General features: G+C 43.1%; 3 protein-coding genes and 1 long non-coding RNA gene across 8 annotated transcripts; 3 read left to right on the forward strand and 1 right to left on the reverse strand.

Moving 5' to 3' along the window:
• Positions 1–8,001: 8,001 nt before the first annotated feature.
• caprin1a (cell cycle associated protein 1a) lies at positions 8,002–84,325 on the forward strand. Of its 4 annotated transcripts, XM_084309207.1 has the most exons (19): positions 8,002–8,142; positions 9,342–9,482; positions 28,269–28,331; positions 28,654–28,740; positions 31,976–32,217; positions 54,360–54,442; positions 60,427–60,627; positions 62,001–62,053; positions 62,189–62,281; positions 62,406–62,585; positions 62,704–62,812; positions 63,023–63,084; positions 63,271–63,360; positions 63,639–63,770; positions 64,733–64,892; positions 72,687–72,881; positions 76,921–77,027; positions 77,201–77,261; positions 82,438–84,325. In XM_084309207.1, exons 2-19 carry the CDS (start codon positions 9,342–9,344, stop codon positions 82,488–82,490), a joined length of 2,112 nt encoding a protein of 703 aa, XP_084165333.1. In that variant the 5' UTR covers positions 8,002–8,142; the 3' UTR covers positions 82,491–84,325. The 4 variants fall into 4 exon arrangements, with proteins under 4 accessions (XP_084165333.1, XP_084165335.1, XP_084165334.1 ...); XM_084309209.1 differs by lacking the exon at positions 63,639–63,770; XM_084309208.1 differs by lacking the exon at positions 63,271–63,360.
• A 3,033-nt stretch (positions 84,326–87,358) lies between these two features.
• On the reverse strand, positions 87,359–112,287 carry nucb2a (nucleobindin 2a). The gene is made up of 13 exons (XM_084309211.1): positions 112,145–112,287; positions 110,385–110,525; positions 106,936–107,043; positions 106,328–106,460; positions 104,742–104,845; positions 102,915–103,100; positions 101,071–101,161; positions 100,441–100,499; positions 100,253–100,345; positions 94,695–94,784; positions 92,386–92,556; positions 90,022–90,070; positions 87,359–88,381 (listed from the first exon to the last, which is right to left on the reverse strand). Exons 2-13 carry the CDS (start codon positions 110,523–110,525, stop codon positions 88,176–88,178), a joined length of 1,431 nt encoding a protein of 476 aa, XP_084165337.1. The 5' UTR covers positions 112,145–112,287; the 3' UTR covers positions 87,359–88,175.
• Positions 112,288–112,973: 686 nt separating this feature from the next.
• Positions 112,974–120,697, forward strand: LOC311224387. 2 transcript variants are annotated; one of them, XR_014619438.1, is made up of 4 exons: positions 112,974–113,212; positions 113,306–113,446; positions 115,270–116,313; positions 119,610–120,697. It is a non-coding gene; the product is annotated as an uncharacterized lncRNA (long non-coding RNA). The 2 variants fall into 2 exon arrangements; XR_014619439.1 differs by having other exon boundaries at positions 115,338–116,313.
• Positions 120,698–125,798: 5,101 nt separating this feature from the next.
• On the forward strand, positions 125,799–127,727 carry LOC311223453 (ATP-binding cassette sub-family G member 4-like; the record flags this gene model as incomplete). Its single annotated transcript, XM_084308240.1, has 1 exon — positions 125,799–127,727. The coding sequence occupies one exon, from the start codon at positions 125,799–125,801 to the stop codon at positions 127,725–127,727; it is 1,929 nt and encodes a 642-aa protein (XP_084164366.1).
• Positions 127,728–144,179: the final 16,452 nt, after the last annotated feature.

A 144,179-nucleotide genomic window follows, 5' to 3' on the forward strand; every position in this document is an offset into this window, starting at 1 on the left:
CGACGGCCGGCGCAAGCCGAAGGCAATGCTGAGACTGGGATTCGATACCGGAGTCTCTTGCATTGGTGACGAGCGCAATCTCCGCTACGCCACCCAGCCCGACTCAAAAGTCCAGTTATTATTATTATTATAAAGTGGCTGGGACTGCCTTTAGTGTTGATGCAGCGGCATTATGGAATCGCTTGCAACTTGACCTATGAGTTCCTTTGTCTCTCTTGGTCTTGGATGTTTAAGATTTTTGATCAATGGCCGTCCACTGTCGACCTGTAGTTGTTTTGCTTCATTCTGTTCTATTGCACAATGCTGCTACTATTGTATTTACATGTTACAGTACATGTTCCTTTGGCTGTATAACTTAAATTTTTTAACTGTTTATTAATATTATTATTTTTAACATTAGTGTATGTGTTTGGATGTGTTGATGCCATCATGTAAACTCGCCGTCATTGAAAATAAGGGTCCCGCTCAATTGATTCCAGAGTCTAAATAGCCCAATACTTTTTTACTCTTATTTTATGTATTGTACAGTAGCTAGTACACTTATATGGAGTCGGCAACAAGCATTTCACTGCACATTGTACAATGGAGTATGTGACAAATAAACCTTGATTCGATTTTATTTGATTTGATGTCATGGCTTTAAATACTTAAAAGGATTCAACTGCCAGCCATGGGCTCATGTCTTCTGAATAGACTAAGACATGTGTCTTCAAGCTGCTGGTCATGTGGGTTCATGTTCAGAGACTTTCTCGTGTGTCTGCAGTCCAAACATGAACCCACTACATTTGTTGCAAAAGTATCATCTTATGTGTTTTCTCAGTGTGTCCTTGATATTTGGGGGCAGGCACTTCCCAGCAGAGGCGAGGCAGATGATGAGTTCACATGCAGGCTGCCCAAGGACAACATTGTCTGTGTAACGAGGTAGAAACCTTGCAATGACTTAGTCCCTTGGTCTAAACTCACTCCCGAGTTAAATACCCTCCACTTCATCACCTGAAATGGATCCTTTTCAGGTGGTGGAACGGGATAAGACAGTGGTGTTTAACTCATTGTCTGCCACGCTCCTTTCCCATCTTTACTCAATGGCGCCAGCGTTATTGACCATTAACATTTTAGCGATGTTTGAGGACCCATCGTGTGTTCTGTATTATAGCTATGGAGACAATAGTATGGCTCATTTGACAGGCATTGTTTATAGTCCAAGACTGACTAACCAGTTAATTTCTACATACTGTAGTTTGTGCGCTATTACACGCTAAACATCGCCCCTTTCCAAAATAATCCAGTCTTTTTTCATAGATCGCAAGTTATGGCGCGTTATATGCAATATGCCCAAATCGTTCTGGTTGCTCGCCTGAAACCCCAAATACTTCCAAATCCAAGGTATATACCATATACATATGTGTCTTCACAAAATCATCAAGGGGGGGGGTCGTTTTAACTCTAAACTGCGATCGTTACCAAAAGCATGTTTTAGGTCCGGTAAACTACGACACTGTGATCGGTACAGAAGCATGTTTTAGGTTAAAAAAATACCAGCAGGTTACCTAAGATAGACCTTACCTCAGTCAGAAGTTACTCCAAAATGAATAAATCCCAGTCGATCCCATGGCGATCGCAATTACTTGTGTATATTGGGCATGGCTACCATACGGGAAAGAATATCTCTGAGGCACCAAATCTTCCACTGATTGCTATGTTGTGATTCACTCCTAGGCAGAAGCAGCCGGAGGTAAGTCAGTACTGGAAGACAAGTGATATCCCCAGTTCAAAAGGTAGGCGATACTGCCACCTGGCAGGATTCGATCGTCATTGCAATTCCAACATAGGCAGCTGTGCCAGGGAGACACAGGCAGCTCCGAGAGAGTGTTTAGAACGGGGATCAAAGGAAAAATATCAAAGGAACTAAAAACGTAATATCTCGTTTTTGGCGCTCAAGCTGGGGTCACTGTGGAGTGGAGTGAGTTGAGAGGGGTGAGTGTAACGAGGTAGAAACATTGCAATGGTAGAACCTTGGTGTAAACTCACTCCTGAGTTGAATACCTTCCCCTTCGCCACCTGAAATGGATCCTTTTCAGGTGGTGGAACGGGATAAGACAGTGGTGTTTAACATACGTGGTCACAAGGTGCTGGTGAGCGGAGGGTTTGCGGTTCGAGGCTGTCGGCGGACAGGTGCCATGTACAAAGGGCCTGCTAGTACTTAGTGACCAGTGTCACACCTGCTCCGTGATTTATTGAATTAGCAGACCTACTTTTTACTCAGGCAACTTTGTGAGGGGAAATAAGATAAAATATTCCTTTATTATTACTTTTTATATTCCTTTATTATAACTTTTTAATACACCATATTGTATCTATTTATTACTAAAAGATTTGCACTACATTTCTACCAGATTTTTGCATTTTGTTTGCATTTTGTACTTTCGTTTTGGAGGCTCATACAGAACCAAGCATTTCACTGTAATGTAACCTTATAACCTATAACCTTATATGTGACAAATAAAACAAAATTTGAAACTTGATTGATCCCCTTGGGGAAATTCAGGTGTCATAGTGTAACGGGGAAGCCCGTGGGTATGTCCACAGTCACAGAAACAGGTGTGTTGACGAGTGACTGTGGCAGTGCGGGCTGGTAAATTAAACTCACTTCCCCATAACAGGGTTAACAGACGCATAGGTACGGTAGTTAGGAGTGAATTCACTTCTTAGTGCAGCGGCCTGTGTCGTCGCCCGCGGACGCGGGAGCCCCCTGTTCGACTCCCCCTCGGGACATTCTCATTTAACATCAAACACAACGCAGACCCAATATGATCCGTCACAATAGCAGCATGGGGGGGGGGGGGGGTGTACAGGTATGGACAGGGTAATAGAAAGACAACACATATATGAATATAAAATATGAATAGGAGTAAACAGTAGACACAAAGGTGCAGATGAGAGTCTGTATCCCCTATTGGCCATAATACACACTGTGCTAGAGTCCATACATGGTTCAGTAGTTAAATAGATCAGTAGCCTAGTTTAACTTATTTTAGAGTGAAGTCCTCAGTAGCTGTTGTTCACTGACCCTGTGCGGCTTGTCTGACCTAAGAGCAGACATGCGACCACGTAGCCTAACCCTCGCTGGTGTAACAAGTCAGTCTCAAGTCTTGAGGTCCACATTCCAACTCGAGTTCCACGGTCCAGGCAAGCCAAGTTCCAAATTCATGTCAAGCACCCAGGTCAAATCACACAAGGAAAATAAGTCTGTTTGAGTCAATTCCGATTGTGAATTTTCTACACATATATTCCATATTATTCTCAACATATTGTCATTCGATGTTTGAGTCACCCTCTACACCTCAGACTTCTGCTACATCTTTTTTTTGTATCCGCTTTTTTTTCTCCTCTTTTTCTATTTTTCTCCCATCCCAATTCCATTGTGCCAATTCTCCCCTCCCCTGTCTTGAACGTTGCTCGCATATGCCCCCCACTGGCCGGTTGTAGGGAGGATAGAAGCCTTGCATCACGTGTCCCCTCCGATACACGAGGAGGCAGCCTGTCACATCTTTTCACCTGCCAGCGCGGACTCTCATTGGCGAGGTGTAACGTGTGGGAGGCTCACACTACCCCCGCCATTTCCTGTCTCTGCTGTGCAGGCGTCCCCAACCGACCTGTAGGAGTCGCTGTCCACAACGTCCAGATTACCACCCATCGACTTCCACCCGCTAACTCTGTCAATTGAGTTAGTATGACGGCTGGCCCAAGCCGGAGGCGAACCCGGTGTATCTTGCGTTGGTGACGAGCGCAATGTCCGCTGCGCCACCCAGCCGCCTAGACTTCTGCTACATGTTGAGCACATGCGACTCCTCCATCGTCAGTTACATCACAGACGACAGGGAGGATGAGTACAGAGCGCTGGCGGAGAGCTTCGTAGGGTGGTGCATCAGCAAGACTATCTGGTGGACTATCGGCGAAGCAAGAAGAGGCCCCCGACTCTCACCACTATCCAAGGAGACTCTGTTCCTTCAACATGTGTAATAGGCTGCTGCAGTCCTTATACCAGTCTGTAGTAGCCAGCGTGACAGGGAGACTCAGACTCAGCTTCTTCTCCCAGGCCATCAGAACACTGAACACTGATCTCTCCACACACAAGCACACACACACACACACACACACACACACACACACACACACACACACACACACACACACACACACACACACACACACACACACACACACACACACACACACACACACACACACACACGCACGCACGCACGCATGCACACACACACACACACACACACACACACACACAGTAATGATGCTTTGTAAAACGTTTCCCATGCTTCTTGCGATAGAGCCATGTTTAATAATGCTCTGTGAGACTAGAGCCATGTTTAATAATGCTGTGAGCCTGTGAGAGAGCTATGTTTAATAATGCTCTGTGAGAGAGCTATGTTTAATAATGCTCTGTGAGAGAGCTATGTTTAATAATGCTCTGTGAGAGAGCCATGTTTAATAATGCTCTGTGAGACTAGAGCCATGTTTAATAATGCTCTGTGAGACTAGAGCCATGTTTAATAATGCTGTGAGCCTGTGAGAGAGCTATGTTTAATAATGCTCTGTGAGAGAGCTATGTTTAATAATGCTCTGTGAGAGAGCTATGTTTAATAATGCTCTGTGAGAGAGCCATGTTTAATAATGCTCTGTGAGAGAGCTATGTTTAATAATGTTCTGTGAGAGAGCTATGTTTAATAATGCTCTGTGAGAGAGCTATGTTTAATAATGCTCTGTGAGAGAGCTATGTTTAATAATGCTCTGTGAGAGAGCTATGTTTAATAATGCTCTGTGAGAAAGCCATGTTTAACAATGCTCTGTGAGAGAACTATATGTTTAATAATGCTCTGTGAGAGAGCCATGTTTAATAATGCTCTGTGAGAGAGCCATGTTTAATAATGTTCCATAAGAGCCATGTTTAATAATGCTCTGAGAGAGAGCCATGTTTAATAATGTTCCATAAGAGCCATGTTTAATAATGCTCTGAGAGAGAGCCATGTTTAATAATGTTCCATAAGAGCCATGTTTAATAATGCTCTGAGAGAGAGCCATGTTTAATAATGTTCCATAAGAGCCATGTTTAATAATGCTCTGTGAGGGAGCTATGTTTAATAATGCTCTGTGAAAGAGCCATGTTTAATAATGCTCTGTGAAAGAGCCATGTTTAATAATGCTCTGTGAGAGAGCCATGTTTAATAATGCTCTGTGAGAGAGCCATGTTTAATAATGTTCTGTGAGAGAGCCATGTTTAATAATGCTCTGTGAGAGAGCTATGTTTAATAATGCTCTGTGATCATGTCTATTATATATATTTTTTTTTGTATCCACTTTTTCTCCCCATTTTAAATTTGTCTCCCATCCCAATTTCGTATTATCCAATTCTTCCCTCCCCTGTCTTGAACGTTGCTAGACTATGCCTCCCACTGGTCGGTTGTAGTGAGGATAGAAGCCTTGCATCACGTGTCCCCTCCGGTACACGAGGAGGCAGCCTGTCGCATCTTTTCACCGCAGCAGCTTGAACTCTCAGTGGCGAGGAGTAACGCGTGGGAGGCTCACACTGCCCCCGATACTTCCTGCTTCCAGTCTTGCCCACTGCGCCAATCAGCCGCCCTATGTCTATTATATTTGATTATCATTCTATTCTATTTTATTGTTCTATTTTATTGTTTGTATTTTTGCATAATCGAGGCGGGCATGGCCACCTACATTTCAACACCAACGTCAGAAGGATCCGCCCCTTCCTGACAAAAGAAGCCACCCAACTCCTCGTCCAATCAACAGTCATCTCCCGCCTCGACTACTGCAACGCACTGCTCGCTGGCCTCCCGGCCACTGCCACCAAGCCTCTTCAACTCATTCAGAACGCAGCGGCCCGCCTGATCTCAAACCTACCGAAGTCGGCCCATGTCACCCCACTTCTTAGGGACCTGCACTGGCTCCCCATTGCACGTATCGGCTTCAAGGCCCTCGACCTGGCATACCGTGCGGCAAAGGGAACCGCTCCCGCCTACCTCCAGTCAATGGTCTCTAACTACACACCCTCAAGACCCCTACACTCTGCATCTTCTGGCCGCCTCAGACCTACTCCTATCCAAGCCCTGGGAGGGTCATCAAAGAGAAGTCGCCTATTCTCAGTCCTTGCCCCACAATGGTGGAATGAACTACCCACCCCAGTTAGGACAGCCGAAACTTGTCCAATCTTTCGCCGTCGACTAAAGACGCACTTCTTCAACCATTATCTGAAATAATAATATAAAAAATAAATAAAAATAACTCTAACCCTAACTAACCTTACTGTCATGCACGTGTCCTAATAAACTAACCTACACTGTAACACGCAACACTTTGATGAACATTGAGTTGTGTCCTTCCTGATGACTTGTCGTACAGAACTTGTAAGTCGCTTTGGATAAAAGCGTCAGCTAAATGACATAAATGTAAATGTAATAGTAGACCTATTTTAACACAGGTTTAACCCCAGTTTTCCTCTACCATGTCTCAAGTTGGCACTGATTTGAGTCCAATGAAGCTGGAGTCAACTGTTCAGGCCATAGAAATAGAATGCATCATCATTCTTGGCTATCTATGGTTCCAGGTCAATAGAGGCCTTGCACAGGATGTTCGTGTAGTTCTCCTTATGTATACTGCACCTGTGTATACTGTATACTTTACTTACTCATAGTATATATTTAGATTCTAGTTTTTATTGTAACCATATTTATTGTAATGTATAATATAACTGATACAGACCCTCATCTGTACCTTTGATTACACTGCCTACTTGCTCAGATGCATATATTGAGAGTTAATTATATTTTTGACATTGCCTATTTTTACTTTCCTATTGTACTATAATTGTATTGCCTGTATTTATGTCTTCTACTATTACCATGCCCATACCTGTACCCCCCCAACTTTCGGTACAGTGATACAGGTCAAACACATCGCTGTTCTACTATGACTTGTTTACGAGATCCAGTAATAAGACACCAAATTATTGTGTTTTTGTTCATTTCTGATATCAACGCATAGCAGCCGTGGTTGTTTTGCACATAGCGAGGGAGGTGTAGTCTGACGTCACTGGTTGTTCCACCCGTATAGGGATTTATCATTGGGAAAATGGATTATCGGCTATTGTAACAATTCTGCCGCATGGAAATGGAAAAGCTTTCCACTTTTGCACAAAATGAGTTCCCTTCTATCACTAACATTATTGTTTAAGCATTTTTGGTTGAAATAAAATTTGGCGATTTTTTTTTATGATTAATTGTGAATATTTTCATGTTGAGCTATAGATTGTGGATGAATAAGCACAGCAAGGTACACCATGCAAATGTTCATGCTCTATTTGTTTTAAACGAGACGATTTAGAAATGGGCAATGGGGAAATGCATTGGGTTGGACAGAGGGTGGAACACGAAAAACGGCAATGACGTCACCACTACACCTCCCTAATAACAATGGTTGCTATGTTACAGGCAGCCATGCTGGAAGACGGGGATAACCACACAAACTATTTAAAAATAGGCAACTAACCATTCTTGTGAGGCACAATGTTTTCTTTTTTGAGGTGTGGGAGGAGTGTGAGAATTTGGAGAACCTCTTTGGTGTTACTTAGTTACATCAGGAACTGGTTCTATAGATTCTAGTTTATGAATTCCCTATGCCATAAAAGTCATGATGTCATATATTGTGTATGTCATAAATGTCACTATGAATTGAAAATGGGGGACCCTGATGTAAACAAGACAAACGTCTTTCTCTGGTCTGCATCCCCTTAACAAGTGTGTGTATTGAGCCGTACTGTATTGTACCCATTGGGCCATTCTGCAATCTGTTAAATAAAGTTTAATTCATTCATTCATTCATGTGGGTTTTACTGTCAGGCCATTTAACTAGGACCAAAGAAAGGGGGGTCCTTGTAGCCGTTAGCTAACTTAGCTTAGCAGCAGCAGCCTGCAGTCTGTCAGCAGCATCGGCGCGTTTGTCGGCAAGAAGAGCATCGGTATTATTACCTCTCGAGTTACACTAAACACATCGCACTAAAACAACCAAATCCCACGGAAGGAAACCTCTTTGCTCACAAAGAGTATAAAGGTAAGGTTAACGGGGTTACTGTCATTGACAAACGAAGGACTTTTTCCAGAGAGAAAAAAAAAGTCGACATTATTGTGTCCCGTCATCTCCTCTAATACTCGACGAGAAAACAAGCCGAGGAAGAAAAACCACCAAGTTCGGCTTCTTTCTTTCATTGTTGTTGCTCTTAGTTAAAACAAAGCGTCGTGGTCAATTTTAACAAGTTGAATTCGTCCAAACATAATGGTACGTATCGTGGTTTGGTTTGATAACGGCGTTTGGCGTTAAAGCAAAGAATAGGAGGCTAGATGATGTGCGTTAGCCAGCAAGCTAACGTTAGCTTGAAGCTAACAATGCAGCATGGGGGGAGAAAGACTAAGGGAGATCCCCCCTCAGTGTTTTGATTATGTCCATTAAAACATATTGGATATGTATGTCACTGTCTTAATAACCTGAGGTAACCTCTGTAGTGTCACGGTCTGGGGCCGGGTTGTATGGATGTGATTCTTCTTAGCTCTCAAGCCTCTGGCTAATTGGATGACGTGAAGTTAATACTACGGAGAAGGATAACTTCAAGCTGGGGGGAGTCTAAATAATAAGACTGTGCATGATGGCCTGATCTTATGGTCAAACTGATCGTCGTCTATTTAATTAATCAGCGTTGTGTTTTGACCCTAAAGCACGTCATCGTCATATTCGGGCATTGTTATACAATATCCAATCGATCAGCCAATCGATCATTCACTATGAATTGAAAATGGGGGGGCCCTGATGTAAACAAGACAAACGTCTTTCTCTGATCGGCATCCCCTTAACAATTGTGTGTATTGAGCTGTACTGTATTGTACCCATTCTGCAATCTGTTAAATAAAGTTTTCATTCATTATCATACAATTGAATGACACATGCATAACTACAGCATACAAACGTATGCATGTCACTATTCAATTGTATTGATAGTGGTGGCTTTAGAAATTCACAAGTGAACATGCAATCAGTATGTGTATTCCCTTTCCTTGCATATTGCAAATCAAATAGAGAAGATAAATGCATCCCCTCCTTTCTTTAATTTTTCTTTGGTTGTCGTCCAAACATGGAATTTGTGAGAGGCAGCTGTCACAAAGACATAATTCGGGGGGCGGGGAGGGGGGCTTGTCAAGTTTGGGGAAACTAGGCCTATTTGTTGTTTACATAACTCCTTATAATCTTTGTGATCATAGATGCCTTCAGCAGCGGTTGGCAACAATGCTGTGCAGTCCACCAGTCCAGAGTTGGGGGCTGGGGCTGGGAGTCACTCTGAAGCCATGAAGCAGGTTCTTGGAGTGATCGAGAAGAAGGTTCGCAACATGGAAAAGAAAAAGGTAATGTATAATTTTCTGACACTGCCTCCCATGGTTCCTCAAATCTAAATAATCTCCCATGGATGTGACTTGGGATGCACTGATGTCACTTGTTCACTTCTCATATGTCTTTACTTGTTACTAAAACCTTCAAGAAAGAAGAGCGCTTGACAAATACGTATGATGTATATCATGCCAGTTAGGGTACCCATGTATACTGTACCTGTGTATACTGTACTTACTCACAGTATATATCAGATTCTAGGTGTTTATTGCCCAAAATAACCCTTCCCTGTTAACCCACCCATCAGGACCTACTAATACTTGTCTCATCACTGCCAACATTATACCACAATTATTATATATATTATACCACAATTATACCACCACCATTAAAGGGGAACAAAAAACGTGATTGTTTAGGGGGTAATACAATGTTAGGAAAAAGCCCACACTGTACTCGTAAGTGCAATGTGCGCATTCATCGAGAACGATCTTCAAACCCTTTTCAGGGAGAGTTGAGAGCGCCATCGAAGCAATCTCGGCAAGCAGCACAACGAGGAAATTAATGGAGCATGACATTACAGTGATTCTAAAACTTAAAATACATATTCAATAATAGGCAGAGTACCAATGTTCTGTAAGATGAAAACTGTAACCAAGGGCAGGTATTATCTTACATTTTTGATTTTCGTTTTTGGATTTTACCACCGAAGGGAAGTTAAAGCATCACAGCAGGGCTTGTTTTACTGCACGGTCACAGCTTGATACACTTTGCAGTTACTCATGTGCATTTCCTGACAAAAAATGACAATATGGCGGCCAATATCACCATCGCTACTCTCACTCAACCCTGATAAGCATTACTTCTGAATCTGACTAGTAAACAAAAAGTAAATCGGCCAAATTGACGAGAGCACCGCTCTCTGATGTAGCCTGTGTACTCTAACCACACAGCCCTCTGCCTGCACCACTAGTCTGATGTACTGTAGCCTGTGTACTCCAACCACACAGCCCTCTGCCTGCACCACTAGTCTAAGATAAGATAAGATATTCCTTTATTGATCCCCTTGGGGAAATTCAGGCATCATAGCAGCATGGGGGGGAGGGGTACAGGTAGTAAAACAACACAGTATACAGGTAGTAAAAGACAACACAGGCAGTGTAAACAATTTGATCAATATGGTCAATATAATTTACTACTAATTTATTACTAAAAAATTTACTATCTGATGTAGCCTGTGTACCAGGGTTCGAAATTAACGGGGGCTCGGGGCAAAATGCCCTTGAAAATGGACAAAATGCCCCCGAATATCAGTTAAGGGGGGCAGAAAATGCCCCCGACAGTTTACTAATTATATATATAATTATATATATGATCTACAGTGCGAGCATTTCCTTTGTATTTGCCCCTAATAGTATGTGTGTGTGCGCCACCCGGAAAAATCATTTACTCGAGACGAGTGACGATTACAAAACAGCTCTGCTGTTATAATAGTCCCACATTACACAAGGCGCATTAACGTCCAATCACAGTAGCGCCCGAAAACAAAGTCACGGTACCGGCTTAGGCAAGTTATACATTCAGAATCAGACAACGCAAAAAAATCAGCCAGCCATGAAGCCCATTCATTTTTATTTTGAGCAAAAGAGAGACAAGGAGAAAGAGAGGAATCCGGCTGACATGGCTTTTGAAGTGATATTCGCACGTGTTTTTGCGGGTCCAGTCCCCACGGTATGTTGACAGAATTCGCAAAACACCTTATCGACTGAAGCATAAAAGTCATTAGGATACTGCTCTGCTCTGAATTTAGGGCTTAGTGGGGAATTTATTCCGACGTTAACGTTAACGACGCACCGAAGCAGCTAGACCATTTCTCCGTGTTGTGTGTAACACGCAGCGGTCCCCGCCTCCTCCCTCCTTGCAACAAACGTTCCACCCAAAAACGGAATTTCTATTTCATAATGAATTAAATAATTGTATAAAGAATTTTCAATGTTCTGTCATCTAATAATTTAAATATATTCCATTACCTTTCCTATCTGTATCAAAGTCAAAATGTTGGTATCATAACAACACTACAACATACAAAAGCAGCTTGACAACCGATATCCTTTGCGTTTGATTGATTGAAAACTTTATTAACAGATTGCAGAATGGGTACAATACAGTACAGCTCAATACACACAAGTTAAGGGGATGCAGACCAGAGAAAGACTTTCGTCTTGTTTACATCAGGGTCCCCCATTTTCAATTCATAGTGTGCACACGCACAGTATAATAATGCATGAGGTAAATAGTTAATAAACTCTGTGTTACTTGAACAATTTTCACTGTGCTCCTAAATTTCTTTGTGTGCTCCTAAATTTTTATTTAGATTTTATTTATTAACATTTTATTTAGGAGCACATGTGCTCCTTGGGAAAAAGGTTAGCGTAGAGCCCTATATATGGAGACATTAACATTACATTATCAAACATAGGGACGAAGACTGTAAAAAAAGGTGTCAACAATGTTTTATAATCCTTATGTTAATTTTCATCATAAAAATTCAGTGCCCCCGAAATACAAAAAAAAGCCCCCGAAAATCAATTAAGGGGGGCAAAAAAAGCCCTTGAAAAAAAATGTTAATTTCTAACCCTGCTGTGTACTCCAACCACACAGCCCTCTGTCTGCACCACTAGTCTGATGTAGCCTGTGTACTCCAACCACCAGCCCTCTGTCTGCACCACTAGTCTGATGTAGCCTGTGTACTCCAACCACCAGCCCTCTGCCTGCACCACTAGTCTGATGTAGCCTGTGTACTCCAACCACCAGCCCTCTGCCTGCACCACTAGTCTGATGTAGCCTGTGTACTCCAACCACCAGCCCTCTGCCTGCACCACTAGTCTGATGTAGCCTGTGTACTCCAACCACCAGCCCTCTGCCTGCACCACTAGTCTGATGTAGCCTGTGTACTCCAACCACCAGCCCTCTGCCTGCACCACTAGTCTGATGTAGCCTGTGTACTCCAACCACACAGCCCTCTGTCTGCACCACTAGTCTGATGTACTGTAGCCTGTGTACTCCAACCACACAGCCCTCTGTCTGCACCACTAGTCTGATGTACTGTAGCCTGTGTACTCCAATCACCAGCCCTCTGCCTGCAACACTAGTCTGATGTACTGTAGCCTGTGTACTCCCAACCACCAGCCATCTGCCTGCACCGTTAGTCTGATGTAGGGCTGGACGGTATGGTCTAAAATGTATATCACGGTATAATTTGAAGCATAGACGTAGAGCTGCCGCGGTATTGATTATTTCCTTACCGCACAAATTTGCAAAATATTTCCTACCGCCGCGGTTATTACCGCATGCACACAAAAAATTAAAAAAAAAAGTTTGAATGCATTTTTTTTTTTAGTAGTAGTCTACTCTTTATAGCATATAGCCTGCCTCTAGTCTAAATGTCTATTTTTAGAGGATGACTTTGCAGCATGAATATTGTTTGGGATTCGGCAAGCACGCATTAGTTATTGAAAGTGAAACACGGATTCGAAGTTTACCCTCTGGTCGTGCGCCGTTCACTCGGTGACGCGGGCAGGGGTGGTTACCCCTAACCCCCCCGACCCTTTCTTATTATTATTACTATAAAGTTACTACTTTATAATAAAGGCATTCGTTTTGTGGCATTAACATTATATAGTTATACGTTCAATAACATCAGCGTATTTACCGGACAATAGCAAGGCAAGCAATACTCTATTCATATCTCAGTTCCTTTCTTTGCTCAGAGCGTGCTGAGTTGTCCCATTCTGCGGTCTGTTAATAAAGTTTTCAATCAGACAAGTGTATAGAACGAAGGGCTTTTATTATAACATTCGTTGCAGACAGTAAAATCATTATGTCTCGTTTAGTACTCCTTAGGAGCGATCGTAGTCCACTCCGGCGGAGAGTTAAAGCTAACGTTATTAGCCGTGTTGTGATGATCTGACATTCAGGAAGTAAAAACCTAATACGCGCTTGCCGATTGGTGGTGACGCTACAACGTGTGACGCGTCTCTCTTCTGACCAATCAGTGGTCTGCAATGTTTCACGTGACTTTTCTGGTACCCAATAGGGTCGCTTGGAACCTCGATAGATGAGTAGGGTATATCTGCAGAGCCGCAAGCCCAACGAGAGGCGGGTAATTTATTATTATTATTATAAAAAACAGCGGTGACGCGGTATTCAGCCTACTCTGCGGTGGCCGTGATGTAACAGCGATACCGCGGTAATGCGGTAATCGCGGCAGCTCTACATAGACGGTAACGGTATATATCGCGGTATATTAATTTATCTTAAAATGGCTAACGTTAGCCCGTTGCTGCGCTAAAGCAAGTCTCCTCTCAGCCTCCGTAGCCAAATTGAAATGCCCAAACTATATGACAAGGTCCGTGAGCAAGTGGAGAAAAACTCAGTACAATTAAACACTATGCAACGACCACTGCAAACGTTGAGTGAATCGTCAAGTAACGTTAACGTCATTGCTACTGCTGTGACTAGCTGCTCTAGTCTACCGGTCACAAGGTATGAACGTATAGTCAAAATCCATACCGTAGCGCAAATTCATACAGTTTATACCGTATACCGTTTATACCGTCCACCCCTAGTCTGATGTACTTTAGCCTGTGTACTCCAACCACTCAGCCCTCCGCCTGCACAATTCATGCTTTCCAGAGAATAAGCTTACAAAATCAATGGCTACAGGAAAATGGCCATGCTCAGAAATGTAAGTTATACAACCAGGGACCGAAACTAGAGAGCGCCACCCGCCATTTGCGCTCAGTTTTTACGTTTGGCGCCTCCCACTGAGACGTCTGAGCGCCGTGTGACGGGCAATCAAATAGTCATATGAAAACCGAAAATCATGATCCAATTCTTTAGCGGAGTTCTCACTCGCTGTCTCAGCACAGACATGAAGCGCGCACTGCTGCTGCTACCCCCTCCCCACCTGTTTCTGTATGCCTGCATGTAAACGGAGGCTATTGCCTCCGAGTCACCGTGACGTTAGTTAGCACTGCTGCTGCTGCTCCTACCCCTGTATGCCTGCATGTAAACAGAGGCTATTGCCTCACCGTGATGTTAGTCTAGTCAGTGTGGGACCTTCGTGAGATAACGTTAGCTACCGTTACAAAATGACCCAGTCAACTATTCACTTAGTTTAATACATGAGGCATTGTGTAACGTTATCCAGCCGGCTAGCTACGGATAGCTCCCGACATCAACAAATCCTCCAGCAATAGTCCAGTGCATAATACCTCCGTTGGCTAGGTAACTAGTCACTACGAAATGTCGCAGTAAACTAAATAGTTCACTGAGGCGTTGTCCCAACGCCATCCAGCAGTAGCTACAGATAGCTCCTGGCATCAATGTCCTACAACAACAACATGCGTATTCGAGTCCCTGGTTTTCGAGTCCCTGGTTTACATCGCATGAGTGAGGGCTGCTGACTAGGGCCCAGGTGCAGCGCCGGAGAATTCTTTTGCATGCTGAATGTAGCGTTTAGGGTCCAGCTGCACCCCCGGAGAATCCTTGCTGGAGCTGGAGGCCACTCGAGTATACACACAGACAGTGGAGCTGTTTGCAGACAGCGAGGTGGCGATGTCTCACAGATAACACAATCACAAGTATGATTATATAATATATATATTTTATTAAAAAAAAATTGTATATAAAATAATAATAAAACAAATCTTTATCAAAAAAAGGTTGGCAGGTAAGAAATATGCTTGGCGGGTAGATTCTTCCCATCTACCCGCCACTGGCCGGTGAGTCAAAAAGTTAATTTCGCTCCCTGTATACAACCTGTCCTAGCTTAGCTTTTACTCTTCCAGAAAATGGTACTCCGTCTGTTATTGAATCAGAATTTTTTAAATCTTTAATTCACTTTCATTCCGTGCTCCTTCATTTCCGCGTTGAGATGCCTGGCGACATTCCGGCGATGACACTCTCCCCACAATGTTTTGAAGCGCCTATTAGTTTTAAACTGTTGTAGTACCTACTAAATAATATTAACTTAAAAGTTCCCTATAATGTTGGTGTCATTAATCACAGTCACAGAGGAGAAGCTTGGGGGGTGCGGCAGCTTCTAACGAGTGCTGCACTGTATATATCAATGCTGAAAATACAGTGGTACTACTTTTTTTAAAGCGATACAATACTACGATTTTGTTTAGTCATTTTGTTTAGCTACTTGTTTTGTTCATACTAGTGGAAAAAAGGTTGCAGCAGCACCACCTAAACCTGTAGACAAAGAGGGGCCCTAAAGTGAAATATGCTGATATTTTGGCTTTAAAGTGGATGAAAAAGGCGATCCCTGAGACAACGCAGCAGCAGCGTGCGAGCGCCGCTATGAAGTGTGTTCTGAAAAAGGAGGCAACACGTCCAACCTGGTGAAACATCTGTCGGACAAACCCCACCATTCCAAGACTGACGGGTGATTAGTGCCGTCGCCATACAAAGGTCTGGACTTTGAAACCCATACCGGCCGAAGTATCACGATACCGGTTGATTAGTGCCGTCGCCATACAAAGATCTGGACTTTGAAACCGATACCAGCCGAAGTATCACGATACCGGTTGATTAGTGCCGTCGCCATACAAAGATCTGGACTTTGAAACCGATACCGGCCGAAGTATCACGATACCGGTTGATTAGTGCCGTCGCCATACAAAGGTCTGGACTTTGAAACCGATACCGGCCGAAGTATCACGATACCGGTTGATTAGTGCCGTCGCCATACAAAGGTCTGGACTTTGAAACCGATACCGGCCGAAGTATCACGATACCGGTTCTGAGGGGATACCACGGCAAAAACCTAAAGCATCATGAAAAGTAATGGAAATAATATAATAGTAGATGACAGAATGTGGAACATTCTTTATACAATTCTTTTGTATTAATAAACTGAAATTACAGCATTGCAGACCTTTGGCATTCTAGCTGTTAATTTGTTGAGGGAATCTGAATATAAAGAAAGCAGGAAAGCCGGACCAGCACTCTCGGGTTCATTAGTATTTAATGGCAGCCTGAAATGGAAGCAAACATGTTTCGGAACTATTGTTCCTTCATCAGTGTTATGGCTAGCCTGATGAAGGAACAATAGTTCCGAAACATGTTTGTTTCCATTTCAGGCTGCCATTAAATACTAATGAACCTGAGAGTGCTGGACCGGCTTTACTGCTTTCTTTATATTCAACTTTATGGGATTACAGCACCCAGTGTCAGACTTTGAGAGCGCGGTCTAACTTGACATTTTGAGTGAATCTGAAGAAATGTCACCCCACGCTTCCTGAAGCACCTCCCACAAGTTGGATTGGCTTGATGGGCACTTCTTGCGTACCATACGGTCAAGGTCAAGCTTCTCCCACAACAGCTCCATGGGGTTGAGATCTGGTGACTGTGCTGGTCACTCCATTACAGACAGAATACCAGCTGCCTGCTTCTTCCCTAAATAGTTCTTGCATAATCTGGAGGTGTGCTTTGGGTCATTGTCCTGTTGTAGGAGGAAATTGGCTCCAACCAAGCACTGTCCACAGGGTATGGCATGGTGTTGCAACATTGAGTTATAGCCTTCCTTATTCAAAATCCCTTTTACAAATCTCCCACTTTACCAGTACCAAAGCAGCCCCAGACCATCACATTACCTCCACCATGCTTGACTCTTCCAGCATCTTTTCACTTGTTCTGCGTCTCACAAATGTTCTTCTGTGTGATCCAAACACCTCAAACTTCGATTTGTCTGTCTATAACACTTTTTTTTCAATCTTCCTCTGTCCAATGTCTGTTATTTTGCCCATATTAATCTTTTCCTTTTATTGGCCTGTCTGAGATATGGCTTTTTCTTTGCCACTCTGCCTAGAAGGCCAGCATCCCGGAGTCGCCTCTTCACTGTAGACATTTACACTGGCGTTTTGTGGGTACCATTTAATGAAGCTGCCAGTTCAGGACCTGTGAGGCGTAGAGCTTCCCGCGATTACCGCATTACCGCGGTATCGCTGTTACATCACGGCCACCGCAGAGTAGGCTGAATACCGCGTCACAGCTGTTTTTTTTATAATAATAATAATAAATTACCCTCCTCTCGTTGGGCTTGCGGCTCTGCAGATATACCCTACTCCTCTATCGAGGTTCCAAGCGACCCTATTGGGTACCAGAAAAGTCACGTGAAACATTGCAGACCACTGATTGGTCAGAAGAGAGACGCGTCACATGTTGTAGCGTCATGCTATTCGTTTTTTACGTCCTGAATGTCAGCTCATCACAACACGGCTAATAACGTTAGCTTTAACTCTCCGCCGGAGTGGACTACCATCGCTCCTCAGGAGTACTAAACGAGACATAATGATTTTACTGTCTGCAACGAATGTTATAATAAAAGCCCTTCGTTCTATACACTTGTCTGATTGAAAACTTTATTAACAGACCGCAGAATGGGACAACTCAGCACGCTCTGAGCAAAGAAAGGAACTGAGATATGAATAGAGTATTGCTTGCCTTGCTATGGTCCGGTAAATACGCTGATGTTATTGAACGTATAACTATATAATGTTAATGCCACAAAACGAATGCCTTTATTATAAAGTAGTAACTTTATAGTAATAATAATAAGAAAGGGTCGGGGGGGTTAGGGGTAACCACCCCTGCCCGCGACACCGAGTGAACTGCGCACGACCAGAGGGGAAACTTCGAATCCGTGTTTCACTTTCAATAACTAATGCGTGCTTGCCGAATCCCAAACAATATTCATGTTGCAAAGTCATCCTCTAAAGATAGACATTTAGACTAGAGGCAGGCTATATGCTATAAAGAGTAGACTACTACTAAAAAAAAAAATGCATTCAAACTTTTTATTTTTATTTTTTGTGTGCGTGCGTTAATAACCGCGGCGGTAGGAAATATTTTGCAAATTTGTGCGGTAAGGAAAACATCAATACTGAGGCGTCTATTTCTCAAACTAGAGACTCTAATGTACTTGTCTTCTTGCTCAGTTGTGCACTGGGGCCTCCCACTTCTCTTTCTACTCTGATAAGAGCCTGTTTGTGCTGTTCTCTGAAGGGAGTAGGACACACCGTTCAGTTTCTTGGCAATTGCTCGGATGGAATAGCCTTCATTTCTAAGAACAAGAATAGACTGTCGAGTTTCATTTGAAAGTTATCTTTTCTGGCCATTTTGAGAGTATAATCGAACCCACACATGTGATGCTCCAGATACTCAACTAGCTCAGAGGAAGGCCAGTTGTATAGCTTCGCTAACCAGCAAAACCGTTTTCAGCTGTGCTAACTTAATTAATTGCACAAGGGTTTTCAAGATTTTTCTAATCATCCATTAGCTTTCTAACGTGATTAGCAAACACAATGTACCATTATAACACTGGAGTGATGGTTGCTGGAAATGGGCCTGTATACTTCTATGTAGATATTCCATTAAAAACCAGACGTTAGCAGCTAGAATAGTAATTTACCACATTAACAATATATAGCGTGCATTTCTGATTAATTTAATGTTATCTTCATTGAAAAAAACAGTGCTTTTCTTGAAAAAATAAGGACATTTCTCAGTGACTCCAAACTTTTGAACGGTAGTTTATGTTAATCAATATCTTCCTCTTGAATAAAATAAGCTCAGGAATCAGGATTGTTGCACTCAAGTCATGGCCACTACAGAGAGACTCAGAAGGAGCTTCTATCCCCAGGCCATCAGGATGCTCAACGACAATAACACTATGTAACAAACCATCAAATACACTCGCAGCACACACATCCACACGTTCACACTCACTTTAAATAAACAACTCACTGTAGCACCCACTTTAGACACTTTAACACACTTTATATTTATTGGTAAAGAGATTTGCACTACAACTTATGTCAGCACCTTACCCTAAATTGTACCTCATCCCATTTCTGCATTGTACTGTATTGTATTGTAACTCAGTTACTCATTTTTCCTACTCTGTATTGTATATATGTATATTGAACACTTTTTGTTTACACTTTGTTTACGTACTTGACTTTCTATTTTATACTTTATCTATTCTTATCTAGCACACTCAGGAGCATAACAGAAAAAACCATTTCATATAAAAGTATTCTGTATTTTTGTATGACAACTAATAAAGAAACTTGAAACTTGTTAAAGCTAATTAGCCTCACACGCACGTGTACACTACACACACACACACACACACACAAGAGAGGGAGAATGGCTTATAGCAGACTTTGATTTTAGCGAATGAAGTGAAATTTATTATCATGAACTCTCCAGTTCCGTGAGTGAGAGGGAGAGAGAGAGTGGCTCTGGCTCAGCCTCAGCCTTTCCTCACTGTTGGAGCTGGAAAACTACGTAACATTGCCCAGACTCCACTGTGAGAGGCTCCAGGCTTAGTGGAACTGTTTTGGGACCAGCTTGGTTGACATTAGCAGCGAATGTTAGTTTAGGTCATTGAACTGTCAGCTTGCAGGATATAATCTTCACATTTGCTCCTAAATCATTTTTCCGGTTTGCACACAGCTGTTTTTGTCGCAAATGTGAGTGAAACACTCGCACTGTGGAGTCCAGTCCTGGCTTTAGGCAGAATCACCAATGGACAATGTGGAAAATGCCTTGGTGTGTGTGTTCAGCTGACGCTGTTGACACGCCCACTATGCAAAGCGTGAACTCTCTCTCTCACACACACACACACTGCTCCGGTCACGCATCCACTCAACTCATAGAAAATACGGCATCAGGCTATTATTCTAAAAGTATTGATACGAATAAGAGTATTGGACATGTTTTTAACGGCTGGGTATGATCGGTATCACAATACTTTTCTAATATCGGTGTATCGTGCAGCCCTTTGTGTGATGGTTGAGTAGTTAACTCCCCTGTTATGTCCATGAAAGAGAAATCAATGAGCTCAAGCATAATATGCCCCAAGCTAGCAAGCAGGTCGTCATAACATTCCCTGTACACCAGGGCTGTACGTTAACTTTTTTTGCACATAGCACTGGTGCTACAGAGGTTGATAGTTTTGTAGCACAGGCCAAAATCTTGTAGCACAAGTATAAAACGTGTTATATTTGTAACAGTCACAAATGTGCCTATTGTATTTGTGTTATTTAGTTGCAGTGCCATGTTTGGCTGTCATTTAGTATATCGCCATGTGTTATTATTACTATGATACTCTCATATGCTATTTTCAATTAATATCATAAACAACATAAGGAATATTAGCATAATTTTGAGTGGACTGAAGGAATGAGTCAGCGTTAATAGTTTTAAATGCAAATAATTTATTGAAACATAGAAGTGGGGTCGGTTGGGACACACACACACACACACAATGGGGGACCCTGATGTAAACAAGACAAACGTCTTTCTCTGGTCTGCATCCCCTTAACAATTGTGTGTATTGAGCCGTACTGTACCCATTCTGCAATCTGTTAAATAAAGTTTTCATTCATTCATTCACACACACTGTTTCAACTCACCACCCCCGCATCATATTGTAGTCTAGTCTGTCTTCAAACTTCCACTCCTCTCGAAACTTGTTTATATTTGAATATCAACATTATCTGTCCATCCTCAGTTTACTATAATATACTCCTGTCCTGACTAGTGACTTCATCATCTTTCCAAACGCACGCACACACACACACAGGGAAGGGGAGAGAGTGCCCCCCCATTTCCCTTTCCCCAGCCCACACTGTGTCTGCTGGCTCTGCCTCTGATCAGGATTAGCTTGTTAGCTTGCTAACGTTGTAGTGATTGTAATGGTACATAAACGTTAATTTCGGGCGATGTGCGCATAAAGGAATGGCGACGGTGCAAAGCATGTAGATGCATTTGACCCGTTGCGAGAAAAAAAAAACACCACGGACTTATTTCTGGACGTGTAGGCGCACTGCTGTGTTAACGCAGCAACCGACCAACGCGCTGCTCTGCTTGCAGAAGGCGCACGGATAGGGCGGATATGACTCGTCGAGTTGTCACAAGAGTTTTTCAAAATAAGATTATCATATGCACCTGAACGTTGCTAGCTTTCGGAGCCTAGCTGGAGCTGCGCGTGGGCAGAAATGAGACCCGCTACAGGATTTTCAAAATAAGAGTATCTATATGAACCGAATCCCTATCGCACCAGTGCTACTGAAGTAAATCCATCCATCGCACAGACCGCTGTTGCTGTAGCACGTGCGATATATATGTCGCACTGTACAGGCCTGCTGTACACACAACAGCAATGAATTAATGCATAGGTTCACCACTAGCTAAGTCACAAACGTGATCTCATACAGAGAATGAATTGGTGCATATGTTCACCACTAGCTAAGTCACAATTAAACGTGATCTTATACAGTGAATGAATTAGTGCATATGTTCACCACTAGCTAAGTCACAATTAAACGTGATCTTATACAGAGAATGAATTAGTGCATATGTTCACCACTAGCTAAGTCACAATTAAACGTGATCTTATACAGAGAATTAATTAATGCATATGTTCACCACTAGCTAAGTCACAAACGTGATCTCATACAGAGAATTAATTAGTGCATATGTTCACCACTAGCTAAGTCACAATTAAACGTGATCTTATACAGAGAATGAATTAGTGCATATGTTCACCACTAGCTAAGTCACAATTAAACGTGATCTTATACAGTGAATGAATTAGTGCATATGTTCACCAGTGCCACTAGCTAAGTCACAATTAAACGTGATCTTATACAGAGAATGAATTAGTGCATATGTTCACCACTAGCTAAGTCACAATTAAACGTGATCTTATACAGAGAATTAATGCATATGTTCACCACTAGCTAAGTCACAAACGTGATCTCATACAGAGAATTAATTAATGCATATGTTCACCACTAGCTAAGTCACAAACGTGATCTCATACAGAGAATGAATTAGTGCATATGTTCACCACTAGCTTAAGTCACAAACGTGATCTCATACAGAGAATGAATTAGTGCATTATGTTCACCACTAGCTAAGTCACAAACGTGATCTCATACAGAGAATGAATTAGTGCATATGTTCACCACTAGCTAAGTCACAAATGTGATCTTATACAGAGATTTGTCCGTTTCCCCTTTGGCACTGGTTTACAGAGCAGTTGTAGCAGGAAGCGCCTCTTGACGCTACAGGCGCCTCTTGCAGCTACAGGGACAATGAAGACGCTTGCAGCTGCAGTTTGAGCAACGTGGGAGAAATGAGCAGGAGTGAGTTTACTTACCCGGCAGAAATTGAGCAACTCTGCATCACTTTTCAAGCCTGTGCAAGAAGGGTTTACCACGGACTCCACTTGGCAGGCCAGAAACATCTGATTGGCCAAAAACAACGGCTCCCTGCATCAATAACCAATCGGATGTATTTGGCCTGGTGTTCCCGGGGTCACATTGGAAAATTCCTCATCAAAAAAGTACACTACGTGCAAAACCACATTTCAGAGGCTGGGAAATGTTTATTAAATGTATTTAAGAAGTCAGCAGGTGCCTCTGGGAGTCCGTGGAAAACCTTTTTGTAGCACGGGCTTGAAAAGTGATGCAGAGCTCGCTCTATCTGCTGGGCAGGTAAACTCACTCATTTCTCCCAAGTTGCTCAAACTGCATCTTTTGATGGGTCACTAGCTTTGTCTGTGGTTCATCGTGCAGGTTCCAGTGAACAAGGCCTTCTAATATACATTTCTCTCTCTCTGATAAGGCAGGGGATTCTGAATTGAATGAATTACAAAGCGGGCAGTTAAAATCGTTAGCCAAAACAAGCTTAGCGTCGCAGACCAGGTCACCTGACGTCTCTGCAACATCCGGTAATTTGGAGTTTAGCAATTTGGCTATTAAAATTTTTAATGTTAATTCCGTAACAAAACATAAAATTCTTTGGTGAGACACAGTTTTCCCCATTAACCCCACATGCAGTATAAGATTAGTGATGATATATCGGCCAATATGGCAGTTTTTTTTACACATCGGTATCGGTCCGATATCAAGATAGGGCCGATAGTTAAAAAAAAATTTTTGGCCTTAAATATTTTCTAAATATCAGTCATTTCTGAAAATAAGTTACAAAAGTAAAAAAAGAATTTTTTTTTTTGGAAAATAGCTCTTTATTTGATTATCATCAAAAAAGTGTTTTCTATACAGAGATATCGACATCGGTAAGTATCGACCAGAACAGCAATATTAATATCGGTATCGGCCACAATTTTCACATCGGTGCATCACTAGATAAGATATTCCTTTATTGATCCCCTTGGGGAAATTCAGGCATCATAGCAGTATGGGGATGGGGGGAGGGTAGGTACAGGTAGTAAAAATGCAGTGTAAACAAAATAACAAATCAATATAATTAACTCTGGACATGGGCAACAAGGTGCTCTGTTATATTTGCCCTACAATAAATAGTTACAATATATAATCTAATAATATAAATCTAATATATAATCTGAAAAAAAAAGAAAATGGGTCCCAATTTGATTTAGATTCAATATCTTCAACTGGGTTTGATCAGGGAACAAAATAAGCACCCGCCAAACGCCAATGGCGTGTAGATTTCCTCTTTGGCTGGTAAATTACAGAGGCTACTCAGCCACTCTGGCGTGTAAAATAATTGGGAGCCATATGAGCATATTAGATTATTATATCAGGGCTATACAGTGCAAGCATTTTATTCATTTAAAAAGTGATTTGTGCGAACCGGAAAAATCAACTGTGCGAGTAAAGCGTTTTGCGTAGTGGCCGTGTTGACAACTGCGCAATTGTCATTTCATAATAGAAACGGAGCAGCGTGGATCAGCTCTGTAACAACTGATCTCGAGTCTGCTTCTACCAACTCCGCGAGCAGCAGTTCCAACATGCTTTGCATCCTTGCCAGTCCTGTATACCCACGTCGCGCTAAAAACAACAACTACTGTAATGTTATCTGCTAACTGAGTACTCCAACTAAGCTAACCTGCTAACGCTAACTACTGCTAACGCTAATCACTGGGGACGCTCAGAGGCATAGTGAGGGAAGGAGGGGCTGAGAATCTCTGTCTATCTCTGTATGTGTGTGTGTGTCTCGCTCTCTCCCTCTCTCTACATCTCTCCTGAACCTATTTAATTCAAAAGGAAGATATTGATGGATAGCGTTTAAATGATAATGAATTAAAGAATTTTATAAAGAATTTTCCATGTTCTGTCATCTAATAATATATTCCATTACCTTTCTGTATCAAAGTCAAAATGTTGGTATTGTGACAACAGTACAAGTACTTGACAACCGATATCCTTTGCGTCTAGTAGGCATGGGCCAATGTGTGATTTTGGTGATATGTGCTATTGCACAGATCAGGGTTTCCGTTAGAATTTTTTTTTGCAGGTCTGAGTGTCCGGTAGATTTCAATCTACCGGACAAATGGGATAAATTCCGGTCAGAGTTTATTGAGCTTAAAAACAATTGATAGACCTATATAAAGAATGACATCATCAAGGCATTTATAATATTTTAACTTAAAACTAGGCTACTTTTGCGTATCAGTCATTAATATATTCCAAATAAAATAAGTCCCTCGAGACTTCGTGCTGCTGCTGCCGACTTGAGGTGTCGGTGGGCAGTCTGCCCGACCTTAATAAACAGCAGTCTGTTATAATCACATTTTTATGAGCTAACTAATTCCGTTATATTGGACATTTGTATTAATTATATCAAGCGAAGAACTGAGAAATTTGGCACCGCTGTGTCAGCGCGAGCTGGCTGCTGATATATTTACGTGAAGCATGGAGCACTTGGAGCAGGCAGAGCAGAGCAGTGGTGTCAGCAGCGCCCCCACCCAACAGCTGAATTGCCAATGGCTGAATTGGAGTACTGCACCCTGCCAAGCCATGCTTCACGTAAATATATCAGCAGCCAGCTCGCGCTGACAGCAGGATGTCATTATTAGACCGGCTGCTTGGTGAGATTGTTTCGTTCATCGCATAGGCTATATAATTTTAGCCTATTTTAATACAATTCAAATAATCTAATTGTGTTTAGAGGGAATTATTTTCACCGGACATTATGACCGGAGAGATTAAATATGTCGGACTTCAACAGATTTTGCCAGTCAAATACCGGTAATTACCGGCTAACGGAAACGCTGGCACAGATGTTGACCCTTAGTATGCACACGCACAGTATAATATGCATGTAATAAATAGTTTGTTAATAAACTCTTGAACATTTTTCACTGTGCTCCTAAATTTCTTTGTGTGCTCCTAATTTTTATTTTATTTAGGAGCACATGTGCTCCCTGGGGAAAAGGTTAACGTAGAGCCCTGTATATAGTAATAATAATTAGGGATGCCCCGATCACGTTTTTTGCCACCGATACCGATCGTCGTGAGCCATATCGGCCGATAACGATCCGATACCGATCGTTTTTGATTAAAAAAGAATTAAAAGTTATTTTATATAATTTTTTATTTTTTTATAAAATATATATATTATATAATTAGACTTGTACTTATATTATCTGCGAGACATCGCCACCATGCAACAAGCTCCACTGTCTGTGTGTACTCGAGTAGCCTCCAGCTACTGCCAGGATTCTCCGGAGCTGCACCTGGCCCCTATACTCGAGTAGCCTCGAGCTACGGCAAGGATTCTCCTGCGCTGCAGATGGACCCTATTGATATAATGTTACTGTGCTTTGGTCATATCACATTCAACATGCCCTCAGCTCGAATACGCGTCGAATCAGTGTTATAAGACAGTGATATCAGGAGCTATCTGTAGCTACTGCTAGCCGGATATATAACGTTAATATTTAGTATATTTTAGTTCAATGGGACATTTCGTTTTGAACAGTGAACTAACTTGCGCTAACGAGAGCTAACAGGTATCATACACGTCTCTACTAGACTATTGCTGGAGCATTTGTTGATATCAGGAGCTATCGGTAGCTAGCCGGCTAGATACCGTTCGGTTAGACAATGCCTCATGATGTATTAAACTAAAAGTGAATAGTTGACTGGGTCATTTTGTAACGTTAGCTCAGGGAGACGCCGTCCTCCCGTCCGACTAGACTAGACTAGACCTGTGTTTACATGCGTGCGGGAGGGGCTGGAGGGATGAGCAGACGCCGCACCACCCGGTGTCTGAGACAGCGAGTGAGATCGGTTTTGACGATCAGCGAAAATAAAGCATGATCACCGATCGCTAGGCCTGCCACGATAACACATTTTGCTGGGCGATTAATTGCCCCCGAAAATATCGCGATAAGCGATATTATTGCGACCGGTTAGAGAATTTCTTTTTTTTGGAGAAATTTATTTCCCAAAACTTTTATTTTGAAGCCCACCGCTCCGTCTTTTCCGGTGTTTAAGACTTTTATTTTGAAGCCCACCGACCGGACCGGAAGTATTGTTGTGATTATCAGGTACTTTTTGGGTACCAGAAAAGTCACGTGAAACACTGCAGACCACTGAATAGAGACGCGTCTCTAGGATTTCATAATCATTATGTTTGCAGCAGGCACAAGTGCAATAAATAAAGGATACAGTCACTGTGTATTCTGCCTCATTTATTGATTAAACAAAACCGACATCAACACAATTTGCCACCGAGCGGAGAGTTTAGTCTCGCAAAAAGATCGCTGACTTGTTAAGGCTTGTTGTTAGGTTAGGTGCTAATGTTGTGCTAGCGTTTTAGCATGGCTATCGTACATAGCGTGATCAATATAACTCGCTATTGATTGTTTGTATGAGTAACGTTAATGCTAGTAGAATAGACACAACGTGAGGTAATCACCATCCATTTTAAACCGGTTATTACCTAATGCTAACGTTAGCAAATAGACGCGACTGGTAACGTTACAGCTTGTTAGCCTAATGCTCGTTAACGTTAGCATAGACAGCCTAGCTAACGTTAACGCTTGTAGAATAGACACAATGAGAGGTTAGCGTTAGCAGAATAGACACAACGAGGGTCTCGTTAATGTTGTTATTGATTGATTGATTGAAAACTGTTTACTCTGTTTGTATGAGTAACGTTAATGCTAGTAGAATAGACACAATGAGGGGTAACGTTAGCCCCACGGAGCTCCTGTGCTGTGCTCTGTAGTAAAGCCAGCGGCCCGCCTCCCAACACGGACAGTGACTGACAAGGGGCACTGGGTCCGCCTCATTAAAACAAACGCGCAAATAGCAATTAATCGCGCCTGTCAAAATCATTGCATTCATTTTAATTATCGCGGCAATTAATCGATTTATTGCTTATCGCGGCAGGCCTACCGATCGCATATTTATACTGATTATCGGCCGATAACGATCGGTGGCCGATCGATCGGGGCATCCCTGATAATAATAACACATGGTGATATACTAAAAAGCTATTTCAAATTTTTGGCTGGCAAGCCAAAAAGTAAATTTTGTTCCCTGGGTTTGATGCTGCGCTGGTTTTAGGCAGCCAGTATCTGGTCAACTGGGTTTCTGTAGCGGGTCAGCAGAAATGCGGTGCACGGTGAGCCAGATAAATCTGCAGGACGGGGGTGTGCTACAAATGACGTTCAGTGAAAATCGTATCCACTATAAGGCATTTGATTAGATTTGTTCACATTTCTTCCCCAGCCCTAGGTGAGTGTAGCCCTCTTCCCTGTGTCCTTTTACAAGCTGTATTGGCCATTATAGAAACCTTTACCCTTTGAGTACTCAATTCTGAAATTCAGTCAAAAAGAAAGAGAAAATGTCCGTCCTCAGTTAACGATCTTTTAGAGTTCATATCTAGTTGGAAACAGCTTAAATCTTACATGCCGTCCATGTTTTTTCATATTTCTACAGTCCAAACTGGATGACTACCAGGCCAGGAAGAATAAAGGAGAACGACTGAATCAGGATCAGCTGGTATGTGCAAGACTTTGGCCATTCATTTACAATTTTATTTAAAGCCTAATGCTGTAAGATCTAGTTGGATACAAGATCTGATAGATTGTAGTGAATGTGACCTTCTTGGCATAAGCACTCGCTGCTAATGCAATTGGCTTGCCTTTCCTATTTCAATTAAGTGATTTTATTTACATTAATGAATGAATGTTTGCGAATTCTTGTCGGCAGCAGCTCAGTCGGAGCGTTCCCACCGCCTCGTTGCGGTAATTGATCTAAAAGAAAAAAATATCGTTATACATAAAACACTTGATCTGATTTTCCTCCTTGTTTCACCGAAAAGGAGGCCTTAACGAAGTTCCAGGAAATCACCAACAACCTTGAGTTTGCTCGGGAGTTGCAAAAGGGCTTCCTGACTCTAGGCCAAGAGGTAGGTCCTGAATCACGTTTGTTCACACGCCCTGTAATCAAATCGCAACAGGGGTTTAGAAAAATAGTATCGGTCATGATTAGATTTTATTCAAATGTATTGTCATCATACAGCAGTAGTAGTGAAGTACAGTACATCAAAAAGAGGTTTGGCATCCAACCAGTGCGCAAATGTAACCGTAAAGTGCAATAGTAATATACAATGTACTAGGGGTGGGACAATACATCGATCCAGATCGATATATCGATCTATTATCAATAATCAAATAGGATCGACGCAACGTAAAAAGATCGATTCATATTGCGATACTCTTATTTTGAAAATCCCCGCGAGTCATATCCGCCGGCGCCCAGTATAATATTGTGAAACTCCGTGTATACATTACAGCAGTGTTTGCGTCTGCTGTAAAGCACTACAGAGCGTCTATTTTGCGAGCAGATATAAGTCTGTGCAGTTTTTTCCCCGCAACGGGTCAAATGCATATAACAGGCATTCCTTTATGCCAACGTCGCGTTAAATATCTAAATGAACGTCGCGTTGGCTGCTTAAAAGCTAAGCAGCTAACCGTGAGAGAGAACAGGAGAGTGAAGAGGGGACTTGGAAGGAGGAGGGGTGGGGGCTGTGGGGGACTGCGTGTGTGTGTGTGTGTGTGTGTCTGTGTGTGTCTGTGTGTGTGTTAAAGCTCAATATATAAAAACAAAAGTGAACGGGAGGTCTATTTGTATTAAAAACAATAGATTGTTTTTCATTTAAATGTCTGGAAGAGCTCAAAAATAAATACATCAATTGATATTTCCGTAGCCTTTTTTTAGTTGATCTAAATGTGACTGATTGTGTTAAATGGGCACATAATATCGCCTCATATCGATCGCAGGCACCTGAATTGAATCGTATCGTATCGTATCGTGGCAGACTTTGTGATATCGGCAAATATCGTATCGTTGTCCAAAGAATCGATATCGTATCGTATCGTGATGAAACTGATGATTCCCACCCCTACAATGTACAGGTGATTGAACTGGTCAATTAGTACTACAGAGTGTAGTGCTAAGCAGATGTATGTACAGAGTTGTAATAACAATATGTACAGTGCATAAAGACGGTATGTTCGTAGTCATACTGGCCGGCAGCGTAACTAGTAAGAGTGTATGTATAGATATAGTATACAGATATGTAAAAGGATTATATGCAGGTATGTGGATCGATATATACAGTACGAATAAATATATACAAGCATTATTGTACATGCCATCATACAGTTATGTGTTATATTATGTTATTATGTGCAGGTGTATAAGTAGGTATATAGGAGGATTATCTGCAGGTGTATATAGGAGGATTATCTGCAGGTGTATATAGGAGGATTATATGCAGGTGTATATAGGAGGATTATATGCAGGTGTATACAGGAGGACTATATGCAGGTGTATACAGGAGGACTATGCAGGTGTATATAGGAGGACTATATGCAGGTGTATATAGGAGGATTACATGCAGGTAGGGCTGTCTTAAATGCTTCGAAGCTTCGAACGTTCGATTCGATGGCACAAGCTTCGAACATTAAAAAAAAAATCGAAGTTAAAAAAAAAAAAATTCAATTTTTTTTTTTTTACTTCGATTTGTGTGTGTGAACTACCCATCCCAGTTAGGACAGCCGAATCCCGTCCAATCTTTCGCCGTCGACTAAAGACTCACTTCTTCAACCATTATCTGAAATGATAAAAAAAAAAAAAAAAAAATCTAACCGTGACTAACCTTACTGTCATGCACTTGTCCTAATAAACTAACCTACACTGTAACACGCAACACTTTGATGAACATTGTTACTCAGCTGATAGAGTTGTACCCTTCTTGCTGTCTTGTCGTACAGAACTTGTAAGTCGCTTTGGATAAAAGCGTCAGCTAAATGACTAAATGTAAGTGTGTGTGTGTGTGTGTGTGTGTGTGTGTAGGTGTGTGTGTGTGTGTGCGCGCACCTTGTAGAATTCCACACATAAGAAAGAAAGATACTGGGATGAATAAACAAAATAGGAAATAAAATGTAGAAATGCATGCAATACATAAATAAATATGAATCTCCATATATGAAATATAACATTTAGATAAGGTGCTACTGAGATGTTTTGGTGAGTTCTTTGTTTTTTTGTGGAAGTTGCCCTTCTTAAAAATGCATGAACATTCACTGATAATTGGTCTGTAGTGGAGTCTACAAGGTCTACATTGCCGGACCATGTAGAATCCGGACCTTGTAGACTGACATAATTCTGTGCATAGTTTAGTCTACACAGGCCATATTTAAAATAATCAAAATCTTACTTCATTCATCTTAAACATTCTTGATTTGGGGGATTGGTAGTTCCCATGAAATCTGAAGTTGTTCAAACGACAACAGCGATCCACCTTGAATTAAATCACACAGCCGAGTGAAACCTTGTTGGATGCGTCAGTCACGAAAGGGGCTACTTAATTCATTAATCCAACCCACTTTATTTATAGAGCACATTTAAAAACAACAACGTTTACGAAAGTGCTGTACAGGTCCCACAACATAAGATAAGATAAAAAAAAAAAAAAAAAAAAAAAAAAAAATTATTATTTTTTTCGAAGCTTCGAATTAAAATCGAAGCTCGGCCCCGAAGCTTCGATTGCCAAAAAAAGCTTCGAAGGTCAGCCCTACATGCAGGTGTATATAGGAGGATTACATGCAGGTGTATATAGGAGGATTATATGCAGGTGTATATAGGAGGATTACATGCAGGTGTATATAGGAGGATTACATGCAGGTGTATATAGGAGGATTACATGCAGGTGTATATAGCAGGATTATATGCAGGTGTATATAGAAGGACTATATGCAGGTGTATATAGGAGGATTACATGCAGGTGTATATAGGAGGATTACATGCAGGTGTATATAGGAGGACTATATGCAGGTGTATATAGGAGGATTACATGCAGGTGTATATAGGAGGATTACATGCAGGTGTATATAGGAGGACTATATGCAGGTGTATATAGGAGGATTACATGCAGGTGTATATAGGAGGACTATATGCAGATGTATATAGGAGGACTATATGCAGGTGTATATAGGAGGATTATATGCAGGTGTATATAGGAGGATTACATGCAGGTGTATATACAAGGATTACATGCAGGTGTATATAGGAGGACTATATGCAGGTGTATTCAGAGAGATTAGTGTAAAGCCCTGACCCCGGCTCCTCCGCTCCAGATGCAGAAGGCGGTGAAGAAGTCGGCCCGGCGGGAGCAGCTCCAGAGGGAGGAGACGGAGCAGCGGCGGCTGAAGACGATCCTGGAGCTGCAGTTCCTGCTGGAGCGGCTGGGGGAGGAGAGCGTGAGGCAGGAGCTGAAGCAGCCCCACGGCGCCGGCGCCCCCCTGCTCAGCGACGCGGACCTCACGTCGCTCGACGAGTTCTACAAGCTGGTGGGACCCGACAGGGACAGCGACGTCAGGTATGGAGCGCTTCCCGCTTGTTTCTCGCTAGTGGTGGTCGAGGCAAACGTTTGAATCGGGTGAAAATGCATACTTATAGGCTCATTCTCTCAAAAAGTTATTAAAGGTGCCTTAATTGGTGTTTCATTTGTTAAAATAAGTGGTCTACGTGTTAGAATAACGGCTCTTCATTCTGACAGCCATCGCTGATGGTGTTTGGTCAGTAACATGGGTCTCTCAGTCCCTCCGCTCTGCAGTAAATAGCCATCGCTGATCTAGAGTGTTTGGTCAGTTAGTAACATGTCTCTCAGTCCCTGCGCTCTGCAGTAAACAGCCATCGCTGATCTAGAGTGTTTGGTCAGTTAGTAACATGTGTCTCTCAGTCCCTGCGCTCTACAGTAAACCGCCATCGCTGATCTAGAGTGTTTGGTCAGTTAGTAACATGTGTCTCTCAGTCCCTGTGCTCTGCAGTAAACCGCCATCGCTGATCTAGAGTGTTTGGTCAGTTAGTAACATGTGTCTCTCAGTCCCTGCGCTCTACAGTAAATGGAAAATGCATTTTCTGGTATCCCGTTCCCACTTTATCGAATCGGGAGAGAGAACTCTAAAAATATCCCACTTACATCGCCTTTAACACGGCTCTGTCATACCATGCAGTTGAAACATGCAGCCGTGAGAGTAGTCTCCTGCTGATCTTCAGGAGGCATCGGACCACAACCGGCCCACACGGACTCAGTAGAACAGTGGACCACGTGAATATAATGCCAGGTTTAGTTGAGGCAAAATAAAGTGCATATCACGTTCACTTGTCACATAGGTTGTATAGTGCATTTTTGCCATTTGATGAGGCTACTGATGAGACTAATAATCCATTAATTTGGACAGTGGCTCAGGAGGTAGAGCAGTCGTCTGGTAGTCGGAAGCTTCCCGGTTCGATTCCCGCTCCTCCGGGGCAGCGAGACACTTGACGCCTAACTGCTCCTGATTCTCCCAGAGGACCCGGCATGTATTTGAACAGGGACTCGCCGGGAGGTCTACATTGCCCATAGTATTCTCACTCCACTGCCCTGGAGCACAAACACCCTGTGGGGTAAATGGCTGCATTTATATAGTGCTTTTATCCAAAGCGCTTTACAATTTTGTTCCTCATGTTCACACATTCACAGGTGCCAACCTGCTCATCAGGGCCCTGCTGTATGCCCTTGGGTAATTCATGACCTATCGCCAGCCCTGATTCTCCTAAACCATGTAGTTCTGCTACGGTCCCACTGGTTTCACACATTAAATTGTCGTCGTGTCATTTTATCTGGGTTTCCACCGCGTGACTTCATCTGATTTTATATACGCCATATTTATCCAAAATTGTCTTCCACGCCTACTTGCTTTATGCATAACCTTTTATGGGAACATATAGACATATACAATAAAATGTACTGACATCAAATTAAATCTTACATGCTCTTACACAACATATTGAGACACTATTATAGTGACGGATTGTCATCAGGATTATCCTGTTCCTGAGGATCCGGTACAAATTAAACTCTGGATGCGACACACAGTTGTTTACATGTATCATAATTAACATAATGTTCCCACTGGCATGTGTACCTGGGTGCTGCTCAACTAGGCTTCCCGAGTCTCGTTTGTGAGAGTCTTTTCCCAGTCTTCATTGATGGTTGGGTCATGGGGTGTTCCAGGTCATGGGGTGTTCCATCATGGGCTTGTGAAGCCCGGTGAGACGTGTAATTAGACAGATTCTGAGACTGCTTCCCACAGCAGAGGTTGCCACTAATATCGGGGCTTTCCCCAGGATCTTCAAACTAAATGGTGCTGAGTCACAATTAGGGGCAAAACTATTTGCAATATAGTTGTAATTCCCTGCAACTTGAACACATAATTTCAATAAAATAGCTAACAAAAAGTTCCAAATAAGTTCTTTATTTAAGTACAGTGTATGAGAAGATATAAGCTGGCCCCAAGCTTTCACTGCAAAAGAAAAAGATAATAATAATAATAATAATATCTTGGATTTATATAGTTTCAGGAGACCCAAGGCGCTTAACGGTAGGGGGCAGCTAGGGGAAGGGGCTCAGGGGAACAACGTAACAACAAAGTACAAAATAAATCTATAATCTTTTTAAATACACAGTGGCACTGCGCCCCTATACCATTGTTTAGGGAAAGCCCTGAATATACAAGCCTTACGTTACAATCTCAAAATACATACCATACATAAAAATCATCACAACAGACGGGCAGGGCAAAATATATAACCAAAGCATTGAGGTTGTTTACTGAAATACATGCGGCACATTGTAGTCACGGACAGTTTGTTATTTCAGTGCTCATTGTAGTCACAGACAGTTTGTTATTTCAGTGCTCATTGTAGTCACGGACAGTTTGTTATTTCAGTGCTCATTGTAGTCACGGACAGTTTGTTATTTCAGTGCTCATTGTAGTCACAGACAGTTTGTTATTTCAGTGCTCATTGTAGTCACGGACAGTTTGTTATTTCAGTGCTCATTGTAGTCACAGACAGTTTGTTATTTCAGTGCTCATTGTAGTCACGGACAGTTTGTTATTTCAGTGCTCATTGTAGTCACGGACAGTTTGTTATTTCAGTGCTCATTGTAGTCACGGACAGTTTGTCATTTCAGTGCTCATTGTAGTCACGGACAGTTTGTTAATTCAGTGCTCATTGTAGTCACGGACAGTTTGTTATTTCAGTGCTCATTGACACAACATCAATGTTTCCTCTCATGGGCACTTCAGCAACAATGTCATTTCCAAACTCTTAACAGAGAACACGAGGCAGAATTGTCAAATAATTATCCAACACACCCACTACTAGACACTAGGCCTGTAGAGAACACACCCACTACTAGACACTAGGCCTGTAGAGAACACACCCACTACTAGACACTAGGCCTGTAGAGAACACACCCACTACTAGACACTAGGCCTGTAGAGAACACACCCACTACTAGACACTAGGCCTGTAGAGAACACACCCACTACTAGACACTAGGCCTGTAGAGAACACACCCACTACTAGACACTAGGCCTGTAGAGAGAACACACCCACTACTAGACACTAGGCCTGTAGAGAACACACCCACTACTAGACACTAGGCCTGTAGAGAACACACCCACTACTAGACACTAGGCCTGTAGAGAACACACCCACTACTAGACACTAGGCCTGTCCCCGACTAACGATTTTTATAGTCTAATTTGATTGGCCAAAATTTGCAGATAGTCGACTGACTGGTAGTCAACTACCCCCCCGAATAATAATAATAATAATAATAATAATAAAAATAAATAATACAATTTATATATTTATTATATCTTTTTAGCATTCCATTTGTGCTTTGGGGGTAATGTCTGAAGGAGTCGACTGAAGGCTTCTTGTCCTCTGCGAAAGCATGCAATTGGTCCACTGATGGACACATCTTGATATTTGTCTAGTCTAGTGTGTTCATTAGATGAGTCTTTCGGTGCCTCTGTGCCCGTTTTCTTAGGCAGTTAACCTCTGGTATGCGCCCAATTAGCATTATCCACGATTCTAGGCCTCTTTGCTTTTGGAAAGAATAATACAATTATTATTATAATATCTATATATATTTTGCATTCGACTAAGAGGTTGGCAGTCGACTACGGCTCCTTTCGATCGATTAGTCGACTATTCGACTAATCGGGGTCAGCCCTACTAGACACTAACTAGGCCTGTAGAGAACACACCCACTACTAGACACTAAAGCTGCGGTTACACCTTTCGTTTCATTTTTGTATCATTGTCATATGTGTTTCGCCGCGACGTCGTGCGCCTCGAGTCACACTTTCGTTTTTTTTTTTCGTTTTTGTCACCTGAGCACACTGATGTAGTACACTGCCAAAGCAGTAGGTGGCAAACATGAAGGCAATTTCAACCAATCAGAACTTGAATGTGCCAATACACTTCCTGGAAGCTCCAGCAAAGAAAATGTCAACAAGGCAGGCGCCTGCCGCGCCACCATCTTGCCTATTTACTCAATGCAGCAATTCTTTTTCAGCAAAGCCTAATAAAAGTGCAATAAACAAAACGGATACATTCACTGTGTTCTGCCTGTCATTTGTTGATGAAACAAAACTAACATCAACACAAGTGACCACCAAGAGCGGATAGTTTAGTCTAAAAAAAGATCGGTAGCATTGTTAGCTGCAATGCAATTTGCCATTATAACAGTATAGCATTGTGGCTAGAAGCTAACGTTAGCTCACGCTACTTAGCCAGCACCAAACTGATGATATCGGGAGCTATCAGTGGTTAGATAACATTAGAGACAACGCTGTGTGTATTAAACAAAGGTGAATAGATGACTGGGCCATTTTGTTTAATGCTTGTTAAGTTGAAAGAGGAGCTTTGAGCTAACAGGGTTTGATGGCTAACACTAGCTCATGTTATCCAGTGGCAGTGCCAATCGGTAATGCTAGCAGAATGAATGGATGTAAACAGGGACCGAAACTAAAGCCAGCCGCCCGCCAGGGGCGGGCTGTTTTTACCTTTGGGCATGACACTTAGAGGGCTGCCCGCCGTGTGGCGTGTAGACGTGTAGTTCATAACTTCATAACGATACTCTTGTGCGAGTACAGATTATAGCCGCTCGTCTTTTTTTTCTCCGCCGCGAGATCGTTAAAAAACTACAAGTCCCACATCGCACTAGGTCCAATCACAGTAGAGTGACGTGACTGGTTTCATGAGAAAAAAAGCAAATGACCAATCAGAAGCTATCATTTGGCTTGTTTACTTCCATCTGCTCTAGTCTATATCGGACCTCCAAGAGTTAGCGTTACTGTTTAAACAATGACCCAGTCAACTATTCACTTTTAGTTTAATACATGACGAGGCATTGTCTAACGGTATCTAGCTGGCTAGCTACTGATAGCTGCTGATATCAACAAATGCTCCAGCAATAGTCTACTCGAGTGCATAATACCTCCGGTCCCTCGTTAGCTAGCTTAGCTAGCTCGCGTTGATCCATCTGTCCCAGTAAACTAAATTGTCTTAACGTTATCTACCGGGCTAGCAGTAGCTACAGATAGCTCCTGATATCAATGTCTTATAACATTGATTGAATGCGTATTCTAGCTGAGGGCATGTTGAATGTGATTTGACAAAAGAACGGTAACGTTATAAATAGGTCCAGCTGCATCGCCGGAGAATCCTTGCATGCTGAATGTAGGGTCTAGCTGAATATAGGGTCTAGCTGCAGGGCCGGAGAATCCTTGCTGGAGCTGGAGGTTACTCAAGTATACACACAGACAGTGGAGCTGTTTGCAGATAGCAAGCATTTTGACTTATTGCGTGGTGGCGATGTCTCGCAGATAATACAACTACAAGTATGATTATATAATATATATTTTATTAAAAAAAAATTTTTTTATATAAAATATATATATATATTTTTTTAATCAAAACATTTTTGGCAGGTAAGAAATATGCTTGGCGGGTAGACTCTTCCCATCTACCCGCCACTGGCCGGTGAGTCAAAAAGTTAATTTCGCTCCCTGGATGTAAACTTTATTTAACATATTGCATATGGGTACAATACAATACGGCTCAATACAAACAATTGTTAAGGGAATGCAGACTGTTGTAGCTTGGACTGGGGTCCTTATTTTAATTTTTATTCTTTTTCCCCCTCCATTTTCCTCCGATTTTCTCCCATCCCAATGTTAGTCGTATGCCAATTCCCAGTCCCTTCCTGGTCGCTGCGCACTTACCCCCCACAGTCAGATCATCTGGGAGAGTGGAGGCTACCACGACCACGTGCTTCCTCCGACACACGTCCAGCCAATCACCGCTTCTTTTCACCTGGCAGCGCGGATTCTCATCGAGAGGGCGTAGCGTGTGGGAGGATCACACTATCCCCCTCAAGTCCTATCCGCGCTTAGCAGGCGCCCCGACCGAACTGTAGGAGTCGCTGTTTACAACGACCCGGACCCACCCTGCCAGCTTCTCCCACCCTCTAATACAGCCAATTGTATTAGTGCAGACGGCCAGCCAAGCTGGTGACAACCCCGGAGCTGTGAGCTGGATTCGAACAGGCGAATCCAGCTCACAGCTCCGGGGTTGGTGACGAACGCAATCTCCGCTCGGCCACCTAACCGCCTGAGGACTGGGGTCCTTATAACAATAACTTGACAACACATAGTAGCTGCAGCTATTTGGTTTGGGACAGTGTCACCGGAAGGGCACGCAGATGGTATCTACTGCGCATGGGCGTTTTCGCAACAACGGCTCCGTGCAGACTACACGCTGTTGTCGGCGCGTTTTTTAGCGGTTCTCAAAAACGCAAACACAATTTAGCGTTTCAGCCGTATCCACAAAAAAACGCCAAAAAACGCATTTCTGTGTAATAGGGACATGAAACGTATTCAAAAACGTATAAAAAAACGCCACAAAAACACTAGTCTAACCATGGCCTAAGGCCCTGTTTAGACGGAAACGCTAGCAGGTGAATCCGCATTTTTTTTTCCCGGATGTGCCTTTCGTTTATACGGAAATGGCGTTTTTACGGGGAGAAACCGCAAAAAAATTGAGACCACCTTCCTGGGTGGAATTCCTAGAAACGATAAACCTTTGCGCTATCATCTAAACTGTCAAACCGCATAAAACGATGACGAAAGGGTTGTCAAGGCTCTGGTCGCGCGTACTGCTTACATCACAGGCATGCGCCAGTAGCCTAGAAGCGTAAACAAAGCATGTTCAAGTTCAAGTTCTTTCAAGTTCTTTAATAGTTGTCATACAGAAGTACAGAATACTTTCATACAAAATGCTTCTTACTGTTACGCTCCAGAGACTGTGCTAGACAAGATAGTATCAAATAACATAATATAGCATGTAATTTAGAAGAAGAAAAATGAGGTCACAGTGTTCGGTATAGACATATGTACAATGTTCTGAGTTACCATATAATATACAATACTATGCAGTGTACTAATGTACAGTACTATCTAGTGCAAAGCAGAAATGGGATGAGGTACAATTTTAGGTACAATTTACAGTAAGGTGTACGAGTTGTAGTGCAATCCTTCATCAATAAATATAAAGTGTGGGGAGTGGGTGCTACAGTGTGTTTGTTTAAAGTGAGTGTGCGTGTGGATGTGTGTGCTATGTGCGTTTGGTGGTTGTTGTTGTGTAGTGTTCATTCATTGTTCGTTTAGCAGCCTGATGGCCTGGGGATAGAAGCTTCTTCTGAGTCTTTCTGTGCTCGCCTTGAGACTCCGGTATCGCTTGCCTGACCGCAGCAGTTCAAAGAGGCAGTTGTTCGGGTGACTGGAGTCTTTAATGATTCTCTTAGCCTTGCCCTTGCAACGCTTGTTGTAAATGTTCTGGAGGGTGGGGAGCCCCCCTCCAATTGTGCGTTCGGCTGAACGTGTCACTCTTTGTAGTCTGCTTCGGTCTTGTGCAGTGCTATTCCCAAACCAGGAGGTGATGTTGCCGGTCAAGATGCTCTATTGTACATGAGTAGAAGTTCTTAAGGATCTTCTGACTGACTTGGAACTTCCTTAGGCGCCTGAGGAAGTAGAGGCGTTGTCGTGCCTTCTTCACAACACTGTCAATGTGTGTGGTCCATGTCAAGTCCTCGGATATGTAGGCTCCGAGGTACTTAAAGCTGTTGACTCTCTCAACCGGTGCCCCGTCGATGCTGAGGGGGCTGTAGTCCTTGACCCCCGACCTCCTGAAGTCCACAATCATCTCCTTTGTTTTGCTGACGTTCAGGGAGAGGCTGTTTTCCTGGCACCATCCCGCCAGGACCTTGACCTCTTCCAGGTAGGCCCTCTCGTCGTTGGCAGAGATCAGGCCCACCACCACTGTGTCGTCAGCAAATTTGATGATTGTATTGCTACTCCGCTGAGCCACACAGTCGTGTGTGTACAGGGAGTAGAGGAGGGGACTCAGAACACAGCCCTGGGGGGCCCCTATGTTGAGGGTGATGGATGAGGAGGTGCAGTTGCCTGCTCTCACCACCTGGGGTCTGCCAGTCAGGAAGTCCAAGACCCACTGGCAGAGGTCATAGCTAGAGTTGTTCCGATACCGATACTGGTATCGGAAATGCCGCCGATACTGCCTAAAATGCTGGTATCGGTATCGGCGAGTACACGTAAATTCTAGCCTCCGATCCCATGATGTAATTTATCTCCTGCCGAGTCCTGCGGAGAGTGAGGATTATAAAATGAACATGTTTTAAAGTGTGATGCTGTGTCATTTTAACAGCAGATACACTTTCTTAAATTCCATTGTCCCCGACAGTGCGGTGTGACGGGGAGCTCGGACGGGAATCGGGATGTGTTTGGCTGGTGTTATGATAGCATTAGCTGGAAAGATAGCTAGTTGGAACAACATCCGCTTTTAACGTTACATCAAATCAGATGATCGCCTGTCCTTTCTCCAGGACCTAACACTGTCCGTGACCGTCTATCAACAATAATGCACCCACGGTGAATTGTATTTAAGTTAAGTAGCTACGGACTAGCGTTAGCTGACTATTACTAACGTTATCTTAATGGCAATGCGGGAAGACGAGCTAGGTCAGTTAGCTTAGCTTGATAACGTTACCGTGTCTAAAGTTGGTGCTATTCACATAATCCAGCAATAATGGCTGCAGACCTGCAAGCAAAGTACAGCAAGTGCCAAAGGATAAGAGTCTGAGGCGGAGTTTCAAAAGAGAATGTTGAATATTTATTTTGCATCAAAAATCACAACATCTATTCTATCTGCCACTAGCTTACAGACTGAATAGGGTATATCTGCAGAGCCACTGAGTAGCGAGTGCAACACCGTTTAATGTCCGTGTGGATCATTGGAGTAGGGTATATCTGCAGTGCTGCAGCCCATACTCATTGATTAATGATACTAATACAAATCTATACAATCACCTGTTGTTGAATAAATACTATACGTTCTAGTTATTACTAAAAAACAGTATAACAGTATCTGAAAAAAAAAAAAAACGTATAATTTATATAATTTTTTTAATTTTTTTTTATGCACTGGTATCGGATAAATATCGGTATCGGCCGATACCCAAAGCTTAGGTATCGGGATCGGAAAGGGAAAAATGGTATCGGAACATCTCTAGTCATAGCCCAAGCCCAGGTCCCTGAGCTTGGCTATGAGTATGGAGGGGACTATGGTATTGAATGCCGAGCTGTAGTCGATGAATAGCATTCTCACATAGTTCCCCTGCCTCTTGTCCAGGTGTGATGCTGCTGTGTGCAGCACATGGGCTATGGCGTCCTCCGTGGACCTGTTGGGGCGGTATGCAAATTGCAGGGGGTCCATGTTGATGGGGAGGGAGGAGCAGATGTAGCCCTTTACTAGCTTCTCAAAGCACTTCATGGCTATGGAGGTGAGAGCTACAGGGCGGTAGTCGTTGAGGCAAGCAGGCTTGGATTTTTTGGGTACAGGGATAATAGTGGACTTCTTCAGGCAGGTGGGGATGACAGCCTGTTCTAAGGACAGGTTAAATATGTCAGTGAATACTGGGGCCAGTTGGTCGGCACAGACTTTTAGGACGCGGCCGGGGATGCCGTCCGGACCTGCTGCCTTCCTGATATTCACTTTTTTAAAGGTCCGCCTCACCTCATGTTCTGTTACCCTGAACACTGCGCCTCCATCAGCAGCCGACCCCCCCCCCCCCCCCCCCCCCCCCCCCCCCCATTGCCGTGGCTTGTGAGCTGGTGTTGTTATTACCAGCATCAAACCTCGCATAGAAGGTATTGAGGTCATTTGCTAAGGAGATGTCACTGTTCAGTTTGAGGGAGGCGCCTTTGTAGTCTGTCATCGTTTTGAGCCCCTGCCACATAGCTCTAGAGTCAGCTTGTTCAAACTGGAGTTCAATTTTATCCCTGTAGCGCCGTTTGGCCTCTGACACTGTCCTCCTTACGTTGTATCGCGCCACCTTGTGGTCATTCATGTTGCCTGCCACTAGGCCGTCGTTGTATGCTTTGGTGCGCTCTCTCAGAGCTTCACGGACGGATTTGTCTACCCAGGGTTTTTGATTTGGGTAAACTCTCATTTTGGTAGTGGGGATTTTTTCTTCCACCCTAGTACAAACATAGTCCAGCACTGTCTCCGTGTAGACGTTAATGTTATCTGTGTCGCGGAACACATTCCAGTCTGTGCAGTGAAACACAGACCGGAGCGTCTCCTCTGACGTCAAATCCCATTTCTGCACCTCTCGCGAGACTACAGGAGTACTTTTAATTCTCTGTTTGTACTTTGGTGAAAGAAAGATTGACGCGTGATCTGATTTACCAAAGCCACTATCAGAATGAGCCTTGTAGCCACCTTTAAATTGCGTGTAACAGTGATCTAGGATGTTACCGCCTCTGGTGTTGCAAGTCACATGCTGATAGAAGTCAGGTAATACCTTTCTCAGATTGGCGCTGTTGAAATCGCCCAGCACCAAAATGGCGGCGTTAACGTTCGTCGCTTGTATTCTATTTACCTCGTCGTGGAGTCTGGAGAGCGCAGCGTTGTTGCTGGCTTGCGGTGGAATATACACTCCGATCAGGATGATCGCCGTTAACTCCCTCGGGAGGAAGAAAGGACGACACTTGATGGTTATATATTCCAGGTCTGGGGAGCAGTGGTTGGATAATTCCTTCACGTTAGTTGGATCGCTCCAATTTTTGTTAAACATGAAGGCAATACCTCCTCCACGTTGTTTACCGGACTCTGATGTCCGATCCTTGCGATGGATAAAGAAGTGATCGGCTGGTTGAATTGCGTGGTCTGGAACCTCCGGCGTGAGCCACGTTTCAGTGAAGCAGAGAACGTTGCAGTCACTAACGTCTCTTTGGTATTGAATCCTTGCTCGGATGTCGTCCAGTTTATTGTCAATTGATTGTACATTGGCTAGCAATATACTGGGTAGTGGTGTGGCATGTCTGATTCTATCCATGGCGATCACCTGAAGGCTACATTGGCAGTACTTTTAAATACACAAGAATCTGTCCCGCGGCTATCACAACTATTAGTGATTGGACCCACTGTCTGTGAGTGACTCTGCTTTGGTCCAATCACATTCCCCACCCACAGTCTGCGAATCAGAGGCAGAGTAGGGCGGGTCTTCACAGCACATCATGTGACATATGCGCCAATCATGTGACATATGCGCCAATCGTGTGACAGCGGGGCTCCGTCGTCTCGAGTCGTTACAGCCTCGTCTGCACGGAGAATTCCATCCCAAAACACTAGTCTAAACGCAACATTAAAAGTGAGACCGCAAGACGACTTTTGCAGTTTCTGTTCAGACTCTCTCCGTCTAAACATGGCCTAACTCTCCTACTAAGGTAACAGCTATTCAGGGGAGGAAACTAACTTTTTGGCTTACCAGCCAACTGGCGAGTATCTGATTTTTTTTACCAGCCAAACAGATTTTTTACCAGACAAAAAAAATCGCTAATTGTGATAATTACTTCTTTGTATGTCAAGCCGCGTCAATGTTGTGTATGCATCTGGGTAGGCACACTGTGCCTTTAAGACAGCACGGTGGTCTTACGACAGTGCTGTGAAGTACCGTCAAGTGTTGTGGTAACGTCAGTTGGGTTGGTGTGCTGTTGTGCACAGTGCACTGGTTGAGCTAGCCCCTTTCGTGACTGCGATGTGCAAGCCAGGGGCTTTTGAGCATGAAATAAAATGTCTAACCTTACGTCGTAGTCGGTGCTTTTTTGGAAACATTATAGTAATAACAGATACACCTAGCTGGCTGCTTTGAGCACACGAGGCTAACGTTAGCTAGCAAGCAGCTATAGCTAAAACGCTAACTAGAAGCTAACCACTGTATACAGTTCCAGTAGACTAACATTACACCTCTGTGATTTAAATGTGTCCTTAGTAACTTATACTCGAGGGTTGTACTAGGGTTGGATGCAGTTCCCCGTTGGTCAGTCTGTCTGTTTTCCATCTTCTGCTGTGTTTAACGTTATCTGTTTGCGAGTGCTCCTGATGGCTAGCCTAGTACCGCGGGACTTTTATTATTATGTCCGCGGGTTGGCCAGTACTGCGCAAACGTTTATTAAACATTATATGTCCGCGGGTGGTCTTGTGCAGTGCTTTCGTGGCACTGTCAACTAACGCGAACACTCAGAAGACGCGCACCGTTTGCCAGTGCAGTGATTGCAGAATGTTTTATTTTTTTGTATACTCGCCAGCAGGGGAGGAAACTAACTTTTTGGCTTACCAGCCAACTGGCGGGTATCTGATTTTTTTTACCAGCCAAACGTAAAAAATACTAGCATTTGGCCAGTAAAGTGGCCTAATTTCCTCCCCTGCAGCTATTCTTTGTGGGGTCCGCATAGAACAATTTTTTTTTTTAAAGTTCAATAATCAACCCCAAAGAAAGGGAAAATAACAAAAAGGAAGAGGAGACTTTAAAAAGTGGCGCTAAGAAACACACACACAAGAATAGTTGACACATTGAAATAACAAAAATGCAAGAATCAATCGATAGAAAAAGAGAACTAAAAGAATGGACACTGTAATACAGACGAAGACCATAAAACAAGTGCCAGGCTCTTTCATGCCTAACCATCCCTTTTAGTTTTTTTTAATCACCTTTAAACACAAACACAGTTTGACCTTGTGTTACCTGTCTGGTGGAGTTAGAGGTACAGGGACGACCTTGTGACCTTGTGTTACCTGTCTGGTGGAGTTAGAGGTACAGGGACGACCTTGTGACCTTGTGTTACCTGTCTGGTGGAGTTAGAGGTACAGGGACGACCTTGTGACCTTGTGTTACCTGTCTGGTGGAGTTAGAGGTACAGGGACGACCTTGTGACCTTGTGTTACCTGTCTGGTGGAGTTAGAGGTACAGGGATGACCTTGTGACCTTGTGTTACCTGTCTGGTGGAGTTGAAGGTACAGAGACGACCACCTCACCTTGTGTTACCTGTCTGGTGGAGTTAGAGGTACAGAGACGACCACCTGACCTTGTGTTACCTGTCTGGTGGAGTTGAAGGTACAGAGACGACCACCTCACCTTGTGTTACCTGTCTGGTGGAGTTGAAGGTACAGAGACGACCACCTGACCTTGTGTTACCTGTAGGGCTGACCTTCGAAGCTTTTTTTGGCAATCGAAGCTTCGGGCCGAGCTTCGATTTTAATTCGAAGCTTCGAGAAAAAGAAATATATATATTAATTCGAATTTTTTTTTAATTTCTTTTTTATCTTATGTTGTGGGACTTGTACAGCACTTTGGTAAACTTTGTTGTTTTTAAATGTGCTCTATAAATAAATTAAGTAGCCCCTTTTGTGACTGACGCAGCCAACAAGGTTTCACTCGGCTGCGCTGCCTGGGTGCAGTGGGGCTGCTCTCACAGCCAACAACATGACATTACATAATTATGTTGCAACCTTCGTCTATCAAGCAAAGAATTTTATATTATATTTCATTTATAATTTATAATTATATCAGACAATGCACCTACAAAAGCAGATGGGATTACAATTAAATTAGCCAACTTGGTAACACATTAGTCATAGCAGCATAGGCATAGCCTTATTAATGTTTTGTGTGGCGTCGCCGTCGTGTACAACGATACTTATGTTTTTTAGGTGATTTGACAAAGTTGTTGTAGAGGCATTGTCTTTGCATATTTTAAAGTGTAACCACTAACCACACGTCTGACTTCTTCGTCGACATGTCTGCTGCACATGTCCTTGTTGTTTTCAACACAGATAATCTCCACGTGCTTGTTGTAGAGGTGGAGTCGAGGCGCCGCTTACTTTCGTTTCATTGGAATGGAGGCGCAAGATTTTGGAGGCAATTTCTTTTTAATTTTTTTTTATTAAACTTTTTTGAATTTTTTATGTTCGAAGCTCGTGCCATCGAACGAAGCTTCGAAGTATTTAAGACCGCCCTAGTTACCTCGCTGGTGGAGTTAAAGATACAGAGACGAGTCCCAGGGGAGGAAACTAACTTTTTGGCTTACCAGCCAACTGGCGGGTATTTACCAGCCAAATAGATTTTTTACCAGACAAAAAAAAATCGCTAATTGTGATAATTACTTCTTTGTACGTCTTCGTCTAAATTGATTTTCAATCATAGTAAATTAATCACACTGTCTCTACTCTTCAAAATATTACATCATTAAATCACATATTAACATGAAAGAGGGAACTATTCTGGACTGGGTTGGGCTGAACTGGGCAGTGAAAGATGCTGGGTTGGGCTGGTCTAGGTTATACTGAATGATGAATTGAAAATGAATTGAAAATGGGGGACCCTGATGTAAACGAGACGAAAGTCTTTCTCTGGTCTGCATCCCCTTAACAATTGCATGTATTGAGCCGTACTGTACTGTACCCATTCTGCAATCTGTTAAATAAAGTTTTCATTCATCACAGCTCAACTACTAGGAATGTGTGTCTGACTCTTAAGTGCAGGAAATATTCATCAGAAAGGGGGGACATGATGGAGGGAATGGAAAGAGCAGGTTTGACAGGAGCAGGGTTGAAGGGATTGATTGATTGAAAAGTTTATTAACAGATTGCAGAATGGGTACAATACAGTACAGTTCAATACATACAATTGTTAAGGGGATGCAGACCAGAGAAATACTTTCGTCTTGTTTACATCAGGGTCCCCCATTTTCAATTCATCATAACATATTGGAGTGTGGAGGAAGTGGACAAGGCATTAAGCAAACAGGACTGAAATGGGGGACCCTGATGTAAACAAGACTAAAGTCCTTCTCTGGTCTGCATCCCCTTAACAATTGTGTGTATTGAGCTGTACTGTATTGTACCCATTCTGCAATCTGTTAATAAAGTTTTCAATCAATCAATCAATACTGGGTTGGGCAGTGAAAGAACCAAGCATTTCACTGTAATGCAATAGCTAAATAAAACAACTTGAACTTGACTTGTTACATTTGCACTCTGGTTGTATGCCAAATGTATTCTGGTTGTACTGTACTTGTGCTGTAAGATGACAATACATTGGAACCGAATCGACAACGCTAGGGGTTCAGCAGGTGTGTTCTGAATGCCAAATATGACAACATCACCGTTGTGAAGGGCATATGGGCGAGTGGTGATATGCTGGGAAACCCGGTAATAATAAAATGTCACTTGGCTGCATTTAAGCAAAGCCGCTCAGTATAGTCCACTATGTTGAATGCGCGTTATGGTAGCTTGTTACATGCTAGGTAGCTAGCCGGCTAATGCTGGTTGACTTGTCATTCTCATCCGACTCGAAGGAGACGCGTCGCGTGCTGTTGTTCGCCCCCATGTCAGACCGCACCGATATCCGAAAGCGACGACTCTACATGCAATTATTTTCATCCACTCATGTGTTTTTGTAAGTTTGTCTACGTTGTCAAGCCGGTGACAGGAGTCTGTAGGGCCGCACGCAGTGGTCTGTCCACTTCCCCTAGATGGGCGGCATCTTCTAGAAAACGAGTGTTCATTGGAGGAGCTTAGAGCGCATCTGTACAACGATGATGTTCATTGGTTATGGTCTGATTATTATGTGGCGCAAATGGGAGGAATCAAGGGGGGAGTCAGAGTTCGGTTTGTGCCAGTGAGCGAATCAGCAGATTGCAGAATGATTTTTTTGTTTTGTTTTGTAATTACTAGTACTCGCCAGACTGGCGAGTGCTCTACATGAATTACTCGCCAAACGTAAAAAATACTCGCAATTGGCGAGTAAAGTGGCCTAATTTCCTCCCCTGGAGACGACCTTGTCACCTTGTGTTACCTATCTGGTGGAGTATTGCAGATGTATGAGATCTTTGAATGGAAGTCTTTTGGCTTCACCGTAGTGCAATGCATGCCATCAAAGCTCGTCCTGGACGAACAGTGAAGAGTCAGATGTGTGCAGCTTGTCAGATGTTTTTTTAGTAGCACTTGACCAAACTACCTAGGGCTGTACGTTAACTTTTTTTTGAACATAGCACTGGTGCTACAGAGGTTGATAGTTTTGTAGCACTGGCCAAAATCTTGTAGCACAAGTATAAAACGTGTTATATTTGTAACAGTCACAAATGTGCCTATTGTATTTGTGTTATTTAGTTGCAGTCAGGGAACAAACTTAACTTTTTGACTTACCAGCCATTTGGCTGGTAGATTTTAAAAAGGCAGATTTTTTACCAGCCAAAAATTATAAATAGCTTTTTAGTATATCGCCATGTGTTATTATTACTATAATACTCTCATATGCTATTTTCAATTAATATCATAAACAACATAAGGAATATTAGCATATTTTTGAGTGGACTGAAGGAATGAGTCGGTGTTAATACGGTAGTTTTAAATGCAAATAATTTATTGAAACATAGAAGTGGGGTCGATTGGGACACACACACACACACACACACACACACACACACACACACACACACACAATGGGGGACCCTGATGTAAACAAGACGAAAGTCTTTCTCTGGTCTGCATCCCCTTAACAATTGTGTGTATTGAGCCGTACTGTATTGTACCCATTCTGCAATCTGTTAAATAAAGTTTTCATTCATTCACACTGTTTCAACTCACCACCCCTGCATCATATTGTAGTCTAGTCTTCAAACTTCCACTCCTTTCGACACACACACCCATTCCCCAGTCCACACTGTCTGCTGTTCTCTATGACTCTGCCTCTGATCAGGATTAGCTTGTTAGCTTACGCTAATGTAACGTTCATTTCGGGCGATGTGGGCATAAAGGAATGGCGACGATGCAAAGTGTGTTAGATGCATTTGACCCGTTGTGAGAGAAAAAAAAACACCACAGACTTATTTCGGATCGCAAAATAGCCGCACTGCTGTGCCGCCCTGCGCCGCAGACAATAGCACGGACTGGGCGGATATAACTCGTCGATTTGTCGCAGAGTTTTTTCAAAATAAGTATCATATGAACCTGAACGTTGCTAGCTGCCGGAGCCATAGTTATTATAGCTGGAGCTGCGCTTAGGCGGAAATGAGACCCGCGACAGGATTTTCAAAATAAGAGTATCGATATGAACCGAATGCCTATCTACTTTAGTGCTACTCAAGTAAATCCATTCATCGCACAGACCGCTGTTGCTGTAGCACGTGCGATATATATGTTGCACTAGGCCTGCCGCGATAAGCAATAAATCGATTAATTGCTGCGATAATTAAAATGAATGCAATGATTTTGACGGGCGCGATTAATTGCTATTTGCGCGTTTTAATGAGGCGGAACCAGTGCCGCTTGTCAGTCACTGTCCGTGTTGGGAGGCGGGCCGCTGACGTTACTAGAGTACAGCACGGGAGCTCCGTGGGGCAACGCCACAGCTTAACTACATTTCTCAATAGTGTTGCTCCTTTTAACCAAGTAGCATTATTTGTAGTGTAACGTTAGCTATTTTTAGACCCAAGTAGTTACTCGCTACTGCCCGGAGAAACTGGACTGCTAAATAAAGATGAAAGATAGAGCGTTGATTCTCATTCCATGCTAACAACATTAGCTAAATAACTAACAAACGAAATACAACGTATAGCTACAAGTACAACACAGAATAACGTTAATACAATTACATGCATCATTGTTTACAATGAACGGGTGGGGCTAGTCAAAGGACTGGACACTGGGACAAGTTAAACATGAATTAATTTATTATAACACTCCGGTAGTTTCGAGTCGTGCTGCAGTGCTTACGCACCACAGCTATTCTATTATATACTGCTTTGACGCTTCCTCCTCATCGTTGATTGCCTGTAGTAGCTGCATCTAACGTTAGTAGCTAACGTTAAAACTAACCTAAAGTTAGTTGTTCACCAACAATCTCAACATTTGTTATTAGCTCAAAAACAACCGGACGAGACAAGTTGTCGGCTCATATGTTTTGCTTAGGATAATCACAACAATACTTCCGGTCCGGTCGGTGGGCTTCAAAATAAAAGTCTAAAACCGGAAAAGACGGAGCGGTGGGCTTCAAAATAAAAGTTTTGGGAAATAAATTTCTCAAAAAAAATTCTCTAACCGGTCGCAATAATATCGCTTATCGCGATATTTTCGGGGGCAATTAATCGCCCAGCAAAATGTGTTATCGTGGCAGGCCTATGTTGCACTGTACAGCCCTGACCTAGAATGAACATAATTGATAATAGACAAATATGTGTTCCTGCTCTCAGCTAATGCATTGGTTTTTAGGGATGATAATCGGCTCCCGATTTGATCCTATCACGATACTTGGGTGCCAATTCAACATGTATTGATTTGAGATTCAATATTACAATTTCTTGTGATTTTTGTTCACTTATTTTAAGCTACTTCCAGAGACTAAGCATAGCAAGTAGGGGTGCACGATATTGATTTTTTGACCCTGATATCGATACCGATAACTTTCTGCTCCTCAAGGTCGATACCGATAAACGATATATATATTTATTGTATTATAATTTAGTTTTGACCTAACCAGATTTATCATGACATGAGCGTTACTACTATGAACAAAACAAAGCTAAGAGAACAGTTTTGACTCTTCAAATAAAGTGACTTGTTTTTCCAAATAAATATAATTTGAGTCAATCACAAAATTCACAATCCGTCAATGTCATTAACAATGTGTTTCCCTGAACAATGAGTGAACTAAAAGCCAACAGGTATCGTGCTTTGTCAGTAGGGATGGGTACCGTTCACATTTGAACTGATACGGTACCGGTACCTGTGAATCGATACCGGTACCCAACGGTACCTTTTTTTCTGTACTTTAGTCTCTAAAAATGTAATCTACCTACCTCAGTTGTGAAAAAAAAAATCCGAACTTCAAATAACCACATTTTCAACCATTTTCGGCTTGCCATTGCCCCGACTGCTTTGTTGTTGAATCAAGTCAAATCCCAAGTAAGCATATATTGTGCGTGTGAACGTTGACATGAAAAAAAAAAAGCTATCAATACTTTTATCGGGATGACGTCATAATTGCTGATATCGGCCCGATAATTATCGTGCATCCCTAATAGCAAGAGTTATGACTAATTGTTATGGATTGACAGGGTACTGGCTAATGTATGGTGGCTAGTGCTAGCAGCTATAATTTAGTGAATAATAATTATACACAACATTTACACATAAGCAGTTTCCAAGGAACTCTGACACTTTGCAAATAAGAATGAACAATAAAAACAAATCAAAAGTGGAGAAATAAGACCCAATTAAAATTATGTAGCACTTTGTGGGGTTGCAGAAGTTTTTATTTGTACCTTGGGTTTTTGGATTATTCAGCTGATCCCATCATTAGAAACACAACTGGCAAAACAATGCACCAAATCAGATTTTAGTCAGATTTATTTGTATAGCCCCAAACTCATATTACACATTTCAATGGGCTTTACAGGCCCACAGTGGAGCAACACCCCCTGGCTTAACCCCCAGAGGGAAGAAACCTCAGGTGGGCAGGTGTTGAAGTGGGCAACAATTTGGTAAATAAATAGAATAAAATTGAAATCCTTTATTAATCCTGAGGGAAATGCGGCGGCACTACAGATCGCTCACATTGAACAATAAACATTTAGGTAGTCAATAGGACTAAAATAAGAATAATAATATAATGATATTAAAAATAAGAATAAAATGGAATAAAGAATAATATACGGTCCCGGATATACATTCTGTTATGTATATACATTCTAAAATCTTAAATATAAATGATACAGCCAAAAATATACAGTAACATGTACAGTAATAATTGTAAAAATGTAAAGTGTCCAGGAAGATTGTGAGAAGTGTAAAAAGTGTCCTCAGTGAGGCACAGTGAATGAAGGCACTTAACCTACTTGCCTCGTATGAATGTGTATGCATGTGAATGAATGTTGGTGGTGGTCGGAGGGGCCGTAGGCGTTGATTATTCGCCACGCTTCCGTGAGTCTGCCTCAGGGCAGCTCTGGCTGCAATTGTAGCTTACCACCACCGGTATGACTGTGTATGAACGAATAATGGACTCTGTGAAGCGCTCCGAGTCAGAGCAACAGTCAGTCAGAGAAGAGCGCTATATAAATCCAATCCATTATTATTAAGGACTTCCTGTGCCGTTCAGTGTTACATCTAGAGTCATAGAAGGTGCTCCTTCTCTCAGCCAAGTCTGTGTTCCCTCATCCACAATGAGGGAACAATAATAATGATAGTGCCAGTGTATGGCAGCCTTTGAGCCTGCATAGCCCCCCCCCCCCCCCCCCCCCCCCATGCATGCGCGGCACACACACACACACAACGGGAATATTGCAATTTTCTTTTATACCCCCCCTGTTTATGTCTTACTCTTGTCTTTATTATTTTAACACTTTGAGTGCCACGCCGGGTTTTCCTTTTTACCCCCTTGATGCCACCATCCACTTCAATGTTAACGTTAATATCGCCTAATCTATGTTTTAAATTATGGCTATGGGTCTAATGTGCCCGTCGCTTATCAAAGACTATTTTCCAGTCAGTGTTGTCAAGGCAGATTGGTTTTTTATCGCTTCATTTCCGTTTCAGAGCATTTTGAAAGGCACCCGTTTTGAAATAAAAAAAACAGTTCATTCTAGACCATTCTGTGATAATCGTCTTTTACTGGAATATTCCAGAACGTCGATATTCGTCAGCCTATTTATGAATCGTTTTCAAATAAACGCTAGATGGGGGGCAGGTGGCCCATGGAGATTACGTTCGTCACCAACACCGGGAGACACTGGATTCGGCTGTTCGCATCCAGCTCCCGGCGTTGCTATCAGCTTGGCTGGCCTCTCACACTGATACAATTGGCTGTATCAGGGGGTGGGAAAGCTGAAGGGTGGGTCCTGGGCGTTGTGGACAGCGACCCCTACAGTTCGGTCGGGGCGCCTGCTCAGCAAGGGTTGGAACTAAGGAGAGATAGTGTGGCCTCCCACACGCTACACTCTCCCCGGTGAGAACCTGCGCGGCCAGGTTGGCCTGCCCCAGGCTGCACATGCGTCGGAGGAAAGCATGTGACAGTCTCCGGTCTCCCGGACCAACAGTAGGGGAAAGTATGCAACAACCAGGAAGGGTGGGATGGGAGAAAAATCAGGAAAAAGAAAAAAAAAAGAAAAGAAAAAACGCTAGATGATCAATATTATACGTGCACGCAAGCACATTCGCGCCGCGCACGGATAATCAGCGTGTTCATTTCCTCTTGGACTTTTCCAGTGAAACCGAAAGAGCCCATTTCACAAAATAGCCTATATCTTCATCAAAATTAGTCTGATTATCCTAACACTGATAACATAGATTCCTTACCTGACATCAGATGGTATCCAACTGGTATATTCCAATTCCTGATCACCATTCGAAAAAATCGATAAGTGTATGGATCCAACGTGTATACAGTGCAGTACATGATTCCGCGGGGCTGAGAGGCTCCAGAATGAACTGTGGTAACCCCGGCTGGATCAGTGGACTGGAAAATGTGGAGTACTGGATTTTTTTCCCCATCCATTATCATTGAGTCCATTCCAAAATCCCTTATGTCATCTGGGAGACGATGGGGGCCGCTTTTTTCCACATATGATCGCCGGCGGTGCTCGGGTATACTCGGGTAGGCTCGCGTGATGCAATATGATTTCAGATCGCTAAAAAAAAAAATCAGAGAAATCTCGTGAGTGGCTTTCAACATAACTATTGGAAACCCGAGATATCTTGTGTGTGGCAGTTAAAGTGTGTGTGACTGCTAGCACCCAGGGCTGCATTTAAAATTTTGTTGTAACATTGTGACAATGGCAAAGAGCATTCATTCGTAAGCAGAGACAACAGGGCATAACTGTGTCCATAGAGATGGCATCATTGATGTCCAAAGGGTTCCACTCAGGGTGATCATAGGGCATCACAAAGAACATGATTGCATCGTCAATGTCCCGACAGGTTGCCACCCCGGGTGATCTCATCAGAATCTATTTAATGGTCTGTCCAGGTGCATTCATAGCATTCCTGTGTTTTCATTGTCCTGCCTGTCCCAGCTAAACTAGGTGGCCTGTTGGGATGTTGGATCCTAATGTGAAAAACTGATTTTATGTCTGCACTTTAAGTGCTCATTTTATGCCTGTCTTTTTTCTCTTGCGAATCACTTTGAGCTGTAGTTTCTGTATGAAAGGTGCTATACAAATAACGTTTATTATTATGTGAATTAATCTACCGTGTCCTGACTTCCAGGTTGACTGAGCAGTACGAGGAGGCCTCGCTACACCTGTGGGAGCTGCTGGAGGGCCGGGAGAAGGCCGTGGCGGGGACCACATGTAAGTTACTTCACACTGTTTAACCCTTTTACTACCACTAGGGATGTCCCGATCCGATCACGTGATTTTCCGAAGATCTGGATTGGCAAAAAAAATTAATAAAAAATAATCTGGATTTTTTATTTTATTTTTTTATTCAACAAACATGACCATGTTCACGTCTTAAAGTCATAATGAGGCCTTAGTTTTGGTTTTAAATTGCATATCATTATTCATTTATTTATTGTCACACAGAGCAGAAGAATTTTGCCAAAACAAACTAATAGTATCCAGCTGCAGAACGGCAGACCAGCCACACTCTCAGACCCAAAAATGTTTTATTTTTTTAATCCCAATTTCTCACATTACATTCACCCTGAATGTTGACGTTATTCAGCTGAAAAGTTAACTTCATTCAAGCGAGGCATTGCAATCCTTGACATAAATCATTTGATGTATAATTAAATCAAAGGAAATTCTTTTGGGGGTGAGTAGCTGGTCTGCCGTTCTGCAGCTGGATACTATTGGTTTGTTTTGGCAAAATTCTTCTGCTCTGTGTGACAATAAATAAATGAATGATGATATGCAATTTAAAACCAAAACTAAGGCCTCTGTATGAGTTTAAGACGTGAACATGGTCATGTTTGTTGAATAAAAATAATAATAACTTTAATAATTTTTATTTTTTTTTATATTGGATCGGGAAATATCGGTATCGGTAGATACTCAAAATCACATGATCGGGAGCAAAAAAACGTGATCGGGACATCCCTAACTACCACACTACAGAAGGTTAACAGTCTAGTGTGGTAGTGAAAGGGTTTTAATCTTCTGTAGTGTAGTTGTGAAAGGGTTAACCATTTGTCGTGTGGCAGTGAAAGGGTTAACCCTCTGTGTTGTCGCAGTGAAAGTGTGAACTGTTTGGTAGTGAAAGGGTTAATGAGGTGAAGGATTGAAAACGTGTTGTATCGTCCATATAATATCATACCCCGTTCATACTAAGATTTGAATGTTTTAAGCCCTAGCCCTATTTTCAGAAAATCTGCCTAAAAATACATACCTAGGTAAATGGAAGATTGCTCCACTTATACAAGGCCCATTTGCATGTCCTTGGTATCTAGGGACATCTGTGTATCTCAGGGAATGTATTCCCAGTATATTACAATATTGTGTCTGTTACTAGGCTTGAGTAAATTGTAATGAACCAAAGGAGAATATACATTTTCTTTTTTTCTTTTCTTTTTTCATCTTTGACGGTGAATAACACCATGTTAACCCTTTATCTGCCAGAGATTATTCTGATCTTAATCCACTCTGCCACCACTGTCTATGGAGTCTATGGAGATGTTCCCCTTCTTTGCAGGGCTATAACTTTTTCAATTGTATTGCTAAATTGACATTACTATGGCCCATTCAACATCAATATTATCTATCGTTTAGGATGTAGCAACGTTCTACTTTTTCATTCACACATTCATACTAAAATATGGTCTAAAGTATAAATATGTTTTTATCGTTTTCTGCAGCATTCCATAGAACGTGAGTTATAGACATAAATACATATATTAGATCATCAAATGTAGTTTGATACCGATCGACGTCAGATTAAAAATTTCAATTGTACAAGGTCCTAAACGTCATGCTTCATCATCTGCTGGTGACCGGGGGGGGGGGTTATAAATCCGTGGCCGACGTTAAATAATCTATGTAGTATGGGTGATATGTTGATCGGAGCAGTTTGTATGTATAATAATAATAATCAAACACGCTGAAACTCACCGCAGCTTCCTCGTAGCATTGGGCGATCAGCGTGGAGCAGAAAGTTCGCTATTATGGGATGTCGATCTAGTTGGTCCAGTTCCAGGTTGTATAATACTATATACGTCCAAATCATGTTGTTTATCGAGTTATTGGCAACGGATCGCTATCCAGTGTATCAAGCTGGAGTCCCGCGAGCGATAGTGAGTGGTCGGACGAAATATGGGTGAGCACCACTTCCGGCCGCTCACTTCCGGTTTTGGCCGATCGGCCACCAGATGGCGGTCTTGTACCGTTGGAGAGTTGAGAGGAGCTCTACAGCACCCGTCAAGTCTCCGTGGGTGAAATATGATTGCCATGACAGATTTTTGAAATATTGATCTCAAAGACATTGTACGACGTCATTGGCAGATTACGCATGGCGAGGAATGACGTCTAAACACGTCATTGGCGATTAAAGGGTTAAAATTGACCAGACATGAATATTCAGCACCTTCTTGAGATCACATGTACAAAAAATCTAAGCAAATGAATAAAGGGAAGATGATTAAACAGAAGGTTTTGTAGATACAGTACTGAATTCTGCCATCTGGACACATTCCATTTGAAATATGATTATAGAATATCAGGCCTATAAATGACATTATAGCCAAGTCGCACATCTATGGATATGGGCAAAAATCTCCCCTTTCCAATGGCAGAGTTCAATCTGGATTTAGTATCACCAGGCATGCAGCAAAAACCGTGAATGAAATCTACTGTAAGTACAGTTACTTGTTTATAATGTAGATTTCTCCGCCATTTTTCATCAGATTGCAACACCGTTTATTGCTAGACGTTCACAGAAAGGTAGAGAAACTAAAAAAGTAAACCCACACAAGTCAGATGATTGACAGGAGCTGGCTTGAGCTGGGTAGTCCATCGAAAGCCCTGGGTCTCCTCTCCTCATACAACTACAAACAAAATGGCGGTGCGCATTTCCTAGCGTCAATATTCGCCTGTTTCCGACTAGATTTCCAAAACTCATATTTCGCTAAACACTTTAACCTATTGGTAAACAAACGTATTACTGAAAATATACACTTTGACAGGATTAGGGTCTTTCTTTACTCTTGGCTACATTTGAAGGGAAAAAACCGCAACATTAATTCATAGTCTGTAGAGATGGATTTATGGCGTGATGTCATTTGCGGTCCACCACCAGACCGCTCGGGTTTAAGAGGTTAAATGTGATTAGCTGCTTTGAACAAAATTGAGAGGCACACAAGCCTCAGCTAATACCTTTGCAAATTGTTAGCTGGCACTGCTCTGCATTCATACCATCAGCAACAGTCGGAACTAGCTAATGACGTGAGGTCTATTGTTTGATACAGCCACCAAGATGGCATCACTGTTTTATCAATGTTGGCACAAATCAATGTGGTATGACACCATTTCTCTCAAAAGGTCAGACATAGTGCTCTACAGATATTGTGGTGGTACCGGTGTTGTCATGAGTTTATTATTCAAATTAAATAATAAATAAATCATAAATCACCGCGGCAACCCTAGCACTAGGCCATAATTGCTGTTTTGATAACATTTTAAATGAATTGTCCAGCCCTACAAACGGTCAGGCTTTAGCTGTAGGCTCTAGCCTAGGCTGTGTTTGGAACTGCTGTTCCCTCTCTCTCTATTGGTTGTCCTGGCTGTGCTATGGACCACGCTATGGTCCGGTCAGGCTCTAGCCTAGCTGTGTTTGGAACTGCTGTTCCCTCTCTCTCTATTAGTGTCCTGGCTGTGCTATGGACCACGCTATGGTCCGGTCAGGCTCTAGCCTAGCTGTGTTTGGAACTGCTGTTCCTTCTCTCTGTCTCTTAGTGTCCTGGCTGTGCTATGGACCACGCTATGGTCCCTCATCAGTCAGCTCTCAAAACAGTCGACGAGCATAGGGCATAATACCTTTCTCAATTATTTTGCACACATTTTTTATTCCCTGATTATCTTCACAATTTCTCATATCCAACACTGCAGTGTCACACTTGTCATTTGTTTCTGGCGGTGGCTGTCGTGGTTGTGTTGGTGTCTGCTTCACCTTTGTCCTCGTTGGGATCCTGTTTGTTTTCGTAGCATAGGCTAAGAACACTGAAGCTGTTCATCTTCCAATAATGAATTATAACAAAAGCATCGGTTCAAAACACTAGAGCCCATACTAGTTTTCAAGGAAAATCTGACTAAATTCCAATTTTATATTAATCCCACATTTTTAGGAGCAATGTTTGCCCGCCACTGCTGAAGGCATGTAGAGGAAGTGGTGTTGAGGAGATGATGACTTTCTTGGGGGGATCATTGTTATGTTACAATGCTTTATTCTTATTCTATTGGGCTGATGAGTGGGGTTGTGTTTGTATAAAATATTGACTTGGCTCCTCATGGTCATGAAATGATTCATGATTCAAGATGATTTATTTTCATGTGCACAGTTAAACAGACAAGTTTGCCGTACAATGAAAAACGTACTTTGCTAGTCCGCCCTTCACACGCCATCACACAGATCACACGATACTTAACTTGAATGAACAACTAGTGATGCACCGATGTGAAAATTGTGGCCGATACCCGATATTGCTGTTCTGGCCGATACCGATATTTACCGATGTTGATATCTCTGTATAGAAATCACTTTTTTATGATAATCAAATAAAGAGCTATTTTTCAAAACGCATTCTTTTTCTCTACTTTTGTAACTTATTTTCAGAAATGACTGATATTTTGAAACTATTTAAGGCCCAAAACAAGTTTTAAAAAATGTAAAAGAATTATAATTATATCGCTTCATATCGGCCCTATCTTGATATCGGACCGATACCGACGTGTAAAAAAAACTGCCATATCGGCCGATATATCGTGCATCACTATGAACAACTTAAATACAAGCGAATGCTAAAAAATAAATAAGGCGATCTTGAAAATAAATGGTAGACTATATATACAAGACACGAGTGAGTAACATTAACGTTATTGCACGTTCCGTTCACTAATGTTGTCACACTGAACTGCATGCTTCCCTTTTCAGTTCACCTCAACGCTGTTCGGTAGGGATGGGTACCGAATCCGGTACTTTTAACTCATTCAGCGCCGGGGATTAGTCGGGCCCTGTGGTCGCATTGCCACACGTTAAAATATAGGACTGAGTCACCTTGTTTGTAGAGCTAAATCTATATTTTATATTATAGCTATGGATACAATACCATGGTCATTTGACAGTAACTATCTTCCATTCAAGATGCAAAAAAGAATTTTTCCATCCATACGTTCCCGTTTTATACCGTGGTGAATATAAGTATGGTTTTAGAGCGGTCTAGGGTAATTCATGAAATCCTGAGTTAAAGCCCTATACGTCGATTCCACTATAGATGTTGCCATGTCTTGCCTGTATACGCTATTATCCCGAAATCAAATCTAGGTCATAGCTATTATGTTCCATCATGAATGCATGAAAGGGGGGGGGGGGGGGGGGGGTCGTTTCTGATTATTTGATTGTCAGTAACGGCATTCGCATTGAACACTAAAAACGGTTATCAGCCCGATCAGTATGAAAGCATTGCAGGATCAAGCTCAAATTGACATCAAAATGTCCTTACCTGTGGCCGGGAGTATTCCAAAAATAATATTCCAATTGTTTGATCGCTATCTGGTGTATCCAATGTCCATTTAGTCGACGGCATAATTCACCACGACATATGGATCGGAGATATTTGATGCGCTTCGATGGAACCGGGAGAACCGCTCCCGACAAGGAAAAGTGAAACCGGAGACCTGGGGCCGTCCCACAGAGAAAGATACAAGGGTGGAAAGGGTGCTCGATACCGACGTCTAGCGTGATGCGGCCGGTATTGCACTTATACATTCTCAAGCTGATTCCCCATGTTAACCCTGAGTCCATGCGCCTGTAATGAATAGAAATATCGAATAAAAGAAATAACGATCAAATAACGAGTATACTCGTTATTGGCAGCCAATCGTTGAATGTGGGGGAATGTGTTAATGGTAATAATGACCGAATCACATCAGTACTACAGAGTACCGAATCACGTGAGATCCACCCGTGCCACTTTTTCGCGTCAATTTACCACGAAACGAAACCTATGAAGTGTGCCTCACGTCAACGTTCACGTGTACAATACACTCTTACCTAGGATTTTACTTGATTGTCCCAGATAAAGCACTGAAGGAGACTGTGATTTGTCCCCCTGTCTCTGTCCCAGATAAAGCACTGAAAGAGACTCTGGACAAGGTGGTGCACAGCGGCTACTTCGACAGAGGACAGACACATCAGAACGGAGTGTGTGAGGAGGAGGAGGACGCAGAGGAGGACGCAGAGGAGGAGGAGGAAGAAGAGGAGGAGGAGGAGGAGCAGCAGACTGTGATAACGGAGTCTAAGGCTGGAGAACAGCCGACAGAGCCTGGTACCTACCGCAGATGAATAATCGCCGCACATAAACCAGCACGAAATTCGCATTAGCTGCAACCTGTTCGTGATAAGCTGCTCCCATTGCCACGCCCCCTTTAGCCAATCGGCATGAACACACACACAGACACACACACACACACACTTGACCTCCACGCCCAATGTCAGCCCCCTGGGTGCGAAACCTGTGGCCACTAGAGGTTGGGGACATTTTTGTGGACGGACCGGCCGACTAACCAACCGACCCGAGTGACCTAATAGAGTTGCTGGTCGCAGCTACAATTAACAAACATGCTTGCAATGTGCAAGATAGTTGGAAGAGCACAATTTAAAAATAATAATAGCCTGCACGAGTTGTTAGAAGTCTCCCCGTAATCATTTATTCATAATCGATTGACATTTCTCCAATGGTAAACATCCAGCCCCCCTCAAAGTGAGCGTCCCACGGTGCAGGAGTGCCCTTAGGAACAAGGACACGAACAACCCTGTGGCTGCACACATTGGCCCAACATGATGCATCTACCTAACTGTAACCATGTACCTTTTTTTAAAGGGAAATTCCACTCTCTATTGTATTTGTAGAAATGTGCTTCACTACACAGAGTAAAATGAGCTCACAGCCAGCTCCGTACACCATCAGGCCAGACACACACACACACACATAGCCCTGGACCACTGCAGTCCACTCCCTACAGTGTGTTCTCTGGAGGGTTGAGAGGGAGACGCAGGGTTCCAGGCCAGCAGGGGTAGTTGTTGTTCCAGAGGCTAGCAGCCCATCCTTGTGATTTCCATGCCATGTACACTATGATGATGACCAGTGATGTGTTGCTTGTTTTCCTCAGTGGGGCCCCATGTATTGTCATAGTGTTCCATTAGCGTGTCGTATATTTTCTCCTTTTCTTCCCACCTTTTGTACCAAAACTGAGACCGACCATGATGATGCTTCTCACTAACCCCGATGTTGTTGTATTTCATGTGCAGAACTGGTTTGCTTGTAATATTGTGTATATATATATATACGTTAACGTATTTCTGTATATACGTATATTTCTTTATATGGCGACTGTGTATTGTATGACATTTGTATAAGTGTTGGTTGGATAACCTTTTCTTGACAACGTGATCGTCAGCGGGATGCATCGTTAAGACCTGCAGTTGCTTTAGATGTTAGCAGATCATGAGAAAAGCCAGTGTGGTTGAAACGTTGAATTGATGCTGAATAAATTATTATGGGAGCATTCTAACTTACGGACTCTAATTCTTTTTCATATTTACACTTACCATCACAAAAATCTTATCGACTTAACGGACGTGTGGCGATGTAGAAAGATAGACAGATGTTGTCGTTTTGTTCTCACCCCCCCTCCCCAGAAGGAACAGCCACTGAAGAATACACAGATGCCATTAACGTGGAAGCCACGGAGGTGAGCTCTCTGGGATGGCGTGTGTGTGTGTGTGCCCCCCCCCCCCCTTTCCCTCCGTGTCGCTGATTGTATTTTCTAGATGAATGTGGTTTTGTCGTGTTGGATTGTCAAGCGTCTGTGGGTTTTCTCTTGCAGTTTGTAAACAGACAGTTCATTCCAGAAAGCACATACAGCAGCAGCAGCAGCACGGAGAAGGACCCGGCGGAGGACTGGACCGCGGAGGCCCAGGTAAAACACCTGAGCGCCGCTCCTCCTCAGCGCCTCCCACACGGTGGACACAGATTTGCCTGTAACGTAATCTTTTGTGTGCCACCCCCCCCCCCCCCCCCCCCCCCACGACTCGCACGGACAGATGGTGAATTCCCTACATCAGCAGCAGCACCAGCCCCCCCCCGCCGCCCAGTCGGTCCCAGAGCCCCCCGACTCCGTGAGCCCCGACACCACCCCCTGCAAGACCCCGGACCCGGTGGTCCGAAAGCTGGCCGTGCAGGACCTCATGGCCCTAATGCAGGGGACCTATAACTTCATGCAGGTGAGGAGGAACCCGTCCTTTTTCCGTCTCTCGCTCTCGACACTGTAAGAAACCGCTCTCTCTGTAGACGTGGCGCCGGTTTGCACTCTCTCAACTCCGCCCATGCTCACTCCCTTAGGACTCCATGTTGGAGTTTGACGGACAGGCCCTGGACCCGGCTATAGTCTCCGCTCAGCCAATGAGGCCTGTCCAGACTGTTGACTTACAGCAGATGGGTTGTGCTCCAGGTTGGTACCCGTGGATTTGCTTGGATTCAGTTTTTCCTTTTGAATAGTCGCGTCACATGGCTTCCAGTTTATACCGTCACGAAGCCGGTCGTGTGGGAAATGTTTTATTCTCTTGACATACTGGGACGAATGCGCCATTTTCTAGTGAAATAACGAGACATTTTCAAATTGCAATTTTTATTTGCTAACGTTTGCTATTATTCTGCACAGTCCACTCAGAATCCAGACTTCCCCAACCAAACACAGTCTCTGGACCACAAGAATCCTCACAAGTAAGTACAAGAGAAACAAACAAACAAGCTCTTTTATACTCCGCTCCGAGCGTGAGACAAGCGGATCTGTTGTTTTCCTAAATGTGAACCCGAGCCACTGTGGTTTTCATCAAATACTTTCTCCCATTTGTGCCGAACACAAAGTCGAGGCATTTCCCCTAAAAAATCTCCCCCGCATTTACTCAGGTCCCCGTGGTCTCCTCCACACCCCCTCCCCACCAGCCCTCCCACACAACAGAGCCCTGCTCACAGACAGAGCCCGTCGGTACCATCCAGGTAAAAGCCCAGTCCCCCCCCGCCCCCTCGTTCAGTGCTCCACCTCTCTGGCCTTCCGTCGTGTGGGTGGGTGGGTGCGTGCGCCGTGCATGTGTTTGTGTACACGCACCAAATGAGTGATGGGTGCGGTTTTGGCAAACGCTCATTATAAGCCGGCGTGTAAAAAAAATTGTCTGAATGCCGCTGATGTTTGTGTTGTCTCTGTCTCCCTCTCACCTTTTCCTCATTCCTTCCTTCCTTCCCTCCCCACCTCCCTCATCCCTCCCGCCCTCCCTTAGGCCTCGATGTCCTTGTCGTCCGAGCAAGCCCCCGCCCCATCCTCCCTGCCCCCCGCCTTCCCGCCCGTCTCCAAACCCCCTCACAGTGGAGGCATCAATGTCAACGCAGCACCATTCCAGTCCATGCAAGCGGTAGGCTTTGTAAACGGGAGCTTGCGTCAGGCAAGGCTCCTCTATTTTTACCCCCCTGGATGTGCCCGAGTCCATAATTAACGGTGGACGCTGCGCTAATTATTAGCACGGTGTGAATATACAGTTCACTAGCTAGATGGGGTGCGATCACGTGTCACATAAACGAACCCTGTGTTTTTAAGATTTCAACATAGCATCACCAGGGTCGCCGTAAGCCAGTGAAACACTTCTAGAACAACAGACATGTACAGTTGGTTATTGGTGCTTTCTATTTAAAAGAACACACCGACATTTTGGGAAATTAGCTTACCGTCTTCTCCAGAGAGAAAAGAAGATGGATACCAGTTTCCTCTCTGTGCGTTCAGTAGAAAGCTATCTGGCTGCACGTTAGCCTAGCTTGGCACAATGAATGGAAGCGGGCAGTGACGGGTAGCCTAGGCAATGTCCAACTAATGTCTCCCGAAGGCTAACCGTCACTGTCCGCTTCCATTCATTACTGATAAGCTAGGCTAACGTGCAGCCAGATAGCTTTCTACTGAACGCACTGCGTTCAGTAGAAGGCTATCTTATCATCTTGTCTCTCTCTGGAGAAGACGTTAAGCAAATTTCCCAAAATGTTGGTGTGTCTCTAAGTCTGTAACTCCTTTATTTTGTCTTCTGTCGTCGACTCTTGTCATTTCTCAAGTCTGTCCCCATCTGCTCCACTGAACGCCCCTCTTTGTCTTTCTCTCATGTCCATATAAAGCTTCATAATCACCCGTAGGCTGATTAGCTGGGGCTTTTATGGCGAACTATGAACATTTTGTGTATGCTGCGTTTTGCAGACATTTTACGGTCCGGTTTGTGTGTGTGGATTCTCGTACACATCTGCGCGGGCGTTGTGTGTGAACGTGTATAAGCACTCAAAATGCCTTTCATAATTCTCCCCCCCCCCCCCCCCCCCCCCCCCCCCCCCCCCACAGGTATTTAACATGAACGCCCCTGTGCCCCCAGCCATTGACGGTCAAGACGATGCTCTGAAGCAGCCCGGTCAGTTCCCCGGTGGCTACGCACAGGATTTCACCAGTCAGTCGGAGCTCACTGAGGAGCAGCCGGACGTCCCACAGGAGGCGCTGCAGGAAGGTGAGGGACGCGGCTTCCCGTAAGAAGGGACGGCAGCGAGTCGCTTGTTGGGAATAGTTCCGTTGTTGGTAAAGCAGGGCAGAAACTGAATAGTTTTGTTAGTAAAGCAGGGCACTGAATAGTTTTGTTAGTAAAGCAGGGCAGAAACTGAATAGTTTTGTTGTTAGTAAAGCAGGGCAGAAACTGAATAGTTGTGTTGTTAGTAAAGCAGGGCAGAAACTGAATAGTTTTGTTGTTAGTAAAGCAGGGCAGAAACGGAATAGTTCTGTTGTTAGTAAAGCAGGGCAGAACAGAAAGTGAATAGTTCTGTTAGTAAAGCAGGGCAGAACATAAACTGAATAGTTGTGTTGTTAGTAAAGCAGAACAGAAACTGAATAGTTGTGTTGTTAGTAAAGCAGGGCAGAACAGAAACTGAATACTTCCGTTAGTAAAGCAGGGCAGAACAGAAACTGAATACTTCCGTTAGTAAAGCAGGGCAGAACAGAAACTGAATACTTCCGTTAGTAAAGCAGGGCAGAACAGAAACTTAATAGTTCTGTTAGTAAAGCAGGGCAGAACAGAAACTGAATAGTTCTGTTGTTAGTAAAGCAGGGCAGAACAGACACTGAATAGTTCTGTTGTTAGTAAAGCAGGGCAGAACAGACACTGAATAGTTTTGTTAGTAAAGCAGGGCAGAAACTGAATAGTTCTGTTAGTAAAGCAGGGCAGAAACTGAATAGTTTTGTTGTTAGTAAAGCAGGGCAGAAACGGAATAGTTCTGTTGTTAGTAAAGCAGGGCAGAACAGAAAGTGAATAGTTCTGTTAGTAAAGCAGGGCAGAACATAAACTGAATAGTTGTGTTGTTAGTAAAGCAGAACAGAAACTGAATAGTTGTGTTGTTAGTAAAGCAGGGCAGAACAGAAACTGAATACTTCCGTTAGTAAAGCAGGGCAGAACAGAAACTGAATACTTCCGTTAGTAAAGCAGGGCAGAACAGAAACTGAATACTTCCGTTAGTAAAGCAGGGCAGAACAGAAACTTAATAGTTCTGTTAGTAAAGCAGGGCAGAACAGAAACTGAATAGTTCTGTTGTTAGTAAAGCAGGGCAGAACAGACACTGAATAGTTCTGTTGTTAGTAAAGCAGGGCAGAACAGACACTGAATAGTTTTGTTAGTAAAGCAGGGCAGAAACTGAATAGTTCTGTTAGTAAAGCAGGGCAGAAACTGAATAGTGCTGTTAGTAAAGCAGGGCAGAAACTGAATAGTTCTGTTTGTAAAGCAGGGCAGAACAGAAAGTGAATAGTTCTGTTAGTAAAGCAGGGCAGAAACTGAATAGTTGTGTTGTTAGTAAAGCAGGGCAGAATAGAAACTGAATACTTCCATTAGTAAAGCAGGGCAGAACAGAAACTGAATAGTTGTGTTGTTAGTAAAGCAGGGCAGAACAGAAACTGAATAGTTCCGTTAGTAAAGCAGGGCAGAACAGAAACTGAATAGTTCTGTTAGTAAAGCAGGGCAGAACAGAAACTGAATAGTTCTGTTAGTAAAGCAGGGCAGAACAGAAACTGAATAGTTCTGTTAGTAAAGCAGGGCAGAACAGAAGCTGAATAGTTCTGTTAGTAAAGCAGAACAGAAACTGAATAGTTCTGTTGTTAGTAAAGCAGGGCAGAACAGAAACTGAATAGTTCTGTTGTTAGTAAAGCAGAACAGAAACTGAATAGTTCTGTTAGTAAAGCAGAACAGAAACTGAATAGTTGTGGTGTTAGTAAAGCAGGGCAGAACAGACACTCAATAGTTTTGTTAGTAAAGCAGGGCAGAACAGAAACTGAATAGTTTTGTTGTTAGTAAAGCAGGGCAGAACATAAACTGAATAGTTGTGTTGTTAGTAAAGCAGAACAGAAACTGAATAGCTGTGTTAGTAAAGCAGGGCAGAACAGAAACTGAATACTTCCGTTAGTAAAGCAGGGCAGAACAGAAACTGAATACTTCCGTTAGTAAAGCAGGGCAGAACAGAAACTGAATACTTCCGTTAGTAAAGCAGGGCAGAACAGAAACTTAATAGTTCTGTTAGTAAAGCAGGGCAGAACAGAAACTGAATAGTTCTGTTGTTAGTAAAGCAGGGCAGAACAGACACTGAATAGTTCTGTTGTTAGTAAAGCAGGGCAGAACAGACACTGAATAGTTTTGTTAGTAAAGCAGGGCAGAAACTGAATAGTTCTGTTAGTAAAGCAGGGTAGAAACTGAATAGTGCTGTTAGTAAAGCAGGGCAGAAACTGAATAGTTCTGTTTGTAAAGCAGGGCAGAACAGAAAGTGAATAGTTCTGTTAGTAAAGCAGGGCAGAAACTGAATAGTTGTGTTGTTAGTAAAGCAGGGCAGAATAGAAACTGAATACTTCCATTAGTAAAGCAGGGCAGAACAGAAACTGAATAGTTCTGTTGTTAGTAAAGCAGGGCAGAACAGAAACTGAATAGTTCTGTTAGTAAAGCAGGGCAGAACAGAAACTGAATAGTTCTGTTAGTAAAGCAGGGCAGAACAGAAACTGAATAGTTCTGTTAGTAAAGCAGGGCAGAACAGAAGCTGAATAGTTCTGTTAGTAAAGCAGAACAGAAACTGAATAGTTCTGTTGTTAGTAAAGCAGGGCAGAACAGAAACTGAATAGTTCTGTTGTTAGTAAAGCAGAACAGAAACTGAATAGTTCTGTTAGTAAAGCAGAACAGAAACTGAATAGTTGTGGTGTTAGTAAAGCAGGGCAGAACAGACACTGAATAGTTTTGTTAGTAAAGCAGGGCAGAACATAAACTGAATAGTTTTGTTGTTAGTAAAGCAGGGCAGAACATAAACTGAATAGTTGTGTTGTTAGTAAAGCAGAACAGAAACTGAATAGTTTTGTTGTTGGTAAAGCAGGGCAGAACAGAAACTGAATAGTTGTGGTGTTAGTAAAGCAGAACAGAAACTGAATAGTTTTGTTGTTGGTAAAGCAGGGCAGAACAGAAACTGAATAGTTGTGGTGTTAGTAAAGCAGGGCAGAACAGACACTGAATAGTTTTGTTAGTAAAGCAGGGCAGAACAGAAACTGAATAGTTTTGTTGTTAGTAAAGCAGGGCAGAACAGAAACTGAATAGTTTTGTTGTTAGTAAAGCAGGGCAGAACAGAAACTGAATAGTTTTGTTGTTAGTAAAGCAGGGCAGAACAGAAACTGAATAGTTTTGTTGTTGGTAAAGCAGAACAGAAACTGAATAGTTTTGTTGTTAGTAAAGCAGGTCAGAACAGACTGAATAGTTCTGTTAGTAAAGCAGCGAAGAACAGAAACTGAATAATTGTGTTGTTAGTAAAGCAGGGCAGAACAGAAACTGAATACTTCCGTTAGTAAAGCAGGGCAGAACAGAAACTGAATACTTCCGTTAGTAAAGCAGGGCAGAACAGAAACTGAATACTTCCGTTAGTAAAGCAGGGCAGAACAGAAACTTAATAGTTCTGTTAGTAAAGCAGGGCAGAACAGAAACTGAATAGTTCTGTTGTTAGTAAAGCAGGGCAGAACAGACACTGAATAGTTCTGTTGTTAGTAAAGCAGGGCAGAACAGACACTGAATAGTTTTGTTAGTAAAGCAGGGCAGAAACTGAATAGTTCTGTTAGTAAAGCAGGGCAGAAACTGAATAGTGCTGTTAGTAAAGCAGGGCAGAAACTGAATAGTTCTGTTTGTAAAGCAGGGCAGAACAGAAAGTGAATAGTTCTGTTAGTAAAGCAGGGCAGAAACTGAATAGTTGTGTTGTTAGTAAAGCAGGGCAGAATAGAAACTGAATACTTCCATTAGTAAAGCAGGGCAGAACAGAAACTGAATAGTTCTGTTGTTAGTAAAGCAGGGCAGAACAGAAACTGAATAGTTCTGTTAGTAAAGCAGGGCAGAACAGAAACTGAATAGTTCTGTTAGTAAAGCAGGGCAGAACAGAAACTGAATAGTTCTGTTAGTAAAGCAGGGCAGAACAGAAGCTGAATAGTTCTGTTAGTAAAGCAGAACAGAAACTGAATAGTTCTGTTGTTAGTAAAGCAGGGCAGAACAGAAACTGAATAGTTCTGTTGTTAGTAAAGCAGAACAGAAACTGAATAGTTCTGTTAGTAAAGCAGAACAGAAACTGAATAGTTGTGGTGTTAGTAAAGCAGGGCAGAACAGACACTGAATAGTTTTGTTAGTAAAGCAGGGCAGAACATAAACTGAATAGTTTTGTTGTTAGTAAAGCAGGGCAGAACATAAACTGAATAGTTGTGTTGTTAGTAAAGCAGAACAGAAACTGAATAGTTTTGTTGTTGGTAAAGCAGGGCAGAACAGAAACTGAATAGTTGTGGTGTTAGTAAAGCAGAACAGAAACTGAATAGTTTTGTTGTTGGTAAAGCAGGGCAGAACAGAAACTGAATAGTTGTGGTGTTAGTAAAGCAGGGCAGAACAGACACTGAATAGTTTTGTTAGTAAAGCAGGGCAGAACAGAAACTGAATAGTTTTGTTGTTAGTAAAGCAGGGCAGAACAGAAACTGAATAGTTTTGTTGTTAGTAAAGCAGGGCAGAACAGAAACTGAATAGTTTTGTTGTTAGTAAAGCAGGGCAGAACAGAAACTGAATAGTTTTGTTGTTGGTAAAGCAGAACAGAAACTGAATAGTTTTGTTGTTAGTAAAGCAGGTCAGAACAGACTGAATAGTTCTGTTAGTAAAGCAGCGAAGAACAGAAACTGAATAATTGTGTTGTTAGTAAAGCAGGGCAGAACAGAAACTGAATAGTTCTGTTAGTAAAGCAGGGCAGAACAGAAACTGAATAGTGCTGTTTGTAAAGCAGGACAGAACAGAAACTGAATAGTTCTGTTGTTAGTAAAGCAGAACAGAACATAAACTGAATAGTTCTGTTGTTAGTAAAGCAGGGCAGAACAGACACTGAATAGTTTTGTTAGTAAAGCAGGGCAGAAACTGAATAGTTATGTTAGTAAAGCAGGGCAGAAACTGAATAGTGCTGTTAGTAAAGCAGGGCAGAAACTGAATAGTTCTGTTGTTTGTAAAGCAGGGCAGAACAGAAAGTGAATAGTTCTGTTAGTAAAGCAGGGCAGAAACTGAATAGTGCTGTTAGTAAAGCAGGGCAGAAACTGAATAGTTCTGTTGTTTGTAAAGCAGGGCAGAACAGAAAGTGAATACCGTACTTTTCGCACTATAAGCCGCACCGGACTATAAGCCGCAGCAGCTAAATTGAATGATGTGTACATATATAAGCCGCACTGGACTATAAGCCGCAGGTGTTTTAATGTTTAATTACCATATGTAATTAGCATTGGGACACAATACTGTCAGACAAATGACAAGAATTAACTCATTTACAAGTTGTATTAAGTTTAGCAAATAAGGGAACAGATAAATAACATTTCAATGCAGTCAAAAAAGCAATATTTTGATTTTTACATTTTCGGGTTTGGTCACGTCGAGTCACATATAAGCCGCACCGTTATATAAGCCGCAGGGTCGAAAAATGGGGGAAAAAGCCGCTGCTTATAGTCCGAAAAGTACGGTAGTTCTGTTAGTAAAGCAGGGCAGAACATAAACTGAATAGTTGTGTTGTTAGTAAAGCAGAACAGAAACTGAATAGTTGTGTTGTTAGTTAAGCAGGGCAGAACAGAAACTGAATACTTCCATTAGTAAAGCAGGGCAGAACAGAAACTGAATAGTTGTGTTGTTAGTAAAGCAGGGCAGAACAGAAACTGAATAGTTCCGTTAGTAAAGCAGGGCAGAACAGAAACTGAATAGTTCTGTTAGTAAAGCAGGGCAGAACAGAAGCTGAATAGTTCTGTTAGTAAAGCAGAACAGAAACTGAATAGTTCTGTTGTTAGTAAAGCAGGGCAGAACAGAAACTGAATAGTTCTGTTGTTAGTAAAGCAGAACAGAAACTGAATAGTTCTGTTAGTAAAGCAGAACAGAAACTGAATAGTTGTGGTGTTAGTAAAGCAGGGCAGAACAGACACTGAATAGTTTTGTTAGTAAAGCAGGGCAGAACAGAAACTGAATAGTTTTGTTGTTAGTAAAGCAGGGCAGAACAGAAACTGAATAGTTTTGTTGTTAGTAAAGCAGAACAGAAACTGAATAGTTTTGTTGTTGGTAAAGCAGGGCAGAACAGAAACTGAATAGTTGTGTTGTTAGTAAAGCAGAACAGAAACTGAATAGTTTTGTTGTTAGTAAAGCAGGGCAGAACAGAAACTGAATAGTTGTGTTGTTAGTAAAGCAGAACAGAAACTGAATAGTTTTGTTGTTGGTAAAGCAGGGCAGAACAGACACTGAATAGTTTTGTTAGTAAAGCAGGGCAGAACAGAAACTGAATAGTTTTGTTGTTAGTAAAGCAGGGCAGAACAGAAACTGAATAGTTGTGTTGTTAGTAAAGCAGGGCAGAACAGAAACTGAATAGTTTTGTTGTTAGTAAAGCAGGGCAGAACAGAAACTGAATCGTTTTGTTGTTAGTAAAGCAGGGCAGAACAGAAACTGAATAGTTGTGTTGTTAGTAAAGCAGGGCAGAACAGAAACTGAATAGTTTTGTTGTTAGTAAAGCAGGGCAGAACAGAAACTGAATAGTTTTGTTGTTAGTAAAGCAGGGCAGAACAGAAACTGAATAGTTTTGTTGTTGGTAAAGCAGAACAGAAACTGAATAGTTTTGTTGTTAGTAAAGCAGGGCAGAACAGACTGAATAGTTCTGTTAGTAAAGCAGCGAAGAACAGAAACTGAATAATTGTGTTGTTAGTAAAGCAGGGCAGAACAGAAACTGAATAGTTCTGTTAGTAAAGCAGGGCAGAACAGAAACTGAATAGTGCTGTTTGTAAAGCAGGACAGAACAGAAACTGAATAGTTCTGTTGTTAGTAAAGCAGAACAGAACATAAACTGAATAGTTCTGTTGTTAGTAAAGCAGAACAGAAACGGAATAGTTGTGTTGTTAGTAAAGCAGGGCAGAACAGAAACTGAATAGTTGTGTTGTTAGTAAAGCAGGGCAGAACAGACACTGAATAGTTGTGTTGTTAGTAAAGCAGGGCAGAACAGAAACTGAATAGTTCTGTTGTTAGTAAAGCAGGGCAGAACAGAAACTGAATAGTTCTGTTAGTAAAGCAGGGCAGAACAGAAGCTGAATAGGTCTGTTAGTAAAGCAGAACAGAAACTGAATAGTTCTGTTGTTAGTAAAGCAGGGCAGAACAGAAACTGAATAGTTCTGTTAGTAAAGCAGAACAGAAACTGAATAGTTCTGTTAGTAAAGCAGAACAGAAACTGAATAGTTGTGGTGTTAGTAAAGCAGGGCAGAACAGACACTGAATAGTTTTGTTAGTAAAGCAGGGCAGAACAGAAACTGAATAGTTTTGTTGTTAGTAAAGCAGGGCAGAACAGAAACGGAATAGTTTTGTTGTTAGTAAAATGTAAATATGCGTATATACAGCACTGCAAGAATGGAACGTTGTTTCATGTATTGAAGCAGAGTGGCATGAATGACCATCTGGCTAGTGTATCATGGAAATAGAAACATTCTGCTGCCTTTGACATCATTCACTTGTCAAACTTCGTAATGTAACATCCATGTTTGCCGTTAACTAACGTGAGCATTTACATTGGTTATCAGACATTAGAGCTAATGTTAGCTGCCAACGGTTACACGTAACACTAGCTAATGTTCTCGAGCACTGGACATAATGATACCAGTAGTAGATATTAAGTTGCTTCGATGCTTCTGAGCCAGAAACGGGTCATATGCCAGGAGGACCATTTCCATTGCCAGTACTAAGTGTCATGTCCCGTCTACCCCTGTCCCTGTCCAGTTGTTGGAGGGTTCCAAACCCAAGAGCAGGTCATGTCCTCGGCGACGGGGCATCCGCAGTCGACCCCGGGTGTTGGTTTCGGACGGTCGGGGCAGTCGTTCTATAACAGCAGGGGGGCGTTGCCCAGAGGTGGACCCCGGAACGCCCGCGGCGTAATCAACGGCTACCGGGGATCTTCAAACTGCAGCTTCCGAGGTATGTTCAAGTTCCGTTTTATTTGTCACATATAAGGTACATGTACAGTCAGGTTTCAGAGCCAACCTCAGCACAGAATCTGCCCTGCTTAACACCATCAGTGCTGGCCTTGTTTACCTTTTTACCCCCTTGAATGCCATCATCCACTTCAATGTTAGCGTTAAAAACGCATAATCTATGTTTTAAATTATGGCTATGTGTCTAATCTGCCCCGTCGCTTATCAATGACTTGTTTGCAGTCAACATTGTCGAAACGGATTGTTTTTCAATCGGTTCATATCCTTTTTATAGCATTTCGAAAAGCTATCGTTCTCTCAAATGTCCGGGAAAATAGAAAGATTCCCCCATAAACGGCATTTATTGGAATATTCTCGAATACACTAGACACGTTGTCATTTGTCGGCCTATTTATGAATCGTTTTCAAATAAACGCTAGATTATCGATAGTATATGTGTACTTATGCACGCTATAGAGGCGGGCTGAAAAATCTATTCTCATATTTCCTCAACATCACACACACACACACGGCACATGCTGATATCTCAGTGAATACAGCTCTGATTACCCCAAGACTGGTAACATAGACTCCTTACCTTAGATCAGATGTTCTCCAAAAAGATTATTCCAATTCCTGATCGCCATTCCAAATATCGATCGCGTTTATTGATTGATTATTGGCTGCTGTAAATATATATTCCACGCTGCATTCCAACTCGCGATCACTTCCATGTTCATCAGACGGCTTGCCAGCACAGTGGAGCCAGTTGGCTCCACCTCCACAGATCCAGCAGTATAATCGAATGACCTGCAGTTACACAGGGATAGACGATAGGGGGTGGTATTTTCCCATCTGAGCTCCTAGAGCAGGGGTGTCCAACCTTTTTTGAACCAAGATCTACTTTTTTATTTACCACCTAGCCCGAGAGCTACCAGCCAAAATTGTATATTGTAAGCCGTCATTTGAGGCTTTATAAAAGCAGCATAATGAACACAAATCTGTCAGTGCCGAGTCTGACCTCATCTTAAATAACAAACAGCATTGCTTGTTGTAGTTAACAAGGAGAGGAAGAGTTGATTTAGCAAAAAAATCGAATTTTATTAATCAAGATCTACTTGAAATCAGCCCGCGATCTACCTGTCGATCGCAATCGACTGGTTGGGCCCCACTGTCCTAGAGGGTCTGCTGTACCAACGGGAGACTCGGTTGATGAAATATGAATTCAGATCGCTAATAAAATAATCAAACGACAATACACGTCGTCGGCATTCAACGGGGGGTCTGATAAGACGACAATACACGTTGTCTGCATTCAAAGTGTTAAGGTCACCACTGACCTGCTACTCACCACTGACAACCGCGACTGTGCTGTCCTTGTGCTTTTAGACCTTAGTGCAGCTTTCGACACGATAGACCATGTTATCCTCATTGATCGTCTCCACTAGGCAGTTCCCTATCCTGGTTCACCTCCTACCTCAGTGATAGAAGCTTCTCCGTTAACATCGGAAACTGCTCCTCCCCCTCTGCCTCTCTCCTGCGGGGTTTCACAAGGCTCCATCCTTGGCCCTATTCTATTTTCCCTATGTGACGTGCTCTCGCAGAATCAGTCGGAAGTCGCAATGGCAAATCTACATAGGAATGCCTTTTTATCTCAAATGACGGATTTGTGTCAGTTTTTTTAACAACTTTTTGTCCTTTTTTCTGTATTTTTCTCCCATCCCAATTTTGTCGTTATGCCATTTAACAGATTCTAATCAAACAACACCTTGGCTTTCATAATACGTATGAATTATCTCTAATTTAGACTGGGAAATATCATTTTGAAGCGTAGAAATGAGAGATGGTTCTGAAATGTATTTGTTTACAGGTGATTATCGACGCTATAAAATGCTGTGACACAATTTTTTTTCTTTCTCTGGATTATCTATCACAAAACTGAACGTCATTGGCATATATTGGAGCGCAGTTATTGTGTCTACCTTCTGTGAAAGTTTAGCAACAATCCGAGTTGAAAAACCTATCCAAAATGGCGGAGCAATGTCTATAATTAACTTTATTATTTACAGATTTCATTTACGGTTCTTGTGACACTAAATCCAGATTGAACTCTACCATTGGAAAGATTAGATTTGTCCCGTCCATGGATATGCAACATGGCTATAATGTCATTTATATAGCCTGATATTCTATAATATAATGTGTTCGGATGGCAGAATTCAGTACTGTATCTACAAAACCTTCTGTTTAATCATCTTCCCTTTATCCATTTGCTTAGATCTTTTGTACATGTGATCTCAAGAAGCTACTGAACTGTTATTCATGTCTGGTCATTTTTAGCATGGTGTTATTCACTGTCAAAGATGCAAAGAAAAATCATAATTCATATTCTCCTTGTTTCATCACAATTTAAGCAAGCCTAGTAATGGACACAATATTTCTGACACTGGGAATACATTCACTGAGGTCCATAGATGTCCCTAGATACCAAGAACATTATACCTTTACCACTTTTTCACTTGAGCCAAAACATTCGTTTGTCACCCGTCATCTTTATTAGAGATGTTACTTAACACTTTGAATGCCATCCACGAGTTTTCTCGTGTTTACCCCCCGCGGGTTGAATGCCCACTCACGAGAATATTTGTTTGTTCTCTTTTTTTTTTTATTTTGAATAATCCATTTGGATACCATCTGATCTCAGGTAAGGAATCTATGTTACCAGTCTAAGGATAATCGGACCCGTTTTCACGGATATATAAGCTTTTATGTGATTACGTGATATGGCTGTTTGACTATGCACGCCGTCAGGAAATAGGAGAAGCGATTTTCAGCGAGCGCCACGAGCGTGCATGCGTACACATATACTATCGATAATCTAGCGTTTATTTGAAAACGATTCATAAATAGGCCGAACAATGACAACGTTCTAGAATATTCCAGTAAAAGGCGATTATCATGGAAACCTCTTTTTTTCTCCGTGAAAACGAGGGGTTTTCTAAATGCTATGAAACGGAAATGAACCGATAAAAAAACAATCTGCTTCGACAATGTTGACTGGAAATAGGTCATTGATAATGCGACGTGCAGATTAGACACATAACCATAATTTAAAACATAGATTAGGCGATATTAACGTTAACATTGGAGTGGATGTGGGCATTCAAGGGGGTAAAAAGGAAAACACGGCCGTCTCTGAAAGTGTTAATGTTGTAATTTATTTATATTACAGTATCTCTACTGTATCTGTGAGTGTGCACATGCAGGTGTGTTTACACACACACGCACACGCACGTCTCATAAATACATACCTGGGTAAGGTTTCAATGTTATGTTTGGTATTGTGTGAATAGTTGTGTGAATACATTGAATAAATGTCTCAAAATGTACTGAAAACTTTGAAGGCTTTTTTCTCCACAATATGTTTTGGTGACATCCGATATGTAGTAGGGCATAGCTTGCTTGATATTTTGAGTAGAAAGATATTTGTATCATTGGAAAGCTCTTTCCATTGGTCTATACATCTCAAAATGTGTTTTGTAAGAGCAAGTCACATAATATGCTGCCCCTTGGTCTGATCATTCAAAAACACAATCTCTTTCCATTTTTATGCCGATGACACTCAGGTTTATCTTCCCATGAAACCTAACAATAAATCCAATCTTGACAGTCTCCAATCCTGTCTAGATGACATAAAATGCTGGATGGCAGTCATGGCACACAATTTCTTACAGCTTAACCAGTCAAAATGCGAAATCCTCCTTTTCGGCCCCCCAAACCAAACCAGTGTCATCGCCAGCAGCCTGGGTAACCTGTCTGCCCTAGTCCAGCCCTTTGTGAAAAACCTGGGCGTGCTCTTTGACCCCGAGTTTACTTTCAATTTGAACGTTTGGGGGCCAGCCCCAGTGTTCAGATATCCTTAACAAAAGCAGCACATTAATTGCACAGATAATATCTGTATCTAATAGGAGCTTCTTTCACTAGTGGTGATTTATGACATGCATCAGTGATGTTTTAATGAGACCACCATCTTCTGTCTTCAGGGGCATATGATGGCTATCGCCCTCCTTTCTCAAACACTCCAAACAGCAGCTACGGTCAAACCCAATTCAACACATCTCGGGACTATTCCAACAGCACCTACCAGCGGGTAAGAACTCCACCAACTGATTTTTTGACTTAATGACTTTACTTTTACATCGACAATTTTTTTTACATTTATTACTGTACATTTTTGGCTGTATAATCAACAAGACAGCGTTGGGTATTTCAGGGACATGGTGGTTCGTTGTTACTAGTGTGTTCCTTCTGTTCCTCCTTCAGGAGGGCTACCAGCCAGGCTACAAGCGGGGAGCTGCCCAGGGCCCTCGAGGTTGCTCCAGAGGTAATGCCCAAGCAATGCGATCCTAAAGGATCCCCTAAGGACTGTCGAGTTCCGCCACGCTGAACATTCACACTTTACGAATGTGTTCGCCCCCCCAAGTTCACTTTTATAACAATTTTTTTTTTTTTTTTTTTCTTCTCATTGGTGATCTTTTTATTTAGATTTTATCTCCTCCTGGCCTGGTCAGTTGGCCTGCTTTACTGTAGGTATGTCTAGAAGAGACTCACATGTTTCAACACATGCAACGCTGAACTTCTCACAGCAAGTCTGTATTAAAACAACACAATAGATATTCCTGTAAACTTGAAAGATTTCATTAATTTATTTTTTGTACAAAATAAATGCAAAAAATACCCTTTCCACTGTCAGTCCAGTTCCCATGAGAATCTTCTATATTTTTTCCTTTACTGCCCATAACTGTCAGACACTTTTCTTCATAGTGCTTTTGTTCTCATAGCTGTTCTTAATGTTTTTTCCCCTCATTGACCGTATTCACACGGTGGGCGTTTTGCTCCTATGTCACGCTTTTCACCCCGTTCCCGCCTCTACGCCCTGTTGCCGCCTCGGCAAAATGACTGCCGTGTGAATACGGTCAATCCCCCCTCTTCCTCTTTGTACGCTGATATTATTGGTTGAGACTGTTTCAATAAAAAAAATGTGTTCTATTACCTGCCGGCTGCCGCTAGTTTCTTTTTGATTTTGGGGGCCTGAGCCACAATACTGATTTTAGGGGCTGAGGTCTTTAATGCTGCATCCATTCATCCATCCAGGGTCGGTCCGTCCTACTGTCAGGCCATAGTAAAAAAAGAAAGAAGGCAAAATAAAGTTTTTATATATATAATAATGAATGTGTCCCTTGCTCAACATTCGAGAGAAACACTGACTGGTGAAGATTGAATGCAGTTTGGTGAATCAATTTCACCAGTTACAGTGTTTCTCTCGAATGTTGAGCAATGTGGCCATTCATCTTTACTAGGGGGGGCATTTTCAGGATCTCATCTAGGGCCCAACAGACCCACGGGCCGGCCCTGCAGCGTCTATGCCAAATACAACGCAATTCGGTTTCCGGGTTCCTCTGATTGGCCACTAAGCCCACGTGACTGCGCGCTAGCACGCCCCCCTTATCTCCCACTGCCGCGCTGTGAAGCGGAAGATGCGAGGCGGTGGTTTCAGCAGCAGCGGCCGTTTTCTTCCTTAACAGATTGCAGAATGGGTACAATACAGTACGGCGCAATACACACTTGTTAAGGGGATGCAGACCAGAGAAAGACGTTTGTCTTGTTTACATCAGGGTCCCCCATTTTCAATTCATATCGACATTTATGACATGCACAACATACATGACGGCTTTGGCTGTTTGTACGATGAAACAAAGAACTTATTTTTATTTTATTTTTTATTGATCTTTTTTCCCCCCTCCTTTTTTCTTGGATTTTCTCCCATCCCAATGTTAGTCGTTATGCCAATTGCCAATCCCCCTTCCTGGTCGCTGCGCACTTACCCCCCACAGTCGGTCTGGGAGAGTGGAGGCTACCACGTGCTTCCTCCGACACACGTCTAGCCAATCAACTGCTTCTTTTCACCTGGCAGCGCGGACTCTCACTGAGAGCGTGTAACGTGTGGAAGGATCACACTACCGCCCTTAGATCCTATCCGCGCTTAGCAGGCGCCCCGACCGAACTGTAGGAGTCGCTGTTTACAACGACCCGGACCCACCCCGCCAGCTTCTCCCACCCTCTAATACTGCCAATTGTATTAGTGTGAACGGCCAGCCAAGCTGGTGACAACCCCGGAGCTGTGAGCTGGATTCGAACAGGCGAAGAAACAAAGAATTTCTAAGATATACATTAACTTGGATTTCAGTGATATTCAGCGGTTATGTCAGTGTTCTTAAAAGCTTGTAGTTGTGCATGTCATAAAAAAAAACTCATCATTTGGGTATTTCTGAATGTTTTGGCATATGAGTCTATATAGGATGCATTTTTGTGTAATTGTTTACATAATACAGGACTAAGGAACATGGAATTTTTTTATTTCAAGGACAGGACTAAGGAACATGGTATTTTTTTATTTCAAATTATATATATATAGGACTATGTATAAAGAAACCATTTCTTCTTTCAGAAAGGCTGATATAAAGCTAATGTTTTGTGTAATTGTTATACTCATTGAGGACCATTACATTTGTAGTATTAATCGTAGAATCATATCATATCAGTACCTTCAATAAAGAGTAGATCTGACTACTTTACTGAATTAACAATTACTGTGAATATCTCCAAACCACGCTCAAACATTGAGTAACAATACCTTGGATGATGTAACTGATATGGATATTAGTCGCGCTACTGGATAAAAAGACGCTGGTACCCTTGACAGTTAAAAAAATACAAATAAATCACTATTCATTCCAGATGTAGCTTATTTTTCCAATCATATTGTACTGAACAAAGATTAGCAACACATTTTCTTGCGGTGAATTCCTGCCTGAACATTCAAGACATGCGTGGGGCTTTTAGAGAGGAAGATCCGTAGGACATCACAACGTCGATTCCTAAACGCAACCTATTTGATATAGCTAGAGGAGAGATTACACCCATGCAGCCTCGAGTGTCGTGTGCAGTGTAAACAAACATTGTTTATGAGAGTAGTAGTTTTGGGAGTAGTGGGGGAGAAATGAATTAATGAATGAATGAGAACTTTATTTAACAGATTGCAGAATGGGTACAATACAGTACCGCATAATAATAATAATAAGAACGAGCCGCCTCGGAAGAAGACGGCCGCTGCTGCTGAAGTGTCTTCCGCTTCACAGCGCGGCAGTGGGCGATAAGGGAGGCGTGCTAGCGCGCGGTCACATGGGCTTAGTGGCCAATCGGAGGAACCCGGAAACCGAACTGCGTTGTATTTGGCATAGACGCGGCCCTGCATCCATCCAAGCCAATCGGACCTCTGCGATTGAAGTGGGGTCGGTTTGACTTGGATGATTTTTGGTTTTTACTTTGCTAAAGCTGACGAGTGTTTTGCCTCTCGCTCCTTCTCATTGGCTGAGCCCTGCCTTCCACATGTCCATGGAGCGAGTCTCTCCTTCCACATGCAGCGAGTCTCTCCTTCCACATGCAGCCAGTCTCTCCTTCCACATGCAGCGAGTCTCTCCTTCCACATGGAGCGAGTCTCTCCTTCCACATGGAGCGAGTCTCTCCTTCCACATGCAGCCAGTCTCTCCTTCCACATGCAGCCAGTCTCTCCTTCCACATGCAGCCAGTCTCTCCTTCCACATGGAGCGAGTCTCTCCTTCCACATGCAGCCAGTTTCTCCTTCCACATGGAGCGAGTCTCTCCTTCCACATGGAGCCAGTCTCTCCTTCCACATGCAGCCAGTCTCTACTTCCACATGGAGCCAGTCTCTCCTTCCACATGCAGCCAGTCTCTCCTTCCATATGGAGCGAGTCTCTCCTTCCACATGCAGCCAGTCTCTCCTTCCACATGGAGCCAGTCTCTCCTTCCACATGGACGAGTCTCTCCTTCCACATGCAGCCAGTCTCTCCTTCCACATGCAGCCAGTCTCTCCTTCCACATGCAGCCAGTCTCTCCTTCCACATGGAGCCAGTCTCTCCTTCCATATGCAGCCAGTCTCTCCTTCTGTCACTGTGCAAAAGGTGCATTTAAGTGGGTAGGAATAATGCCGTGATGTTGAAGCCCTGGACACCAGATGCTTCCCTCCACCTGCAGAAAAACTGACTTCCCTCCACCTGCAGAAAGACTGACTTCCCTCCTCCTGCAGAAAGACTGACCTCCCTCCACCTGCAGAAAGACTGACCTCCCTCCACCTGCAGAAACACTGACTTCCCTCCACCTGCAGAAACACTGACTTCCCTCCACCTGCAGAAAGACTGACTTCCCTCCTCCTGCAGAAAGACTGACCTCCCTCCACCTGCAGAAAGACTGACCTCCCTCCACCTGCAGAAACACTGACTTCCCTCCACCTGCAGAAAGACAGACCTCCCTCCACCTGCAGAAAGACTGACCTCCCTCCACCTGCAGAAAGACTGACCTCCCTTCACCTGCAGAAAGACTGACCTCCCACCTGCAGAAAGACTGACTCCCCTCCACCTGCAGAAAGACTGACTCCCCTCCACCTGCAGAAACACTGACCTTCCTCCACCTGCAGAAACACTGACTCCCCTCCTCCTGCAGAAACACTGACTCCCCTCCACCTGCAGAAACACTGACTCCCCTCCACCTGCAGAAACACTGACTCCCCTCCTCCTGCAGAAAGACTGACTTCCCTCCACCTGCAGAAAGACAGACTCCCCTCCACCTGCAGAAAGACAGACTCCCCTCCACCTGCAGAAAGACTGACTTCCCTCCATCTGCAGAAAGACAGACTCCCCTCCACCTGCAGAAAGCACCACCAGGCCTCTGCTGTTAGTGGTCGAGGATGAACAAGGTTGTCTCTTTACTTTTGACATCGGATCCATATTTTGGATTGAATGCCCTTTTAAAACGTTTATTTTGTGCAGCCACAACTTCCCCCTCTTTCAGCCACAACTACCCTCTTTAAGCCACAACTACCCTCTTTAAGCCACAACTTCCCTCTCTTTCAGCCACAACTTCCCTCTCTTTCAGCCACAACTTCCCTCTCTTTCAGCCACAACGTCCCTCTCTTTCAGCCACAACGTCCCTCTCTTTCAGCCACAACGTCACTCTCTTTCAGCCACAACTTCCCTTGCTTTCAGCCACAACTACCCTCTTTCAGCCACAACTTCCCTTGCTTTCAGTCACAACTACCCTCTCTTTCAGCCACAACATCCCTCTTTCAGCCACAACTTCCCTTGCTTTCAGTCACAACTACCCTCTTTCAGCCACAACTACCCTCTCTTTCAGCAACAACTTACCTTGCTTTCAGTCACAACTACCCTCTCTTTCAGCCACAACTTCCCTCTTTCAGCCACAACTTCCCTCGCTTTCAGCCACAACTTCCCTCGCTTTGAGAAATGTTACAAACCGTGAACTGCCGATTGCCACCATTGTTTTCGCTTTAAACTGAATGCAAAGCAACTTTGGACAAATACCGAATTGTCTCTTGCCATGCCTTTTTATTTTACCAAGACGGAATATATATAAGCAAAGACATCTTGACACGTTTATTGTTTGTCTGCTTGGCTTGGTTGCAGGCCGAGCAGGACTGGTCAAGCCCAGCCGAGAGATGACCCAATTGGCCAGCTAACCCCTGGATCCCGCCCCTTCTCCCACCGTCCCGCCCTCCTGCAGTCGTTACACCTACTGACCGCGGGCCGTCTTTCCCTTTTCCCACCGTCTCATCTAGAGTAGACCTACTGTGACCCTGAAGCCATAGCGTTGCCCTCAGTCCCCAGAGCTTTCTCACCATCACAATGCTGCTGCCTTTGCCTTACAGCTGAAACCTGGCTGGAATGTGTGCCTTGATGTTGGGACTCTTCATAACAATGGACAGTTTACGGTTTTACTTGCAGTTGCTGAAAGAAACTGGTATCAGTCGTATGAAGCTAAATTGTTTAATAGTATTTTATGGCTGGGCTGTTTATATTATTTTTTTTACATTGTCATTTAGCTGACTCTTTTATCCAAAGCGAGTTACAAGTTCTGTACGACAGGTCATCAGGAAGGGTACAACTCTATCAGCTGAGTAACAATGTTCATCATTGCGTGTTACAGTGTAAGGTTAGTTAGGGTTAGATATATATATAATTTTTTTTCTCCACATTTTTTATCAGTGGAAATCATTTTGCATTGCGACTAAGCTTCGCTGGTCGTCTGAAAGCACTTAAGAGTACAAAAAGGACATTTCAACCAGGGAAAGGCATTTGTCCTTTTTATTTTCAGTTGTCATTCTGTGTTTAGGTACATTTAGCTATAGTCACAGGCCTACTGTAGCTTTCTAGCCTGTGTAATCATCTGATTAAAAAGTGCTGCTTTATTTGCATGTTCAGTCTGCTTAACACTTTGTATATACAGCAGTCTGATGGTCCAGACGACGAGTTTAACCCTTTCACTACAACACTGCAGAAGGTTAACATTTTACTACCACACTACAGACGGTTAACAGTCTGTAGTGTGGTAGTGAAAGGGTTAACCTTCTGTAGTGTGGTTGTGAAAGTGTTGACCTGTATTGTTGCAGTGAAAGGGTTACTGGATGCCACAGGAGCTGGTTCAGTTATATTAAACTGAACAAAGCATTTCTGAATGTGATCATCTGTCCTGCAACGAGCATCAAGAGAACGGTGCCGAACCGAACGAGAACATGATGGTACACAGCCACACACTGATCCAGCTGCAGGAGAGGAGAACATGATGGTCCACAGCCACACACTGATCCAGCTGCAGGAGAGGAGAACATGATGGTCCACAGCCACACTGATCCGGCTGCAAGAGAGGACTAGTTTCACTTGTGAATGTGGTAACAAGTCAAACCTTCATATTCAAAAAGACTTTCACTTGTGATTTTGGTAAAAACCTGTTGGAATAGAAATACTTTAATCACCCTGAGGGAAATTTGACACTACAATGTGTTGCCACCTATGTGGTTTGCAAGATGGACCTCCTTCGTAATAAAGACTTTGTGGGAATCTTTGTTTGGAGCCATTATGAGTTTTATTTAAATGTAGGGCTTACAGCTTTGGATCAGAAGATGTACCCAATACATATCCCAGTGGCATTACCGTCGGAGACCGATGCATATCAGAAGATGTACCCATATCCCAGTGGCATCACCGTGGGTACCGTCGGAGACCGCTGCATATCAGAAAGTGGACCCAGAGTGGTCTTATTGAATAGGATTATATCATTGTTTTCTAATTCCTCATTTCTGAATCGAACATGATTTTATGTGAAAACTGTTTAGAATCAAGGCGTCAGCATCCAGAGAGCGCACTCTGTTGAAATCTTAACAAATTGGACCATTTCAGTAACTTCTGGATGAGTAACAAACGAGTAAGGAAAATAGTTATTTGAGAATTGTAGGTACTGTACAAAGGTGCATACGGATTCTTCACACTTGTATCCAACTACACTATGACCTGCAACCACAGTTAAGATTTAATATTGTCTTTTACTCAATATTGTTTGTTTAGATTTCTGCTTCCCCGCAGTAAGGCTGCTGAGGCCTACACCCACATTCCTAAAATATCAAGTGTAAAGGCGTTAATAATTCACTTCGTAACACCAAAACCATTTTTATTTAACCCAACTTTGTCATGATCAATTACAATCGATCCATACATAAACATTTCACATACACATTTGTGTACGAACAGAAGACTTAAATATAATGCCTCTGAAACCGTTAGGATGCTCAAATGTTTGTCGAGTGTAACAAATCAATGAGCTCTTAAGTGCAACATCTGCCCTCTGGCAGGCAGGCTCAATTAAAACATCAGGTATTTAAAGAGGCATTTTGACAGGTATGACTCATACATTCCCTGACTGTCAATCATCCATCACCATCTCAACATCTGCAGGACGTTTAAGGCTCAACAAAAAAAGTGTGTGATTGTCTGTGTTTGTAGTTTAAAATGTTCATCTGGGCTGATTTGAGCTGGGCATCATTGCAAATTTGATTAACTTGATCTCATTGTAATCTATCATTTTGAAGATTTACTGGGCCTTACAACGCCATGCAATTACAGTGAATTCTTAGCACCCTAGGTAAAAAAAATATCAACAGAAAAAGGCTCACTAGAAGTACAGACCGGTGCATTTTTAGTAAATTAATAGTATTTTTTATCAATTTATCAAAATTGGAAAAAAGTCTAAATAGCACCCATCATCTGTACTATGGGTAATAGTGACGGGAGAGTGGCGGTTTATATTTTTTCTTTGAAACCTCAGTGACTGGACTTGAATAACACCCAGAAGCCAGTGACGTATCTCGTACTGAGTGTTCTGATGGGAGAGTCCAATGAATCTACACACTAAAGTCCCATTCAAATGTATTCAGAGGTGTTGGTCTCTGCTTTGGTAGCAGGAAAGAGAACATATCACCACTTCAGAGTTCTTCCCAAAGACTTGGATGAACTTTATAAAAAAAAAAGCTAGGACGAAGTCATAGTCGCATGTAAGCAAGTCCCACGTCACGACAGGCAAGTCGCAAGTAGGTCACAAGTCTTAAACTTAGGGTTTCGAGTCCTTATGTGTTCTTTGCCAAATTGAATGCCATCTCTACATTTTCAAACCAATAGAGTAGGCTATGGCTGTAGTGTTTGAGCTTTCTAAATGTAATATTCATATTGTTCTTAGTGATGAAGTCATTTCATAGGCCTAATCATTTTACATCAGTATAATGTTGCAGAAGAGGAAACTTGGCCTTGTGATAGTTTCAATAAATAAATACACAGAAGACTGAGGTCCTGCTCATCGTCTTCACTCCAGATGCTCGAAACAGGGTATTTAATTAATTATGAAGTTGAATGTTCTGTAAGTGAAGACCGTCTCTCAAGTGTATTTTCTTTATATAATGTATAAAGATCACAAAAAAGAAATTAAGGCAAGAATCAAGCCATAGGCTATATAGTCTGGGAATTATTGAAAGCCCAGGATAAAGGAAACCTCAATAGGCAATTCTATTTATTTTTTTAAGGACTAATGTTAATCCATTTTATTTTATTGCACAAGGTATAGTCTACAATGTAGTAGGAGATCCATCGATTCCCAGACCTTTCACTGAAATGCAAAGTTTGAGGTGAAACTGACGCAATGGCATTTTAATGGAACGGACAGTGCGGGGGAGGTGTTAGTTGGACAATGCCTAGGCTAACCTGCACTGTCCGCTTCCATTCATTGTGCTAAGCTAGGCTAACGTGCAGCCAGATAGCTTTCTACTGATATCCATCTTCTTGTCTCTCTGGAGAAGACTAAGCTAATTTCCCAAAATGTTGGCGTGTTCCTTTAACGTATGGATCAGTAGTGTAGAGACGGTATCGAATACAATTATCAAAACATTTTATAGCTGCAAACAAAACAAACAAACATGGGTGCAGCGGATCAGTACCTGCTGCAATGTCCTCCGCTCCAGCACCGACGACACTGCAGCGTCTTGAGCCGTGTTCCGTTTAGAATTCCTATTCCCTCCCCTCAACCACTTGTCCCCTTGCTCCGAGGCACAGGGGGCCTTTACCACAATACTATAGAGGGAAGAGAAGGGACAGACGTGAACAGAACGCACCCTAGTTCTCTGCCTACTCACAAACTGGCAGGTGCCAATTACAGAGGGTATTATATTATAACGTTAACAAGCAGGGAAATTAAGAGTTGATTCGCTGTACTTTATGGCAACATGTTTTTAGCGTTTGGGCTTGGGGAGAGTTATCAGGTCTATCAGGCTCACGAGTAGGTGTGACGATGCATCGATCCCCTAAGGTCGAATCGAATCGTGGTCAAATGAATATTGAATCGTTGCCTGAAGAATCGTAATCGAATCATGGAGTCAAAATATTTACACCCCTATTATTAACCTATAATCCATTCATGCTGAGTGAATCGGTTCCCCCAGCCACATTTAACTGATCAAAAATGTATCGAATCGAGGTCAAATGAAGAGATTTCATGATGCATTGAATCGTTGCCTGAAGAATCATAATCTAATCGAATCGTTGTGGGGTTGAATAGTCACACCCCTACTCACGAGTTTTTTCTTTATTTTTTTATGTGACTGGAGTTCACACCTCTGGAGGATACATCTATTTGATTTGATAAGAATTTCTCAGGATGCTAAGAATTGCGACATGTTTTGGCATGTTTTTTAAGAAAAATTATTACTTGAAAAAATTATAAAAGATCTTGGAACAATTTCAAATCAAGTTTAGATCTCATATTTAGAGTTTTAAGAATCAAGTTTAGATCTCATATTTAGTTTTAAAATCTCATTTTGAGTTTAAGAATAAAGTTTAGATCTCATATTTTAAGATCAAGCTGATGAAATTTTTTCACAGCCTTTTCCATTTTAGTGTTTGTTGGCAACATCTCGGAGACACTGCAGAAACCAAAAGCCCGTCCGTTGGTAATAATAGGTGTTGTTTCATACCCAGTCCTGGAGTTGATTATAAATCACTTGTCTAATCAGTTTGCTTTTTTTTTTTTTATAACTTCCTGTTAATTTACATGAATTCATACTGGACGTTTGTGGTGTTAGAACGTAGAGTGTTTCGGGGTAGGCTGTGGTGTCGTGGCTACTTGATGGCTAATGTCTTAACTCCAGGAAGCCACTGCCTCTTGATACATACATGGCGTGCACACGGGAAAGACTTTAAGGTCACTGTGAATAGTTCCAAGAAACGGTAATAAGGTCAACAAAATACTTTTTATACTCAAACCCTCAAGACATCGCTCACCAGATACATGACAGGCCTACTTGAGTGACCAGCGGGGCTCTGTCTTTCAGTTGTCAGTATATACTGATAAAGTATATAGCAGGCCAACGAAGGCTGAGGAAATACTGCCATGTCATTGTTTTGTAAACCAACAACCAAAATAATTATTCATACTCATTCATGAAGTCATACAAAATGTAACTGTAATCTCTGAACAAGCAGCTGTAATCAGATCCTACCTAGATGTATCCTAGTCTGATTACAGTTGCTTTATTTTTATTTCATGTAATCCAAAGTATTACAGTTACAGTTCCTACCCACTGGTGATTGATTGTGTATCAACCCCTCTGGAGGGATGGAGGTCAAATTGAATAGTCTACCTCCCTCCCCCATACCCCAATGTCTTACAGCGTGTGGGGTCAGGGGTCAGGAGAACAGAAGTGACCTTGCTCCAGCCAGACACGGCTACTGGGAGGAGTCTGTGGACGTGGGGTCACGGGGGTCGTACTGGTCCATGTCCCAGTCTGCCAGCTGGAGAGGAGCAGGGGCAACATCCTGGTCCTCCGGCTCTAGATCAGGTCGTGTTGCTGTAGGACCTCCGGGTGACCCGGGGGGCCCGGGGGCAGACCCTGATGCATCTGGGACGGGTCGTGCCGGGGCGAGTCGTGACTCTGAGCCGGGGGTGCGTCGTGGTGCTCCTGGGGTGTGTCCTGGGGATCAGGCTGGTGTTCTTGTGGTAGCTGGTCGTCTGTTTCGTGAATGGCGTTTCCTTCGACTGGAAGAAAGTGAATATGTCAGATTCAGATTTATTTGCCACAATTATGCAACCAGTACAATGGGATTCTTACTGTCCGTTTGCTCCACAGCATAAAGGAATAAAAAAGCCGGTATTTATATACAACTGTCTGCGGTATGTGCAATAAAATAAGTAGAACTACGTATAAGTAAATACAAATAAAGTACACATTCGACAAGCTAAAAGAATTGTGCAGTAAAGTGGCTGAGCGTTGTAGCAGTAAAGTGGCTGAGCGCTGTAGCAGTAAAGTGGCTGAGCGCTGTAGCAGTAAAGTGGCTGAGCGCTGTAGCAGTAAAGTGGCTGAGCGCTGTAGCAGTAAAGTGGCTGAGCGCTGTAGCAGTAAAGTGGCTGAGCGCTGTAGCAGTAAAGTGGCTGAGCGCTGTAGCAGTAAAGTGGCTGAGCGCTGTAGCAGTAAAGTGGCTGAGCGCTGTAGCAGTAAAGTGGCTGAGCGCTGTAGCAGTAAAGTGGCTGAGCGCTGTAGCAGTAAAGTGGCTGAGCGCTGTAGCAGTAAAGTGGCTGAGCGCTGTAGCAGTAAAGTGGCTGAGCGCTGTAGCAGTAAAGTGGCTGAGCGCTGTAGCAGTAAAGTGGCTGAGCGCTGTAGCAGTAAAGTGGCTGAGCGCTGTAGCAGTAAAGTGGCTGAGCGCTGTAGCAGTAAAGTGGCTGAGCGCTGTAGCAGTAAAGTGGCTGAGCGCTGTAGCAGTAAAGTGGCTGAGCGTTGTAGCAGTAAAGTGGCTGAGCGTTGTAGCAGTAAAGTGGCTGAGCGCTGTAGCAGTAAAGTGGCTGAGCGCTGTAGCAGTAAAGTGGCTGAGCGCTGTAGCAGTAAAGTGGCTGAGCGCTGTAGCAGTAAAGTGGCTGAGCGCTGTAGCAGCTTCTGAGTCCAGTCAGGGCGGTGTCACACCACTGCAGTCACGCCCCCCCCCCCCCCCCCCCATCAGAACTAACCCTACGTGTCCCCCCCCATCAGAACTAACCCTACGTGTCCCCCCCCATCAGAACTAACCCTACGTGTCCCCCCCCCCATCAGAACTAACCCTATGTGTCCCCCCCCATCATAACTAACCCTACGTGTCCCCCCCCATCAGAACTAACCCTACGTGTCCCCCCCCATCAGAACTAACCCTACGTGTCCCCCCCCCATCAGAACTAACCCTATGTGTCCCCCCCCATCATAACTAACCCTACGTGTCCCCCCCCATCAGAACTAACCCTACGTGTCCCCCCCCATCAGAACTAACCCTACGTGTCCCCCCCCCCCATCAGAACCAACCCTACGTGTCCCCCCCCCCCATCAGAACTAACCCTACGTGTCCCCCCCCCCATCAGAACTAACCCTACGTGTGTCCCCCCCCATCAGAGCTAACCCTACGTGTCCCCCCCCCCATCAGAACTAACCCTACGTGTCCCCCCCCCCATCAGAACTAACCCTACGTGTCCCCCCCCCCATCAGAACTAACCCTACGTGTGTCCCCCCCATCAGAACTAACCCTACGTGTGTCCCCCCCCATCAGAGCTAACCCTACGCCCCCCCCCCCCCCCCCCATCAGAACTAACCCTACATTTTGAAACAGTTCTGTTCTACAAAAAGCAGGAAGTGAAACGGTGCGACCGAAACCACTCACTGTGCGGCTCTGCTTTCTGTGTCTTCAGACGCTCCATCTGATCCACTGCCTGTGAAGACAGAAGAGTGATGGTAGATTCACACGTGTCCCGGTGACGAGGTTAAAACACACGTGTCCCGGTGACGAGGTTAAAACACACGTGTCCTGGTGACGAGGTTAAAACACATGTGTCCCGGTGACGAGGTTAAAACACACGTGTCCTGGTGACGAGGTTAAAACACACGTGTCCTGGTGACGAGGTTAAAACACACGTGTCCTGGTGACGAGGTTAAAACACACGTGTCCTGGTGACGAGGTTAAAACACACGTGTCCTGGTGATGAGGTTAAAACACACGTGTCCCGGTGATGAGGTTAAAACACGTGTCCTGGTGACGAGGTTAAAACACATGTGTCCTGGTGACGAGGTTAAAACACACGTGTCCTGGTGACGAGGTTAAAACACACGTGTCCTGGTGACGAGGTTAAAACACACGTGTCCTGGTGATGAGGTTAAAACACATGTGTCCTGGTGATGAGGTTAAAACACACGTGTCCTGGTGACGAGGTTAAAACACACGTGTCCTGGTGACGAGGTTAAAACACACGCGTCCTGGTGACGAGGTTAAAACACACGTGTCCTGGTGACGAGGTTAAAACACATGTGTCCTGGTGACGAGGTTAAAACACACGTGTCCTGGTGACGAGGTTAAAACACACGTGTCCTGGTGACGAGGTTAAAACACACGTGTCCTGGTGATGAGGTTAAAACACACGTGTCCTGGTGACGAGGTTAAAACACATGTGTCCTGGTGACGAGGTTAAAACACACGTGTCCTGGTGACGAGGTTAAAACACACGTGTCCTGGTGACGAGGTTAAAACACACGTGTCCTGGTGACGAGGTTAAAACACATGTGTCCTGGTGACGAGGTTAAAACACACGTGTCCTGGTGACGAGGTTAAAACACATGTGTCCTGGTGACGAGGTTAAAACACACGTGTCCTGGTGACGAGGTTAAAACACATGTGTCCTGGTGACGAGGTTAAAACACACGTGTCCCGGTGATGAGGTTAAAACACACGTGTCCCGGTGATGAGGTTAAAACACGTGTCCTGGTGACGAGGTTAAAACACATGTGTCCTGGTGACGAGGTTAAAACACACGTGTCCTGGTGACGAGGTTAAAACACACGTGTCCTGGTGACGAGGTTAAAACACACGTGTCCTGGTGATGAGGTTAAAACACATGTGTCCTGGTGATGAGGTTAAAACACACGTGTCCTGGTGACGAGGTTAAAACACACGTGTCCTGGTGACGAGGTTAAAACACACGTGTCCTGGTGACGAGGTTAAAACACACGTGTCCTGGTGACGAGGTTAAAACACACGTGTCCTGGTGACGAGGTTAAAACACACGTGTCCTGGTGATGAGGTTAAAACACACGTGTCCTGGTGACGAGGTTAAAACACATGTGTCCTGGTGACGAGGTTAAAACACACGTGTCCTGGTGACGAGGTTAAAACACACGTGTCCTGGTGACGAGGTTAAAACACACGTGTCCTGGTGACGAGGTTAAAACACATGTGTCCTGGTGACAAGGTTAAAACACACGTGTCCTGGTGACGAGGTTAAAACACATGTGTCCTGGTGACGAGGTTAAAACACACGTGTCCTGGTGACGAGGTTAAAACACAGGCTCCAATAGTCAAATATTTCTCCATTCTGTTCACCTACTCACACTTCTATCTCCCATCGAGCCCATCTGTGGTTTCTCCCTTTTTTCTTTTATTGCTAGGTTACAGGGAATTGGTCCATATCTTCATTGGGGAAAGTCTTGTGTTGTAAAATAGTGGATTTTATGGTGTTTTTTTAATTGTGGATCTATTGTGATGTTACTTGTTAATCTGTGAAGCCCAGCGAGGCAACTTGTTGTGATTTTGGGCTATAAAATACATTTGACTCGACTTAAAATATCTGCAATCTTAAAAGGAACACGCCAACATTTGGGGAAATTAGCTTACCGTCTTCTCCAGAGAGAGACAAGAAGATAGATACCAGTTTCCTCTCTTGTGCGTTCAGTAGAAAGCTATCTGGCTGCACGTTAGCCTAGCTTAGCACAATGAATGGAAGCCTTCGGTAGAGGTGTTAGTTGGACAATGCCTAGGCTAACCGGCACTGTCCGCTTCCATTCATTGTGCTAAGCTAGGCTAACATGCAGCCAATTAGCTTTTTATAAAAAAAAATGTGAAGCTTGCTTGACAAGACCATAATAGTCTGTGCCCGGTCACAAATGTCAAGGCCCGGAGCTCAAAGTATCAGAGTCATATTCCGTCTGGATGAATGTCTGCGTTGTGTTGTGTGTTCTCCGCTGGGCTGCTCCTCACCTGCTGCAGCTCCACCTTCTGTGCGTTCAGCTGCTGCTGCTGCCTCTCCAGCTCCGCCCGCTGCTGCTGCAGCTCCTCCGCCTTCTGGTTCAGGTCCTGCTCCTGCTGCACCAGGTGCTCCTCGAACTCCCTCATCTCCTCGTCCGTGTAGGCCTGGTTCTGCTCCAGGGTCTGAGGAGGGCCAGGTCAGGGAACGTGTCAGTTTAATGTCATCTTTTTTTTTTTAATATATATATATATATATATTATTATTATTATTAAATAATAAATCCACATAGCTTTTAGAAAGGTGTGGAATAGAAATATTGCTTCCCCCCCAAAAATGTATTCATAAAATGTATAATAAAAGAATAAATGTGGGTCCAAAATGAAGGTTGTTTATATCTTGTGTGGTTACGTCATTGCCGTTTTCCGGGCCGGTCCACCATCTTGTATTTCCCCATTGCCCATTTCTAAATAGTCTTGTTTAAAACAAATAAAGCATGAACATTTGCATGGTGTACCTTTCTGTGCATATTCATCCACAATCTATATAGCTCAACATGAAAATATTCGCAATTAATCGAGAGAAAAAAAAAAAGAAAAAAATCGCAGAATTTTTTTTCAACCAAAAATGCTGAAACAATAATCTTAGTGATAGAAGGGAACTCATTTTGTGCAAAAAATGGAAAGCTTTTTCAATGTTCATGAGGCAGAATTGTTACAATAGCCGATAATCCATTTTCCCAATGATAAATCCCTATAAGGGTGGACCTCGCGGGCGGTCCAAAGTGACGTCAGACTACACCTCCCTATAACCCCAACCCTCATCTAAATGTTTTAGACTTGTCCATGTAGGCCTGGTTCTGCTCCAGGGTCTGAGGGCCGTCAGTGTTCATTACAGTCCCATCCTTTTATCTAAATGCTTTAGACTTGTGAAAAACTACCTAAAGCGATACAACTTAGCCATTTCACTGCCACACTACAGAAGGGTAACCCTTTCACTACCACACTACAGGCGGTTAACTGGTAGTGAAAGGGTTAACCTTCTGTAGTGTGGCAGTGAAAGGTTAACGGTCTGTAGTGTGGTAGTGAAAGGTTAACCGTCTGTAGTGTGGTAGTGAAAGAGTTAACCTTCTGTAGTGTGGTAGTGACAGGGTTAACCTTCTGTAGTGTGGTAGTGACAGGGTTAACCTTCTGTAGTGTGGTAGTGAGAGGTTAACCTTCTGTAGTGTGGTAGTGACAGGGTTAACCTTCTGTAGTGTGGTAGTGACAGGGTTAACCTTCTGTAGTGTGGTAGTGAGAGGTTAACCTTCTGTAGTGTGGTAGTGACAGGGTTAACCTTCTGTAGTGTGGTAGTGACAGGGTTAACCTTCTGTAGTGTGGTAGTGAAAGGTTAACCTTCTGTAGTGTGTTAGTGAAAGGGTTAACCTTCTGTAGTGTGGTAGTGAGAGGTTAACCTTCTGTAGTGTGGTAGTGAGAGGTTAACCTTCTGTAGTGTGGTAGTGAGCGGTTAACTGTCTGTAGTGTGGTAGTGAAAGAGTTAACCTTCTGTAGTGTGGTAGTGAGCGGTTAACTGTCTGTAGTGTGGTAGTGAAAGAGTTAACCTTCTGTATTGTGGTAGTGACAGGGTTAACCTTCTGTAGTGTGGTAGTGACAGGGTTAACCTTCTGTAGCGTGGTAGTGAGAGGTTAACCTTCTGTAGTGTGGTAGTGACAGGGTTAACCTTCTGTAGTGTGGTAGTGAAAGGTTAACCTTCTGTAGTGTGGTAGTGACAGGGTTAACCTTCTGTAGTGTGGTAGTGACAGGGTTAACCTTCTGTAGTGTGGTAGTGAGAGGTTAATCTTCTGTAGTGTGGTAGTGAGAGGTTAACCTTCTGTAGTGTGGTAGTGAAAGGTTAACCGTCTGTAGTGTGGTAGTGACAGGGTTAACCTTCTGTATTGTGGTAGTGAAAGGTTAACCTTCAGTAGTGTGGTAGTGACAGGGTTAACCTTCTGTAGTGTGGTAGTGACAGGGTTAACCTTCTGTAGTGTGGTAGTGACAGGGTTAACCGTCTGTAGTGTGGTAGTGAAAGGTTAACCTTCTGTAGTGTGTTAGTGAAAGGGTTAACCTTCTGTAGTGTGGTAGTGAGAGGTTAACCTTCTGTAGTGTGGTAGTGAGAGGTTAACCTTCTGTAGTGTGGTAGTGAGAGGTTAACCTTCAGTAGTGTGGTAGTGAAAGGTTAACCTTCAGTAGTGTGGTAGTGAAAGGTTAACCTTCAGTAGTGTGGTAGTGAAAGGTTAACCTTCAGTAGTGAAAGGGTTAAACGTGGCTGTATATCCCTTCCTCACCTCCCAACTGTCCGGCTCGAGGAATTCCTTTTTCTTGGTAGCGATCAGGAACTCTTCCATGGAGACCAGTCTGTCTTTGTCGGAATCCACCTGATGGAAACAAAGAGCATCTTGAGATCATTATGTTCTATTCATGTCCCCCACCCTGAGAACCAGATCCTTCCCCCTGAGAACCAGATCCTTCCCCCTGAGAACCAGATCCTCCACCCTGAGAACCAGATCCTTCCCCCTGAGTACCAGATCCTCCACCCTGAGTACCAGATCCTCCACCCTGAGTACCAGATCCTTCCCCCTGAGTACCAGATCCTTCCTCCACCCTGAGTACCAGATCCTTCCCCCTGAGTACCAGATCCTTCCCCCTGAGTACCAGATCCTTCCTCCTGAGTACCAGATCCTTCCCCCAGGCAGAGGCTCAGGGTGCGGTTACACCTTTTGTTTCATTTTCGTATCATTGTCATATGCGTTTCGCCGCGACGTTGTGCGCCTCGAGTCACACTTTCGTTTTTTTTTCGTTTTTGTCACCCGAGCAAACTGATGTAGTACACTGCCAAAGCAGTAGGTGGCAGTAGGTGGCAAACATGAAGGCAACTTGAATGTGCCAATACTTCCTGGAAGCTCCAGCAAAGAAAATGTCAATAAGGCAGGCGCCTATGCCGCGCCACCATCTTGCCTATTTACTCAATGCAGCAATTATTTTTCAGCAAAGCCTAATAAAAGTGCAATAAACAAAACGGATACATTCACTGTGTGTTCTGCCTGTCATTTGTTGATGAAACAAAACTAACATCAACACAAGTGACCACCAAGAGCGGATAGTTTAGTCTAAAAAACGATCGGTAGCATTGTTAGCTGCATGCTAACATCAATGGAATTTGCCATTATAACAGTATAGCATTGTGGTTAGAAACTAACGTTAGCTCACGCTACTTAGCCAGCACCAAACTGATGATATCGGGAGCTATCAGGAGTTAGATAACATTAGAGACAACGCTGTGTGTATTAAACAAAGGTGAATAGATGACTGGGCCATTTTGTTTAATGCTTGTTAAGTTGAAAGAGGAGCTTTGAGCTAACATGGTTTGATAGCTAACACTAGCTCATGTTATCCAGTGGCAGTGCCAAGTTCAAGTTCAAGTTCAAGTTCTTTAATAGTTGTCATACAGAAGTACAGAATACTTTCATACAAAATGCTTCTTACTGTTACGCTCCAGAGACTGTGCTAGACAAGATAGTATCAAATAACATAATAACATAATATAGCATGAATTTAGAAGAAGAAAAATGAGGTCACAGTGTTCGGTATAGACATATGTACAATGTTCTGAGTTACCATATAATATACAATACACAATACTATGCAGTGTACTAATGTACAGTACTATCTAGTGCAAAGCAGAAATGGGATGAGGTACAATTTTAGGTACAATTTACAGTAAGGTGTACGAGTTGTAGTGCAATCCTTCACCCATAAATATAAAGTGTGGGGAGTGGGTGCTACAGTGTGTTTGTTTAAAGTGGGTGTGTGCTATAAAGTGTGTGGAGTGGGTGCTACAGTGTGTTTGTTTAAAGTGAGTGTGTGCGTGTGGATGTGTGTGCTATGTGCGTTTGGTGGTTGTTGTTGTGTAGTGTTCATTCATTGTTCGTTTAGCAGCCTGATGGCCTGGGGATAGAAGCTTCTTCTGAGTCTTTCTGTGCTCGCCTTGAGACTCCGGTATCGCTTGCCTGACCGCAGCAGTTCAAAGAGGCAGTTGTTCGGGTGACTGGAGTCTTTAATGATTCTCTTAGCCTTGCCCTTGCAACGCTTGTTGTAAATGTTCTGGAGGGTGGGGAGCCCCCCTCCAATTGTGCGTTCGGCTGAACGTGTCACTCTTTGTAGTCTGCTTCGGTCTTGTGCAGTGCTATTCCCAAACCAGGAGGTGATGTTGCCGGTCAAGATGCTCTCTATTGTACATGAGTAGAAGTTCTTAAGGATCTTCTGGCTGACTTGGAACTTCCTTAGGCGCCTGAGGAAGTAGAGGCGTTGTCGTGCCTTCTTCACAACACTGTCAATGTGTGTGGTCCATGTCAAGTCCTCGGATATGTAGGCTCCGAGGTACTTAAAGCTGTTGACTCTCTCAACCGGTGCCCCGTCGATGCTGAGGGGGCTGTAGTCCTTGACCCCCGACCTCCTGAAGTCCACAATCATCTCCTTTGTTTTGCTGACGTTCAGGGAGAGGCTGTTTTCCTGGCACCATCCCGCCAGGACCTTGACCTCTTCCAGGTAGGCCCTCTCGTCGTTGGCAGAGATCAGGCCCACCACCACTGTGTCGTCAGCAAATTTGATGATTGTATTGCTACTCCGCTGAGCCACACAGTCGTGTGTGTACAGGGAGTAGAGGAGGGGACTCAGAACACAGCCCTGGGGGGCCCCTATGTTGAGGGTGATGGATGAGGAGGTGCAGTTGCCTGCTCTCACCACCTGGGGTCTGCCAGTCAGGAAGTCCAAGACCCACTGGCAGAGGTCATAGCCCAAGCCCAGGTCCCTGAGCTTGGCTATGAGTATGGAGGGGACTATGGTATTGAATGCCGAGCTGTAGTCGATGAATAGCATTCTCACATAGTTCCCCTGCCTCTTGTCCAGGTGTGATGCTGCTGTGTGCAGCACATGGGCTATGGCGTCTTCCGTGGACCTGTTGGGGCGGTATGCAAATTGCAGGGGGTCCATGTTGATGGGGAGGGAGGAGCAGATGTAGCCCTTTACTAGCTTCTCAAAGCACTTCATGGCTATGGAGGTGAGAGCTACAGGGCGGTAGTCGTTGAGGCAAGCAGGCTTGGATTTTTTGGGTACAGGGATAATAGTGGACTTCTTCAGGCAGGTGGGGATGACAGCCTGTTCTAAGGACAGGTTAAATATGTCAGTGAATACTGGGGCCAGTTGGTCGGCACAGACTTTTAGGACGCGGCCGGGGATGCCGTCCGGACCTGCTGCCTTCCTGATATTCACTTTTTTAAAGGTCCGCCTCACCTCATGCTCTGTTACCCTGAACACTGCGCCTCCATCAGCAGCCGACCACCCCCCCCCCCCCCATTGCCGTGGCTTGTGAGCTGGTGTTGTTATTACCAGCATCAAACCTCGCATAGAAGGTATTGAGGTCATTTGCTAAGGAGATGTCACTGTTCAGTTTGAGGGAGGCGCCTTTGTAGTCTGTCATCGTTTTGAGCCCCTGCCACATAGCTCTAGAGTCAGCTTGTTCAAACTGGAGTTCAATTTTATCCCTGTAGCGCCGTTTGGCCTCTGACACTGTCCTCCTTACGTTGTATCGCGCCACCTTGTGGTCATTCATGTTGCCTGCCACTAGGCCGTCGTTGTATGCTTTGGTGCGCTCTCTCAGAGCTTCACGGACGGATTTGTCTACCCAGGGTTTTTGATTTGGGTAAACTTTCATTTTGGTAGTGGGGATTGTTTCTTTCACCCTAGTACAAACATAGTCCAGCACTGTTTCCGTGTAGACATTAATGTTATCTGTGTCGCGGAACACATTCCAGTCTGTGTAGTGAAACACTGACCGGAGCGTCTCCTCTGACGTCAAATCCCATTTCTGCACCTCTCGCGAGACTACAGGAGTACTTTTAATTCTCTGTTTGTACTTTGGTGAAAGAAAGATGGACGCGTGATCTGATTTACCAAAGCCACTATCAGAATGAGCCTTGTAGCCACCTTTAAATTGCGTGTAACAGTGATCTAGGATGTTACCGCCTCTGGTGTTGCAAGTCACATGCTGATAGAAGTCAGGCAATACCTTTCTCAGATTGGCGCTATTGAAATCTCCCAGCACTAAAATGGCGGCGTTAACATTCGCCACTTGTATTCTATTTACCTCGTCGTGGAGTCTGGAGAGCGCAACCTTGTTGCTGGCTTGCGGTGGAATATACACTCCGATCAGGACGATCGCCGTTAACTCCCTCGGGAGGAAGAAAGGACGACACTTGATGGTTATATATTCCAGTTCTGGGGAGCAGTGGTTGGATAATTCCTTCACGTTAGTTGGATCGCTCCAATTTTTGTTAAACATGAAGGCAATACCTCCTCCACGTTGTTTACCGGACTCTGCTGATGTCCGATCCTTGCGATGGATAAAGAAGTGATCTGCCGGTTGAATTGCGTGGTCTGGAACCTCCGGTGTGAGCCATGTTTCGGTGAAGCAGAGGACGTTGCAGTCCCTAACGTCTCTTTGATATTGAATCCTTGCTCGGATGTCATCCAGTTTATTGTCAATTGATTGTACATTGGCTAGCAATATACTGGGCAGTGGTGTACGGTGGCGTCTGGATCTCAGCCTGTTACGGATCCCAGCCCTCTTTCCTCGTCGTCTGGGTCCTCTTTTCCTGGGATCTAGGAACAAAGGATCTTCAGGCCATTGTTGCGGTTCGGAAAGCTGGTCCAGTGAGTAATCCAGTTGGTAAGTTTCCCGTAATCCAATGTCTATGAGTGACTGACGGTCATATACATTAAATGCACCAACAGTTGGTACAAACAAAACTCTAAAAACTATAAATATTAACAAAAGTAAACACAGTCTCGACGGAGCGCACAGACAGGCAGCCGTTCGTTGCGGCGCCATCTCAGCCAATCGGTAATGCTAGCAGAATGAATGGATGTAAACTTTATTTAACATATTGCATATGGGTACAATACGGCTCAAACAATTGTTAAGGGAATGCAGACTGTTGTAGCTTGGACTGGGGTCCTTATAACAATAACTTGACAACACATAGTAGCTGCAGCTATTTGGTTTGGGACAGCTCTCTGTCACCGGAAGGGCACGCAGATGGTATCTACTGCGCATGGGCGTTTTCGCAACAACGGCTCATGCAGACTACACGCTGTTGCCTGCGCGTTTTTTAGCGTTTCTCCAAAACGCAAACACAATTTAGCGTTTCAGCCGTATCCACAAAAAACGCCAAAAAACGCATTTCTGTGTAATAGGGACATGAAACGTATTCAAAAACGTATAAAAAAAACACCACAAATACACTAGTCTAACCATGGCCTGAGTCCACCAGACCCCCCAACCGTTAACAAGTCCTTTGTCCACCAGAAAGAGAGCTGGGAGAGTGTGTGAGAGAGAGGGGGGGTGTGATTACTCAGCCCTTGTGTGGGTGAATGTAACAAGTTCCTAACGTTTTCTTTCCCCTATTATTTCATGCACACTTTATTCATTGTTTTAAATTATTATTTTCTTTTAAGTTATTTTGTGTATCACTCTGTTGTGAATTTGATGCAAATTTGCAATGCATGAGAGTCATCCTTTTGTGTTAAATGGCTGCATAAAGCAAGCATTTGTTGACTCTCATGTTGATAAGATAAAACTTTTCAAAACTTGGAACTTGAAAAATATCTGTTTAAGGTAGAAAGAAAATGCGATTAATTTGCGATTAATCGCGAGTTAACTATGGACAATCATGCGATTAATCGAGTTAAATATTTTAATCGATTGACAGCACTAATATATATATATAAAAAAGTAATATCAAATAATAAAGTGGATCTTCTCCTACAACACAGCGTCATCATCTACCTCGTTCATGACGTGCTCCCTCATACGCAGCCTCTCCTCCTCCATCTCCACCATGTCGTCTTCTTCGTTGGTGGGGTCGTAGATCTTCTCCAGCTGCGTTGACACACAGGAAGCAAAATGTCGCTAAGAAACACAGTTCGTCGCCCCGCGAGAAACGTTACCGTTACGAGGTGCCAGCGGCGCTTTACCTCCTTAGTGAACAGCGCCTCCAGCTCCTGCTCGTCGAAGAAGCCGTCTCCGTTGGTGTCTGATCGGTAAGAGACAAGAAGGGAACAGTGTTCAGGGTTCGCACAAGGTCCTTGAAGTGCCTAAAGTGCTTGATTTTGATCAAAAAAAATAAAGTCAAGGCCTGGAATTCCTCGAAAACAGAATTTTTGTTACGAGGTGCTTAAAAAGTCCTTGAAATTCAAATCAACCAGTCGCATTGGACGTTTTGTTTATCCATGATAAAAAGTGTTCTGAATCAAGAAAGAATTTTCTTTTATTTAAAGTGTAACTAATTGTTGGAATTATTATAATTTTTTTGCATAATTATTGGATCCGATTTTTTTATATATATATATATATATATATATATATATATATATATATATATATATATATAATAAAAAAAGCATTTAAGTGAATTGTATCCTTTTAAATGCCCTTTTAAAATGAAAAATAATGCTTGGAAAAGTACTTGAATTTCATTTTGCAATGTCTGTGGGAACCCTGAGTGTTTTATGAATGACGATGACAGCATCCATGTATATTGATGTCCATATGCGACTGTGGGCGGACCGACGTCAGTGCTTTCGTCTCTGCTCAGGAGGGCTCACCGTGAAGGTTGAAGAACGTCTTGGGATCAAAGTCTTCAGGATCCAAGCCATCTCCTTCCTCCCACACCTCCTTGAGCTGGTTCTGACTGCCCTGCGCACAGGAGAGAGCACACGACTTAACCTTGAGCTGGTTCTGACTGGTTCTGACTGCCCTGCACACAGGAGAAGGAAGCATACCGACTTCATTTGGCTCAATTCAGATATTTAGTACTTACCAGGGTTTCCGTTTGCCAGTCAATATCGGCCAATGGCCGTCTAGAATTTCAATTGGCTGGCAAATATGAACACTACACCATATTTTATTTCATCCATTTATTACAAAAAGATTTGCACTACATCTACCTAATTTTTGCACTTTAGTTTTGTATATATTATTATTTTTTTTTAGTATGAAGCACAATCTCAGGGGGCTCATACAGAACCAAGCATTTCACTGTAAGTACCTTGTACGTGACAAATAAAACAAAACTTGAAACTTTAATATAAATCTCGACGGCCATCGTGGCCGGTAAAAATAATATATTACATCGACTGTGGCGAGTGAATGTGCGTTAGTGTGCGGCAGCTGTGTCTTGCTGAATGCATAGTAGACCAACTGCCCTGTCCTGCAACGAGAGAGGGAGAGTGCCTGTTCTGGCAGTGACCTCACCTTCTGGTGACACATTCACAAGTTCAACAACAACCACCAAGTCTCTGTTGCGGTAGACTACACTAATGTTATAATAACATTGCGGTAGGCTACAGTAATGACGAAACAGACGTCCCATTATACCAAATTCCCCCACTACTAACGTTAACAATGCGAAAAGCGTTGAGGCACTAATGAATACTACAGAGCTCTACTTTTACACACACACACAAAGCTTGGCTCAGAAACCAGTTAAACAGAGAAGGAATTAAGACACCTAGAAAAGAGAATTGAGAGGGGAATTGTCGATACCGTCTCAAAATACCCAATACATTGTATAGAATGTACATGAGTATTTTTATTCTGTTTTGAGATTGTTACACCCCTAGCAGATATGATGATATACTGTACATAGTTATCAGGGGGGGGGGGGAGACATCTCTCTCTTTCCATATGGCTAAGTCATATTCACAGGGTGGTTGACTTTAGGATCTCTTTCCATATGGCTCAGCCCCAAGTCGTACTTGTTGTAACTTAATAGGCCAGGTTAATGATTATGAGTTATATTACATATATGTTAATATCGATTATTGTTTACCTTTGAAAGAAGAAGTGGAAGAGTGTTTGTTTATTCTAGTCAGAGATACTATTATTTACATTAGTCACCACGTTAGTAGAAATACAAGTCCCAGGATGCATCGCACCTGCTACCAGCTGCGTCCTTTTAGGTGATTGACAGAGAGCGTTTTATGAATGAACCTGATGAGAACTCAACTGTAATGTAACGTGCGCTGAAGATTCTATATAAAGTACAACCTATTGGAATCCGACGTATTGGACAATCTATTCTTTTGGAAAGTAGTTATTCTACAGTACTCACAGGGTGGTTGACTTTAGGATCTCTTTCCATATGGCTCAGCCCTAAGTCATATTCACAGGGTGGTTGACTTTAGGATCTCTTTCCATATGGCTCAGCCCTAAGTCATATTCACAGGGTGGTTGACTTTAGGATCTCTTTCCATATGGCTCAGCCCCAAGTCGTACTCACAGGGTGGTTGACTTTAGGATCTCTTTCCATATGGCTCAGCCCCAAGTCGTACTCACAGGGTGGTTGACTTTAGGATCTCTTTCCATATGGCTCAGCCCCAAGTCGTACTCACAGGGTGGTTGACTTTAGGATCTCTTTCCATATGGCTCAGCCCCAAGTCGTACTCACAGGGTGGTTGACTTTAGGATGGTCCGCGTGCTTCTTCTTCATCTCCTCGTAGTGCTCCTCCTCCTTCTTCTTCCCCTCGTCGTCCAGCGTCTTCCTCAGCTCTCGCCTGTCATGGTCCTTCATCATCTCGTACTTCTTGAACTCCTCGTGTCTGTCTTTGTCAAAGTTCTCCAGGTCGTTAGTGGCCTGGACAGAGAAACAGAGGAGGTCTGTACATCTTTTCACTTCACCTCGTCTCCACCAGGTGGCCGATTAGCTTCTATCCAACCTGCACTGTGCAACTTTCTCATGGAAAGATATGCTTTGTTAGTGTACTCTAAGCTCCTTTGTTAGTGTACTCTAAGCCCCTTTTTTGTGTACTCTAAGCCCATTTGTTAGTGTACTCTAAGCCCATTTGTTAGTGTACTCTAAGCCCCTTTGTTAGTGGACTCTAAGCCCCTTTGTTGGTGTACTCTAAGCCCCTTTGTTAGTGTACCTTTGTTAGTGTACTCTAAGCCTCTTTGTTAGTGTACCTTTGTTAGTGTACTCTAAGCCCCTTTGTTAGTGTACCTTTGTTAGTGTACTCTAAGCCCCTTTGTTAGTGTACTCTAAGCCCCTTTGTTAGTGTACTCTAAGCCCCTTCGTTAGTGTACTCTAAATTCCTTTGTTAGTGTACTCTAAGCCCCTTTGGTTGTGTACTCTAAGCCCCTTTGTTAGTGTACTCTAAGCCCCTTTGTTAGTGTACTCTAAGCCCCTTTGTTAGTGTACTCTAAATTCCTTTGTTAGTGTACTCTAAGCCCCTTTGGTTGTGTACTCTAAGCCCCTTTGGTTGTGTACTCTAAGCCCCTTTGTTAGTGTACTCTAAGCCCCTTTGTTAGTTGTTTGTGTACTCTAAGCCCCTTTGTTAGTGTACTTTAAGCCCCTTTGTTAGTGTACTCTAATTTCCTTTGTTAGTGTACTCTAAATTCCTTTGTTAGTGTACTCTAAGCCCGTTAGTGTACTCTAAGCCCCTTTGTTAGTGTACTCTAACCCTTTGTTAGTGTACTCTAAGCCCCTTTGTTAGTGTACTCTAAGCCCCTTTGTTAGTGTACTCTAAGCCCCTTTGTTAGTGTACTCTAAGCCCCTTTGTTAGTGTACTCTAAGCCCCTTTGTTAGTGTACTCTAAGCCCCTAGATCACAGGATTGGGCTGAACGGGAGAAAACGCTCCCTTCAGCGATGCATGACACCCAGTGGGATTGTCTATACAAGCCCTCTTCTGGTCACACACACAATCTTCCTTTGACGTATTATAAATGATGTAAAGACTACAAATCTAATCTCTAACTTTTGATTTGTGTCATTCACGTTTATTCTCTAGAGTCTAGAGCAGTGGTTCCCAAACTGTGGTGCGCGAGCGCCCTCTAGGTGGTGTGTGACATGAAAAGGCTAATGGTGGTCAATTACATTTTTTTTTTTTTTTTTTTTTACAATAAAATTTCATAAAAATCTTAGTCAACCCTTTAGTATTATGGATATTAAACATGCTGGCAGAGTACATGCATCCATGTTGTCGTGAACATTTTAATTAAATAAATAAATTCCCTATCCATAGTCGCCGTGGGAAGAGATAAAATAAAAAATAAAATCTGTGCACGGAGACCAGCAACAATTTTTTCTAACAGAAACCCATTGGGAGTTTGGGAACCGCTGGTCTAGAGAATAAACGTGAATGACACAAATGAAAAGTTACCTTACTTGAATTAATAAAATTCCCCTTCTCATTTGTTGCGAAAGTTACACAGTGCAGCTTTAATTCCATTAAAAAGGAGTAACTCAAAGCTTCCTTCGTCCTCCAAAGCGGGACTTACCGATTTGATGAGTCGATCGAGATCTTCCACTTCAAACGTGTGTGGGTTCATGTGGTTCAGGTACTCGAACTGCTTCAAGAGAGCCTGGTGATCCACTGCTATGTCTGTGAGGAGATCGCTTTCATCACCACCACAGGTCACAATTGTTCCGGGACACAATTACTACTGTACACAAGACGCTGATACATCACAGTAAATTGTATGTTATTTACATAATGAAGCAACATGTACAAATACCACATGTCCACCACTAGGGGTGGGGGGGGAAATATCGATACGTAGTAGTATCGCGATACTTTAGGCGTGGCGATACTGTATCGATACAGGGACGCCAAGTATCGATATTTAATTATTTATAAAATTTTAAAATAAAATAAATAATAATATTTGTATTTTTTCTTTTTTTTTGTATAAGGAAGTTGCATTGTTCATTTCAATACCTGTAATACTATCGTATCGTGACTCAAGTATCGTGATAGTATTGTATCGTGAGGCCTCTGGTGATTCCCACCCCTATCCACCACGTGCTTTTCTAACTTCTATGATTATATGTCACATCACATGGTGTGACTTGAAATAGATTATGCTTCCGTGATGTTGTTGAGCCAAGGCTCAATTACCACGATGTGTCCAGCGTCAATGCCAGATTGTAATCCAAGCGATTAGTGCTCAGAGTACGAGACGTCGCTAACGGCACTTATTACGATGAGGAGACTGCCTCAATTGACCCATCTAGAGCTCCGCCCTATTCTATCTTGATCCTCCAATCACAGCTGTTAAAATGTCCCTCAGCAACCGTTGTGATTGGCAGATCAAGGGTTTGAGTTTGAGAGATAGGTAATTTATGATTTCAATGTATTGTGTATGGATATGATGAAAAAGGACACATAGAATAGAATTATTTTGAGAGCTGGTGGTGACTCTAATACTAACAATACGACTTCATACCTGTGACTTTTTATTGTTAGTTTTTCTTTTCACTCCCTTTTCTTACCTATTCGTTTTCCTTCTCCCTACTTATGTAGGTTAAATACCTGTGTGTGCGTGTGTGTGTGTGTGTGTGTGTGTGTGTGTGTGTGTGTGTGTGTGTGTGTGTGTGTGTATGTGTGTACAGTGTTGGGGAGTAGTTGGCCACATGTGGTTCAAATTAAATACTAGTTTCTTTCCAATATCGTTCAGGCCTACTAGCCTCAGTAATGCATTTTAGCATGACTGTGCATTTTACAAAACAGGACAGCATACTGTTGTTATCCCCCTTTTAATGGTAAATGGTAAATGGCTACATTTATACTTTACAATTTGTACCTCACATTTTACCCATTCACTCACACGCCGATGGCGGAGGCGACCATGCGAGGTGCCAACCTGCTCATCGGGAGCAATTCGGGGTTAAGTGTCTTGCTCAAGGACATTTCAACACGCTGCCCAGGAGGAGCGGGAATCAAACCGGAAACCTCCCAATTACCAGACAACTGCTCTACCTCCTGAGCCAGTGTCGGCCCTCATCTGTATCCCATGACTTAATCTCGTGAGAAAATAAATAAAATGCATTTCACACAAAGTTATCAGAAGGCAGCTTGACGTACCGTTCCCTCCTTCAATGTCTTGCTTCGCCTTAATCAGCGTCCGCAGTCGATTGACCTCCTGCCTCTTCAGCTCATCCAGTTTAGTTCTGACATGATGGCTGACAAAGTCCAACTCTTTGGCCAGCTTGCCTTGCTGTACGACACAATACATGATGTAATGGTTATTATCAATAATCTCTATATGATCCTGGAAACAAGAAATAACTTTAACTTGTCTTAAGTTTGAAGATGCACTGCATAAGATGTCATTTTAAAATCGAATGGTTGGAACAGACGTATCTCAAAACCCACCCTCTTTTCTTGATCATCCAATCAGAGGATCAAGAAAAGAGGGCAGGTTTGAGATAGCTTAATTTAAGATGATCTAGTAGAGACAATGTTCTACATTGGTAACGGGTTAATGCCATGCTAAAATCCAAAAATGCCCCCGAAATTACTGCAATTCTGCTCTGAGTGTACCTACTGCCTCCCCCCTCCCACCCACACACACACCATACCAAATACAGGCCCCCAAAACAGAGAGATCCACTGAATTGCAGAACCGTTACACCCCCTACCAAATCACTATTGTAGCACATGTCTCCGGATAAGATACTTTGAGTCCATACCTTTATGTCTTCCATGTCTGTGTTGTGGAGCTTGTCTCTGAAGTGCTCGTCTTTTTCTAGGAAGTCGATGACTTCTCTGAGGTAGCGGTCATAGTGGAGTCCAGTGTCCTGTGAAGTAAAACCAATGCAGTTTTAACACTCAGTCCATACTAGCAGAGTAGAGCCAACAACACAGAACAATGTAGCTGTAGTATTCAGTCCATAGCAGAATAGAGGAGGCCTACAGTACACGTGAATAAGTAAACACGTGAATGCAGCGTGACGTGAATGCATAGGGGAATAGGAGCGAGTGTTTTAATGCAACTGATCTCCATTTTGACGCAAATGCAAATACATCAGAATCGTCGTCATTTAGAATTTATGATTAATCATGCAGCCCTAGTCCATGGTATAGTATAGCCAACAACACACACCAATGCAGCTGTAATACTCAGTCCATAGTATAGTAGTCAACAACACACACCAATGCAGCTGTAATACTCAGTCCATAGTATAGTAGTCAACAACACACACCAATGCAGCTGTAATACTCAGTCCATAGTATAGTAGTCAACAACACACACCAATGCAGCTGTAATACTCAGTCCATAATAGTAGAGTCAACAACACACACCAATGCAGCTGTAATACTCAGTCCATAGTATAGTAGTCAACAACACACACCAATGTAGCTGTAATACTCAGTCCATAATAGTAGAGTCAACAACACACACCAATGCAGCTGTAATACTCAGTCCATAGTATAGTAGTCAACAACACACACCAATGTAGCTGTACTATTCAGTCCATAGTATAGTAGAGCCAACAACACACACCAATGCATACTTATTGGTGTGCATACGTATCTCTTTTTCTTACACAGTACTGTATATTTGTATGTCTTGTATGTCATAAATGTCTTGATGAATTGAAATGTAAACGAGACAAAAGTATTTTTCTGGGCCCCGTTCCCCGTACCTGGTTCAACTAAGTCGATCAAGATGTCATTATCCAGATTCAGTTAACCCGATGTTTGAAGCCGGGATTTTCCTGTTCCTCGAAGGTGGATTCAGTCTCGTTAACTCAAGCCAGACTTGAGACCCAGGATAAGTGCGCATGCCCGCCTCAGCCGAGAAGGCAGCAAGTGTCGAGAGCAGAGATCCTGATTCTCTAGCGGCATTGATTGATTAATTGATTTAAAACTTTAGTAACATATTGCAGTACGGCTCAATCGCCTCGCCGACAAGTTAAATGCGTTATCTATAGGCTAATTTTAAGTCCCTCATTACCTCAATCAATCAGATTATATTTCTTTAAACTTGCCTGCTGGATTGAATAATCAAATGAGATCTTGCTAGCGAAAATAATTAGTTAAACTGTTATACAAAATAACGATACGGCTCTCTTCCCATTGATTGATGTATAGTCGATCTTTTACTTATCTCCACTGTGGTGTAACGGGTTCTTCTTTTGACTTTCACGCAGACGACCGGGGTTCGAAACCTAGTCTTCCCCTTCTTTTTGCGATGTAGGAATAATTCAATTTGGTGCACGTTGAGAGCTATATAAAGAATGACATCCTCAATGCATGTAGATTTATAATATTTTAACTTGAAACTAGGCTACTTTGGCGTATAATCATTAATATTATATTCCAAACAATTATATTGGAAACACGGGGTTTCGAACACCGGTCGCTGGGTTGCCAGGATTGAGCACTACCGCTGAGCCACTGTGCCAGATGGGATAAATTCATTGTTTATACATTAATGAACGAGACAAGATCCACAATCCACGCATAGACACTTCAATTTTATGCTTGAATGAAACACAATCCAGGCGCTCCATTAAACATCCACAGCGGAGAATATGAAAGGAATCAGAGCCAAACGAGCGATAGGTTTCAATCATTAAAAATATCCCTGCGGGATTCACATTTGCAATGCTGCGCGTTGTTAGAATAACCACATAATGTGTACATCGCACCGAGCGAGCGCCACGGTATATATAACGTGCATTATTTAGGACAAAGTGAATTTAGTATCAGCATTTTGGGTCTATTTTACATTTCAAAAGCCCCCTCTGGAAGAATGGAGCACAAAAACGTAATTCAGAATGGTATAAAGCAGATCCTAGACTGTGGGAATAATTTCAGGAAACGCGCTGTCACTTTCTTTGCGGGGGCGTGGCTGTGCTTCATCCGGCTAACTTGAACTTAAACCCTGCTTTCGACCAGGCTCAAACTTTTGGATCTGTTGTCATGGTGATTTGGACAATCCAGGTACGGGGAGCCGGAAAGTCCGGCTTAAGTCAGACTTAACCGAAAGTTATCCGGCTAACTCAGTTATCCAGGTACGGGGAACGGGGCCCTGGTCTACATCCTCTTAGCAGTTGTTTGTATTGAGCCGTACTGTATTGTACCCATTCTGCAATCTGTTAATAAAGTTTTCAATCAATCAATCAAAATGCAGCTGTACTATTCAGTTCACAGTATAGTAGAGCCAACAACACACACCAATGCAGCTGTAATATTCAGCCCATAGCAGAATAGAGGAGGCCTACAGTACAATCATATTAATCCACACCATTCTATAGGCAGAAGATTGACCATGGTCTACAGATTATTTTGCTCTTCTACAAGAAAATCTCTGCTGATCTGTACACTTGTAGAAGATGACAGAAAGGCAGGCTTTGGTCGAGGAGGAAGGTAAAAAACATGTAGTCGTCGTCATAATGATGTTTTAAAATCAATGGAGTAATTGTGTTTAATAGTCGTGATTTCAATATCAATCAAAATAAGTTCAGTGTCGGCTGGGAGCTCCATGCACTTTTAAAATAGTATTGTTCAAGTGTGTTGTGTTTTATCATGTTACATTAACCACATATTCATTTAAAGGCAGCGTTGTATTAGGGGCTGTGTGTTTCTGTAACTCCTTTTTTTTATCCTCTTTTTCTCCGCCTGATTTTTCTATTTTTCTCCCCATCCCAATTTGAGTCGTTATGCCAATTCCCCCCCTCCCCTACGTGGTTGTTGTGCGCATGTTCCTCCTACTGGTCGGTACAAGGGAACCCTGAAGTCCACCACATGTTTCCTCCGACACATGTGGAGACAGCCAGTGGCTCTCTTCTCACCTGGCAGCGAGGACTCTCATTGGTGAAGCATAACGCGTGGGAGGTCACGCTGCCTTCACCATTTCCTGCCTTTCGCTGAGCAGGCGCCCAAACCTGACCTGTAGGCGTCACTGTCCACAACGCCAGATTACCACCCACGACTTCCCTCCCCCTAACTCAGCCAAACGAGTTAGTATGACGACTGGCCCAAGCCGCAGGGCAATGCTGACTCCGGGAGTCGAGACCGCAGCCTCTTGCATTGGTGACGAGCGCAATCGCCGCTACGCCACCCGACCGCCTGTGTTTCTGTAACTCATGACACTTTTCACAGAGAAAACAATTCCGCTGCTCCTTCTTACCACACTGGCTGGAGACTCCTCTGCTTTCGGCTCGGGTTCCTTGACCTTTGTCTTGTCAATGCCGATGGGCACCGACTCCAGACACAACAGCTGGATCAAAAGCACAAGCCCGCTGGTGAGGAGAGTCCGACTCCAACACATCTGGTGGGAAAACAATGATCAGCAAAGCTTTCAAATACAATCATGATATGGACCCATTATAGGCCACCACCCTGAACATAATATGTAGGTAAGGATCTGTGGTCGCTAGCTAGTCTGTTAGCCTGTATGAGGGCCGACGGTCCACTCTACTGGTTAAAGTTGCTTACTCGTGAGTAGTACGTTCATTGATAAAGAAAAATAATGTCCACAGCCGCTCCGGTGTAAAACAATTCTCTTCCACAGCAGGTTTATTTCTCTTCCACAGCGAAGTCTTTCTTTACAGAAGTGATCCTAACGCTATTTTCCTAAACTAAAACTTGTTTGGCTGTTTACTGCCACGAAATATTCACGTCACTACTACAAGGTAAGAAAACTGTATTTTCCCAGTCTCCAAAATCACCGCCGACTCGACACATGACAAAATGTTCTAGAATGTTTGATTATGACAAATAAGACGGTTCAATGACTTTATCTAAATCCAATCAATATTCCTAATGCCGTTTCAATGTAAGGTTATAAAAATAAAACATATAAATATTCATATAATACAATAACCTAAATATACAGCTAAGTCCCATTGTATTCTGAAATGTAGACCTAAACAGTGTAGCCAACTAAGCCAATAAGAAATAAGGTATAACTCATGAGTGCTTTGGCTCCTATACAGCCTGTATTCATGTCCCTTTAACTGGCTGCCATGATACCATCACGAGCTAACAGTTATAGTTAGGTCAATTAGGATAGCACACATTTTAGAGGCTTGTCTGATGTGTAAAACAATGATTGATTGATGAGTGATTTCAATGTTTTGGTTCCTGAGCTACTGGGAGCAGAGATGGTAGAAGTCAGTGGGGGAGGCTAGAGGCAAAGGACAGATGCTTTTCTTTCGTAACGTTAAAAGGATTCTTGGAGAGAGGCAGGAAACATGGATACATATTTCTTAGCAACAGAATTCAGAGAGGGCTTAATTAATAGCCCCTGCTGTGACCTCTTGGTGAACGTGATATCATATCTCCTCCTTCCAATATCTCAAAAATCAAAACACCGGTCGGTGCCAAGTGCTTTTTGGATGGACGTTTAAAAGACTGTGGAGGACCACCCCTTTAACTTAGCTGGGCTGCTAGATCGATGTGTAACTTAACACCCACGTCCTCTTCCCCCTGCTGCACATAGGCAGGTTGTGATGCAGATTGATTGAAAACTGTATTAACAGATTGCAGAATGGGTACAATACAGCACAGCTCAATACACACAATTGTTAAGGGGATGCAGACCAGAGAAAGACTTTCGTCTTGTTTACATCAGGGTCCCCCATTTTCAATTAATCATAACATACATGACATACAGATAGACAGTAGTGTTGCATCTATACATTTATGACATACCAGATTTACAAATACAGTACTGTTTGTAATACAAAAAAAATAGTCTAAAAAAGAGAGTATACATCATCCCCCCCAACGTCAACACAGGCTATCCATCCATGTCAACATAAATGTTACACGCTAGCGCTAGCTAGCTAGCTAACGTTAACATGCGAGCTTTACAGACACCATGTTATGATAATATCGCCTGTTATTATTAGTTTAACAAGACATCCACGTCACAGTGGTACTCACTTTGAATCCGGAGTCTGGGGGGCAACGTTATTAATTATTACTGTCTTCTCTCCTGACCCGGGTGATGGTGGTAATGGTGTTGGTGCTACTAGCTACAGCTAACACACAGAACAGCGAGCTGGTGAACTACTGGGTGAAACCACGCCCCCCCGTTATCATCTGCGTATCCACTTGGGTTGTATTTAAAAGATCAACCCACTGAATTTACGTCTCCGCCATCCAGTGGGCAACCCAACTGTCCGTCACTACTGTCAAACGCAGATAATAGTTTAGCACGTTGCGTTGCGTTGCGTTGCACCGTACAGTAACGTGGCGAGATGCTGCGACCAGGAGGAGGCAGGCTGCAGCTAGCCCCGCCCGTGACTGCGATGTGCTGCCAGGGGCTTTTGAATACGCAGTCACTTATAGCTCCCTAGTAGCCAGGCTAATTTGGCCCACCAAGCACTGCTTAAAAGCTCGGGGTGGGTCCGAAATATATCAGATATAAATTTCAAAGGTACCCAGCGTTCAATTAGGGGTTCACACACACACACGGCGGGGTTTGAAAGCTCGGCGTTGCTAATAAACATTTTAAATCATTTTTATAAAACGAGTGACTACTCACAGAGCTAGCCTTGGCAAAATGGCTTCTTCTTCTACTGCTTTTGTGACATGCCTGGTGCGTCCAATCACTGCGCTCTCTGTGAGTACCACTCGTTTTATAAAAATGGTTTAAAATGTTTATTAGCAACTCCGAGCTTTCAACCCCCGCCGTATGTGTGTGTGAAACCCTAATTGAACGCTGGGTACCCTTTGAAATTTATATCTGATATATTTCGGACCCACCCCGAGCTTTTAAGCAGTTTGGTGGTCCAAATTAGCTTGGCTACTAGGGAGCTGCGAGTGACTGCGTATTCAAAAGCCACTGGCTTGCACATCGCAGAAGGGGCTAGCTGCAGCCTGCAACCGATCTAGGATCGGTGGGTATCGACGGTAAAGCAAGTGCAACGCCACTGGGTTAAAGGCCCAAGCAGTGATCCAAACGTATGAGGGCCGACGTTCCACTCTACTGGTTAAAGTTGCTTACTCGTGAGTAGTACGTTCATTGATTAAGAAAAATAATGTCCACAGCCGCTCCAGTGTAAAACAAAGATATCCCAATTGTTTATTTCTCTTCCACAGCGAAGTCTTTCTTTACAGAAGTGATCCTAAGATGTAGCAATGTGCTACAAATAAAGACGTCTGCAAAGTAAAAAAAAAAAAAAGAAGAAGAAGAAGTGATCCTAAAGCTATTTTCCTAAATATTCACATCACTAGTACAAGGTAAGAAAACTGTATTTCCCCAGTCTCCAAAATCACCACACAATCGACACATGACAAAATTCCTCCTCACCTGAAAGCCGTAGATCAACTTGCCGGCTCTTTCCACAGCAAACCGGTAGGCAAGGCACCCGGGTCTAGAAATGCAGTCTTCAATCTATGTAGTTTAGTCTATCTGTTCAGTACTGCTGACATCATACTGTAACATCACAAATGTTCTATAATGTTTCATTATGACATCATACTGTAACATCACAAATGTTCTAGAATGTTTGATTATGACATCATACTGTGACATCACAAATGTTCTAGAATGTTCTATTATGACAAATAAGATGTTTCAATGACTTCATCTAAATCCAATCAATATTCCTAATGCCGTTTCAATGTAAGGTTATAAAAATAAACATATAAACATTCATATAATACAATAACCTAAATATACAGCTAAGCCCCATTGTATTCTGAAATGTAGACTTTAAAAGTGTAGGCAACTAAGCCAATAGAAATAAGGTATTTAACTCATGAGTGCTTTGGCTCCTATACAGAGTTAAAGGCCCAAGCAGTGATCCAAACGTAAACTAGAAGTGTGCGCTCAGTGGATGGCTCAGTAGAGCGTAAATCTCCACCAGGCATACCTACTTTTTATATCCAAACATGCCTAAATGAGCTTTATTCTACAGTGTTGTTAGGTATGAAACTGAAAACTCACTGTACTCTGAATGTTCTTCTGGGTCAGGGGGCTCTATTGCTAACCTTTTCCCCAAGGAGTAGTAGGCTACATGATGATGTGCTCCTAAATTAAAAACATGTAGGAGCAGCACACAAAGACGAGCACAGAGTTTATACATTTTAATTTCTATGTTGAATATCTGTTAGATTGTGACTGTATTATCAAGGTGTTTCTCTGGTTCCATAGTTTATGGTATTGGCCTACTAAATGTATTGGGAAATGCCTGCCTTTAATAAACATGCCTGTCTGCTATCAGAAATGCAAGCTGAGGCAACAATTAGACATAAAAAGGTCTCAATCAGGCATTCCAGTGTCTCAATGAGTTAACATATACTAGAACACGGAGGACAACTTTCTCTTATCAGATCTTTGTGATCACGGTTAAATGAACAGATCAATGTTCCATGCATACTCTCTCTCCATGCATACTTTTTTGTTCCATGCATACTCTTTCTCTCCATGCATACTCTTTTTCTCCGTGCATACTATTTTTTTCCATGCATACTATTTCTCTCCATGCATACTCTTTTTCTCCATGCATACTCTTTTGTTCCATGCATACTCTTTCTCTCCATGCATACTCTTTTGTTCCATGCATACTCTTTCTCTCCATGCATACTCTTTTGTTCCATGCATATTTTGTTCCATGCATACTCTTTTGTTCCATGCATACTATTTTTCTCCATGCATACTCTTTTGTTCCATGCATACTCTTTCTCTCCATGCATACTCTTTCTCCATGCATACTCTTTCTCTCCATGCATACTCTTTTTCTCCATGCATACTCTTTTGTTCCATGCATACTCTTTCTCTCCATGCATACTCTTTTGTTCCATGCATACTCTCTCTCCATGCATACTCTTTTTCTCCATGCATACTCTTTTGTTCCATGCATACTCTCTCTCCATGCATACTCTTTTTTCTCCATGCATACTCTTTTGTTCCATGCATACTCTTTTGGTACATGCATATTATTTTGTTCCATGCATACTATTTTGTTCCATGCATACTATTTTTCTCCATGCATACTATTTTTTCCTCCATGCATACTCTTTTGTTCCATGCATATTATTTTGTTCCCCACATTGAACAGGGACATGCAACAGACCACACAATGCTATAGCAACTCACCCCCCCCCCCCCTCGACCATCACTAAACAGCCAGGTGCAGTGGCAGCTCTCCAGGATCAGCATAAACAAGGCCAGAGGATCAGACGACACCAACCCCCAGGGTACTCAAGGCGTGCGCCGGGCAACTGACAGGCCTACCTCCGAGGCTGAAGAGGGTGCCCCAACTCTGGAAGACATCCTACATTGTCCCAGGTGCCAAAGGAGAGACGCCCAAGCGCCCTGAATGACTACAGGCCAGTCGCTCTGATGTCACACGTCATGAAGACCTTTCGAGAGGCTGGTCCTGCAACACTTCACATCCCGGGTGAGTGACTCCCCGCCTAGACCACCTGCGGTTTGCATACCAGGCAAACATCGGAGTGGAGGACGCCATCATCTACAATATGCTCCACAGAGCCTATACACACCTGGAGAGGCCCAGCAGCACAGTGAGAATCATGGTCTTCATTCTTCCAGTGCCGTTAACACTACCCAGCCTCTGCGGCTCGGGGAGAAGCTCTCTGTGATGCATCTGGACCACAGTCTGGTGGCCTGGATCACTGACTACCTCACCAACAGACCACAGTATGTTCAGATGTGCTGCTGTGCAACACCGGCTCCCCCTAAGGAATCATGCCGTCACCCTTCGTGTTTACCCTCTACACCTCTGACTTCAGCCACAACTCAAGCCACCTGCCACCTACAGAAGTTCCCTGATGACTCCTCCATCGCTAGTTACCTCAATGGATGACAACACGGATGAGTACAGAGCCCTGGGTGGAGAGTGTCGTAGGGGTGGTGTGGTGTGACGGCAACCACCTCCAACTCAACACCAGCAAGACCAAGGAGCTGGTGATGGACTTTAGGCAAGGCCAGAGCAGAGGAGGCCCCCCACTTCCATCACCATATGAGGGGAGGAGGTGGAGATGGTGGAGTACACTTGAACCGTAGACTGGACTGGTCGGACAACACTGAGGCCCTCTAAAGGAAGGAGCAGACTGACTGTTTCGCTCAGGTTCAGTTTGAGGTGATTGTTGAGTGTTGTAATTTGTAATATGAGACATTGTGCCAGTAGCCATTAGGCTCCACAACCATTGGCACGGACTGCTGCCAATTGCTGGAGAGCAAACGGCTGGTGAACATGAGAACTGTTTGGGCTATCTGACTCTTGCTGCAATGTCACCTGCATTTCCCCAAAGGGGATTCATAAATTAAGCACTATGTTATCAATACACATTTATAAAACGAGGCATATTTAGCCAAAATATGTTGCCAGAACATAAAATTATTATTATTTTTTTTTACTTGCCAATGCACACTGTCACCTACCCACGACCCCACTTTGGGTCGCGACCCATAGTTTGAGAACCGCTGCTTTAGAGTGTCTAGACTGATGTGTGTATTTTCCCTTCAGTCTGACCTGACCTGTAAAGGGAGACATTACGTAGCCTCTCTTTAAGTCATCTAAGGTTGTACTATTGTTCTTCCTGTTCACATGTATTTCTTTATGGTTTCTTTACAACTTTTTCACAGGAATCTACAGTATGAGAAGATTCAGGGTTGTGGTGATGTGGGCGTCTGAAGGCTCTGACCTATCACTCACCGCTCCCACACTGGTGGTATTCTTAGACAGTTTGGTATATTCTGTAGTTCAGTTAGCACTCATCCACTATTGCATGACATGAAGCTGAGGTGGGAGAGGTCAAAGGGCAATGCCGACCACAACCCACAAGTTATTTGTTGGCCGCAGGACAGTTCAGTCAGTATTTGTAAACGAGCATACTCAAGTTCATGTTCAAGTTTTGTTTTATTTGTCACATATAATAATAATAATAATAATAATAATAATAATAATAATAATAATAATAATAATAATAATAATACATTCAATTTGAAGGGAACAAATCTCAAGGCGCTACAGTGTACATAAGAACATAAAAACTAGTAAAAGAGTAAGAGAACATAAAATAAGAAGGGCTAAAACTAGTAAAAGAGTAAAATAAGAAGGGCTAAAACTAGTAAAAGAGTAAGAGAACATAAAATAAGAAGGGCTAAAACTAGTAAAAGAGGAAGAGAACATAAAATAAGAAGAGCTAAAACTAGTAAAATAGTAAGAGAACATAAAATAAGAACGGCTAAAAAGAGTAAAAGAACATAACGTGTGGGGCTAAAACTAGATAGACAAAAGGCTCTATTAAGGCCCTTTTTAAAAGCATCCATGGTCTGTGGTGCTCTTAGATGGTCAGGGAGAGCACTCCACAGACTGGGAGCAGATGAGCAGAAAGCCCGATCTCCCATGGTGCGGAGTTTGGTCCTCGGTCACTGGAGGAGGTTTGCCTGGCCGGAGCGGAGGTGTCGTGAGGAGGATTGAGGGCCGATCAGTTAGAGGGGGGCGTTTCCGTGAGTTAGCAGGGAGATATATATTAAATGGGTGGGTTAGTGTTGCATAGAGTCATTGAGCATCCTGATGGTGGCCAACACCTAGAAATCAGAGAACCTGCCCATTGTGATGCCACATGGGCAGCTTGTCATGACTTGAACTCAAATTAAGTTTAGATTCTGGTTCAGACTTGTTGCCTCCAGATTTAATGGCCAATTCAGGCCTGGATTTTACATCTGTGTGACATCACACTTTTGAACGTTTTCTAGCTGTAGGAGAATGCGGTAAGACAAGATAAGATGTTCCTTTACTGATTCCCTTGGGAAAATGTGGGCGTCATAGCAGCAAGGGGGAGGAGGAGGAGGTACAGACATGGGCAGGGTAATGGTAGAAAGTAGGGGTGTAATGGTACACAAAAATCACGGTACGGTACGTACCTCGGTTTTGAAGTCAAGGTTCGGTACGGGTTTTCGGTACAGTGGGGGAAAGTTTGGCTTTCCATGTTCCACTCAGGGGTGATGTAGTGTGCAGTAACTAATTGTACTTGTAGGGCTGTCAACGAATATTCTATATTGAAATTAATAATCGACTTATATTGTGAAAAAAAGTCGTTAGTGGTTAACGTACCGTTGTATTCAGTGGTGCAGTGGCAAATTGACAGTAGGTCAAACGCTCCACGCGTGCGCGCGTGTGCGCGCATGCACAGTTTTTTTTGGTTGCTCTCGTCCTGCAGCTGGATACTATTGCCTCACAGCGCGGCCGTCAGCGCGCGGCCCAGAGAGCGCTGCTGGCTCTGCGGCTCTGCAGCTGCATGCTTCTCCGGGAGTCCGGTTGGATAATGCCATGTAAAAAGCGATTGCGCGTACTTCAGCCTCAGTGACCGAGGTATAACGCCGTTATACCGAGTTATACCAGCACTGCACCACTGGTTGTATTCGTTCGGTAGGCCTACACTACACAGCGGTACGGTACGGTACACACTGAAACGGTTCGGTTCGGTACGGATACGTGTACCTTTACACCCCTAGTAGAAAGACATAAATGTAGGCCATCAAATTTGGTCTGAATATAGAAATATGAGGAAAATAAATTGTGTAAACAATATAATTAACTCTGAATATAAGAATACAGTGCAAACAAAGGTGCAGATGAGGGTCTGTATCATGGTGCAAGTTCACAGCCCTGGGGCACAGGAATAACATGTGGTTTCTTGAAATGAGTGTTGTTCCCCTTTAAATGAATGCTGATGGTGGCCCAATAATGATAAATGATTTGTCATGAAAGCTTTTTGTTTTTTAGGAACATCTTCAGGGACAGCAGTTGGGAAAAAATAGCATTTACAGGAATGTTAATTGTACCGGCTGTCCACTCAGCAGTGCCTTTCATGCATATAGCCTATCCCACTGTTCCCTGGAAGAATCTATTTTAAAAACAACCCCTAAATGCTCATGAGTTTTAACAGGGGGATGAATATACATTTTCAATGAGAATTTACAAGTTAGGCTTTTCTATTCTTTCTTTTATTGTTGCTTGTAACACTTCCCCCGGTCCTGTGGGACCAACCGGCAACCCTCCGCCCGGTTTGGTTGGTCCAGGACTCAGACACTCACAACCCCCCATCAATACCCTTCACAACATAACATTGGCAACCGGTGGGCTGAGCCAGATGTGGCAGATCTGGCATCAGCTCACACACCTACTTAACATTCTCATCTGCCATTTATATTCGTTATGTTCTTTGTCTATGTTGTCATTGTTGTTTCCATTGTGTTAGTTTTGTGTTCCCCTGTCTGTGTTTTGTAAATATGTTTTAGTCTCGTTTGTCTCAGTTTGTACAATTGTTATTGTTCCCCCTGTGTGCTCTGTATTCTGTTAGTTCTGTCTACCACACCTGTGTCCTGTTAGTAATTACCCTCTGTGTCTAATTAGTGTTTGTATTTAAGTGTTCTGGGCCAGCATGCGGCGCCGATGACAACGGGTGCTTGCGCCGCGGCCACTCCTGTGCTGGATCACTGGGTGGGGAGTCGTCTGGTCCGCAGGGGAGCGTCGGGGAAGGGTTGCGGATCCCGACGCCATAGCCCCAGGGGAGGGGGTTCCCAGGACCGCAGGTCTTCCTCACCGGCCTGGTCGAGGTCTCCTCAGCCCTGGGAGGTTCCGGAGGACGAGCTACGACGACGCCGAATTCCGCTGCCAGAGGGACCCCGGTCGGGGGTCCTGCACTGCGTCCTGCCGCCAGGGAGCCTCCGGTTCGGGGTTCGGCGGTGGGTCTCGCCACCGAGGAGACCCCAGCCCCAGGTCTCGCTCCGGAGCCGTCGCCTCTACCCTTCATCCTTCCCTGTTCCAGTCTTCCTTGTCAGCCCCCTCCCCCCGATCCAGTTTCCGTGAGCCCCGTCCCTCGAACCCCCTTCCTCCCCCCACACCTCTTCGCTGATGCGGCTTCCGTCCCCCCCACCCTTCCCGTTCCCGGGGGGCCTGCTAGGCCGCCTGGGAGTCGACCTTCGAGGGCGGGGTACTGTAACACTTCCCCCGGTCCTGTGGGACCAACCGGCAACCCTCCGCCCGGTTCGGTTGGTCCAGGACTCAGACACTCACAACCCCCCATCAATACCCTTCACAACATAACATTGGCAACCGGTGGGCTGAGCCAGATGTGGCAGATCTGGCATCAGCTCACACACCTACTTAACATTCTCATCTGCCATTTATATTTGTTATGTTCTTTGTCTATGTTGTCATTGTTGTTTCCATTGTGTTAAGTTTTGTGTTCCCCTGTATGTGTTTTGTAAATATGTTTTAGTCTCGTTTGTCTCAATTTGTACAATTGTTATTGTTCCCCCTGTGTGCTCTGTATTCTGTTAGTTCTGTCTACCACACCTGTGTCCTGTTAGTAATTACCCTCTGTGTCTAATTAGTGTTTGTATTTAAGTGTTCTGGGCCAGCATGCACTTGCTGGTTCATTGTTAAATGTTACCCGTGTTTGTCAGTCGTGTATTGTATCCTGTCTTGTGAAAGTAAACACTTATCGTCACCACGTCGACTCCTGTCTCATCTCTCATCGTATTCACTCTGCTACCTGGGTTCACCATGCCGAAGAAGCACACTCGTAACAGTTGCTGTTATTTTAACCCTTGCACTGAAGAACCATATGTAATTATTTTTTTATATTTTGGACAGCCTATTTGCAGGTGTGAAGTTAATCTATAAGTCACTTGGAGTGTGAATGTGATAATATCACAAGAAACGACTCAACCTCGACTGTGTTATGAGTGAACACAACACTCTATCAGGGGCGGACTTAGCACATTTGGCGCCCTAGGCGAGATTCACCACTGCGCCGCCCCCCCCCCCCTGCGCAGTTTTGGCGCACCCCTCTATATCTGCAACCATTATTTTTACATAAAAAAAATTCTAACATAAGGGAAAATGAGCCAAAAATCTAAAACGGTCGGTCGGTCTGAGCCCCCCCCCCCCCACCCAAAAAAATTAAAACATCGCCGCGCTACCAACCGGTTAACCCTTTTCACTGCGACAATACACCGAAGGTTAACCCTTTCACGACCGTCGGTTGTGTGATAGTAAAGGGTTAACCCTCCGTCGTGTGGCAGTGAAAGGGTTAACAGTTATACAGTAAAGTACTGCACCTATAATCTTTACAAGCAAGAACAAGAGCTAAGAATAAATGTAAAATGCACACTAAAGAATTAAAACAAATAAACAACTTAGCTAACACACAATAATAATAACTAGACAATTCCGCGCGGGGGAAATTGTGAAAGTGTGGGTGACGCCTGTGCACCGCCGGCCAACGGGAGAGGGTCTCTCGCGAGTCTCTATGACAAACGGTTCAAAGGATACAAAAAGGGGGCGTGGCCTAATGATCGGGGGAGTGGTCAACATAGACCAATGAAAGAGGATATCCCTACTGAGTGCAATGACACAACCTGCAAGTCGCATAGCACACTATTACACACTATTACACTATTACACACTATTACACTATTACACACTATTACACTCTATTACACTATTACACACTATTACACTATTACACTATTACACACTATTACACTATTACACACTATTACACTATTACACTACACTATTACACTATTACACACTATTACACTATTACACACTATTACACTATTACACACTATTACACTGTTACACACTATTACACTATTACACACTATTACACTCTATTACACTATATTACACTATTACACACTAATACACTATTACACTATTACACTATTACACTATTACACACTATTACCCTATTACACTATTACACACTATTACACTATTACACACTATTCCACACTGTCTGTGTCTGTGTACGGGTCTGGTCCAATCACATTCAGCATCCCGTCAGCGTTCCCCCCCCTCACCCACAGTCTGCGAATCAGATGCAGAGTAGGGGAGTAGGGCGGGTCTTCACGGAACGCAAATCGTCTCTCTCTTTCAGTCCGAGTCAGTTGGCAGCGCATCTACAGTAAACTCGCTCCCAGTTTTATCTCCGTGAGATAAATGTAGTTACTAGCCTAGTTTCTAGCCATTTTCAAAGATGGTCAGTAAAAGAAAAGTCGACTGCAATTCAAAGGTGAATGGACTGAAAAATATGCATTCATCCTGAGTCCCAGCACCAAACCAATGTGACTATATGCCAAGAAACGGTAGCTCTTGTGAAGGGTGGCAATTTGAAAATAATGTATGACTGAGTGATGGAGACCATGTTTGAAGGCAAACAAAAGCAAAGCCCCCTCAGATCGCACAGCAACCAGAACAACTGAAATACTGGCTGGTGATTTGATTAAACAGCTTTGTATTAGAATAAAAGAAAATGCACAGTGCATTTCCATAGCTGTGGATGAGTCCACTGACACCACTGAGAAGCCTATGTTCTGAAGAACCATTCATGTTCTGAAGAACTGTTCATGTTCTGAAGAACTGTTCATGTTCTGAAGAACTGTTCATGTTCTGAAATGTTATTGCTAAGGATTGAGAAGATTGGATCAGTTGTACTTTTTTTTTGAATGCTTGAAACCCTTTTTTGTGGAATATTTGATGCGGCCCAGCCTCACCCAGACTCTACCTCCAGCGGCCCCCAGGTAAATTGAGTTTGAGATCCCTGTTCTAAAGCCAAGAAGACACTTACCCATAAAGACGGTATCTCGATCTATCTCATCTATCGTTGAATAGTGCAGCTTCTCCATGTGACGAGTCCGACTCGAGCCGCGTGCATTAATCCCAAGGGAAATGTAAACAATAGTGCATCGCGAGCCAGCTTGTTGCATCAAATTGATGTTTGGCTTTTGTCTCCCGTCCCGAGTGAAGTTAGAACTACTACACTTCGGCTGGTCCAGGCTAAGCACTGCAGGCTTTTGTTTTACAACAACTGAGATAAAAAAAAATATATATATATCATCAAACAGCAGTCTTTTGTGATCTAATCGATCCTTCATTTGCGTGAGGATGCTGTCGAAATCCACTATTCTGTTGATGCGTGACACACGTTCCATTTTCGGGATTCTGACTCCCGACAGGTGGTCACTCAGACAGTCACCCAAGCGATTCACCCAAATAAAGTTTTCATTCATTCATTCATTTGCTGTCTCGTTATAACACAAACAGCTCACCATGAACCATGACAAGCTTAATTACGTTAGTTAGCATCCAAGCTAGCGTGATAACATTAGTAGTTATTATCATCCAAGCTAGAAACTGCTAGGCTGCCTGCTTACAGTACCTGCAATAATGTTGTCATCCTCCTGGACAGATGGACTTGTTAAATCATAATATCCACACAGGTGTGTTGTGCTGGTCCTCAGTAAATGTCCCACCGCGAAAAATAAGTTGCTATTAAAGTGCTAAATGTTAGATACACTAGGGGTTTCGAACGTGGCTGCTCTCAGTGCTCTGTTAATACAATTTTCAATCAATCAATCAATCAATCCCGCGAGGGGAGAAACAGCTGTGTAGCTACAGAGCTGCAGACGTAGGAGCCATACTCTGATTGGATTTGCAAGGCTGCCAATCATTCAACCTCCGTGTATTGGATGTCAAGGGCTGTCAATCATTAAATCCTCCATTCAATGGCAAGAGTTTAACTGCACAGACCGTGCTTAGATGACATTAATAGCCTATTTTGATTGGCTATTATTTATTATTTATTTAACAATGGGTCAACCTGTGCAGAATATTCTGCACGAATAATTACTGCAGGCAATACTGCAGTGCAGCACTGCTCAGAGCTGTCAATTTTGGCCATTTTTGAAGAAAAAATAACTATTTGCATGTAATTTTTTTGCAATGGAATGCTTTTTTTGTTTTTGGTCAACAAAGTCGACTATACAAATCCTTAGTTTTTATCCTTTAATAAAAACGTTTTATTATTATTAGTGTGGGTGACCCACACTATTGTAATCTATACTATTTATTTATTATTTATTCCGCCGATTTTTGTCCAGTAACTCCTGCCAGAGCTTTCACACCACACACAAGTGTAAGGTATCAAAACGACCAGCTTGCTCCAATGCAAGTTGCTGTTACTTTTTGGAAAGTTTCACCGCACCGTTTGGCTACAAATCGGCTTCAAACTGGAAATGTTGGTCCATGAGGAATGAATGGCAGAACATTTGTAATGTCACAGTATGATGTCATAATAGACATTCTAGATTCTAGAACATTTGTGATGTCACAGTATGATGTCATAATAAAACATTCTAGAACATTTGTGATGTCACAATATGATGTCATAATAAAACATTCTAGAACATTTGTGATGTCACAGTATGATGTCATAATAGCACATTCTAGAACATTTGTGATGTCACAATATGATGTCATAATAGACCATTTGTGATGTCACAGTATGATGGCATAATAGAACATTCTAGAACATTTGTGATGTCACAGTATGATGTCATAATAGAACATTCTAGAACATTTGTGATGTCACGTATGATGTCATAATAGAACATTCTAGAACATTTGTGTACAGTATATATTCAACAATTCTTGATATAGTGGAGAGGGAGTGAAGCCGAAGTGCTGTAGTTGTGGTGGGGAGCATAGTGTAGCGTTTAGGGGGTGCGAGGTGATGATGAAGGAGGTCGCGGATCGGAGAGAGAGAAGGGAGGGTAAGTTGACGTATGCTGGGGCGGTTAGCAGGGCAGGACAGGGTAGCCAAGAAAGGGTGCAGGGGGTTGAAGGAGGGCATTTGGCAGTGAGGGTAGAGCAGGTAGAGAGGGGAAGGGAGGAGAAATTAGGTATTGTGGCCTTCGTGGCAGGGGTAGTTACTGGTATGGCAGAGGCTAAGGGTAAAACAGCGATTGTGAAGATGATTGTTAGGATAGCGGTTCAACATCTGGGATTGGAAGGTCTGGACTGGGAGGTGGTGTATAGCGAATTGGCTGAGGGGGCTGCGAGGGACAAGGCTGCGAGGGACAAAGCAGCCCAGGATAAGATAGCAGGGGGCAAGGTGGGTCCCGCGGAGGGGGGCTCAGACAGGAAGTAGCAGCAGTAGCTGCACTCCAATGGACAATGTAGGTGATGACGGGGTCCAGTAGAAGAAGAAAAAGAAGGTGAAGAAGGAGAAGAAGGAGAAGAAGAAGAGCCCATAAAAAGAATTGCGGAGGGCAGTAATACGCCTCGATGCGTCTACTCTGCCGGAAATTCAAATAAGAAGAAGAAAAAGAAGAATAGTGGCGATGAGATGGAGGGTTCCCCCTCAAGAGAGGAGATGATGTTTGTATTGTGATTGTATGACAAGAGGAGCAGAGAAGAAGGAGACAGAGACGATAGAAATGTGTTTTGAAGATGAGAAGAAGAAGAAGAAGAGTGTAAACTTTCTCAAGTGTGGGCGAAGCAAGAATTGTGGAGGGCAGTAATACGCCACGATGCGTCTACACTGCCGGAAATTCAAATAAGAAGAAGAAGAATATGCGGAGGGCAGTAATACGCCACGATGCGTCTACTCTGCTGGAAATTCAAATAAGAAGAAGAAGAAGAAGAAGATCTCAGATCTCAGAAGTCAAGTGAAGATATCACTTGTTGTTTCCGGCTACGATTGGACCAGACCCGTACACACCACCCAAAACAAGATTCAGCCAAGAGCGACATCTGCCGACATGGCTGAGAGTTCTCTGGAGCCGCCAGGGCCGGTCGCCTTTGTGACCATCCCCATGGAAGAGACCCCCAACTCCACCCAGGAGCCCCTGCTCACACACCTCAAGAATGTGGAGAACCACATCACGGAGGCCCAGCGCTTCTCCCACCTGCCCCGCCGCTCCGGCGTGGACCTGGAGTTCATTGAACTCTCCTATACCATCCGCCAGGGCCCCTGCTGGCGGAGAAGAGGCTACAAAGAGCTGCTCAAGTGTGTCTCTGGGAGATTCAACAACAGGGAGCTGGTTGGCATCATGGGGCCCTCTGGAGCTGGGAAGTCCACCCTGATGAACATCCTGGCTGGATACAGGGAGACGGGGATGAAGGGTCAGATCCTGGTGAACGGACAGGCGCGCAACCTGAGGAACTTCAGGAAGATGTCCTGCTACATCATGCAGGACGACATGCTGCTGCCTCACCTGACCACGCGGGAGGCCATGATGGTCTCAGCTAATCTGAAGATGAACGAGAGCATGAAGGTGAAGAAGGAACTCGTGGATGAGATCCTGATCGCTCTGGGTCTTCAGGAGTGTGCCCAGACCAGGACCATCTCCCTGTCAGGAGGGCAGTGTAAGAGACTGGCCATCGCCCTGGAGCTGGTCAACAACCCCCCTGTCATGTTCTTCGATGAGCCCACCAGTAGTCTGGACAGTGCGTCCTGCTTCCAGGTGGTGACTCTCATGAAGTCTCTGGCTCTGGGAGGAAGGACAATCATCTGCACCATCCACCAGCCCAGCGCCAAGCTCTTCGAGATGTTTGACAAGCTCTACATCCTCAGTCAGGGCCAGTGTATATACAAGGGTACAGTCCCTTACCTCATACCCTACCTGAAGAACCTGGGCCTTCACTGTCCCACCTATCACAACCCTGCTGACTTCATCATGGAGGTGGCGTCAGGGGAGTACGGGGACATGAACCCGGTGCTGTTCAAGGCCGTCCAGGGCGGTCTGTGCTCAGAAGGGGACAAGAAGAACTCCAGCGACAAAAGCGACTCCTGTCACTCCCAGTGTCACAGCGACACCATTGAGGGCACCATTGAGAAACACAGCTTTGCCACGAGTACCTTCAAACAGTTCTGCATCCTCTTCAAAAGGACCTTCATTACTATACGCAGGGACATGGTGTTGACTCACTTCAGGGTGATGTCCCACCTGTGCATCGGGGTCCTGATTGGCTTGCTGTATCTGAACATCGGCAACGACGCCAGCAAGGTCTTCAACAACACGGGCTTCCTCTTCTTCTCAATGATGTTCCTCATGTTCGCCGCCCTGATGCCCACCGTCCTCACCTTTCCGCTGGAGATGTCTGTGTTCCTGAGGGAACATCTGAACTACTGGTACAGCGTGAATGCCTACTACCTGGCCAAGACCATGGCTGACATACCATTCCAGGTCTTATGTCCCATCATGTACTGCAGTATAGTGTACTGGATGACAGACCAGCCTCCCGAAACACATCGCTTCCTGCTCTTCATGGCTCTCTGCACTTCCACCGCCCTGGTAGCCCAGTCCCTGGGTCTGCTCATAGGGGCCGCGTCCCCCTCGCTGCAGGTGGCGACGTTCGTGGGTCCGATCACGGCCATCCCAGTGTTGCTGTTCTCCGGCTTCTTCATCAACTTCGACACCATTCCCAAATACCTGCAGTGGAGCTCCTACACCTCCTACGTGAGGTACGGCTTCGAGGGGCTGATCCTGTCCATCTACGATAACCGCACCGAGCTGCATTGCCCCACGCCGCCGTGTAAGTTCCAGAAGCCGGAGGAGGTGCTGCACATGCTGGATGTGGAGGACGCCAAGCTGTACGTGGACTTCATCGCGCTCGGCGTCTTCTTCCTGGTGCTGCGCCTGGCCACATACCTGGTGCTGCGCTGCAAGGTCAAGTTGGAGCGCTGACGGGGGAGGAGAGACGTCGGTGGTTCGAGCCCCGCGTGGACGTGGGACGATATCCACCCCCGCCCACACCCCCCCAACAAACCGCCCCCCCAACCCCTATCCGCCCACCGCCACTGCAGTATGAGATGTTAACATATCTCTCTCTCTCTCTCTTTCTGTCTTTTTCTCTCGTAAAGTACACACGCACACACACACACACACACACCCGTCCACCTGGAGAGGCCCATCTATAAGACGGTGACACTGGTGAAGTTTCTTTCTCCCCCTTATCTTTCTCTATCTTTCTCTAGTTTCTCTATCTTTCCCTCCCTCCAGGCGCAGTCTGAGGTGATTCGTCCTGTGCGTCGGGTTCGTGTCAAGACAAAGACGACCATTTTAGATAGACCTATCACCAAGGTCCGTCTTCTCCAAGAGGCTGCCTGAGGCGGTGGTGAAGACCGCCCTCCCACGGGGTGCCCTGTACTAGTGACCTCTGGCACCGAGTTTGGTTGGGCTCCTTGGTTTTCAGTAGTTGATGGGTGTATCATAAAAGAAAGAAAGAGAAGACAACATGAGTATTGTTTGATGCACCCCACCTTTCCAAGACACCACCATGGAAAGCTCTGGAGTGAAGTGGATTGTGGATCAACTTAAAGATTTTGTTATTTTGTGACAAGGAATGTCCAGAAGACGGAAAGATGGACTTTTGAAGAAGAATGGCCAGCTATAATGAACTCACCTGACCAGGTTATTTGTTTAGTAATTGTGTAGACACAATTAGGGGCCGGTGTAACGGCCATATGAGTGTTTTGGTTATTATTATTATTATTTCAAATAGAAGGATATGATTTATGGGAATGTTATGATGTATCTGTGTAAGAGCCAAAGCTATATATATTTCCGTTATTGTATTACATGAATGTTTAATATTGATTGGATTTAGATAAAGTCATTGAACCGTCGTATTTGTCATAATAGGGCATTTTGGAACCTAGAACCTTCTAGAGCGGTGTGGTGATGTCATAATAGCCTTTCTAGAACATAGAACATTCTAGAACCACAGTATGACATCATGATAGAACGTTCTGGAACATTCGTGATGGCACTGTATGATGTCATAACCAAACCTTCTAGAACATTTGGATGCAACTGACACAGAGAGAGAATCGTGGCTATATATAGAGACCCAGATGTTCTAGAAGGTTAAACCTTAATGTAATACAATAACCGAAATATATATAGCTTTGGCTCTTACACAGATAAATCATAACCTTCCCATAAATCATATCCTTCTATTGGAAATAATAATAATAATAATTAATAATAATAATAATAATAATAATAATAATAATAATAATAATAATAATAATAATAATAATAATAATAATAATAATAATAATAATAATAATAATAACAATAATAATAATAATAATAATAATCAAAACACTCATATGGCCGTTACAGTGGTGCTACACAAAGCCTCAGCTACACTGTAAAAAAAAGGTTTTCACGGGAAATGCACTGTATTATTTTACAGATTACTTTTGTTTTTCTACTTTAAGTGTAAATACCATAACAATACAGTAAATAACATTTGATACAAATATTAACCATTAAATAAAGGTTGTAATCTGTGAATTGATTTAATAAGAAATTATCTTTTTTTACAGGATTATTCCATTGCTTAATTGTCTTGAATGTTCAATTACATGTAAAACACCTAGAATATACATCCTTTTACTGTATGTGAAAATAAGGCAACTTTCTGTTTTTTGCTCTTAAACTTTAAATGTAATGTTAAATAATATTAAAAAAAAGAAAATAATATATATAAAAAAAAACAGTAAAAACCTCCAGTTATTCTACAGGTACTTTTTCTTAATACATGTATTTGCTTAATTGTGTTGAATGTTAAATTACATTGAATTATATGTAAAACACATAAGATACTCATCATTTTACTGTATGTGAAAATAAGGCAACTTTCAGTTAAAAATATATATTTTTAATACAGATATTTGCTATATATTCTCTGTATTTTTACAGCCCAACTGCTATATAAAAACTCTAAATTACATTCAAATTACCCTATTTGAAATCCCTTTAAAAGTATCTTGTCAGCAATACACTTTTACTTTCCCATCTATTTACAGTAAATTCCTATTAAATATTGGTTTTATACTGTACAAAAAAGTAAGATCATGTGATAATAGCTTACAAAAAGTTAACAAACTTTACTTTATATAGACATTTGATAGTAATTACTAGAAAGGGTTGTCATAGAAATCCTAAAAAGTTGTCCATGTGTGGCCTTCAGTGGCGTGAGCTGCAGAAAATAGAATGAACATGAAAAATAGTCTTGGGAAAGAAAGGATGAGAACGTACATGAATATTAAGAAGGATTTATCAACAACCATAGAACAAGATGAGGTTGTGTGAATTATGAATTAATTACACCAGTGCACACAGTAGAGGAAGCATTGTGTTCACTCCTGTCTGTGATTCTGTCTGTGTGTCTGTCTGTACCAGCCATAGCTCCTACTGTTCTGATCCAGTTTGGATGAAATGTCGCACATATAATGTAGGCCAACAATTCTCAAATATGTTTAAAATCAATCAACAACAAGTATTTTATTTGAATAAATTTCCATCATTGTCCATTGAAATCAATATTAAGGGTAAACATAAACGCACAAGGGTGATGCTACACAAAGCTATTACAAAACCTTGTAATGTAGTTGATACACCTATACGCTTTGGGTTTTAAAATCACTTAAATTTCATATATACAAATATACATTTATTTTCTTTTTCTTTTTACAATTCTACATTTTGTTAAATTTCTTTGAGTAAAATGTGTCTCAATATAATACTGACCAGAGTTTCTCCAGTGTACAGTGTGGACTCTTCAGTCCAACAGAGAGCAGCTCCACTCCTGAACCCTGCAGGATGTTGTTAGTCAGGTTCAGCTCTCTCAGACTGGAGGAGGTAGAGCTGAGAACTGAGGCCAGAGCTTCACAGGATCTCTCTGAGAGTTCACAGCGCTCCAGCCTGAATGAAGATGGATGGGAAGGAAAACAGAATGAACCCAGCATGCAGGAAATATTTCATTATTTATACAGGTAAAACATTTTCAGTAGTCATTAAACTAACCCTAACACTCAGTAGAGCAACTGATTTACAGAGTTTCCTGTCCTGCAGCAGAAAGAAAATATATAGAATGTAAATAGAAACTAGACAATTCCGCGCGGGGGAAATTGTGAAAGTGTGGGTGACGCCTGTGCACCGCCGGCCAACGGGAGAGGGTCTCTCGCGAGTCTCTATGACAAACGGTTCAAAGGATACAAAAAGGGGGCGCGGCCTAAGGATCGGGGGAGTGGTCAACATAAACCAATGAAAGAGGATATCCCTACTGAGTGCAATGACACAACCCGCAAGTCGCATAGCACACTATTACACTATTACACACTATTACACTATTACACACTATTACACACTATTACACTATTACACACTATTACACTATTACACACTATTACACTATTACACACTATTACACTCTATTACACTATTACACTATTACACACTTACACTATTACACACTATTACACTATTACACACTATTACACACTATTACACTATTACACACTATTACACTATTACACACTATTACACTATTACACACTATTACACCATTACACACTATTACACTATTACACACTATTACACATTATTACACTATTACACACTATTACACTATTACACTATTACACACTATTACACTCTATTACACTATATTACACTATTACACACTAATACACTATTACACTTACACACTATTACACTATTACACACTATTACCCTATTACACTATTACACACTATTACACTATTACACACTATTACACACTATTACACACTATTACACTATTACACACTATTACACTATTACACACTATTACACTATTACATGATTACACACTATTACACTATTACACACTATTACACTATTACACACTATTACACTATTGCACACTATTACACTATTACACACTATTACACACTATTACACTATTACACACTATTACACTATTACACACTATTACACTATTACACTATTACACTCTATTACACTATATTACACTATTACACTATTACACTATTACACACTAATACACTATTACACTTACACACTATTACACTATTACACACTATTACCCTATTACACTATTACACACTATTACACTATTACACTATTACACACTATTACACACTATTACACTATTACACACTATTACACTATTACACACTATTACACACTATTACACACTATTACACTATTACACACTATTACACTATTACACTATTACACACTATTACACTATTACACTATTACACACTATTACACTATTACACACTATTACACTATTACACTATTACACACTATTACACTCTATTACACTATATTACACTATTACACTATTACACACTAATACACTATTACACTTACACACTATTACACTATTACACACTATTACCCTATTACACTATTACACACTATTACACTATTACACTATTACACACTATTACACTATTACACACTATTACACTATTACACACTATTACACACTATTACACACTATTACACACTATTACACACTATTACACTATTACACTATTACACACTATTACACTATTACACGATTACACACTATTACACTATTACACACTATTACATTATTACACTATTGCACACTATTACACTATTACACACTATTACACACTATTACACTATTACACACTATTACACTATTACACACTATTACACTATTACACTATTACACTCTATTACACTATATTATACTATTACACTATTACACTATTACACACTAATACACTATTACACTTACACACTATTACACTATTACACACTATTACCCTATTACACTATTACACACAATTACACTATTACACTATTACACACTATTACACTATTACACACTATTACACTATTACACACTATTACACACTATTACACACTATTACACTATTACACACTATTACACTATTACACTATTACACACTATTACACTATTACACTATTACACACTATTACACTATTACACTATTACACTATTACACACTATTACACTATTACACACTATTACACTATTACACACTATTACACTATTACACTATATTACACTATATTACACTATTACACTATTACACACTATTACACGATTACACACTAATACACTATTACACACTAATACACTATTACACTATTACACACTATTACCCTATTACACTATTACACACTATTACACTATTACACACTATTACACTATTACACTATTACACACTATTACACTATTACACACTATTACACTATTACACTATTACACACTATTACACTATACACACTATTACACTATTACACACTAATACACTATTACACTATTACACTATTACACACTATTACCCTATTACACTATTACACACTATTACACACTATTACACTATTACACTATTACACACTATTACACTATTACACACTATTACACTATTACACTATTACACTATTACACACTATTACACACTATTACACTATTACACTATTACACACTATTACACTATTACACACTATTACACTAGCACACTATTACACACTATTACACTATTACACACTATTACACTATTACACTATTACACACTATTACACTATTACACACTATTACACTATTACACACTAATGCACTATTACACTATTACACTATTACACACTATTACACTATTACACACTATTACACTATTACACTATTACACACTATTACACTATTACACTATTACACTCTATTACACTATATTACACTATTACACTATTACACTATTACACACTATTACACTATTACACACTATTACACACTATTACACACTATTACACTATTTCACTATTACACACTATTACACTATTACACTATTACACTATTACACACTAATACACTATTACACACTATTACACTATTACACACTATTACCCTATTACACACTATTACACTATTACACACTATTACACTATTACACTATTACACACTATTACACTATTACACTATTACACACAAATACACTAGTACACTATTACACACTATTACACAAGAGATACACTAAGGGGGTGTGGCCTAAGGGGGCGTGGTCTAAGGATGGGGGGAGTGGTCAACATCGACCAATGAAAGAGGATATCCCTACTGAGTACAATGACACAACCCGCAAGACAGAGGGCGCTGTCAAGCAATTCAGTACTGCTACACAGAGGGGCAATGAAGGGTTAAGTTGATGAGGTCATTGGCAGGTCAGCTGAGCCATGAGCCATGAGCCTCACAGCTGTTAGGCTGAACCAATCATGAGCCATGAGCCACACAGGTGATGAAATCACGAATGACTTTGCATTTTCTGCATTTTCTTTGCATGACTGCATTGTCACGATGATTAAAAGAAAACTATAAGAGATGAAGCGTTGTGACGCGCACATGAGCACTTCAACGAGTAGGCGAAGGGTTGTGTGCGATATTGTGGCATTCCTTCGACAATTGTGGCCTCGGTGGCGATCGGAACAGAAGGGGAAAAAGCTAAAAAATCATCGTATTCCTAGAGTGGGATTACATTGCTGTCTATGGGGAGGAGAACCTTCAAACAAATGGTCGTCAGTTGAGATAGAAATGTCCAATTCCATTTATTTTTCTTTTGTGAGCGAGCTGACAGCCGTGTCATCGTTTTGATGTGTTTTTTTCTACGTCCAAAATTGAGATCACTCTCGCAATTTACCCAAGGTAGTGGAAAAAAGATTATTTCAGCTGCCGCACTCTAAAGGGGTCCCCACACGGCGAGCGATTTTAGCCAGGCGACCGATTTTTTTAGCGAGCCGACAGACAGAATTGTATCGCCTTCATTGTTATGAATGAGAGAACCCACACGGCAGGAGATTCTGAAGCGACAGCTATTTCTGTCGCCTCGCTCAAAATCGCCTCGATCCTATTTTTTGAGGCGACAGCAGGCAGGACAATGAGGAAATAACATGACTTCTACAGTAGAAGTAGTACAGAAGTTCTACTGGTGTATCATTCGTACACCATTAATGTATCATTCAATACATTCATTGATCAATAACCTACGTATTATTACCATGCTACTTATGTTCATTATTATTAAATGAACAATGCGCCACGATGCACCTACTAGTGTTTTTATACTCGGGTAACAAAAGAAGTTGTGGATGTTGACAGAGTTTAATGTCCAGGCTGCAGCTGATGTAGTTTGTAAGGTTTATTGTCCAAAGAAAATTATGGTTGAGAACAAAACAGTTTGCGTCTTCCGTGAAAAAAACACTCTCTCAGCAGCTGCATAACAATACTTGTCCAATCGTTGGTAATGAACGTATCGTAGCGATCAGGCATGCAGTAATGTCAGGAAGAATGAGGAGAGGTTGTATTCGTATATGGTGGTTTAATTCCAGCTCAATATGGGTTTTACAGGTTAATACTCTCTCGTACTGCACAACACAGCTACCTGCTAACCCGCTTCACAACAACCTAACGTCCGGTCCCGGCGGTCCGCCCTCCTATATCTCCCAGGGGGAAACACCCCCAGCTAAACAGAGCGACACATAGCTTATTATACCTGAGAACGGTCGCCTCTGGTGTGGGGGGCTAAGCGATTGTCATTGAGCGACAGGCGATCACATCGCCAGGCGACGTTTGTCGCCCGCCGTGTGCAGACCACTTAACTTGCAATGCATTTCCAATGGGACCGAAATTTTCCCGTTTAAAGTCGATTCGTAGCCAAACGGTGCAGTGAAACTTTCCGAGTTTGAATAGCGCTGTTGCCATAGGCAAGCCGGTCGTTTTGATACCTTTCACGTGTATGGGGCGCGAACGCTTCGCCAGGTCACCCACACTAATAATAACAAACAATAAAATAACGTGCAAATTTGCTTTAAAAGAAAGTTATGTATTGTAAAATATGTTACACATTGTGACGTACGTGGGTTGGTCATTATCATTATTACTGTATTTGGAAGACCATATGAACATCAGATTAGTATCATTTGTATGTGTGTGTGTGTGAACATGAGAGCTAATGATATCTCTTCTTCTCTTCCTGTCAGGTGCTGCCCGTCCCTACACTGAAGGGTGCTGATTGCCTAATGAGTGACAGCTGATGGCAATCACATCGAGAGGGACGGGTGCACAAGTAGCTGACAGCACACACACGTCGGGGCGCCTCATTGTGTCACTTCCCAGTGATCACCGTGTATGAGGTTGCCTTTGTTGATCACATGAGTGTGGATTGATCCCCATAGCTCTGGTGTACTAGGAGGGGCACGTGGTTGTGTTAGTTGTTAAGTGTTGTTTGTATTATATGTATATCTTGTTTGTCCTCCCCTACCTTTTCCCCTGTGCACAATGGAGGAGGTTTAAATCCCTCCCTCCATTAAATACATGATTTACTATTTGGAAAACGTCTTGTGTTGTGTCTTTTTTACCTACCTGGGACATTGTTTTGAAAGCATTTACTGAGAGAGGCTGCTTTTGCTCATGGGCAGCCAGCTCCAGTGTTATTCTGTGTGGTCCTTAGACCTTCGTACATGACATGGGGGCTTGTTAGTTTGCGCAATTGTATGGTTCCTTGTTGGTTATAATAACATGGTGACTTGTCGATTGGAGCATGTCAGGTAAAATAAGATAGCGTTTTCTCATTGGTAAGTTAGTGTGTTTCCATTGTCCGTGCTACACAGTTTGATTGATGTAAACCGTTGTTGTATGTGATGCTCTTGAACTAATCTGTTTTTTCTGCCACATAGGTAACAGGGGGATCGCCTACTTGGTTAGCGGGTGGGGGGCACGCGTCGTAATTCCGGTGGAGCGCGCAATGAAATCGGTAAGCGACTGAAGATATGTGTAGACCTCATCCCGTCAGGGGAGTAGTTTAGCTGGGGTATGCTAGAGTGACGTAGGTGATCCTAGTTAGATGGTTAGACCAACGTTTATTGTTTTCATGAATGGTAGATGTGGGCATTAAATCAGATTGGTTGAATGGTATACTGCGGAATGTGGCGATTAAATGTGTTACGCACGGATATTGTGGAGTAGGTGAGTGGCTATTTCCTGGTACCTGATATTCGTTATTTCGTTTGCTGGTAACGCGGGTTGCTACGGGAGCACAGGGTAAATATACGTAGGTTATTTGTGGCATAGTCATATTCTGTAAGGGCTATGGCTGGGACGGCTTTTACGTTGGATTTTTTTTTGACGGATCCGACGAGGGATCAAATTGATGTCTGCGCGAAAGCTGAATTGTGTGGTGTCGCCAAGCATTATGGCATTACGGTCCAAAGTTCAAAGAGTAAAGAGGAGGTAAAAGCAATTGTGCTCGCTGGGTTAGTAGATAAGGAAATATTCAGTTCGCCCATAGCCAAGGGAAATGACTCGGAGGACGTCACGCATGGCGAGGCGTCTGGTGAGTCTAGTGAGGGAACCGGTGGTGCTATACAGGAACGGAGGGGTAGCAGTGCCAAGGCTGAGGAGATTGACAGTGATAATTCTGTACACTCAGGACGTGCCTCTGTTTCAGAGGAGAGAGCTGCTATGCGAGACAGGGAAGAGAGAAAGGAGGAGAGAGACAGGGAGGAAAGAAAGGAGGAGAGAGACAGGGAGGAAAGAAAAGAGGAGAGAGACAGGCTGGAAAGAAAGGAGGAGAGAGACAGTCTGGAAAGAGAGAGAAGGGAAGAGAGAGTGCTCCAGGGGGAAAAAGAGGAGAAGGATAGAGTGCTCCAGGTGACAATAAGGAGGATGGAATTGGAGAGTGGTGGCTCTTCCTCTCCCTCATCTGAAGGTTACCAGGGCACTTTTAATATTGGGCAGCATATTTCTGTGGTTCCTTTTTTTCGGGAGTCTGAGGTGGAATCATATTTTTCTACTTTTGAGCAAATAGCGTGGGCTTTGCAGTGGCCGAAGGACCAGTGGGCACTATTATTGCGATATAGACTCACGGGTAGGGCTCAGGAGGCATGCCAGTCATTATCGAATGAGGACAGCGTGGTATATGAGAAAGTGAAGAGTGCTGTCTTGCGCGTATATGAACTGGTGCCGGAAGCGTATAGGCAACGATTTAGGGCACTAAGTAAAGCTCCCTCTCAAACACATGTGGCATTTTCCCGTGAACAACGGACGATGTTTACTCGTTGGTGTGAAGCATGTAATGTGGATGGGGTCGAGGCTTTGAGCGAGTTAATCCTCATTGAACAATTTAAAAAATGTGTGCCCGAACGCATGGTAGTGTATTTGGAGGAAAACGAGCGAGAGGTTTCTACCCTCCAGGAAGCTGCAGTTTTGTGTGACAAGTTAGCATTGATCCACAAAAATATTGCGGTACGAAATGATGTGTATGTAGGAGGGGGCGCGTTTTCTCCTTCTGAGACGCCGTATCGGGGAGGTGTGAATGAATGAACGAATGAATGAATGAATGAATGAATGAATGAATGAATGAATGAATGAATGAATGAATGAAAACTTTATTTAACAGATTGCAGAATGGGTACAATACAGTATGGCTCAATACATACAATTGTTAAGGGGATGCAGACCTGAGAAAGACGTTTGTCTTGTTTCCATCAGGGTCCCCCATTTTCATTTCATATAGACATTTATGACATACACAACATACATGACATTTATGGCATAGGGACATATAGGTATTTAGTACTGATACATTTGTGACATAAGCGGTATTCAAATATACAGTACTGTTACCCCTAGATCCTGACAGAGTATATACATATGATGGGGAGGGGACTGTACATTAGGAGGGGGTGGGTGGGTGGGTGGGAGGGAAATATACATACAGCGGGGAGGGAATATATACATGCGGTGGGGAGGAGACTGTCTATTAGGAGGTGGTGGGGGTTTTGGGCATTTACGGTGGCCAGTTTCGAATTGCAGCCTCCCGTAGGTGCTCTTTAAGAGCGGTTTTGAATGTGGGCAGGGATTCACATTCCTTTACAGCTTTGGGTAGGGCGTTCCACATTGTTGTGGCATAATTGCGAAACGTGTTTAGTCCCTTGTTTGAGCCGAATCTGGGTTTAACATGATTTGTTGAGCTTCCTCTGGTGTAGTGGTTGTGGTATTCACTGACCTTTGGGAAGTATTTTGACATGTACATGGGCACCCCGGTCGTATAGTGTATCTTGAAGACCAGGCCCATTGCAAGTTGCTGTACTCTGTCGTCTACTCTAAGCCATCCTAGGTTGTCAAAGTGGGCAGGGGTGAGGTGGGTTCTGGGGTTCAGGTCAAGTAGTAGTCTGACCAGTTTGTTTTGTGATGTTTGTAATTTAGTTTTAAGCACCTTTGAGGTGCTTTGGTACCATGAGGTGCATGCATAGTCATAGTACCCTTGAATGAGTGCTCCTGCCAGAGTCTTCAGGGTATTCTTGTTTACCAGAGAGGAGATCCGGTACAAGAATCTAGTTCGTTGGTTGACTTTTTTTTATTACATTGGATGCCATTTTGTCACAGGAAAGATTTGCCTCTAGGATGGAACCCAGGTAGGTAATTTCGTCTTTCCTTGTGACAATATTGTCACCCACTGTAACTGAGAAGCCGTCGGTCTTGCTGAGTTTGTTATTTGAACCGAAGAGAATGGACTCTGTTTTGCCCATGTGTAATGATAGTTTGTTATCAGCGAGCCATATGCAGATTTTGCCTAGTTCCGTGCTGAGGGTTTTTTCAACCTGCAATTTGTTCTTGTCAGAGACCAGCAGGGCTGAGTCGTCCGCAAACAGGAACAAGTTGCAGTCACAGGCTGACGACATGTAATTTGCATAAATTAGGAAGAGTAGCGGTCCTAGTATGCTTCCTTGTGGAACACCACAGCTCACTGTGAGGGGGGGGGGATAGAGTACCGTTTACCTCTACCATCTGTTCTCTCCCCTCCAGGTAGGATTGCACCGCGTCCACCTCTTGTTTGATGTGGTCGTTCAAATATAGGAGGCATGTGTCAGTGGAGTGGGACGTTCTGAAGCCAGATTGGAATTCGTAGATTAGATTTTTTTCCGCCAGGTACTTTTCGACCTGTTCGTAGACTATTTTCTCCATGACTTTCGAGATGGAGGTAAGAATAGAAACAGGGCGGTAGTTGCCTGGGTCTAATTTGCTGCCCTTTTTGTGCAGAGGGGTCACTCTCGCAATTTTGAAGTCCTTGGGGACGTGCCCCTGTTTTATAGAGAGGTTTATTTTTTTTTTTTAAACTTTGACCAGTCACCTGGTTCTTTTAGCGTTTATCGCTTTTTCTTCGCATTCATACTTGGTCAAGTTCGACCGACAGAAGCAGGCTGAAAGGGTTCAGATGGGGGGGAAAGACACTCTGGGAAAGGCACGGCTGCCGTCCGGGATTCGAACACGCTCAGCCCCAGATCCGCGCGAGCGCGGTTGTCCACGGCGCTGAAATAGCACTTGCGGTACGTGGTGAGCTACTGGAGCTCCCCTAGAGAGGTTTATTATGTGTGTGATGACTGGGGTGATTGCGGCTGCTGCGTCTCTGAGGAATTTGGAGGGGATGTTGTCATGGCCAGTGGCCTTGTTAGGTTGGAGGGCGCTCAATTTTTTGAGTACCTCATCGGTTGTTACCATTTCAAGTTTGAAGTCGTCTTTGTGGACCCCTAGGTTTTTGTAGTATGCTACTATGTGTTCTACCCCATAATGCCCTGAGTGGGAGGGTAGTTTGTTTACCAGTGTTGTGGCTATGTTTGTGAAGAAGATGTTTAAGTAATTGGCTACATCCAGCTTGTCTGTGATGAGCGTGTTGTCCGTCTTTATGTTTATGTTTGAGAATCTGGTTTTAAGTTTTTTACTGCAGCCTAGTTGATTATTGAGTAATTTCCAAAGTTCGCAGGGTTTGTTTTTGTTTTCCTCAGTTTTGTCGTTGATGAAATTTCTTTTTGCGGTTCTGATCATGGTGTTTACGTCATTTCTTAGTCTGTTTCTTTGAATTTTTAGTTCAACCAGGTGACGGGCGAGCATTCCGACCTCGCTCACCGCCGTCTCGAAATGCCTTGGGTGACGAGCGAGCATTCCGACCACGCTCACCGCCGTCTGAAAAGGCCACCTTGGTGTGTCATTATTGTAAGAAAGAAGGGCATTTTGTGAAGGACTGTCATGCGCTAAGGGATCGACAGGAGACCAGGGAGTCAGCCCAGGAACCAAAAGGGGTGGGGTTGATTGGTACGGTGTCATGTCCTGACCAGCATAGCTCTTTTGAACCCTTTTTGTTTGATGGTTATGTGTCCCTGTCGGGTAAAGTTGGGGACTACCAACAGGTGAGAATACTCCGTGATACAGGAGCCTCTCAATCGTTCATCCTGGCTGATGTATTACCATTGGATGTGGACTCCTGTCAGTCGAGTGAATTGGTGAGAGGTATTGACATGGGGTGTGTGCGCGTGCCGTTGCATAAGGTGCATGTACAGTCTGTACTGATCACAGGTTGTTTTCCGGTCGTGGTTCGCCCATGTTTTCCCGTAAAGGCCGTGGATTTCGTCATGGGGAATGATATCGCTGGGGGTAAGGTCGTCCCTGTGTTGCTAACTCATTGTGTGATGCATTGATTGATAATCACCCCAATGTCCCTTCTATTTGTGCTGTCCCTAAGGCACAGGAGCGGAAGCGTGACCAAGGTCTAGCGTTGGGTGACTCTGTCTGTGGTGAGTTTTGCAAATTGGCGGTGGCGCAGCATTTTGAGGCGGGGGATGAGGTGTTTATTGTGCTGCCCACGCCTAGTACTGTGCTCACTGCCCGGTTCTCAGGACCTTATGTGGTAAAAGGGAAGGTGTCTGCCACTAAGTATATGTTGCATACGCCCGGGCGGCGGAGGAGGACACGCTGGTGTCATGTGAATAGGCTAGTGAAAGGTTCTGCCCGCGTCTCGTCGGAGTTGGGATGTGACGGGGTTGTTGCTTCACATGCTGGGGTGTGTTCTATTGTGCCTTGCAGGACGCATAGTGCTGATGTTGGGAGTGCGCACCCCGGTAAGCGGTGGGGAGAGTGGCTATGTGCCCTGACAAAAAACAAAAAACAAAAAAAAGGGGGGGGCTAGCTTCAATTGGCCATGGTCCCTGGGACTCTCCTTGCCTTCTAACTCCCATGGCTAATGTGTCTCTCCGTTCTTTTTGTGCTACAGGAGGGTGAACGTAATGGCGGTGCCTGTCTTGTTCCCGTTATGGCCTCGGTAGGAGGAATGCACCGGCCCCGTTCTGACGGCTGATGCATGTGGTATTGGGAGGGTGTTGTTTATTTATTTCTTTTTTTGTGACCAACTTTTTATTTTGTCTTTTTTTTTTAAACAAGTTCAGAGGAAGGACATTCACATCAGCATTTCATATTAATTCACACAGTGGCATAAAAAGTGTCTTTTCAGTATAGATTGTCCGTCAGTATATTCATATACTGTGTAGCCTGCCTGTTGCAGTTGTGACAGTCTTTTCCTCCGTTCTGGCGGTCCTGTGGCTGCGAGACAGCCCAGGTCGCTTCTTCATTTCATTTCATTTCAAACCTTTATTTATACTCGTGAAAGCACTGAGGTTTCCCTCATTTACAGTGATGACGAGTTAACAAAGGACACAAATATCATAACAGTTAATAATTACAATGAATTACAAATACTACAATGATGGATTAAAAACAATTACATGATTCAGTACATAGGTCAAGTGCAATGCCTTTAAACTCCATGAATGACGGGAATGTTCCGAGCTTTAGAGTCTTTTGCAGGGTATTCCATGTGTATGGAGCATCGTAGGAGAAGGCAGATTTTCCAAGCTCAGACCGAACTCGAGGCACCCTGAGCACAAGCCGATCATTCGAACGAGTTTGGTAGGTGACAGCACTCCAGACCAACAAAGATGTAATATAAGGTGGAAGTTTGCCAATAATTGCTTTGTAGATAAAAAGATACCCATGATAACTACGTCGCAACGAGAGAGATGGCCAGCCTACCCTCTCATACAATTACAAAAGACAATGGTGAGTATCATATTTGTCACCCGTAATAAATCTTAGGGCGGAGTGGTAGGCAGAATCCAAAGGCCTTAATGTAGACGCAGACGCATGCCTGTAAATGACATCACCATAGTCCAATATTGACAAAAAAACAGCCTGTATAATTCTTTTCCTACAGAACATAGGAAAACTAGCGCGGTTACGGTACAAGAAACCAATCTTTTGCCGTAATTTTGTAGCTAGGTTATCTATATGGAATTTAAAAGAAAGTTTATCATCCAGCCATATACCAAGATATTTATACTCACTAACTCTTTCAATATACAAACCATTTGCTGTTGTTAGGTGTAGCATGTCATAATCTATAACCCTGGCTCTAGAAAACATCATAGACTTGGTTTTACTAGCATTAAGCACTAACTTGAGCTTAGCTAGAGCATTTTGGAGAGTGTCAAACGCAAACTGCAGGTTCACAATAGCTTCCTGAACAGTATCCGCAATGCAGTAGACAACTGTATCATCCGCATAAAGATGAGCCTGACAACCTGCTAGTGCTGAAAGACTAGAAACAATATCATTAATATAGATTGTAAAGAGGACCGGCCCCAATACCGAACCCTGTGGTACACCCTTAGACAATGGCAGGAAATCAGATTGAAAGTTACCTGAATTCACAGATTGACACCTTGAAGATAAATAGTCCTGAAACCAAGCACAAGCGGCTTTATCCAGGCCAATGCTAGCTAGACTATTCAAAAGCAAGTGATGGTCTACTGTATCAAATGCCTTTGAGAGGTCTACAAAGACCTCTTAACCCCACTCCCAGCCCCCCGGGTTTGCATAGACATTTTAGGAGAGGGGGAAACCTTGATGCATACATGTATAGGATACTCTTAATTAGAAAAGAAATCATAATTATGTTTGTTAGATAACCAAGTAATAGGGAAAAATACAATACAATTTAGAAACAACCACAACAAATTATAGCAGTAAACAGAAAAGGAAAAGATAAATGGAAAAGATAAATGGAAACAACAGCAACATGATTTTTGTTCATTCTCTGGTGTCAAGGTACAAGTGTTCAACCTAGTGGAGTACTGATTTTACCTTCTGGGCCGCAGTAAGTAATATTTGGATCGATTCTGTCCTTGCTCCCTGTGCTCTAGCACTGGATGCCTCTAATCTCAATACTTCGTAGAAGGACAGTTTCCAACGGTAAATATTGAGACTATGGGGTGGTTTCCATCTCATTACGAGCATTTTCTTTGCTGCCGTTAAACCGGCCAGAAACACTATTTTTTTGTGAGGTGTTAATTTTAGAGATGAATCATCATTTAATAATAAAATGTGTGGCAAACAAGGTATGTTTATCTCCGTTATATTAGTGAGAAATAATGCAACCTTGGCCCAAAAAGCGAGCACTCCCG

Source organism: Notolepis coatsorum (assembly GCF_963971535.1).
Source record: "Notolepis coatsorum genome assembly, chromosome: 2".
NCBI classification, from domain to species: Eukaryota; Metazoa; Chordata; class Actinopteri; order Aulopiformes; family Paralepididae; genus Notolepis; species Notolepis coatsorum.

What these genes read in the sequence shown, in the direction of transcription:
- caprin1a (XM_084309207.1), top strand. Translation starts at nt 9,342, where the DNA reads ATGCCTTCAGCAGCGGTTGGCAACAATGCTGTGCAGTCCACCAGTCCA. An exon ending in GGCCGTGGCGGGGACCACAT is followed by an intron (nt 54,443 to 60,426) that starts GTAAGTTACTTC and finishes TCTCTGTCCCAG; the next exon opens with ATAAAGCACTGAAAGAGACT. An exon ending in GGACCTATAACTTCATGCAG is followed by an intron (nt 62,586 to 62,703) that starts GTGAGGAGGAAC and finishes TCACTCCCTTAG; the next exon opens with GACTCCATGTTGGAGTTTGA.
- nucb2a (XM_084309211.1), bottom strand. Translation starts at nt 110,525, where the DNA reads ATGTGTTGGAGTCGGACTCTCCTCACCAGCGGGCTTGTGCTTTTGATC. An exon ending in TCGAGCCGGACAGTTGGGAG is followed by an intron (nt 92,557 to 94,694) that starts GTGAGGAAGGGA and finishes GGCCCTCCTCAG; the next exon opens with ACCCTGGAGCAGAACCAGGC. An exon ending in ACAGAAAGCAGAGCCGCACA is followed by an intron (nt 88,382 to 90,021) that starts GTGAGTGGTTTC and finishes ACTTTCTTCCAG; the next exon opens with TCGAAGGAAACGCCATTCAC.